A 144,179-nucleotide genomic window follows, 5' to 3' on the forward strand; every position below is an offset into this window, starting at 1 on the left:
TCCATCTTTTCTACCTTTCCCTGCTTATTGTCTATCGTTTTAGCCTACTTAGTCTACACCCTGTCTCTGTTGGCCGTTGGTTTCTTCACTGAGGTTGAAACGAGCCTCTCAATTTAAAGAAAGACTCCCCTTTGTAGTCAGACTTGTGCCTCAAGACTGTGGTGAATAACTAATCTGTCCCTGTATCAATGTCCCTTACTTTCTTACAATGTGACAAGCGTCTCCAAAATGTCCTCTCTGCTATTTCTGCTATCCAGTGAGTGTGGTGATTAGTACCTGATATGGTCCTTCCCAACTTGGGCTGGACCAGTTCTTTCCTTGATAACTTTAATCAATACCCAATCTCCTGATTTGACTCCTCCACTCTTTGGTTTACTGCTTCACCTGGAACAGAATTTAGCAGAAGATATCTCTTTTCTAGTTAGCATTTTTTATAAAATCGGTTAACGTTTTGATCCACCTCTTCATCATGCTATGTGGAAGGTTTAAGTTGTGGTATTATATATGATCTTCCATAAATCATTTCAAATTGTGTTAATACCTCTGCTATAGGACTGGGAAAGACTTCAATCCGCTTAGTAAACATATCTACCATTACCAGGCAGTATTTTTCCCTTCACATTTATTTTTGTTGAGCAAACACATGTAACAGTATATGATAACACAATACATCATCATTTGATATTCAACTCCTATTAGTCATGGCTAGAAATGACAATCTGTTTCTTTGTTCCCTTCTTTAGAAAATCAACTGTTAATCTCATTACTTTCAAAACTTGTCTTTCTTTTAAAACAGTTACGTTTAAGACCTATATTGTTTCAGAATACTCTTCTTTTTTTATCAAATCACACCTCTTTTTGTCAAAAATATAAAACCATCGTTATTATCCCAAACCAAAATTTAATCTGTATGCTTCTTAAATGAAATATAGATCACATAATGTTCTTAATGTAGCTATTAACCCAACATATTTCCCCAACTATATATATTTTTTTTATAAAGGTCAGATAGGTAGAACTTCATAACTTGCTTTGGCTGCAGTCCAAAACAAGCTAATGCTAGCACAAACCATCATAACCACAATTTCAGACTTGATGAGTCTTCCCAAATTTATTTCAGAACAAAGGTTATAATAACCCTCTTTGTGCACTAATACAACCGTATCACAGCCTAACTTTATCCCAAACAGTATGCCAGGCTCTTGATAAAACATCAAAATAAAACTTAAAATCAAAATGACAATCAAACTCCAAATAAAAGTACATTGTAGTTATTTTCTCTCATTTTTAACCAAATTGTATCTAACACCTTTAGCAAAACTCTTAAAAGCCCTAGATTTTACTATTTTGACTTAAAATGTTTCCCCATATACCTTCAAAGTATATGCATAGTTCCTTTTTCAAAACATCAGTGTTTAAACCAATCATCTCTTCACATCCACAAAACGTTCTCTTGCTTCATTCCATAAACTTTCCATGATCCTCTCTAAACCAATCTTTTATGTAACTTTCTTATAGCTTCCTCATAATATTTCACATTTCCTTAAACCAAAATAAAATATGTGTGAAAAACACAGCTTCAAAATAACCCAAACTGGAAAAGTGCCATCAATTGATTCCATGTCAATGGATATTTGATGTGCACGTGGTTATTAGAAATCAGATGTAGTAATAAAGTTACATTTTCAACTAAAATTAAACCCGTAAACAAACATTCTTTCGCCAAATAAAAACAACCTTCCTGTCTGAACACAAACTTCCCATAAGTTCCCATAACACACAAGGTTGCAATTATCGAATGAATCCCGCCGTTTGATTTCAAAATTAACCCTTTACTAGTTATCTGACCCACATTTAACTATCGTTATCATAACTTTGTTTCATGAAATCCATGTTTAGATAGGTTAAAAACTTCTCTTAGACCAAGTAGGCTAATTCATGCTAGAATTACGATACGACTCGTAATCACGTCAATCAAACAATGCCCTTAAGACAAAAGAAAATATAAATTCTCCCTTTTCCTTTCTAAGCCCTTAAGTTCACAATTTAACAAGTGTAACATAAGCCCGTAAAACACAAAACCTTATTCTTTAACTTCTCAAAAGTCTTATTAAAGCATGTAATACAGAATACTCCTTCGAATATTCCTATATTATTTGTCAGCCATTACTCAGCATGCGTAATGCACGGACAATTCTTCAAATCTCAAATTTGCGGACCAAAAACCCAAAATGAAAATATTTAATTTGAATATTTAGTAGTTTGTATATGATTTAATGTAATACTCACTCTCAATTACTCTTAGTTTTTACCCAATGAATCAACTCAAATAAACAATATCTATCAGCGCGCATTTCAAACTCGAATCAAACAAACAGCCTCTCAGCGCGTGTTGGAACTCAAGACAAACAGCAAAGCCCTCTGGGAAAAAACTTTTTTCTCTGTTTTTCTTTGACCAACACAGCTGGTTGGCGTTAATTTTGCTAAAGTATAACTTTTCCAAACCAATTTATGAACCAGTGGTTCAATTTCTGCATATTTATTGAATACCATCACACATCACAGATATGCCGCTTATAATTACAAGTTCTGGTCAGAAAGGCTTTACCTCCCTGTTTGGCTAGGAATTTAGAACAAATGTTGATCACTCATTTGTTAACCACCAAACTTCGAATTAATCTAAACGGACTCATCTTTCAGCAATAATACTCACATAATTATGCAGAACTACACCCCTCTTGGACCTTTGTAAGATCTCAATGTAACGGGACTCTATTTTAGCCCCCACCTTTCTCCATCTCTCCTCGGATTTTCTGTAACTCATATAAAATGTACTCAAACAACCAAAAATCTTGTTAGCAAATGTATCAAAATGCTTATCACATAACATATTTCAAAAGTAACCTAATTAATATGTAAAATTCGCTCCAAATGTATCTATTTCTCTAAATTTGCGTCTTTGTCAATTTCTCAATTTCCGTCTGCGCATGCGTCATGCGGTTACTCATCCTGGATCGCAAATGTCAAGCTGCAATTCCTTTACTAGCCTGTACCCGCCGCCATCGCTGTTGAGTCTGTCTGTAAGTTTGTTAGCTACAAATGTCGTTGCCATAGTTGCAAATTCAACTTCCTGGACTCTCCTTTGTCTCAGGACAGAGCAAAATGCACTTCCTCCACGTTTTCACCATTAGCTATTAGCTAACAAAGTCACAGCCTGGATCTTTTCCTCTCAGATCCCAAAGCTATCTTAGCAATTTGTAAAATACTTTGTTCAACAGAGAGCGGACTGGCAAATTCGCTAGAATCATGTCACCTTCTGATTTCATTCTAGGGTCAATTCTACCCTCTTACAACATGTAAAACAATTACACAAATGGTATACACACAATAGAACCACTATCTTAAAAACTATATAATTAGTCCTCATCGACTAATTTAGTACTATCTTTTACTTACTATCATGAGAACTGCTACGGGGTTGCTCAAGGAAGCTGCTTAGGTCCATTACTTTTTTTCTCTTTATATGTTACCACTCGGCGACATAATTAGAGAACATAACATAGATTTCCATAGCTATGCGGATGACACACAACTATATATATCCACTGAACCCAACGATGCAACGGCCATCAATTCCATTACCAACTGCCTGTTGGCAATAAACAAATGGATGAATGATAACTTTCTTAAATTAAATGAAGACAAAACCGAAGTCCTACTATGTGGCCCCAAATCCAAAAGAGAGTTGCTTATTAAGAATCTTGGAGGCTTAACCCCCTGTCTTAAACCAGAGGTGACGAGTCTCGGTGTAATCCTGGACTCAGATTTGAATTTCAACTCTCACATTAATAAAGTGACCAAAACAGCTTTCTTTCACCTGAGGAATATAGCAAAGGTACGACCATTCATAAACCAAAATGATGCAGAGAAGTTAATTCATGCTTTTATATCCAGCCGGCTGGACTACTGTAACGCACTTTTCACTGGTCTTCTCAAGAAAACCACTGAAAGACTACAGCTCATTCAAAATTCTGCAGCTAGATTATTAACCAAAACTAAAAGGAGAGAACACATTAGTCCTGTCCTAGCTACTTTACACTGGCTCCCTGTTACCTTCAGAATTGACTTTAAGGTCCTTTTCCTCACATACAAAGCTGTACACGGACAAGGACCTAGCTACATTGCTAACTCCTTTATAAACTACACACCAGCTAGAACACTGCGATCATCAAATGCAGGCCTATTAGAGGTCACCAGAAGCAGTCATAAGAAGATTGGTGATTCGGCCTTTGTCAATTACGCCCCAAAACTATGGAACAAATTACCCATAAATATTAGGGAAGCAAACACTCTAGACATTTTTAAAAGACAGTTTAAAACCTACCTTTTTACCGAAGCATTTAAGTAATTTTATCTCAAAAGGGTTTTCCTACTTTAAAGTTGTTTTCTCTCTTGAACAGAGATCTTATTGGGATTTTTATTTTTGTTTGAATTGTTTATCACTTGTATTATTGTTTTTATTGATTTTATGTAAAGCACCTTGAGCTACAATTCTTGTATGAAATGTGCTATATAAATAAAGTCTTACTTACTTACTTACTTACTAAAGAATATATTGTGCTTATTAAAGTTATGAACTTAGAAGTGTGCCCAGGCTTAAACATTGGGTCTCACACTGAGTGTGGGAAGCAGGCTGTTCTTTGTGTCTCTATCTCTTCATTTTCAGAAACAACCTTGAAACCGGGTGGAGACGGCACCCGAGCAGGTGGGACGCGTAGGCAAGAACAACTCCCTGATGCACGAGAGAACAAGCTCAACCCTTTTTTGATACTTGTGTTTCAATTGCACTGTATAAATATATGCTGGGGAGGGACAGATAGCCAGTTGGACTTCGTGAACCAGCCCAAAAACTCTGTTGCAGGTAGGGAAACGTAGACAACCCCAGAGCTCTGTACTTGTTGATTTCCAACTGCTGCATTAAAGCTGATATTATGGGAGCTCTGCGACTCCAGACCACTCTTTCTAGAACACAGATTTGTGTCATTGAATACTATCATTACATATTGGAATAGACACATAGATATATGAATCCTTCATTACTTACGTGCGCACGGAGTAATTTATTACCTGTAGCCTACTCACAGGCTGTGGCAGCCTACCCGCTTCACTGGTATTCTACAGAACTTAGTAAAATAGGTTACTAACGCTGCTTCCCGGTCCCCGGCACCACATCTTAGCAGGTATGACTCAGTGATTAGTCTTCACTATCTCACAACTGGATCTGAATTAAGCAAATGTAGGTGATAGAACTGCACGTCTAATTTAACTTAAAAATCGAGAGTCCAAATTCTGCATTGTACACTGAAAAGTCCTATCTTCTGTTCACACATATATCTGAGTCCTGGTCGCCCAGGCCTTGTCAACCTGTTCGTTTGGCTAGGATTTAATAACACATGTTTGTAAGGCACGTGTCTACCACCAGACCCAGATCTATCAAAACAAACACATTTCAGCAACAATAAACGCACTAATGCAGAACTCTACCCTCTAATGGCATTCAAACCCTTTTAACATGTGTAAGTTATAATTCCCAATTCATCAACAATAACAATCAGTTATTGTGTCAATTTCAACCAATATACATTTACAGGTCAGGATCCATTGTGAGTTTAGTGCACAACTTCACAGCGGAGTTTTTTATCCGACTATATATTAACCAGTGATTAGTCTTTAACGACGTCACTGTGGAGTTTTTCATCCCTTGCGGTATATAAAAATAAAAAACAAGTATTCTTCGACTATATATACAATTTATTCTTACCTTGTCCATCGAAAGCTGTGCCTCTTAGCTAGTCCAGAATTCCGTCACCTTTCCACCATCCACCCCCCCCCCCCCCCCCCCCCCATATTTGCTGCGAGGTTCTCAATTGTCATGAACGTCTGCACGATTTCAGGTCTTGGTTCTGGATGATGGAAAGGGTGTTGGAATCCGGCTCGAAGGACCAAAATGTCAGTAATATTAATCTATCAAGCATTGCACAGTCAGTCGGTGAACAAGTTTAAGAAAGCTTTATTGCTTGCGGCAGGCCCACAAGGAGACAAAAACATCATACGCCATTGTGCTACAAAGTTTGTCTGCTAGCATGTTGTGCTAGCTACCTATTTAAGCAGCCCCGCTCTTTACAGTCATTGGTTAAGACAAAGGCATGCAAATGTCCCATGGCTCTTCTTCATTGGCTCCCTTGCATAGACCTGGCGCGCGTGTGTGCGTGGAAACTTAGAGTTCTCTGACCCTAGGCTTGACCATATGATTCACTCAGCACAGATAAGTTTAACACATTTATTGCACCTCTAGTAAGATAATGGTCAGCCTAGGTCAGTTTGTTTACATAAGCCTAGTGTTACCCAGAGTTCATGTTGAGAGAGGGCTCTCTACTGACAAGGAATGCTGAACACAGAATCATTCTTATTACAGGATAACAGTTACATCTTTAACTTCTCTAACACGTGATGATTATTATTATTATAAGTATACGTACTGTAGGTTAATAATAAGTGTGCCCTCCCATGCATTTCATATTCCCCCCTTAAGTCTGAGGTCTGGCGACGGGTCAGATCTTACTATATGTAGTCTTTATTAATACTTGGTATAGAGGTGTTGGTTTGGTTGGTCAACAGGTAAAATACATAAACAAGTCAATACAGGGGGGGGGGGAATCGCCAAGCTAATGGCACAGGAGCCAGAGAAGCCAGTGAGAACACCAATAGAAGGGTTAGGGTCCCAATATCACATGTGATCACTGTCTGTAGACACACTGCAACTTAACGTCACTCTGATAAACTCGATTTAAAGACTTTAGAATTCACACTTCACAGAAACTTCATGTCACACGGATAAACTTGATTTCACGTCAGATGTCTAAGCTACTCATTGAGTGCAAGAAGGGGAACTAGGAAGATTGCCTTCCAAAAGGGTCCTATATGCTACCCTGGCTCCACCACCACCGAGGCTGGCTACACGAGAGGGAAGGGGGGGACAAAACAAAGGAATACAGAAAATAAAGAAAACCACTCTAGCCTGTGATGTACAATACATGCACTCTCACTTACAATAATAGCTACAATCAACAGGCTGGAGGAAAAGAAAACAAACCAAAAGCTAGTTAGGTTATGAGCAACACCACAATCATATGTGTAGAGAACAGCAACCAACAATGCCGGTTGCAGTTGAACAAGTCTGCCGCTCACGTTACAGTTTGCGAGGAACACTACGTTTGTAGCAGGTACCCCACGGCAGCCACAATACCCAGCGGGTGCTTGTATACGGAAGTAGTCACACAAACACTGGTACACCACGGTTCGGTCAGCGTCTGCTCCTCCACACACTTCGCACTTCAAGACAGCACCCACATCATGGCTTCATCACACCAGTGCCAGCAGCAGAGTGACAACATACCGGTGTAAGGGCCCCAGGTGTCTATATATACACGCCTACCTAGATGCCCACTCGACCCCCAAATTAGTGACGTGATTGGCACTGGGAAGAGAGCGCACAGAGGAGAGAGAGAATAAAGGAACCCAGTCCTAACCTGGTGCACAGGCTACATATACTAAACCTAGCAGTCACGCGAAAGTGAATGAGTAAACAAATCCTTTATGTTTCCTCTTCTGAGCCTATGCAGGTCACGTGAAAAATGATCCAAAGACTCGTACCCGAAGACCCAGTCTGGAAATGAACTTATCATTGATCCGAAGACTCGGTTGGCAGAAGAACGAAACATTAATCCGAAGACACGGTCGCGAGGTGAACGAATCATTGAGCCGAAGACACGGTCGGGAGGTGAACGATTCGTTCCTCCTTTTGGGTCTTTGGATAATTTTTAAGTACTGGTAGCTAGAGGAAACAGAAATGATTCGTTCATTACCCGACTGGGTCTTCGGGTACGAGTCTTTGGATCATTTTTCACATGACCTGCATTGACTCAGAAGAGGAAACAGAAAGGATTTGTTTACCTCATTCACTTTCGTGTGACTAGGTTTAGTAAGACGTGAATGATATTCGTTCACAAGTAGGTTTTGTTATTTTAACTTTGTTGTAGTTTACTTACAGTTCAGTGCAGTGTAATTGTTTGCCGTGATAATTAAATGCTAGTGTGATAATAAATGACCATTTCAAATCATACAAACTGTCATGATGCATTATTTTAATGCAGGATTTTTTTTTCTTAAATAGCATCTGTTTGTTTACATGCACTAACATATAGGCCCAAGTGAGAATATGATATATGTTTGCAGTGGACGTATTTAGGCCAGGGAATTGCCTATAAAATGTTGAGCGACACCCCCCCAACCCCCCCCGTCTTAAATCGTCGATTTGCTATAGGTCTGAAGATGTAATGTCACTTGTCCGTCTAAAAATAGCTTTTCTAGTTTGCATAACTGTAACTACGTCTGCGTGAAATAAGTATGAAAGTGTGTGCTATATGTGAATTGAATTATGGGAGAATTTTTGAGAAAACTGTTTTAAAATGTAAAAATGTTCTGTGTTTTGATGGTGACAAAATTGAATATTTTTGTAATTTACTAATAGGTATGTTCGACTTCATGCAGCACCGGCGGCGCCGACAGCCGGCTGCCTTTGCTTCAAGTCAGCCGGGCTGCAGGCGGCTGCAGGCGACGCCGGCGCTGCCTGAAGTCGAACGTACCTAGTATCTTTAGAAGGGCTGTGCGAGCGGTGATGACGAATAGCAACGTCATTATTCTCAGCCCTTCTCTTCAGTCGCTAGCTAACTAAGCTAGCAGAGGGTGTCTTCTCCAACTCCAGAAGTGTCCAAGACTTCTCGCTTTTTGTCTACGTCGATAACCTCAGTTTTCACTCCTTCTGCCTTTCTAGGCATGGATGACAGCTATACCCGGTCATGGCATTACGACATTACACCCTTGACTTCACCCTCGCTGTGCCAGGTAAACGATACAAACACAGGACACGGAAGTAGGCTAGTACTTCTTGATGCTCATGCTTTGCCGCAGAATAGGACACGGATAGGCCACTGAGCAAATCTGAAGTTGCACATTGTGATTTACAAACACGTACCTCTATGTAAAAGTACCTACCCACAGTTCTTCGTAGATAAGGCATGCAACATTTTGCATTTGAAAACGCAGCATCTACAATTTATTTACAATAAGCTTAGAAGTAATACCGTTGGTGCAGTCAGCCATGCTATAGCTAGGGAGGACAAACCCCCAATTTGCAGAAACTATTTTTTTCTTTACACCAGTGCAAATTGTATTTTGTTTAAGAACATATTGACTATATTAACTACATATACACGCCCAATTAGCAGATCTATCAATTTATATGTCTAAAGGATACCATTGTACAACAACTTGATGGCTACTAACTGTGATTGAAGTGACTCCTGGTTGTCACCTGTTCATAAATGTAATGGAACCTGGTTTTCTGTCGATTTGTCCTACCTTGTCGGATTTTCCTACCGTAGCGCTAAATTATAGCTGTATCTTTCGATATATTTATCGATCCAGCCTACCACATGGAAAAGACCTGGTAGTGTAATTTTATATATTATATAAAAATGCCTACTTATTATTTATGAAGATTGCATAGATTTAAAAGCAAACATTTGTTGCTGCTCATTTACATTCAAAATACTAAGTGAAGTGTAGAATGAAACGGTTGTCTTCTCATTTTCCCTGGAAGAGGGAATAGTGATAAACTATAGCAGCCTCAGTTGAAAAGTTGGAATAAACAAAGATATTCGGCAATCCGGTGTAAAAATGGTCCTAACCTCTATGACTTAAAGGTCTCATTAGATGAAAATGTCTTTAGGAGGTTATCTAACATTGATGAGTTCCCCTAGCCTGCCCTTGGTCCTCCAGTGGCTAGAAATGTTGATAGGTGTAAACCAAGCCTTGGGTATTCTTCTCCACCTTTGAGAAAATGAAAGCTCAAATGCTCCGATTTGAAAATGTTGCTCTTATGTCGTCATAAGAGGAAAGGTTACATCCCCTTTCTCTGCTTTGCCCGCCCAGAGAATTTGGCCTGCCAATGATAAAACTAGAGAGGGTACAATTTCTGGGGAAATTGTAGGGTGTGCTTGCTTGCGTCGGTTGCACAGGGGTCCGTTTTTCAATGACATTTTTACAACTGATATTTCTGTATATTTTATATAAAAATGAATACTTATTATTTATAAAGATTACATAGATTTAAAAGCATTTTTTTTGCTGCTCATTTACAACTGAAAATACGAGTGAAGTGTAGAATGAAATAGATGTCTTCTCATTTCCCCTGCAAGAGGCAGCCTCAACGTTGAATCAAAACGAATACATTTGGCAGACCGGTGTAAAAATTGACCTAATCTCTATGACTTAAACGTCCTTTTATGTTTTTCCTTTCTCATGATATTTTCAGGCATTTAGCCTACTCATTGCATTCATTCATTAATAAAGAACCCCCTTTGAAGATTATTCTACGACGTTACCCGGTAGTAGAAGATGGAATCGCGATTCAAACAGTACCATCTGCTAACTGAAAATATGCCCCCCGAAACGTAAATAAGCTTGACATTTATTTAGTGGAAAATCGCTCATTCATAAAAAGCTCACTGGTAGCGATCATTGTCAGTAACAACGCAAAATGCGATATAGCCCTGTGTGGAGAAGCTGCCCCGGTAAATTGTACTACTACGGTACAGTACTAGACTACTGCTGTGTTCGTCTTGGTAGCGATTGCGTTGGTTGAATTGGATTTAACGTTCCGTTGTACGGTTTAGGCTGAAATTAATTATTTTCATGAACAGATTGACAACGTTTAGGCTGTGGCAATGAAGTTCAGGTTAGTAGTTAGATAGACTTTTGATTTAAGTAAGGGGAGTGCCCAACATGTTCTGTCGCCGTTTGACTTCCTAAACAGCTGTGTAGTGTAGATGTTTTTGTAGTGTGTCTCGCGTAAGCTACAGCGTTGCAGTGAGCTACACTGGTTTGAAACCACAGGTAATGGTAATTTCACCAACAAATCGTTTTCTAATGTCAGAATAAATCCTACAACGAAAATGTATATGTGAGGAATGTTTATTTTAACGATTGAAAACAGATAACGCTACATCATAGACCACTGTAGTATGTGTTGCCCGGGCAACACAGGCTAATGTCATGATGCTAATATTTCAGTGAAATAGTAGACTACTGTTTCCGAAAGTAGATGTACTTCCTTAATAATATCAGCTTATATTATACATTACACATCACAATTGTGTGTCATATCAAAGTAAAATGAGTAAATATTTATCACCCTGGCCTCTTTGCTTGTGGCGTTTCTGCAGCTGCCTTGCAGTAAAGCTATAGTTAGCCTAGCTATCCCCCAAGTTAACAGATGCGAAACGAATGTTCTGCCAAAGGTAGTCACGCGTGTTTTCGTGACGTTAGTGACGTAGTGACGTTAGTAACGTCAGTGACTGTGGCTAGCAAATTAGCCACCGTTAGCTTCACTTTTCGCCACAAAAACTTAACTTAAGCCCAAACCATGCAACGGAACGTAAATTCCAATAGAAGCAACTCAATCGCTACCAAGACAAACTTTTGACACCTACGTTGTCTATGTAGGCCAAATATTGACTGAGTTTTAGGGGGGCAAAAAGAATAATAATAATAATAATAATAATAATATATATGTGAGAGAACAAAGGTTGTGCCCTTGCCGAAGGCAAAGCACACCCAATTAGCTATGACCTGCAAACGCGATATTGTTTTTTCCTCTAGAGACAACATGGCATGCAAACGACCAAAGCATGGCAGTTAGCCCCGCCTCTCTCCTCCTCATAGCATTTAAAGCTACAGACACAGAAATGGCACGTCCTAAGGAAAGCTCATTGTGTATGGAGCTAGAAAGCTGACATTTGAATATGAAAGATCTGAAATAGTTGTATGTCGAATTTCATTAAACTGAAATATTTTGCTGTTGAATATATCATATCTGAAATATTTGTATACCCAACTTGATCACTGAATTATTTTGATCCAGAAATGCAAATTTCTGAAATTCAGATTACGGGAATTCATATTATTGTAATTCAGACTGCGAAAAAAAACAAAAACAAAAAGTAATTCATTTAATATATATTTTTTAAATATTGCGCCAGATCACAAAATGTCATTTAAGGTTACCTTTTCTATAAAACAGGTCTATAGCTTGCTCTTTTATTAAACAAACTAAATGGCCTTATGTTATTTATCTTATTTACATGACGGCATGTAATTTCTCTCTACATGGTTGCGCGCACCAATAAAAAGCAATCTTGGGTTCAAAGTGATTACAACCACTTGTATGATGTTAAATGGCTTCACATAGACATTAAACAATCCTCAGAGAAATAATGTGAAATCAACGGAGCAAGGGCTTAGCTACTACTCTGATATGAATATAATGTTAGCGAATGAGGGGTGAGAAGCCCCCCCCCCCCCTTGCTAATATTTAGTCTCCGCTGCTCGTCCAAAGCCAAATCTATTTTTGAGGTTCAAAAAAACTCTCTGATAAATCTAAGTTAATAAGACATTTTTAGGGTAAGTTCAGGTATCTTTGGTTAACATGTCAAATTGTATGACCCAAGTAAAACATTGAAAAAACATAATTTTGAATAAAAGTGTATTTAGTCTAAAAATGATGTTTGATTTATTCGCATCAAGGCCATATATGTGTCCATGATAATGTCTGTCAAATTTGATTTTACATTGAAATGTCAAATGGTGTAACCAGTTACACCATTTGACTCCTACTACAAGCCTCTCAATGTTTGGCCAATCTTTTCAAATATAACTACTTAAGTCACTGGTTCAAGATGAGATATGAGCTTAGTTACTATTTAGACGTATTTTATGTGTTTATTGTTTGTATTTTTAAAAAGTTTAGGTAATTAATCCTCAACTTCATCTGATATGAATGTAATGTTAGCGAATGAGGGGTGAGAAGCCCCCCCCCCTTGCTAATATTTAGTCTCCGCTGCTCGTCCAAAGCCAAATCTATTTTTGAGTTTCAAAAAAACAATTTGGTTTTGAATGTGAGTAGTCGATTGAAATAAACCTTTTAGCTCATTGGTCTCCCATTATTTATCACGTCACGTTTCGATTGAAAGTCCAGTTTTCAGGCTCTCGCACGCGCCCTTCATTGAGGCAGAGGCACTGTTTGCCTCCCCTCTGCTTTTTCACTGCGGTTTTATGTCGGATCAGACTAATAGGTTATACACATACGTAAAACACATTTCCAATTCTATGGATAGAAAGGACATTTTTCTAGAAATATTACAGTGGTGACAAACAACGAGAAAACAAAAGGCATGCGCTCAACCCAGTTTGTGAGGGATTGCACATTCTGAGATGAGGCGCAGCTCGTTGCTCCCTCACCTCGCGTGTCTTTGAACAGGACATGCGCAAATTCAGCGATGTTGATTATAAAAATGCGTAAAATGATTTGACTCATTTAGAAATGACATTTATAGCACATATCAGTAGAGAAATATTAATATATATTAAAAAAATTCACCTCGCTCGGCTTGCTACTACTTTCAAAATCACAATGTTGGCAGCTCTGACTGAATGAGGTACAGGCTAAGTGCTTATGAAACTTGAAAACCCTGTGTCTTCTCCTCTGCCAAAATCGGCAGTTACTGTAACCAAGGGAGTTGAGACAGTCGAAGGTTGGCGTAGAGTGATGGAAGACGAAGAACTGGCAAAGGTGTATATATTTGTTTCTCTGTTCTGTTGTTGTCCCTTTTCTGTGTTGGAGTTCTTTTAAGAGCTTGATGGCATCAACATCCAGCCTGATATAAAATAAATTGAACACAATTGTGTCTCTGGTCAGGTGGCTGAGCGGTTAGGGAATCGAGCTAGTAATCAGAAGGTTCGATTCCGGCCGTGCAGATGACGTTGTGCCCTTGGGCAAGGCACTTTACCCTACTTGCCTCGGGGGAAATGTCCCTGTACTTACTGTAAGTCGCTCTGGATAAGAGCGTCTGCTAAATGTAAATGTCACTTCATTATAATATCCACACAGAAAATCCAGGTTGAATCAAGTAGCTAGCTACTGCTAATAGACCATTTTGGTTGGTCAAGCATATTGTTTTTTATTGTCTCCTTATATTCCTATCAAAGTCAATGTTCAGCCTATGCTATATGTTCGTTTGCTAAGTGAAATTTCAGATTGGTTATGGATAGTGAAATATTTGCTGTATGAGAGATCCGAACTAAATAAATAAATGTAGTAGTTCGGGCCAGGTGGTGGAGGTTTGATTCATTGTCCACACATCATCTGGAAGTCAGTTTCGATCAAATGCCAACGATCTCCATACTACATTTTGCCGACGTATCTTCTAGACATCGGGCCGACGTTGGCAAGACGTAGGCCTATGTGTGCTATCTGGGTCTTCCTCCAACGAGCAACTGTGTTTGTTCTGAGGTTAAGTTTGGTCGTTCTGAAGTCGTCCACTTTTCCCTGTGAAAGCAAGCTGTTTCACCTTTGGCCTAGTTCAGACAAAACTTTCCGCAGTCTGAATTTCAGTTTTTTTTTCTGGATCCAAATAATTCAGTTTGATCAAATGAACATATAAATAATTCAGATATGATATATTCAACAGAAAAATATTTCAGTTTTATGAAATTCGACATACAAATATTTCAGATCTTTCATATTCTAATTCAGATACTTTTGTCAGCTTTCTAGCTCCATAACTGTGCGACTGCTCGTAGTGGCTGTAAATCTGCACCATGGCTGATTTTCGGGAAAGAGAATTCAGATACAGTATTAAGGAATAAGGCCTATGGGTCAATGACGTGACGCCCATTTTTTTTGTGTCTATAAGGTTAAATTCAATTTAGAAACATTACATTTAAAACTAAAACAATCAGATGACTTAAACATTCTTTTTTAGAGGCCACATTTTAATGAGTTTGGTTTTAATCAATTTTGAGAGAATAATTGGAGGATAATGGCAAAAATGTCTAAGTGGTTTAACAGTCAAAACTTGGTACCAAAAGTTTTAGAATCAGAATGGGTTTTTATTCGCCATGAAAGTTTGCACAGACAAGGAATTTTCTTTGGTAGGAGAGCCTACCTAGGCAGCCATTTTTGGCGCCAACTAGAAAGTTACAGCATAACATGAGGAGAGAGGAGGAGAGAAAAAGGCAACACCCAGACAATGCTCCTAGAGGAGTACAGTGTGGGAACAGACAAAAACCTCAGCACATAAGCACAACAACATTTACAAAAACACGTGACTTGCAACGGGGAGTGGGGGGGGGGGGGGGGGGGGGGGTAGACAAGCAGCATCTGGACCTGCAGCCATGGTAGGCGCTGGACACAGACCCGCCAGCCACCCTGGGGAAACAAGCAGGCGAAGGCGTTGGATGGGGGTGGGGGGGTGGTGATATCTGTAGTAGGTGAAAGTGGGGGGGGGGGGGGGGGGGCGAAAGTGGATAAGATTGGGTTAGTTGTTTTGACGAGTAGCCGCAACTCAATTTTCACGTCCACCCTTCAGGAAGGTCTCCATGTCCTCCATCTTCCTTTGCAGAGCCGCAAACTTATCCCTGTTGTAATCAATGCTGCGTTGTAAGTTCAGTCTGAGCTCCAACAACTCTGCCCACCGCATCAATCATATCGGGCAGCCTAACGGGGCTTTTGATGGCTGCAGCCGTTTCCTTGATTTTCCGATATACAAAGCCAGCGCCTATTCCAAACAGCAGAAAGCCTGTAATCATGGTTCCGAATATGAAGATGTCTTCAACGTCCTCCACGGAAAGCGCCGCTAGACACACGACACGCCAATTATCCCACGCGTCCATCGTGTAGCCAGCTGCGAACGTCCCGTCCGGACAGTTGGGTTCCCCCGCACCCGAGCTTCTCTTCGAGAAGATGGTGTCAATAGCATTGAGAGACCAGCTAATTAATTCCATGCTTCTAGCTTGCTTAAAAAGGGCACATTTCTTAATAAAAGATCTAATAAACTACTTTGGCATAAACCTAAATTAAAGGTTATTATACATATTTAAAATATAATGAAAAAAATATGTTTATATTTATTTTAATAATTTAGGGAATACCGTCGGTCATGCTAGCTTCCTGAAATTTCAAGGTGGTGTAACCACCTGAATGGTGCCATTTAGTTAAAATCAGCAAGAAGACCACATGACAGGAAATGACCCCGGAGGAGCATAACTGCTGCGTCACAAGGTTAGTAACTCTCTGATAAATCTAAGTTAATAAGACATTTTTAGGGTAAGTTCAGGTATCTTTGGTTAACATGTCAAATTGTATGACCCAAGTAAAACATTGAAAAAACATAATTTTGAATAAAAGTGTATTTAGTCTAAAAATGATGTTTGATTTATTCGCATCAAGGCCATATATGTGTCCATGATAATGTCTGTCAAATTTGATTTTACATTGAAATGTCAAATGGTGTAACCAGTTACACCATTTGACTCCTACTACAAGCCTCTCAATGTTTGGCCAATCTTTTCAAATATAACTACTTAAGTCACTGGTTCAAGATGAGATATGAGCTTAGTTACTATTTAGACGTATTTTATGTGTTTATTGTTTGTATTTTTAAAAAGTTTAGGTAATTAATCCTCAACTTTATCAAGATAGCTTTTCTGCTAGGCTAGGCCAGTGGTTCCCAACCCTGGTCCTCAGGGCCACACACCTGATTCAAATGAATGGGTCGTTATCCAGCTCTGCAGAAGCCTGCTTATTACCATTCATTTGAATCAGGTGTGTTGGAGCAGGGAAACATCTAAAACAGTCAGAACGGGGTGCCCTGAAGACCAGGGTTGGGAACCACTGGGCTAGGCTATATCATTATAGTGTAAGGCCTTAGTGTTTAAAAAAGACTAGAAAAAGGCGTTCAGGTAGTGTGTTAGGATGGCTACAGTAAATCATAGGCTTCTGTTATCTAAAATATTTTCAATGTAATATCTAAATGATTTTGACAATGTAGATGAGCTTGTTATAATTGGATGGGTGTCCATATTAATTTGAGCCAGATTATAGGTATCTACCCTGACTAAATAGTATGTTAAAATTATAAATAAATAAAATACAATTATTATTAATAAAGTGTACTTCTTGTCCCCCAATAGATGCCACTTACAAGCAAGGAAAAAGGGTCTCGCCACAGAGCGTGAGTGAGCGCAAATCCTGCTGCAAGGGCTAATTACCTTGCCAAAAGACGGGAAAGGTAGTGCACACACAACAGACACCCAGACACACACACTTTTCATGTGAAGAATGCCAGAATAAAGTCTGAGATGTAGATACTCTGTGGAAATGAGGAGAGGATGATTTATTATTCTAGTTATAAAGGCTAATTGTTTTATTTTTACATTGTATTTGTAGCTATCATAGGAGGAAAGGAGAGGGAAAGATTGCAAACACCCCGGTAGCAGAGATCTCCAAACAGAATCAGAAGAAGATGAGGGAAAGGTGGACGCAGTACCAGAGACAATATAGGGAGAAAAAAAGGGTACTTATTGATGTTCTAAACCTTACTCCCCCATCGGTGAACACATCAGGAGATCACCAGCATGTTGGCCCTCCGGAACCCATAGTTAACCTTTATGATAATGTGCAGCCAAATGTAGAGGCACCACAGGTATCCTCAACCCCTTTAAACGCAGTACAGAAAAGTAGATAACAAAGTGCAGCGCTGAAGGAAAGGGAAAAGCTCAGGTCTGAACTCAGCAGAATTGAGAGAAATTAAGGCAGCAAATTCAAAGATACAAAGGCTACAAAGGAAACTGGACAACCAAAAGAAAGGGGAAAAAAATTCAGGAAGTCAGAGAGAGGAACAAACAGAGGGACATAAAGAAAAGTTCAGAGGAGAAAAGAGAGCAAGTGGTCAGCTTTCTTTGCAGAGTGGAGAATAGCCGCATGTTGTCTGGCAAAAAGGACACAAAATACAAAATCAAACAGAGGAGAGTACTACTTTACTTCCTTAAAGACATCCATGCCAGCTACAATGGAACTGTCTTGAGACACCACAGACTGTCATACAGACAGTTTGTGAGATACTGTCCGTTTTACATTACTCCAGCCAAAGATTCCGACAGAAATTCATGTGCATGCATTGATCATGAAAATGTCAAGCTCATTATTGAAATTTTTTAACATAGAGGCATTCTACAGACAAACAGCATTTCAGATCTTCTGGCTGGTATTGCATGGTATACATCCAGCAAACAGTGTATGTATCGTGTGTGTGTAAAATGCTGCTATAATGAGGTGGAATTTGAGGGCCCTCTGGATGAACACATGGCATAACTTGGCAGCAGTGGTCGAGGATCACCAAAACAGAGGAGGGAAAAATCTACACCAGCTTTGCCAAGGTGACACAGAGTGGGAAGACTGCTGACCTTCTTGCTCTTCTTAACAAGAAGCTTGACTCTCTGGCCAAACACAAATTCAACTGGATCCATCAAGTAAAAGCTCTGAGAAACAAAAGAAACACTACAAAATAATGAAATCTGCATCCATGTAGATTTCTCAGAAAACTACAGCTGCAAATTAAATACACAAATTCAAGCTTTTCATTTCGGTGGCAGCCGCAAGCAGGCCACCATCCATACCTGCGTGGTATACACAGCACTAACATCATATTCCTATGCCACCATCTCTGCTTCACTTCGCCATGATGTGTGCTGTGTGGGCACGTCTGGAGCCTGTACTGAAGGATGCCATCCTGAAGTGCAAATCACCACCTTCTTCGCTTCATATAATAAGTGATGGGCCTGTTAACCAGTATAGGAACAGGAAAAACGTTTATTTATTAAGTCAGTCCCCCCAGGATTTCGCGGGCCTTTTTTGTGATAGTTGCGGGCAAAAATTCCTGATTTTGCGGGAACTTTTCCAAAAAGTAGCGATGTAAGTTGCGATGTTTTTTAGGTGTTTGTTGCGATGAAAGATGGTTTACAGTATCGTTCATCAGGCAGTAATACAGTGCGTTCAGTTCACGTTCACCAAAATTATCAACGAGTTAATGAACTTTCGTTCAATGAACGCGTTCAGGCGCAACACTGGATTTAACTCCTACTGGAGAGAGTTGTGGGAGACGACGATGATTGGTCAAAGTTGCAGGAAAATTGCGGTGATTGGTTAAAATTTCAACTTCGCACTGAATTCGCGGGCAACCGTTGAATTCGCGTGAATTGGTGCAATCGCAACATCGCGAATTCCTGGAGGGTCTTAAGTACAGTGTCTTTTCTTTATGGTTTCGTGGAATTTCAGTGAAAAGACCCATGGAAAGGGTGCCCCTGATGGGGTTGGTGGGGCCGTAAAGCGGCTTGCTGATGCAGCAGTCCTGAGGGGGAAGGATTTGCAGACCGCAGAGGATGTCTTCAACTTCCTGAAGGATGAGTCCGGTGTCCAGCTGTGAAAGGTACACTAAAGATTCATCAAGTGACCTGTGAAGAGCCAGCTGTGATCCAGTACAGGGACATTTCATGCTTTTGCAAAAGACCCAATATCTGCAAGTGTCATGGGCAATGTGCAGTTGATTTCCAGGACCCACCAGCCTGACATCTGACAGCATGGAAGATCAGGAAAGTAAGCAGGGAAAGTTTGCTCTTGTCAGATATGAGGGCAAACCATTTGTGGGGCAGATCATTCAGGTGGTTGGGGATGAAGTAGAGTTAAGCTGCATGCAACAGCTAGCCAGGAAGAATGTCTTCATCTCTTTATCCACCTGACCTATTCTATTATGAGTCTGTTCTTCACATCATTTCTGAGCCAGAACCTGTGAACTCACGTCATTCCAAACTCCCAGAAGATGCCTGGAAACAATTCCAAGCACACAGCCTGAAAGGTTAATGTTTTTTCCACAGACTTTTCTGGTTAGAAATATTTCAAGGCTTAAGTTTCAAAGACGCCGTTTCCTTTATATTGTCATGTTAATGTCAAATAATTTGTACAGATCTCATCAGATGGCATGAACTCACTTGTTGAAATTGTATGAGAACTGAACTGAAATCCCAACACAAGTTAATCCTGTTTCTTCATTGATGTTATGAAAATATTTTTGATATGGAATATGATGAATTACATAAATATACTGTATATTAAAATATCCAATTCAGTTTACCTTGATGCCTATTTTCTCTTTCAATTTCTTGTCCTTGCTGTAGACGTTTTATGGTCAATTGGTGTAACCAGTATTTTGTCTAAAAGACTAATCTTGTACAAAAAGGTTAATATGGATAATAATGTAATACTCTACTACACTCTATAATATAATAATGGGTGTTGAAACCATTTTTACTCAAATGGTCAAAGAATAGACATAATACAAGATGTTTACAGCATATCGTTTTGCTCAGTACAATGAAAAAAACATTTAATTTAAATTCTGAAATCACTATTATAAAACATTCTCATAGGATATTACTAAATTAACTACTAATTTTATGAGAGCAATTGCATGAACTCTAGGAAGTGTGAATTAGATATTTGTCGTTTTTTGTGATTACACCATTTGACAATTTAACGGGCTGTCAGTTTTATCTTTTGTAAAAAAAATAGTTTAAATGTCATGAAATAATATGAATACAACATATACACTTTAACAAACCTCAGGCATATTTAGTTTGAAAGTTTTAACCATATTTTTGAATTGCTCGTCTTAACAAGCCCTATCTGTCACTGACCCCTATATAAAAGCATCCAAAAACGGCATGTAATGGGAACTTTAAACGTCCCTTAAGTTTTTCCCTTCTAGTGATATTTTCAAGCATTTAGCCTACTCATATTGCATTCATTCATTAAGAACCCCCTTTTGAAACAAGCTAATCTAACAACGTTGTCACCAGCAGTATTTCAGATGGAATCGCGATTCAAACAGTACCATCTGCTATCTGAATATGCCCCCAAAAGCGTAAATAAGATTGACATTTATTTAGGGGGAAATGGCTAATTCAAAAGACGTTTGCTGGAAGCTATCATTGTCAGTAACAGTAACAATTTATGTAGTAACATTCCAACAATCCAAATCAAAGCATTAACAAATGTTAACTGCGTGATTAATCTACGGAACAAAAATTTATATTAATCTCTTAAGTGTCGAATTTTCTCTTTCAACACTTAAAACTAAGGAAATGTTTCAAGATTTTACTTCACTTCAGTTACTTCACTACGCTAATATTTATTTGCGTAACCATTGTTTTTGATAACTGCTCCTCAACGGCGCTGCATCGAGTCAACTTCTGGCACCAATTTTAAAAAATCAGCCCAGGATGAACAAACTACATTCCACAGTTCCTATGCATTTTGGGGTTTTGCTTCAGAAACTGCTTTTTTTATGTCACTCCACAAGTTTTCAATGGGATTGAGGTCAGGGGATCGATTTGGCCACTCCCATCACCTCAACCCTTTTTGTCTGGAACCAAGACATTTCTCGCTTACTCGTGTGTTTGGGGTCTTTATCTTATTGAAACACATTTCAGGGGCATTTCCTCTTCAGCATAGCGCAAAATAATCTCCAAGTATTTTGATGTATTAAAACTGGTCCATGATCCCTGGTATACGATAAATTGTCCCAACACCGTAGTATGAAGAACATGATTTTTGCGCAATTTCTTTAGATTTTTATAGCAATATCCACCATATTACTGTCCTGTTTTCTCCCTTTCATTCCAAACCGTGACCAACGCCAGTCTCCCTTCTCTGCAGAACGCATTAGTCTATCGCACAAACTCGCGCCCCCCCCCCCCAGTCTGACGCCAAACCCCACCCTACTACCTTAACTAACACATTCTGAGGGAAACCCTGAGCCTACAATTGTCTGCTAATTCCTACATTATCAATTGATGTCATGTTGATCAAAATGTATTATATTGGTTCTCTGTAAAATGTTCTTACCCCCACAAAAATCTAGACTAGTGTTTCCCATCCTGTGGTACGCGAGGGTAATGCCGGTGGGCTGCCAAACCAATGAAAAAATAAAATTAAAATGTTATACTGTTGGTAAATGATTATAAAAAAATGTGTGGCCCCCGAAGAATCCAGAAATGAAAAAAACAAAACAAAAAACAAGTGTCGGAGGAAGTACAGCATTGATTACCTGTCACTGGGATTAACTAGCACGGAACAGAGGACGAACCGTTACCCCTCTGCGTCTGATGTTAGCTAACAAGGCCCTGAAGCCATGCAAATTGCGTCGTCACCTCGATACTATACACTGGTAATGTGTCCAAACCAAATTATTTTAGAACAAGCTCAAAGATTACCAAAGTGGGAAGAAGTCATGTATGACTATAATGGAGAGGTAAATGTGGACTTTATCTTTTTTAAACTTTTTCCCACACGCTCAACTGCAGAGGCAATTTTTTACATTCCCAACAATGTCATGGATTTAAACAGCATAAATTGGATGTAGTGTATGGTACTAAGCACAGACAGGCCCGCGCTATGCTTGGCCAGTGTTGCATACCCTCCCCTATAGATGGTGTGCCTAGGGCAGGAAGGGGAATGCAACACTTCTAACCCGCACACTAGTACCGTATGATGGAAGAGGTATCAAGGGAACACCAGACACAAGGGATAAACACTTAAATAATAATATTTATTTTAACTAACAACCTTGACAAGGGAATGGAGAGTGGTGCCAAATAAAAGAACAAAGTTTAACAGCCCTGCCCTGCCTAACCATATACCACTTCTAACAAAAAAGTACAAAGGGTGTGGACAAAACAGCTCCTGGGGTGTTGAAGATAGCGGCCTTTGTAGATCGAGGTGGGGCTGCCAATTAGTTGTCATGGGGAAGACAGGTGTCGTTAAGTGAGGGAACCGGCATGGACCAATCAGGATTCAGGAAGCATCGAGGTTGAGGGAGACAAGACGGGGAGAAAACACAAAATGAAACACAAAGCCAGCTCGATGACGTAACACACTACTGATGTTGAGTAGAGAGACGCCTAAGCATGGTCTCATTGTCTACCTGTAGTCAGGAGACAGAACACCAGCACAGTGGGGGGTTGTAAATCATGTGAAAGCATCTGTCCACTGCAGTATAAATAGGGACTGGCTGAAAAGAAAATGTCTGCCGATCTAAAAACCATTTTGGATGAGGCTGTCAGAGCTCTTAACTTCATCAAGAGTCACTGCAATCACGCTTATTTGCGGTTTTATATAGGGTATGTAACATTGGTTGGGCTGTGCACCATGTGAAATAGCCCTGGAATAAAACTAAAGGTTTTCTCCCTTTTATGGTATGCTCATGAATATATAGATGTGCGCTGATTGGTTGGTTTACAACGAGTGACGCTGCTGAGCAAAGACGCAACACGGCCAACAGCACTCACTGAAACATCGAAGGTGGAGACTTGGACTTAAAAAAAAATAAAAACTTACAAATAAATCTATTGTGTCTATACAATACTGGTTTCAACCTCAGTGTTGTGTAAACACAATAGATTTATTTACAGAGTTATTTCAAGTCTCCAAGTCTTAAGTCTGCATCTAAGATATAATTTGAAATGATTACGTTAGTTGTTTCCACTTCTGTTGTCGAAGCAAACGGGATCGACTTATGTGGGTAATGTTAGCACTACAGCTTAGCAACCAAACTATCGTGATTCAACTCAGCTTCAGGTAGCTCTAGCTATCTTGCTGAAAAATAGATCTGGACAAACATGCATCGTGAATTGTAGATTTACATGACAAAATGGGTTATTTATTTGAATGAAACAGTCAGGAACATGGAATAACGTTAGCCCCACATTGCCAATAAACTAAATCATGACACATTCTACCCATGCTAGATAGAGGCATGATACGTTAGCATTAGTAATGACAACATCATAATACACTGTATTATGATGTTGTCATTACTAATGCTAACGTCGCTCACAACCGGGTTGTGATGAACATAAGTTTGGAACAGCACCTCTTTTCAGCAACAGTTTTGTAGCAAATCCTGCTTTACATTGTCCCAGGTTTTCAAAACTGTCCTCAGTGAAATGGTTCGAGCAAATGTGTAATTGAGGGTCGAACTGCACAGGGATCTTCTCATAGACAAACATCACAGCCCGTCGAGTGTTTGATTCCTCGGCAAGACTGAAAAGTGTCAGCATTCCCTGTACAGCCTGGAACACTACATTTACGACCGTAGTCCATTTTCAATATCCTTGAAAAACGTTCTTCTTTGAAATTCCGTGGAAGTACACAGAGCAGCACGCAGCAAATTTTGGGACGTGACAAAGGTACAGACCAGAGCCAAAAAAGGTTTTTCGAAAATTTGCATAGGAAAGAGATGTCAATGGACTTTGAGGTTCACTGTATGTCGGTTTTGCTGTCAATGACCCTTTAAACTTGTTATACATAATGATAACCGTAAAATAATAAATTAAACCACCTTTCTAGGTCCGCTTCCAGAAAATACCAGTGCGTAACTGAGATGAGTAGCCTAAAATAATAACATTGACTATCCTGGTTATTGTACAGTGCAATAGGATATAGTTTTTTTGTGCCTGCAACTAAATGTAAGGTTGTTGAAAATGACACACACAATCATAATATTAAGTACAGCTGCAAGCAGCAATGGCGGATTCTTCCTCAAAATGGCAAATATTTTTTTAAATATTGTAAAATGGACATGTTGGAGGGTGAGACTTAACTTCCGACAAAGGAACCGTAAAATCACATTTCAACCTGCAGAACTCTAAATCTGCATGTTCTGGGATTTGAACCACTAGACCCAGGGTTACAGATGCTGCACTCTAGTAAACTGAGCCGCAGGCACTGTCACGTTGGAAAGTGTGTTTGTATTGTGGTGGACATTTTAGGAGAATCATTAAACTGAATTGGGTGAATAACAAAGTCATATTTATTGAACAGCACAAACATTACACCAACATAACCATCTTTGACACACAAACATAAGACAATAACTCGAAACCCTCTGGCCATGAATCAGATGGGATCAGAAGTAGCGCACACCCAAACAGTGTCTCAAAGTTCTTCATACAGCTCCATCTAACATTCTAGATTGGAACCGGAGAATCCAGTAGACACAAGCACTACGCAGCTGATGGCAACATCCTTCAACACACGATTTTATAGTACAGTTCTTCCAAGTCATTGGTCCATCCACCATCACAATACAGACATGCAGCTGTCCCCTGTCTCTTCTGTAAAAGACTCACTCCTTAAACAATACAATGGTGGTGGGGGGGAGGGGGGGGGTTGGTAGGGCGGCGGCGGGTGCGACGACCATGTAGAGACAGAAATGACATGCTGTCGTGTAAATAAGATAAATAACATAAGGCCATTTAGTTTGTTTAATAAAAGAGCAAGCTATAGACCTGTTTTATAGGAAAGGTAACCTTAAATGACTTATTTTGTGATCGGGCGCTATATAAAAAAAAATATATATATAAAAAAAAAAATTGGATTGTAGAATGCATGGTTCTTTTACGGTTTCCCAAAGCCATCGTAGCTAAAGAGGCTCTTAGAAATGGTCGTAGATTAACGAGAGCTCCAGATCAGTCGTAGATCGCGAAGTGCATCTTAAGCAAAGAGACTCAATGGAGACACCAGTAGGCTGACCCTAAAACAAGGTTACATGAATGCTAAATGAAACAAAGATCACTTATATATATTTTCTATTATTTTTACAGAAGTTAAACTGAAACTGGGATATTTTTCAATGAACTAGACTACACATGCCTTTATTCAAATGGTGTGCGAATTAAGTAGGCATTTCCAAAATGCATCACGCTGATTGTAAATTCATAACACCTGCTAGGCTATGTGAAAATCGTGTGAACTATTTTCAAACACCTAAGATATAAATTAAAAACGATCATAATAATTATGATATAGTATATGTACAACGTTTTCTGTACCGACAGTAAATAATAATTATTGCGTACCATGAACACTCAATTCTATTGGTTAAAGTTTATTGAACAAAAGTCTTGAAGTAGCGACAGAACAATGACATTTCCGCATCCGGGAAACGTCTTAAGTTGTTTTTAAGAGACACGTCCAAGGGTTTCCTTACTAGCATGTTCGGGAAACACGTAAGAAATAACGATGATTGTTATTTTGCTCGTAGAGAACCATACAGCTACGATCCATCGTTATCGGGAAACGCGGTCCTGTATGATATTATCCGCTGCCTATTATAGACTACACTGCCTGTCTTTTCATTCCAAAAGTTATTAATGTTATGCATCAACATGTAGGCTAACATCATATCCTAACAAATTACACATGGCTCTCATTTTTGCTATACTTGCAAAAAAAAAAAAAAACACACATCCCTTGTGGTGTGGTGTGAGCTGTCAGCACCTGCCTGGTTGTCGGTCGGCCAACGCTGGACCTGGTCGCGAGTCTCCCGGTCCTGTCCTACATCTATAAAGTTGAACAATGGATTTTGGTGTTTCAAAACCCATTGACACTGTATGACTATGTTTAGCTTGTGTTCTGCTCCTCTCTCTCACCAACCGTTTCTGGAGGAGGGGATCCCTCTCTGAATTGCTCCTCCCAAGGTTTCTTCCATTTTTTTCTCCTGTTGGGAGTTTTTCTGGGAGTTTTTCCTTGTCTTCCTTGAGGGTTTAGGTTGGTTGAGGGGCAGTTCTATGGGCGTATGTGAAGCCCTCTGTGACATGCTTGCGTGTAAAAAGGGCTATACAAATACATTTGATTTGATTCAAAGAGAAGCTGTTCCAGCCATTGCATGAGAGACATTAGTGTGGTGTATTGTACTGTATGTTCCATAATTTATTGGGGTCCTTTAAATATGTTATAAAGACTGAAACTGCCCTTGATGGGGTGGGGGGGGAAAGGTTCCCCAACCCTGCATTAAAGACTATTGGGAATTAAGCATTCAGTAAGTTGGTTGAAACTTGGGCTGGGCGGTATGACTTAGAATGTATGTCACGGTATAATTTGAAGCACGGACAGTAACGGTATCTATCACGATGTAGCCTTAATATTTATTGTCCACTTGTTCCAATAGAATGCAATCCGCACCGCTGCGGATAATCTACCGCACTTGTCTGGATTTGAATTTACCGTTTATATCGTCCACTCCTTGCTGAAAATCTTACAAGTCATTTCCGAGTTGGTTAGTTCCAGGGGCAATTAAATGACTGCACTGTATATAGGATTATAATGTGTTAATTTTCATTAGGGTTCCTCCGTCAGATTTTCATAGTAATGGCATTTCCACCCCATAGCTCTAATTCTTCTGAAACTTGGTGTACATGCCTTGTTTCTCATGGGGAACAAAAAAGCCTAAAGGACCCATAAGGTCCGCCATGATGGATTTTCCTGTACAGTGATAATTTGGGAAAACCTTCAAAATCGATCTCTTACAAAAAAGGTGAAATTAACTTGTAATTTTGTACAGATATGTATCATTGACGTATTTCAAAACGTTACTTAAGACAGTTGAATCAGTTAAATACAAAATTTCTGAAAGGGGTGTATTCATGTAAATGTACACATTGCCTCAATATGTTTGTGTCACTAAATCAAATGTCATTTTGAATGATGGTTTTTCAAACCTAATAGGCTTTAAGGTGACACCCCCCTGAAGTACCCTGCAAAGTTTCACCTTGATATGTGAAAATATGACATATGTTTGAGCTTGGTCCAAATCTGACAATGCTCGCCATTGGAGAAATAGCTTTTTTTTAATTATCCAGTTACTGAACTTTGTGCTTTCCATACCTGGGAATGGCTCAATTGGCTGAGATGTTGTGCTGGTAAGCAAAGGGTTGTAGGTTCAAAACCAGACAGAGGCATAGTTTTTTATTTATTCTAACAAAACGGTTTCTAGTCTTCCGATCAATCCTCCGCTTGTAAGACATAGCAATGCGCAGGGCTGGGGTGGGTAATCGGGAGAGTTCCCGGTGGGCTGCTTCACTTTTGGGCCGGTGGGCCGCTTCACTTTTGGGCCGGTCGAGGATTATTTTATTTTTTTAAAATTTTTGTCAAGTTAGTCTATCTTCTCTTAAAGTAGGCTACACACGTTCCGCATTCTGACACCTCAGCCTCTGCATGGGTTGTACCATGTGAGGGAGTTCTCCCCTCCCAAATAGAGTTGGTTGGGTCCATAGCGCGTCTTTTCCAACAAAAAAAAGATTGGCTACCGATAGCTGGGACGGGCGGCCCTACCGTAACGATACGCGTCGGGGAGGATGGATGGGAACAGGGCCGGAGTGATGGCATCAGAAGACAAGGTTTTACCAATTGAAAAACGTCTGTTTATTTTACATAAAGCTCAAAAAACTATTTTGCGCTCAAATAATGGCCAACAGTTTCAACGTTGGCTGAAACGCTTACCACAGGAGAAACGGCTTACTTTTTTATACATTTACTGAACATGACACTATTCAACACTGAGAATAGCTCAATGGGCTGGGATGGTGAACTGTAAAGTATAAGGTAGTAGGTTGGAATCCAGCCATTATCTTTTGGCCTGTCATAATTTTGATTATCTGTTTAGTTAAACAGGATGACATCATTCTGAAATACCATGCACAATTTTATGCAATTTTACCTTGAAATGTCAACCGTTTCTTAACCTTTGTCCCAAAGCTGACCAAAGCTAATACTCTGCCCTTTCTATTCATACAGTCTCAACAGTTGGTGTGTATCAGAGAGGATAGAGAGACTTACTTGTAACCTTATGCTCATGAGTTCAAATCCCCATTCAGCCTGTTGTTGGCCAAGCATGAAGTGCCGTAATTTTTGGACTATAAGGCGCACCTGAATATAAGCCGCAGGTGTTTTAATGTTTCATTACCATATGTAAGAGTTTGTGCACAGAGGGGATTGTCAGGAAAGTGATGGCTGCTTGAGAAAGCTCCCATTTATTAACATTTCAACAAACAAGTTGCATATTTGCATAACGTATTCAAGTGTTACCAGTGTGCGAAATACGGGGGGGTCCGGGGGGGCTCGACCCCCCCCCCCCCCCTTGATTAACCCATGAGCCCCCCTGAAAGCCTCAAAAGCTAAATTTGAAGGCGGTCTCAATTTTATTTTTAATTAATAAATAATTAAATAATAAACAAAAATGTTTTTAAGCTCACCATGTTCAGTATTCAGAAATCAAAACATTTATTCAAAAAAATTTTGCCAAGCGGATCCAGCCAGTCCTGTGCGCCAAACAGAAACGTTGAGAAGTCTGGCTAGCAAGCGAAAGCTAACCAGAGTGTATCATTCACACACTTTGGGTTCACATCCAAAAAGGTGGCACTCAGAGATGAAGAGGCACCGAATGACAATGCACTTGTTATAAAACAATGTGCATCCAAACAACTTTAGCCAATGCAACCTCTTCTGTCAGTGTTGCTTTACGAATACTAGCCTACCATATAGAATAATAGTAGAATACTAGAATAATAGCATATCGGATTATCAAAAATGGTTAAGTGTGTGCGTGTGTGCGTTGTCATGTAGGCTATAGACTGATTGTCTTGGCTTGCATCCATAAAATAGTTACTGTAATGTTATACCTACTGCCAGTAGCGGACTGACCATCGGTAGCGACATGTTTATTTTACATAAAGCTCCAAAAACAAATTTTCGCTCAAATCAGCCCAAAAAATGTGCTTGCACGCCAAGTGCGCTCACATTAACTGTAGAACTCCCTACTAGCATCACATCAAACCCAGAATGTGCATGCATTAGCAGGGCACTTTGGTGGCGTATACGGGGCCGGTTCTGGTGGGCCGGTCTGGATTAAAGTCCAAGGCCTATTTTTACTCCCAGTCCGTCCCTGCCTACTGCATATTGAGCAAATTTACATCGGTATTGCGCAACAATCGAGAGATGGGGACCCCCCCGAATATTGACGGGTATTTCGCACACTGAGTGTTACCATTTAGTGCAATAGTAGCTACAGAACATATAGGCCTACTGTGCTGTGTAAACTGTACTGTATCACATTGCGTTTCAGACACAAACTTTTCAACTTTCAAACTTAAACGGTGCGCTCCCAGCGCACATACCGGCAGTGATCTACAGCAGTGGTTTTCAACCAGTGGTCCTTGAGGGAGTGCTAGGGGTTCCCCAGCAAAATTAGTTAATAGCGTCACAATCATTTAACCACTTAACTTTGGCTATTTTTGAAAAACCTTGAAAAAGTGTGCACATCTTTTAATATTTATATTTTTTTAAAGCCAAAATTTACTGATATCTTTCTTAGTGGCTGTTATCTGTAAAAATCCATAGATTAGCCGCACCGTTATATAAGCCGCAGTGTCGAAAAATGAGAAAAAAGGCGCGGCTTATAGTCTGAAAATTACGGTAGTTTTGCTCTCTTGTTGTCCAACTCTCGATCTTCTACAGTGTACATGTTTATCTTTTGCGGAGGAACCCGCATCGCTGCTTGCAGCTCTATTTTTAACTTGTTTCTCTCTTTTTGGTTTTAGCTCATTGTTCTTCCACAGTGCATGGGTTGCAGCCCATATTTCAAGAGCAGGAAATGACAGAGACAGTTCATGATACTGAGGGGCATGGATACCTAGCTACCTTCATTGGAAAGAATGGCAGGTAAGCAAGCACGTATCTGTTTAATTTCCATTATTTTCTAGGATTTTTAAAAAACTGTTTAAATTGTAGCCAGGGTTTTTCCTGGGTCAAAATGGGTCTTCTGTGCTCAAAAAAAGAAAACAGTCTGTGTTACCGTGTCACCTTATTAGCAGACATCTATATATATATATATATATATATATATATTTTTACCATTTCATAAATAATGGAGGCTATGCTTGAGGAAATCATTTTGCTTTCACTTTAGATAAAAAATATTGGCCAATAGATTGACAAAAGTCAATACAGGTGTATTCGTGCACGTCGGGCTGGCCCTTGCAGCAGAACGACAGTTTACTGGCCGCTCTGTCCATTCGCGCACCTCACAGTTGCGTATTGATCAGACAAGAAGACACGCTTATCAACTCGATTACTATTGATCAAAACAGACTGAGGGTTTGGCTGAACAATTACACTGAAAAACATCTCCCAAAAAAATGCTCCTCATCAAAATGTGTGAAGCTGAACCATTTTTATGTTGATATTGAATTTTATTTGCATGAACAAAATTGATACCCTGCTGTAACCTCGCAGTTTCACATATACATGTTTTATTCATCCACTATCTTTCTATCCTTTAAGTTCAATAAATAATGCATTCCATTAATTAAGTGGACCCACCCCCTCTTCTTTCTCATCCACAGGTTTGTAGTTCTGCGTGTGCACTCCCATGGTTTGGTCACCCTGGACTTGCAGTGTTGTGAAGGGGACAACATAGGGCAAGTAGACAATGTAGGTCATGTCGAACATGCAATTTTCATTGCATAAAGACCAAACATTTTTTTTGAGAATAACAGCGTCTTTGTTAACTGTCAACTTTGCAATATCATACCCAAGTTTTGGCTAGAACTGACAAGAACAAGAACTGAGTGTTGAAAAACACTCGTTTTGGGCAATTTCAATATATTACAAACTTAGTTCACTATAAATATCTACCAAGTTTTGTGATAAATGGAAAAACTTATTGATGTGTATGACACTTGCATCAATCCTATGACAATGCTATTAACCCCTATTGGTCAGTTTCGAAAACATTTTGTGGACATGTTTCAGCAGCTTAATAAAAATGTAATGACCAATCATTACAAGTTTTGTAATGATTGGTCAAACATTTTCCGATTAATAGTCTGATTTGTGTTGAGCCATGCTCTTTATTAAGTCAGAAATGCACTGGCATCGAAGTGCCATAATGCTTAAATTCAGGCGTGAGGCTGTTTCCACCAGAAGTGTATTTCTCCGTGCTAGTCACCAGAGTGTTTCTGCACGCTTGTTACATTTAAGCGCCGTCATTTGACCCCAGTGAAGAGAAAAATATATAGTATATTCGCACTCGATCAGATTCCAGGACCCGGCTTTCTTGACTTTTCCTAGTTATGTGTGTTTTATCACCCAGTATTTTAACATTTTCAAAATCACACTTGGAAAAGCTATCTTAAAGCAATTTTCCTCCTGTTTCTGGTAAATTGCCGCCAGCTGCGCATTCAGCCATTTTATCCCCTGCCTTTCAAGGCTAAAATTCACTTTTCTAGATGTCGCAACGGTTCCCTTGCACAAGTGTCATTCAGACAAAGATTATATAGTCTAAATAAAATGAATCCGTCTCGCAAAATATGTATAGTTTATATATAATCTATAATTATGTAAAAAATTATGACAACAATTTAAGTGAATTCTATCAAATGCATTAGCTTCACATAGATGTTTGTGTGTTGACTGGTAAGCACAATTCTTATGCAGGGCTCAACATTTTGGTTTGAAATTTACTGGCCCCAAGACAATTTTTACTGGCCCCCCCTCCAAAAGTTGTAATTTCATTGTCATTGTTACAACAAAACCAAAGACTTATAAGTTATGTTATTTTGTTAACATGTTTAACCATTTATTAAACACATCCTGGATATAAAAAGAACAAAAATGAAATCACATTTCTAGTGTTAAAAAATTCAAAGGTAATAGTCAGCAAAACAATTGACTTTTAACCTCAAACATGACGTGCTCTCTTCCTTGCTGACAGACATCTCTGGCTCTGCAAAGCTCTGTCTGGCTGAAACTGAAACCTCTGGTCCCTCAATGCTAATATATTAAAGCTTCCATAGCATTTCATCAGTATGATACTAAGTACCCAAGTCGACACCATTCTTCTGCTGCAGTTCAATTGCCCGGAGGAACGAGGCAAGGCTGGCCTGTCTTAATTACGTGATATGCCGTTGTCATAAGTCGTGCAATAACACGATGGGCATCTGCATTTAAATTCCTGACCAGCATGGTCAACGGCCTGGAAGATGGATTGTCAACCATCCGCTTAGCTGTCACGCAAACCAGGTGCTGTCTGCTAGCATGGCTGGTCAGGGATTGTTTTCGAAAATTGTCGGTGCCTGTGTAAAAAGATCCACTTTTGTCTGCTTTAGACGGGAACATACGACAGATGACACAGTGCATCTTAGTTCCATAAAAAAAGTTGCTTCCGTTTGAGCTCGTAGCTCTACTTTGCTGCCATCTTCAATTTATTGTCTCGCGCCAGTCGTTAAAAATGTTATCGAGATTAGAGAATTACAATTTGACAACCACTCGTCATTCACTACTCAACTCTTGATTTGTCAACTGGGCGCCCCACGAACTGCAAAGTTATTTAGCAGATAGCAATCTATTTTTCTTTCAATCAATAATTTGCAGTGGCCTGATCGGGCCAGTGAGTTGCTAGTGTAACTGTCCCGACGTTACTTTTTACTGGCCCCGGGCCATCGTTATTGTCGAGCCCTGTTATGTCATGACATAGCGGGAACAATAATTGTAATCGTAGAATGCAAATATGTTTTGTAAAGTGGATAAACGTAACTAATAAATGCATTTTGCATATTCACACTTGAGCGAAACAAATCATATTATATGACTGATAGTTTGCAACTATTTAGAAAATGGTTGGCTAAACCATTTGAGTATAATTGAGGTAGGCCTAATAAAAGTACATGACGGCATGAGGGTGGGCTGTTCACACATGATCATAGGATTCACAATAGTGTCACCGATCTTTCTTGAAGGCACACTGTATTGTCCCCACTCTCTTCGCACACATCTTCCTCCTTCACAATAAAAGTCCCCCTTTTCCAATTCCTGCCTAACATTATAACAGCACACTCAATAAAATAGCTAACAATCGCATTTCTGAAATATTGAGAGAAACCTCATACATCTGGCTGCAATGAATGCCCATATTCTGTACAAGGATTGCCTTAATTTAACAGTAGGCTAAATGACAAAAATGACATCTAATCTTATATTAAATGGGAGTCAGGTGACTGAGCGGTTAGGGGATCGGGCTAGTAATCTGAAGGTTGCCAGTTCGATTCCTGGCCGTGTCAAATGATGTTGTGTCCTTGGGCAGGACACTTCACCCTACTTGCTCCGGGGGGAATGTCCTTGTACTTACTGTAAGTCGCTCTGGATAAGAGCGTCTGCTAAATGACTAAATGTGAATTTAAATCCACTTCTGTCAGCAGTTCGACTTCACACATTTAAGTGATTCATCATCCACAACCTGTTCCTTTAGCACAGACTTTAGAATTGTTCTCACTGACCGGATTTGTCTTTCCCAAATCCCCACAAAGTGAGAACCTGCAGGAGGGTTAAACATTCATTCTACTCCTCTTTGACAAAGTGTGTCTTGTATTTTTGCCTGATTCCAATGCTGAATGGTATCGAGTTCTCGTTCTGCCACGACAAATTTAGTACCATTATCTGAACGAATGATTGACACCTGTCCTCTTCTGCACATAAACTGCCGGATTGCATTCAAGCACGAGTGAGTGCCCAAAGTGTGCGCAATCTTCATGTGCACTGCTTTTGTTACTAGGTATGTGAACATCACACCATATCTGTTGACAGTTGAGCGCCCTCTTTTGACCAAAAATAGTCCACGCCAACATGAGAAAATGGTGGCTTATCTGGTTGAAGCCTGTCTTTAGGCAGGTCAGCCATTTTCTGTTCCTTTCTGCGGGCATTGACGTTTCTACAGACAACGCATCTTGACAGAAACTTTCTTACAGTGGAAGGTGGGGATCCAAAATCTTTAATGAAGCTTGGACAGCATATAATTTCTTCCGCAGTGTCCAATCCTTTCATGAGTGTCCCTAAGTATCAGAGTGATGATATGTGAATCCTTGGGTATAATAGCTGGATGCATGACTTTCGCTGGCATAGAAGATTTGCTGAGACGGCCTCCAACACTTAACAGCCCATCCTGAAGCACTGGATCCAGCTTGCACAGAGGGCTGCTTCTTTTTAGATTATGGTTTCCCCTTTCCTAGCTTGAGACTTCAACATCAACCTTTGGTTTTGACATAAACTGATAATTTTTTTCCTGCCTCTTTTAGATCTTCTACAGTTTCTTTTTCCATGTTTATTTTGTAGGCTTGCATTTGTTGCTCCATGGTTTGTCTGATTTGACCAGTTTGGGAGTAGCTAATTTTGCAAACAACTCCTTTCTCATTTTACTCATTTGCTTCAGCATTGCCTTGAGTTTGCGCACCCATGCCACAGCCAGTTTATACCAACTGGAATAGTAGTTGATGAGCTTGTTCACAGAGTCTGTGTTTTCAGCTGCTCGAATGAGGTTTGTGGTAACTGACCTTTTTACCTCCATATCATCCTCTTCAACCTCTAGCAGTTGAGGTCCCTCAGGCTACAGATGCTGTGGTTCTCGAAGAAATGGTGGACCTTGAATCCAGTCAAAGTTACTCATCACCTTGGCTGCTGTTAGGCCCCTAGATGCACAATCAGCTGGATTTGTTGATGTATTGATGTATCTCCACTGTGCTGGCTTGGTTGATTCCCGGATGGTGGAAACCCTGTTAGCTACAAATGTCTTGAATTGACTAGTGTTGTTTTCTATGTACTTTAAGACTTAAGTACTGTCGGTCCAGAATGCTGATTGGTGCGGCTCCATTTGTAACTCTTGTTTCAACGTTTTGTCAATGTTCACTGCCACTTCTGCCGCTGTCAGCTCCATTCGTGGAATTGTCTTTTGCTTTAAGGGTGCAACTCTTGACTTTCCCAACATGAATGCACAGTGCACACTACATTCATGATTTGCCAATCTGAGATGATGCAGTTCCATTCCACTGTCGCTTGCATCTGAAAAGTGATGTAGTTGTGCTGTTACAACACCACAAAATTCCACAGGCGTCAGACATCTGTTTACAGCAAAAGTTGATAGCTGGTTCAAGTCGCTTAGCCAGACAAAACATTGTTGAGCAAGCTTGTCTTGAACAGGCTCGTCCCAGGCTCGTCCCACGTACATTTACATTTAGTCATTTAGCAGACGCTCTTATCCAGAGCGACTTACAGTAAGTACAGGGACATTCCCCCGAGGCAAGTAGGGTGAAGTGCCTTGCCCAAGGACACAACGTCAGTTTGCATGACCGGGAATCGAACTGGCAACCTTCGGATTACTAGCCCGATTCCCTCACCACTCAGCCACCTGACTCCCTACACTCCCTACATTTCTCTGTGATCAACTGCTGCATCAGAATGTTTGCAGAAAGAGTGAATAGAGCAAGAAATCCCAAGGGGTCGTAAATGGAACACACTGTAGATAGGATTCCTCTTCTGGTGACTGTTTTTTCTTTAATATTAATCCTGAACTTGAATGAGTCGGATTCTATGCACCACAGCACTCGTAGTGCTTGCTCAACCAGAAGAGCATCTTGACTCAAGTACACATCTCGTAACTCCTTAGCTCTGTCGTTTTCTGGGACGCCAAAAACTCTCTGCTATTGCTTGTCCACTTAGTTAAATTGAATCCTCCTGAAGCACATAATGCTTTTAGGTCTTTGTACAGAGCCATAGCTTGATTTGCATCGTTGACAGACTTTAAACAGTCATCCACATAGAAACTGTTGAGGACTGTATCCACAGCCTCAGGGAATGACTTCCTTCTGTTGTCCTCTGCAGTCCTTACCAGTGGGTAGTTTGCGCAACTCTGGGATGAGGTTGCACCGAACAAGTGTACAATCATCTTATATTCAACCATATACTGCTCAATAACTCCTTCTGGCCACCAAGGAAGCGCATTAGGTCAGTATCTTCTTCAGGAACCTTTACCTGGTGGTACATCGCTTCGATGTCTGCCATTACAGCTACTTCCTCTTTCCTGAAGCATGTCAACACTCCCACAAGGGAGTTCGCAAAGTCAGGGCCCTGTAGAAGTTCATTATTTAATGAGGTTTCCTGGTAACTAGCAGCACAGTCAAAGACCAATCGTAACTTTCCCTTTTGAGGGTGGTAAATGCCATGGTGTGGGATACCACAATTGACCATCCTGGCGGTTCAACTGATTTTCTGGGACTTTGACGGCATAGCCCTTTTCATTCACATCCTTCATAAAATCTATGTAGTCTTTATGAAACGGAAAAGGATTCCTTTTAAACTTCCTTTTCAGTGTGAGGGCTCTTTGAGTTGCAACACATTGGTTGTTGGACATGATGATGGTTGCCTTCTTCTTTGGGAGTCCTATGAAGTACTGACCATCCGTGTGGTGTACAGAGTTTCTCACATAGTTCATGAACTGCTTATCCTCTTGTGACATTTCCAACTTGTCATCACACAGGCGTTCTGGAAAGTCCTGGTTAAACTGCTGTAACAAAAGCTGCTCCACATTCTCTACTGAAATGCGGTTTACTGTAGTTTGTGAACACCCACAGTCTTCTTACTTGGCCCGGAAGCTAACTAAAGGTAGCTAGCTACCGTTTCGGAAAAATGACTTGCGCGCTTGTTTCACTGACAGCAACTGAAGAGCTTGAAGCTGTTGCGTGTATGATAGCTCCATCCTGCACCTTTTCCTCAGTTACCTTTCCAAAGGTAGAGCTTTCTTGTTTTGCAAAATGTAACATGCTTGGATGTCTCTGAGCACAAACAAGGCATGTCATCCTCTTTTTACACTCCTTGCTCACATGCCCTTTTACTAAGCATCCAAAGCATAGTCCATTTTTCTTGAAATTCAATTTATCCTTTCATCTTTTCACATTCCTCCAAGTGTGGTTTCTTTCACATAACAAGCATGGTTTACTGAAAGCGCTGCTGGGATGTGTAGTAACAGCCTTTGTTTTTGGTATGTTGAATTCCTCGGTACTACTTTCTTTTTTTCCTTCTGTCTTTGTTCGTTGCTTGAAGTCGGGCTTTCCTTTGTCCTTCTTTTCGGCTGCTGAAACTTCCAGAAGGTCTCCAAACAGTGGATCCTTAGTGACTTTAGCTTGATCTGCAAACTTGGCTCTACTCCCTCTACTCTCTTTTATGTAGGGGGGTCAGATGGCTGAGCGTTTAGGGAGTCGGGCTATTAATCAGAAGGTTATTGGTTCGATTCCAGGCCGTGAAAAATGACGTTGTGTCCTTGGGCAAGGCACTTCACCCTACTTGCCTCAGGGAGAATGTCCCTTTACTTACTGTAAGTCGCTCTGGATAAAAGCGTCTGCTAAATGTAAATGTAAATCTTGTACGCGACAGCTCTCCACCTCTCTCTGAGTTTGTAAGGCAATTTTGACAATATTACCCTTATGTTAGTGGGATTGTCCAGCTCGTCCATGAATGCTACATCCTCCATGGTGTTGCGACGGCTAAGGAGAAACAGTGAGAAGGTGCCGAGAGCCGTGCCATCTTCTGACTTAATTTGAGGCCACTTAAAGGCCTTTTCCAGTAGAGCAGAAGCTATTTTAAACTCATTTCCATAACGATCCTTAAGCAATTTCAGTGCCTCGCGATATCCATGGTGTGCTGGCATGTGCAGGTAACTTCTTACCAGATCCTTTGGTTCACCCATAGTGTATTGCTCCAAGAAGTATAGTTTATCTGAATCACACTCCGCTCTGGTGTCGATGGTGTGTTCAAGAGCCTTTAAAAAAGATTGGAATTCCAGTGGATCACATGGAACAGGGGAATGTCTCTTTGTAGCAGGCGAGAGGGCTGTTGATTTTTTACAAGCAGCTCTGTGATATCAGTTTGTCATTTCATCACTCTGCACAGCTCCTTTGTGTCACTGTCCTGTTGCAACGGCTCAGTAGCAGGTGCAGAGTTTGGTCTCCACTGAACATGTACCTTAGGTACAGCACTACGTGAGTTGGTTAAAGGCACGTTCTTATCTTGGTATCCCAACGTATGTGGTGAGGCACCACTGGTTTGGCCTTCACCATCGTCCTGCACAATCGCGTTTGACTTTGTAGCGAGGCTAACCTGTTGTTGAGGCGATTCATATTCTGCATAAACATTAATTCTTGCATTAGAAGGTGCCAACTCTGTTTCAATTTCCAGCTGTTCTTTTTCGGCCACTAACCGGGCTTCTTTCAGTGCCAGTGCCTGCTTTTCCTTTAACGCTGCTGCCTTTGCAACAAGAGCTGCTCTATTGGCCTCCTCTCTCAGTTGTGCTGAAGTAGCGGATGATACAAACGACTTGCTGCTAGAACGACCGGGTGACGTTTCAGATCTCTGTGTTTTGCAGACACATTAGAGATACTATCCATAGACGCTGCATTTGTTACATGTGGCTCACAACTCTATGAAGTTTTGTTTCTTCAATCCATATCTCGGTTCTGTTCATGAAATCTTTGCAGTTTGATACCTTGGGCTCAAACCAGTATGTCTGGTCGGCCTCATGTTCTTCTTCTTTCAGATAAAGTTTTACTGACTCGTTAAGTTCACCAAATTCCTCATACAGTTTTTTGTAAATCTTATTTTGTCCAATATTTGTCAAATTATCATCACTCTCCATGAGGCGTTCAATTTAGTTGGACTTTCCAGTCAACAATCTTAACTTTGCTCTCCTTGCGTTTATATACTGATGCAGTTTCTCCTCAAAGCCTTTGTGTGTAGACAAGACTGCCCTCTCGGTGTCGAAGTCGGTAACTGCATCTCCTCATCATTTTGAGAGTCTTCCATTGTCGCCATTACAATGTTTTAGACAAAGATGTGGTATTTTTATGGTTGAACCTAATACTTAGACTCATGTTTGGATATGCTTTCTTCAGTCCATCAACTTTCAATATAAGGTGGATGACACATCGGAGTGTTCCTGTATTCCAATAGAATTGTTCCAAGCGGCAACTCTTCCTTTGGGGCGCCGTCAGATTGCTGCACGTGTATATTTGCAACGTATCCCAACCACTGAACAAGGTTTGTTTTACTTGATGTAGTGGCAAAATCAAATCTTTTATTAAATCCACTTACATTTACATTTAGTCATTTAGCAGACGCTCTTATCCAGAGCGACTTACAGTAAGTACAGGGACATTCCCCCGAGGCAAGTATGGTGAAGTGCCTTGCCCAAGGACACAACGTCATTTTGCACTGCCGGGAATCGAACTGTCAACCTTCAGATTACTAGCCCGATTCCCTAACCGCTCAGCCACCTGAGGCCCCACTTCTGTCAGCAGTAGGCACAGTTAGTCTTGACACAGACAAAAATCCACAATGAAAACGTATTGTGTGCTTTTAGTGTTAAGCAGCTAATCAACTACAGCAACCAGCATCTTAAATACCCACTGCTTCATGGGCACAGGCATCACAGGCACTAGTATTAATAATTATATTATAAAAATACCCAGTTCTCCCACACAAGACTTTTAGACATTGACGCTTATCCTCAACAGTTTACATTTGATCTCTTTACAGTCAAGGTTGTCATGATCTCAAATAGTATTATTGTAAACTTACACTGAAGTCTCCAAGTATGCTGTGTAATGTGGAAGCATTAGAAATATGAATTGGATACTATTAAACATACTCACGGGTTCCCCTGGCAGTTGCATTGCCAATAACCAAGTCTCTGGCAAAAGGCAAACATTTTTTTAAATCACTACCATGGACTTATGTAGTGGATTTATGTAGCGTACTGTTGCACTTCTGAACAGACCATGCTACAAATGGTCTGCAGATTAAATTGGAAAATCTATAGATATATTAAATCTGCACCCTACAAAAAATCGGTACTGGCTTCGACACTGGCAGAATTGAGTTTTTATTGGTACCTACCATACATAACTCAAATACCTCTTCCTCTTTTGTCCTAGCTTTTGAATGCGCTGGAAAAGAAGCTGAAGAGTCTCCTACATGGCAACATTAGGAGGATCAAGAGGTATGCCTTTTGGGATACATATCCCCCAAAAATTGCAAAACATCACATAGTTGCATATGAAAGCCCATGGTAAATTTATAACTGTCAAAGTAAGGTCTGTTTTAACAATCTTAAGAGCTTTTTAGCTTGGATAATTCTACATTAAGCCATGGTGTGTACAAAACAAATACAAACAGAACAAGGGGATGTCTCATCAGATAGCTGTTGAGAAAAATACTTGATATGTCTTCCCCTCTCCCTTTGCTCTCTCCTAAGGCTGCCTGCTCTTACACGAGGGGCTGTTGTTGATCGATACTGGCCCACTGCTGACGGCAGGCTGGTGGAGTATGACATAGACCGGGTTGTGTATGATGAGGACTCTGCTTACCAGAACATTAAGATCATGCACTCCCAGCAGTTCGGCAATATCCTAATCCTCAACGGGGATGTCAGTAAGTAAAATACAACACATTCATTACATTTACATTTAGTCATTTAGCAGACGCTCTTATCCAGATCGACTTACAGTAAGTACAGGGACATTCCCCCGAGGCAAGTAGGGTGAAGCCCAAGGACACAACGTCAGTTGGCATGACCGGGAATCGAACTGGCAACCTTCGGATTACTAGTCCGACTCCCTCACCGCTCAGCCACCTGACTCCCATTCCTGACATTCATGAATTGTATATAAGGTGTAACAATGCCTAGGCTCACCATCATTACTTGTGCATTTTCACAATGGGGCATTATATAAAATATAATGAAAGTGCAGATTGTAAACTTTCAACTGATGGCATATATTGAAATTGAAAATAGTTGAAGAAGATATGAGTGTTGGTATTAGATAAATTCCCATTGAAAGATCCTAAACCTTTTCATGCTTTCTCACAGGGGGGTTATTCCATCAACGTTGCTTACAAAGTATTTGTTACACAAAAAAGACTTGTTTACATTAACATCAGGGCTGGACTGGGACAAAAAATCGTCCCTGGCATTTTTGGCCCAGGAGGCCCACACCCACTGTGATTGGTCAGACACATTCCCTGCAGACAGTCCTCTTAAAATATGCGTGCATTCTATGATATGAGTTGCCTAGTGTTCTGCGTTCATGTGATAGTTTGGAACCTTCAAGAGGGGTCTCAAGACTTATCTGTTGATCTTACACTTAAATAATTAATTAATTCTTAGAGTTATGATTTGTATATTTATGGTATTTGTTAATTTTTTATTATTATAGATATTTGATATTGTATTGGGGTTATTCGTGTCTTGTTTGGGATGATATTTAAAAAATGTTTGCAGGACAGCAGGATCAGGACGGGCAAAGTAGTCTATAGCCTGTTCTTCCCTGGCTGTCTCCTTGACTTCTATCTCAACAACCTAGCATGACTAGACAGACAGAGAGAAAGGGGTGATTGGCTGGGAAATACCACAACCAATTACTTGCAAGATATATACCTACAATTTACAATTAAAACAAAACCATAATGGTAAAAAGCAAACAGTTGGACACACACACACACAGCCTCCCTTCCTGAAAGTCCCTGTTAATTTGTCTACTCCTTACCACGTCGTCAACTACTCTCCCATCTTTTCCTCACTCGCTCCCATGGCCCTGTCATGGTCATTCTCCTCCTCCTTGGCTTCTTCCCTGACCCTGTCAGTATATTGCCAATAAAGAAAATTAACCAATGGGCCCCTGTCAGTTCTTTATGGGCAGGTGCGGCAAAAAACGGCCTATAAATTATATCGGCGATTCTGCCCAAAAGTGCGTTGGCCCACCGGGAAAATGCCCAGTATGCCAGATGGCCAGTCCAGCCCTGGTTAACATCATCTTAGACTTGAGGCTCAAGCTGTTCAACGAATGCAAACCAGACCTGAATAAACTTAGATTGTGCACGCACACGGAGAACGGAAGCAACCCAGACCAGATGATCGTGAAACAGAAGTTATGTTACAAAAATAAGTGTAAACCAGCAGAACAGTGTTATTTTCGACAGCGTAACTGGCTTTTTTGTTTTGTTTTTTTACTTATCCCCAAGAAGGGCAATACTGCCCTGTTTAAAAATCTAGGCGGAAATAGAAACTTTCACTTTCCTTGTGTTCAAGCTTCTATTAATCAACACCAGTAGGACTGACAGGGGTCCTGTCAACAGGGGAAATAACTTCAGAGTGTCACCTTTCAAAAGAGACCATTTAAATGCATGTACTGCAACTGGTTCAAGAACAGCTTTCAATTTACTTTGGGTATGCTGTTTAGGCATTTTCAGGCAAATTTAACAGGATCTTTGGCCTACATTCAAATGTAATTATGTATGAATTCAAAACACTGCAGAAGGTCATGGTTTGGACTTGATGTAGGCTAATAACCTTTTTGTATTCACATCTCAAACAAAATGAATAAATTACTTCAAAATAACTGCCACACATTTCTTAACTGATAAATGCTGAGCTTTAAAATATCAGGGAAAGGTGACCATGACTAAAAAAAGAAAAAAAGTATTTTTGTACAGATCTAGCACATACTTCATTCGCAGATCATCTGACATCATAGAAGGTGACCCAAAGTGTAGAATTAATAGGCTAATCTTGGGCTTTGCATTGTGCACAGCATACATTTTTCTTTGTTTGACCTTGAGAACCGTGAATACATCCTTCAGGCTGTTTGGAAGGTGCAAAATCCCATCGGGGGATGGGATTGCATTCAAATGATTGATAACGTAGTGAATCAATGGATCAAGTTCTCTTCAACGTATAGACCCTAGTTTACTCAAGACAAGTCACTTTCAGCATTCCAATGCTTACACCATACGTGTCAAACTCAAGGCCCGCGGGCCACATCTGGCCAGGCGTACAATTATATCCGGTCCGCAAGATAATTTTAAATATCTTTTTTTAATGGCCCGGCGATATGAAGCACCAATAACACAAACTACAAATCCCATAATGCAGCGCAACAGCTGCCTTATCGAATAGGCTGATGCCTATTCGCCTGATGCGCGCTGTGCGCACTCGCATTAACTGTGCATCACATCAAACCCAGAATACGTCCGAAATTTGGGTTAATCTCCGAATGTTTCCAACGTCTGGCTCCGCGCCTGATTAACACTCGGATCGATAAGGGTATCAATATAAAAAATAATACGATACCTTTCCATAATCATGATACCCCTCCAAAAAATCCCTGCACCCCCATTCAAAGCAGGCTGCATCTGGCCCTGCATGGAAGGCTGTTTCAAGAAAGACGGGAACGGTATGTACAGTACCAGTCAAGTTCAATGGGAAAATGTGTCCAAACTTTTTACTGGTACTGTATTTTGTGTTATGAGGCGATGCCGGTCGTTAGAGTACAATTTCTGTCTGCATTTTGACACCAAACACAGAGATAAATATGCCAAATTTAGCCTCCAAGAAAAACAGCAGGTTGTCCAAGAATTAAAAGGCGCACTGCAATCGCAGCAGAATATGTTCACAAAAGCTACAGATAAAAATTGTTTTTACATCGTAAACATCATTACATCGTAGTTACAACTGGCCATTTGAGGGCAACCATAATGCTGATGTGGCCCTCGGTGAAAATGAGTGACACCCCTGGTTTACACAGTTCTTTCACCACCTCAAAAATAGGCCTACATTTCCTTAAGCTTTCTAAGATGTTGTAGAATACTCATTTACTCCTATCGTGACAGAATTGATTGATCCAGTATAATAGATGAGGGTAGTAGGTTATGTAAACTATGTGGCACCAGTATAGGAAACGTAGACTCCCATGAGAACTTCTTTGTTAGTCCAGAAGTGTGTGCCAGGGTGATAAATATTTGCTCATTTAACATTGTGATGAAAAATTGTTGTTTAATGCAATTCTTTATACGCTGATAATATTAGTACATCTACTTTTGGAAAACGGTAGTCCATTTTTGCTATTTCATTAAGGTGACGATGTGATGTGTTGGACGACACATATGACAGCGGTCTGTGATACATACATTTTCAATCGTTAAAATAATAAACATGCCTCACAAATAAATTTTCGTTTCAAGATTTATGACATTAGATAACAAGTAAATGATTCGCTGGTGAAATTATCATTACCTGTAGTTTTAAACCAGTGTAGCTCACTCTAACGCTGTATGCAAGACAGCAATCACTGTAAGAAAAACTTTGAATTCCACCGCTGTTTAGGAAGCGACTGTACATTTTCGGCACTCACCTTTATCAAAAGTCCCCGATAAGTTTTTGATAACTAATATGGTAACTTTTTGATAGATTGGTTAAAAAATCTGACTAATAACCTAAACTTCAATGCCACAGCCTAAACTTTATTTCAATCTGTTCACATAGGTCTTCTCTACAGGGCTGTAAAACAGCTAACATTTTCCAGTTGGGACTTTTGAGATATTTGAGTTTATGTCCGACGAGTGCCCCTGTTTTAGAGAAAAATTGTGAGCATTGACAAACTGCCCTTTACTCTATCTAGCAAGTTAGCTTGCCACAAGTTTTTCTCTCCCGGCTACAGAAAACAAATGGACAGATGAGAGGAAATTGTGCCTCGTTTTCACTCATTTAATCCGATTGACCCCATAATCTGTTTCCATAGAGTGGAAAAGTATATCTACGAATGTGTGTTCTCAAATATACATAAAGATTATTTTTTTAATATTCTGGCGCATTCAAACCATCCCCCCAGTGAAGGTTGGCCTCCCACATTTTAACCGCAACAATGTTTTCAAACAGTTACCGCAGATATTGAAAATCTGGTAACCCTTCCTTTTACAGTCCCTTAAGTTCTAGGTATTTACGTAGAAAATAAAGGGTATGTTTTGTGTATTATCAGGTGTTACCGATTGGTACCAAGGTGGTAAATTCGAAGTATTTACCCATTAACTAAATACAAACTTGCTGTTTATTACTGGGTAATTTTCACTGGTAATAATTAGGTAAAGACAGAAATCAAAACTTAGCATTTACCTGGAAACTTATAAATATTACTATTTAAATACCGCTGGTAGTAAGTTGGTAACTACAGGAGATACATATGTTAAATTATAATGTGTTATTGGGTAAATACTACTGCTACTAAGTAGGTGAAGACGGCCAAGCTCCAGCAGAATTACTAAGAAAAAGCTCTACTATTACCCTGCAGTTACCTAAGGTTGGTAACAATCCACGTCTAATTAGAATATAAGATAGTACTTTCCAATAAAATACCTTTTCAGATACATTTATCGATGATGGCCATACTCATTTACTTAGCTGGTAACAACCTCCGCGGGAAGAGTTTTCCTATCATGGTGAATCTTCTTGGATACTGGGTAAGTTACATTTTACATTACATTTAGTCATTTAGCAGACACTCTTATCCAGAGCGACTTACAGTAAGTACAGGGACATTCTCCCCGAGGCAAGTAGGGTGAAGTGCCTTGTCCAAGGACACAACGTCATTTTGCACGGCCGGGAATCGAACTGGCAACCATCGGATTACTAGCCCGCTTCCCTCACCGCTCGGCCACCTGACTCCCAAGTTATTGCGCATGTTTGGACTATTTACTCAGTAAGTAATATACGTTCCACAGTGATACCAGGTAACTCCCTATGAACATGAATGAAATACAAAGGTTAAATCACAAAGTCAAAGCTATTGTGTTCTTCTCGACATTTAGTTTTCGGCAGCTGAGAGCCATGCTCCTGGTGTGCCGAACACGATAGCGGTGGACAGCATCCTCTGGAGTCTCTGAACTACAAGACAGATCATAAAATGAACATATACATGAGTGCTACATCATAATCACACAATTATATAAATATAATATAGTTAAAAGAATGATCTAGCTAACTACAGTACATTTTGCACTCAAGAAAATGTGGTTTAATGTTATTTCACGTTAGCAACGTGGACGAGCAACCAGGCAATGGCGACTGCTAACATAAGAGCTAAATATTGTTGTAATGCTACTTGTGCTAGCTAACTAGCACTAGAGGTAGCTGTCTAGCAATGTGCTAACATTAGCTATAGCCTAACTTTATTATCAAAATACATTTGATTAGCACAAGATCAAAATACAATCATTTAATATGCATTGCTATACTGTTGCTTGACAAACAAATATTAGGCAACATTATTTTGTGACTTACCTAGCTAGTAATGCAAGACAACTGCAGGAGTTAGCTCATGCACCGTTAAACGGAACCAACCAACTGTCGAAACCACTCACTGATGGCAGAAACTTTTCAGAATAAAACCCGGAACTTCCATATATTAGTAGGCAGGTGATTGGATGAACCATCGGTCTATTACCGTCTATTAGCTGCCAGTAGAACGATGATTGGTCCAGAACATAGTTTGAGGCCAAAGCTAGCCATTTTAATCTTTGCTAGCCATTTTAATCTCACGATGCGCGATATCTGCGTCCAAAGTTTTGCTTGCGAAGAAAACGAAGTACCTGAGTGCTAATACAACTTAATCTAATTTAATATCTGTTTTAGTGGTATGGCATTTACACAAATATTACTTCAGAGGACGGATCAAGGTGGTAAAAGCTTAATAAGAAGGCTGCAGAGGGAGAGGCTGCTGGCAAGGAAAAAACGATGCCCAGTGTGTGCAACCACTTCTTAAGAACCAACACGACCACAGCATCCTTGGCTACCACACAGGATACACTCACATCAATGTGCCAATCGATTATTCTGTATTCTAACATATTAATTCAAATAGGTAGAATCTTACATATTTGTAGACTGTTTTATGTTACAGGAGCTGTAGAAAGACAAACCATAGGGGCCAAAATCATACTGACATGTGTTCTATGGTACGAAGTTATTTGAATTTTGAGTTTTGAGATTTTATATGGAGGTTTGTATAGATTTAACCTTTGTATTTGTTCATGTTCAGGGCTCAACATTAAATTTTTTGGGCACAGTGGCTTACTGGCCCCAAGACAGTTTTTACTGGCCCCCCCTCCAAAAGTTGTAATTTATCATTGTTACAACAAAACCAAAGACTTATAAGTTGTGTTATTCTGTTAACATATTTAACCATTTATTAAACACATCCTGGATATAAAAACAAACAAAAATGAAATCACATTTCTAGTGATAAAACATTAAAAGGTAATAGTCAGCAAAACAACTGACTTAACCTCAAACATGACGTGCTCTCTTCCCTGCTGACAGCCATCTCTGCACAACTGTCTGGCTGAAACTGAAACCTCTGGTCCCTCAATGCCAATATATAAAAGCTTCCATAGCATTTCATCAGTATGATACTAAGTACCCAAGTCGACACCATTCTTCTGCTGCAGTTCATTTGCCTGGGGGAACTAGGCGAACGGCTGGCCCGTCTTAATTACGTGATATGCGGTTGTTATAAGTCGTGCAATAACACGATGGGCATCTACATTTAAATTCCTGACCAGCATGGTCAACAGCCTCGAAGATGGATTGTCAACCATCCGCTTAGCTGTCACGCAAACCAGGGGCTGTCTGCTAGCATGGCTGGTCAGGTATTGTTTTCGAAAATTGTCGGTGCCTCTGTAAAAATATCAATTTTGTCTGCTTTAGACGGGAACATACAGACGACACAGTGCATCTTCGTTCCATAAAAAGGTTGCTTCCGTTTGAGCTCGTAGCTCTACCTTGCTGCCATCTTCACTTTATTGTCTCACGCCAGTTGTTAAAAAATTTATCGAGATTAGAGAATTACAATTTGACAACCACTCGTCACTCACTACTCAACTCTTGATTTGCCAACTGTGCGCCCCACGAGCTGCAAAGTTATTTATGCATTTAGCAGATAGCAAAACATATGAAGGATGTTAACTTTTACAATGCGAATTTTCTTTTCAATCAATAATTTGTAGTGGCCCGATCGGGCCAGTGAGTTGCTAGTTTAACTGTCCCGACGTTACTTTTTACTGGCCCCGGGCCATCGGGCCATATTGTTATTGTCGAGCCCTGATGTCATGGAAACGGTGCTTTAATTTAAAATAATGTTACAATTTACATAGTGAAGTGTCATGTTTTTCTTAGTAACATAGTCCAAGTTTGTGTTTATTGCATGGACAAGGGAATGAACAGTTGAAAAGGATATGGTAAGACCTGGTAACACCACAGAAACAAACACAGCTTCCTTTTACAGTACAGTTTTAGCTTACTGAGTAAATAGCCATGTGTTACCTGGTATCACTGTGGAACGTATATTACAAGTTCATAATAAGGGTAACGTTGACAAAGTAATATTCGGTTACAAAGGATATGGTAAGAACCTGGTAACACCATGGAAACAAACACAGCTTCCTTTTACATTACAGTTTTAGCTTACTGAGTAAATAGTCCAAACATGCACAAGAACTTACCCAGTATCCAAGAAGATTTACCATGATAGTAGAGGAAAACTCTTCCCGCGGAGGTAGGTAGCTATACCAGCCAAGTAAATGACGCCATCATCGATAAATGGGGAGTCTGTTGGCTGAGCGGTGAGGGAATCGGGCTAGTAATCCGAAGGTTGCTGGTTCGATTCCTGGCTGTGCAAAATGATGTTGTGTCCTTAGGCAAGGCACTTCACCCTACTTGCCTCGGGGAGAATGTCCCTGTACTTACTGTAAGTCGCTCTGGATAAGAGCGTCTGCTAAATGACTAAATGTCATTACATTCTGAATACCACATTCTGAAATTTATCTGAAAAGGTATTTTATTGTAAAGTGCTATCTTATCTTCTCATTAGACGTGGATTGTTACCGACATAAACCTTAGGTAACTGCAGGGTAATAGTAGAGCTTTTTCTTAGTAATTCTGCTGGAGCTTGGCCATCTTTACCTACTAGTAGCAGTGGTATTTACCCAATAACATATTTTAATTTACCATATGTATCACCTGTAGTTACCAACTTACGACCAGCGGTATTTAAATAGAAATATTTATTGGGGCGGCTGTGGCTCAGGGGGTAGAGAGGGTTGTCTGTTAATCGCAAGGTTGGCGGTTCGATCCCCGACTCCTCCTAGGTCATGTGCCGAAGTATCTTTGAGCAAGACTCTGAACCCCAAGTTGCTCCCGATGGGCAGGCCAGAGCCTTGCATGGTAGCTCACTGCCGTTGGTATGTGTGAGTGAGAGTATGAATGGGTGAATGAGAGGCAAACATTGTAAAGTGCTTTGAGTGCCGCTAAGGTAGAAAAGCGCTATATAAATGCAGTCCATTTACCATTTAATATTTATAAGTTTCCAGGTAAATGCTAAGTTTTGTTTTTCTGTCTTTACCTAATTATTACCAGTGACAATCACCCAGTAATAACCAGCAAGTTCGTATTTAGTTAATGGGTAAATACTTCGAATTATCTCTGTATTTACCACCTTGGTACCAATCGGTAATACCCAATAATACACAAAACATACCCTTTATTTTCTACGTAAATACCTAGTACTTAAGGGACTGTAAAAGGAAGGGTTACCGAAAATCTTTCCAGAATCTGAGTCAATCCACAATTAAGAGTAGTCATGTGGGCATCTGGGCTAGGGCAGTGCTCATTTTTCAGCTGCTTGCGAGAATAGCTTGTGATAGAATAGCAGCCGACTTTTTATTCCCAACTACACAACATGCACAATCAGGGTGACCAACAAGATTATATTAACTAACAAACAATAACATTACAAACATCTAACTGAACGAACACAACAACTGAAATCCCTGGCACGGCTGTTGTAACCGAACTATTTTCCACAAGTCTTTTCGTTTTTTGACATCCCACACTGCATGCTGGGTACCCAAGGGCGCTGACGCTGATTATTCTAGCTGAGATGCTAGTGACGCTAAGGTCTCGAAGTCTCCTGCATGAACCTGTTCTGCCTGATTGGCAAGCTGTCTGGACAACAAACTGATGCTAGCAGTAATTGAATCATTGGTTCACATAAGATTGAATGCATGTGAAAGCACAACTCCGTTTGAGTGAAATTGGGTACAGGGTTCCCACGGGGTCTTAAAGTCTTAAAAATTAAAAAATTCTGATTTTCATCCGAGGTCTTAAATTTCATTTAGTCAGGTCTAAAAAAGGTTTTACTCTCGTTCATTTCCAGAACCGCTGGCCGCAGAAAGTTATGACAAGGTAGCAAAAAAGTATTGAGTCGCAGCCTACAAACGAAACCAGCAGAACGCTGCCCTCAGAACGTTGGTTCGGTGTGTTGTAGTTCTTTCTGGGGGATATTGGTGTTGGTATGTACACGGTGATAAAACTACAAATCCTGTTATAAATGCAATACCTGCCCGCGAAATACGCCTGCGCTTCCACAGAGTTTGTTAAAGTTTGGCTACGTGTGAAAAATGGGAAAGTGTACTTTCAACCAGACATGGCTAGATCACAGCGATTTCCGCTGTTGGTTACAAGCGGTACCCAGCTCCAGGTACAAGGCTCGCTGCAAACTTTGCCCCAAAAATATTCAAAAATTACTAATGTGATTGTTTCATCTGTAAATTAAATGTATGCTTTTTCAATGACTGAATTCATTGAAATAAAATGTTTTCTTTCAGAATTTCTTTGATTTGAATATTTTTTGGGGTGATGCGTCATGTAGGTCTTAAATTTCAATCTTTATGGCCTTAAAATGTCTTTAAAAGGTCTTAAATTTGACTTACTGAAACCTGCAAGAACCCTGTGGGTAATAACTCGCGCTGCTAAGAAGGTGTGCCCCGACTGCGTGATGTGACGAGATTCTAGTGACGCGCTAAGGTCTCGGACTCTCCTGCATGAACCAGTTCTGCCCGATTAGAAAGCAATTTTTACTAATGTTTTGTTAGGGATTGAATGGTAATGCAAGCTAGCAAAAAACAATGTTAGTTAGCTTGGCTAAACTGGTTTTCATAGCAAAAGAAATCAACAAATCAGATCGGGAGGGGGGGGGTGGCGGGAACATTAAAAGTGTAGGCTACAGTAAAAGTGAAATGGAACGCGTCTTTCTGCCTTGAAGCTGTGTGCGCATCCTGATTGTTTGTAAACACAAGACCCCATCTATATGTAAAGATAACATCCAAGCTGACAATTTCGCCAAATCTGACTGCAGCTTTGTATACCATATGTACTGTGTTATGGTTGTTTGAGTTAAAGAACTTACTAAATTAATTGTCTGTTAAATGTCAAATCCAACTATAAATGTATAAAAGAGAATTGTTTTTAAACCTAGAGGTTTAAAAGGCTACCTTTACCTAAACTGACATGCACCAACTCAGAGCACTGAGTTTCAACATCCATTTTACACATTTAGTCTCTATTTTTTACTCTACTCTTAACGCATGACTATGTTTAACTTAATGTCTGCACCTCTCTGTCACCAACTGTCTCTGGAGTGGGGGCTTCATATCCAACAAATTACACCCCTGAACTTTTAAAACCGATCTAATGGCATACTACAATTGTAAATATCTTATGGCTTCTTCTCCAATTGGGCCTCGATACAATGCCATCTAATATTTTCTGCACAGTTTTGGGGGACTTTCCACACCAGCACCCTTTGCCCATTTCCTCTATTCTGCCCTACTACATGTGTTTTCCAATACCAGTTACAATAAACCCCGGGCAAGGGCGGCGCAATTTTTTTATGCAGGTGCTGAGGGGGTGCTAGATCATTGACAGGGGGAGCTGCGCAATTTTATATATATATATATATATATATATTAGTGCTGTCAGTTAAACGCGTTATTAACGGCGTTCATTTTTTTATCGCAAGATTTGAGTTCTTTTTAGCCTAGCAAATTTTGTTGTTTGTTTCACATGCTGTTGCAACAACTAGTAACGTTAGAAAAACTACAACACCACACCGGATCTAGCTAGACGGGAAACAAAACAACAGGCCCGCCGCACACACTTGTTTGGGCTTGCGAGACAGCCAAAGAGTAGTTATATTGAGTGGATGGCGAGCGTGAGATGCCAAAATGGTGTGTGTTTTGTCATTGTGAACTGAGCTATCATCGCAGCACGTCCAGTCTGAAATACCACTTGATGGCCAAGCACACAGCTGATGCGAGTTCTGTTTGTGTGACAAAATATTTTTTTTCACCCTTTTATTGATGGACAGTGTTACATTGTGTGAGAGATTATTTGCTCCAAGTGTGAATGAATGCTCCAAGTGAAAATGTTAGTGAAATGGAACGCTACAGTATGCCAACGCTGTTTTCAATAAAAAAAACATTTTCACAAAGCAAGCCGATCCACTTTTCCATGTTGATAAGAGCATTAAAATTAGAAAAAAATGGGACAAAAAGAAATCAAGGGACATTTAGAATAGATTAAAAAAAAATAATTGCGATTAATTGCAAGTTAACTGACATTAATCGCGATTAAATATTTTAATCGTTTGACCGCACTAATATATATTATTTATAGATACTATTAATAAACAAGCAGCGATGCGGGTTCCTCCGCAAAATGGCAAAATACTATAAAAATTGACATTGTAGAAGATCGAGAGTTGGACAACGAGAGCAGAACTACTTCATGTAGCGAAAGGGGAACTGCCTGTTATTCTCCTTTTGGAAGAGGAGGGTGTTCAGGAGGAAGATGTAAACAAGGCCCCTGTGAAAAGACGATTAGGTGACTCCTATCTGGCCAAATGGAAGTGCATCCACAGACCCAAAAGCTCATGAATCCCATGGAAACAAAGGCAAATGTGTGAGATTTACTGATGTGGAGCACAAATCATCCAAGAAGCAGTACTTCTCTTGAGTGGTTTTTATTCAGATGAATAACCATTGGATTCAGGTCAAAAGTCTACCACTTGGACTGGTTTCATCACTAAAGACACTAAAAGTCATCAACTTGGCATGCTGGGACATGGAAAGGATTCAACATTTACACTTATCAAAGTTCAAAATGTTTGTCCTCATCAATGTCCTCAAAAAAGCAGTCTGCAGAGCTACTGTGTCTGTGCGGTGGCTGGCAGGCAGGAGCAGGCAGGGCCTGCCGGCAGGCAGGCAGGGCAGGCCAGCTGGATGAAGCTGTCCTGGGGTCAGGGCTGAAGAGAAGCTGTCCAGCTAGAGAGGGTTAGTCCAGCAAGGGGTCTGTGTTGCTCTCAGCATCCTCTGTTGCATCCTCTGTTACACTCAGCATCTTCTGTTGTTGCTCTCAGCATCCTCTGTTGTACTCTGTTGACCTCTGCATGACCCTCCAAACCTGTAAAAGTGAAGAAAGGGTCCATGTCAGTTGTGAAAAATTAAGCTTTTTCCATCTACACTTGATACAGACTTCAGTTTTGACTGTGAAATGCAGTGGCAATACTTGAACTTGACTCCAAATGTGTTGGAGACCCATGCAAAGTCATTCAAAACATGGGTTCGATTCCAGGCTCTGGCAAGAGTATATTTAGCCAGCTCGACCTTTGCCTGTACACAGTGATTCTGACTGCCAGAGACCTTTAAATAGGCTGACCAAGTGAAACTAGCCTGGCCTGGTAGGTACGGTGTTCATTTTAGGACATCCTCAGATCTCAGACTCATGTGTCAAACTCAAACAAAAAGGCGTCAAGTCTCAGACCAAAAGTCGCCAGACTCATGCGAAACGGCTTCAGTCTCAGAAAAACCTCTGTCATTCTCAGACAAAACGCCCTCAAACTAAACGCCGTCAGAAACACCTGTCATTCTCTGACAAAAGGCCCTCAAACTAAACGCCGTAATTCTCAGACAAAACGCTCTCAAACCAAACGCCGTCATTCTCAGACAAAATCCTCTCAAACCAAACGCTATCGTTCTCAGACAAAACACATTTACATTTACATTTAGCAGACGCTCTTATCCAGAGCGACTTACAGTAAGTACAGGGACATTCCCCCGAGGCAAGTAGGGTGAAGTGCCTTGCCCAAGGACACAACGTCATCTGACTCGGCCGGGAATCGAACCAGCGACCTTCTGATTACTAGCCCGATTCTGTAACCGCTCAGCCACCTGACTCCCATTTAAACCAAACACTGTCATTCTCAGACAAAACGCTCTCAAACCAAACACCGTCGTTCTCAGACAAAACGCTCTCAAACCAAACATGGATACTACAAACAAACTCCATATACCATGTCATAGAATGTCCTAAACCATGTCCTTATACACCTTATACAGTGTCCTAAAATGAACACTGTATAAGGTGTTCATTTTTGGACATGGTGGGTTTCATGTGACGTCACACAATGGTCGCGGTGCCATCTTAAGGACTGAATTGCAAGACGCCGTCTATCTGCTGTGCTGTCGGCTGTGATAACAGCAAATCTCAAATACATAAATGTACCTTTTACAATGTCCCAAAAAACCCTGAGCGTCGTGAGAAATGGATTGCTGCTATCAAGAGGGATCACTGGACTCCTACAGAACAGAATAAAAAATTGGAGCATGTATAACATTATTCTGACCAGCTAGCTAGCATTATGGTAGCATTAGCTATATCTAATGCTAGCTGTCAAGAATAATCACCCCCTCACCCCCATCACCCTGTGTGACTCCCCAGTCAACACTGCTTAAAACACACTGCTTTTTGCACTGCATTACGAAATTGTATCTTGTACATTTGAAATGTTTTGTAATATTTGTATTTTTATATTGTAAATTACGGCAACTAATATTTTATTTTATTGTATATTTTATTTAATTCTAATTCCACTTAGTACTGCTAGTTTATGTACCCTTAGTATAGATAGTCCACATATTTACATTTTAGGTCCCTATATGTTTATTGTATGCACCTTCCTGCCAAAGCAAATTCCTTGTCTGTTCAAACGTTCATGGCGAATAAATCCCATTCTGATTCTAATGTTGATATAAATGTACTAGTAAGGTTAGTTATGTAAGGTATTTTATTATGAGCTTTCATTGTGACAAGGGGAGTCATTGTTCTGACGGTCTGGCGGAGTGAGTTAGCTAAATAAAGTGAGACGTGCAGTGCCGTCTTGGTTCCGGGGCATTGGAAGCCAGTGTCCTTTTAAAGCCCAAACCTAATTAGCACATAGGCCTACTGTAAATATATATAAAACCCTTGGCTACAGTTATATGGTTGAATTATGTTATGCTACTTGTTGGAGTGGCGTTCGTATGCTAAACTACTTTTCATTTGGTGTCCTGATGTGACTAATATTACAACAGAATCTGATGGCAATTCAGTTCAGTGAAATACACGCTATGTATTGTTAATATCGCTTGATGAACAGACTGCCACTGACCCTTCCTCTGATCAAGAACATTTTCTTCATCTCCAGAATGATACATTTTGGGATCATTAACGCATCCTGATGAGAAGTTGCGGTTGGTTTCACTGCTTTTAAATGCCTAGGGCTTTTTGTGGACGTGGTAAATATAGAGTCAGCAAACATCTAATTTGTCCGGTTTTTACTCTACTTTAGTGGAGTTACGCAGTTCACTTGTCAGTAAATAAGGATCAAAACATAAAGTATCTATCTTATTAAACTATTGTTGCTTTTCGTCGGTGGTAAGGTGTGCTATTTTTGTGCGCGTTTGTAGTATCCATGGCAACCGGAGGACAATGGGTTTACTTTACACGTGTGAACTAGCTTGCAGAAAACAACTATTTTGTATTATATCAAATAGTTTGCTTGCTGTAGGTCTACCAGTTAACAGAAACGACACCATGGTTTTCTCTTTAAAAGCTGCTACTTTAGCTAATTCAGAAAGATAGCCAACAGCTCCCTCATCTAGCTCTGACAACTTTTTTTCTGACAAAGTTTTGTCTGAGACTGAGGGCGTTTTGTCTGAGAATGACGGCGTGTAGTTTGAGGGCGTTTTGTCTGAGAATGACAAAGGTTTTTCTGAGACTGAATCTGTTTCACCTGAGTCTGACGACTTTTGGTCTGAGACTTGACACCTTTTCGTTTGAGTCTGACATATCAGTCTGAGATCTGAGGATGTCCTAAAACAGGGGTTGGGAACCTTTTTTCTGCCAAGGGCCATTTGGATATATATAAAATCATTCGGGGGCCGTACAATATTATCAACTTAAGAATGTGCCTGCTATATTTGGTCAAACATTTAAGTAACTCACCCCTAATGTGATGGCTGGAACTGCTTCTCTTTGGTGAGGTTTGTGATGTTAGCTGGCACGGATGCAGCCTGCTTTGACAAGGGGTGCATCGAACATTTCTTGGGGGTTATCATGATTACGGAAAGGGATCGTATTAGTTTTTATATTGCTACCATTTTTGAGACTGCTTATCGATCTGAGTGTTAATCAGGCGCGGAGCCATACGTTGTAAACATTCGGGGCTTAGTCCAAACCAACAACGTATTCTGGGTTTGATGTGCTAGAAAGGAATTCCACACTTAATGCTCGCACGCAGAGCATTTTTTTGTACATTGGTATGCAACGCTGCGCGCCTTCACGGTCCTCTTCCACATATTAAAATAGTGCTGCTGCCAACGAATAATGCACCTAATAATATGGTTCCTGTAGTGCCATGGCGGGCCGGACCAAATGATTTCGGGCCGGACGTTCCCCACTCCTGTCCTAAAATGAACACCGTAGGTAGGTCGCTTTCTCAGGCAAATGACGAATGAAACAGGCTTGCTTTGAAAAATCCTATATACTGGCTATCTTCAACAGGCTCTTGTCTACAAAAAGCAGTCCTCCCTGACGTTTTTGGAGTAGAATTGAGTGAAATACAGTCACTGCCAGTGAGCGAACCAAGTCTGACTGAGGCTAACGTCAAAACAATGCACTCTCACTCAAATTGCAAGTTCTCCACAAATCCTAAAAATAATAGGACCATCTGGCTTTAACGCACAATTCCCACATATCGAGGCTGCCCTGCTCAACTTTTTGGGGGTAGAATTGACAGAACTGTAAATAAAATGGTGAACATGACGCGACCAAAACATGGCTGCCGCCTAACGGGGCGTTCACACTGCAGCGACGTGATGCGAGCGACAACATGTTTTCCATTCATTTTCAATGGAGCCAGGCGAATTGCTTGTGTGGTGCATTGTGGGTTGCGACGCGATTCAAGTGATTCGAGTTGAGACTTTCTCAACTTTATGCAAATGAGGAGCGATTTTTGCTGGCGAGGGCCAATCGGAGTGTTTTCTTGTTTCTCGTAACGTAGCAACCATGGTAAACTTTTCTAGCTTTCAGCTTCAAGATGGAGGAGAAACTAATCGCTTGTGTGGCTGCATATCCAGCCTGGTTGATACGTCTCTGTATTCGTACAGATATGTTAACAAAGAAAATGAGGCATGGCGCAGGGTTGCCGATGTTGTTGGTGCTCCTTGGTGGGGTTTTTGTTCTTTAAAATGTTGTCTCGTAACATAACGTAACTGTGCTAGCTAGCTCGTTTAGCCCTGTCGGTACAGTACACGACTGGTTACCCTGAGTGCCCGGTAGCATACTGTAACATTTATTCTTTCACCCTGAATAAAATAAAATAAATACATCAATGCTACATATAGCTAGCGTATTGGATTTATTACATCAGGTGTGTATAAGTTGTTTCATCTATATTGTGAGACTGCATTGCACACATATTAGTGTGTGCAATGTATGCACACACTAATATGTAGTATATATTAGTGGCGTTCACGTCCGATAGCATACAGTACTACATTTAATCTTTCACTCTGATTAAAATACAGCCAGAACTAGTGTGTACAGTAGATAACGTCATGCTAAAGCTAGCCAGCGTATCGTATTTTTTCTTAATGTGTGTACAAGTTGTATTTTGATCGATATTGCGAGTATGTAAACCCAAATCTTCACCCATGACGTTATACGAACTACAACAGTGACTTTAGAGAACTACAGCCCTGCATTAATCTGTCTGACACGCCCCCTAGCGTGGTGCACTGTGGGAAGGCGAGCGATGGCAAGTGATTCGCGTCGCTGCAGTGTGAACGCACCGTAAGCCTATGCGGTCTCCCTGGCGTCCGAACTAACTCCAATTACAAAGACTTTCACGACTCAAAATTCTGAGCTGACAGGTTTGTGGGGAATCGCTTTTTCTCCTAAAGGCTGCCCTCCTCAACCGTTTTGGTGAAGAATTCGCCGAGATGCAAAATGATTCACTAATAATATACACAGAGGAAAAAAGCTAGCTACTTTTCGAGTTTGGTTTTCTGTCACTTCAAGCTCACGATCTAAAGGTCTAAAAGTGCTCAAACCTTCACCATAATTCAAGAGTAGTGTACTTTCACAAATCCAATCATTGATTCTAGCTTAAAATGTGTAAAAATAGGTGAAATTACTTACCAAACGTGGCTGCCTCCAACACGGCTATCATGCGATTCCAGTTGAAAACAACAATGGCCGCGATTGGAAGCTAAATGAAACAGGAGCAAGGAGTGAGGGTGGGTTTTTGGTCAGCCCACAATTTCCAGAAAGGATGTGTTTGTGTCTCGCCAAGCTCACGCGTGTCAAGGGGCAGGGTGAGTCTGCGCGCGCTGCGGAGCAATTCAATTTTATTCAATCATATTTTGACATATCAAGGTGAAATTGCGTATGGTACTTCAGAATAATGTAATCTTGAAGCCAATAAGATTTGAAAACTCATCAGTCAAAATTATACTTTATTTATTAACACAAAGGCATTGAAAACATTGAGGCAATGTGGACATTTACATAAATACACCTCTTTCAGCCATTTTGTATTTGATTCATTTCCCCCAAGTAATGTTTTGAAAGACATCAATTATACACATCTGTACAAAATGTCAAGTCAAATGGACCATTGGTTTAAGGGGAGACCAATTTTGATCATATAAATATTTACATCATTAGAAAAGCCCTAAATCTTGTCTTCAAAATGGTATAAACAGTTCAGGTATATTATTTGAAAAAGTCTGCATATTCAGGCAGGAAAGTGTTAAACAGTGTCAAAAATTGACGCGGTGAGAAACAGTTCTGTCAGTGCATGACGTCACAATTGAATTTGACTTGAACATTCTGAACCATTGAAACCCATTCATTTTTTTTAGCACTTTAAACTTTAATACCTTAAAAACGTTAAAAGTTATCAATGAGAAAAGTAATAGCACACTAGAGCAGTTCAGACTTTATCAAATGAAGTTTGAACGGTGTTTCTAGCTTAAACGGTGTGAAAGGAGTAGGCGACGGAAAAAAGTGGGAGAAAAATAAATAAATAATAATAATAATAATAAGTATGCAGAATAAAACCTTCACTATTCAAGCCATCAAAACAATCGTTTCAACTGCTTTCAGCAAACACACACATTTTCTAAAGGAAATGTACCTTCCTAGTTATTTATTTATTGTTTATTTTCGCCCCCCTAAGGATCAGTCAATATTTGGACTACATAGACAACCTAGGTGTCAAAAGTTTTGTATTGGTAGCAATTACGTTGGTTGTATTTTTATTGACTTTCCGTTGAATGGTTTGAGTAGAAATTGCGTTTTTGTGGGAGTCAGTTGGCTGAGCGGTGAGGGAGTCGGGCTAGTAATCCGAAGGTTGCCAGTTCGATTCCCGGTCACGCCAACTGACGTTGTGTCCTTGGGCAAGGCACTTCACCCTACTTGCCTCGGGGGAATGTCCCTGCACTTACTGTAAGTCGCTCTGGATAAGAGCGTCTGCTAAATGACTAAATGTAAATGTAAATGAAAAGTGAAGCTAACGGTGGCTAATTTGCTAGCCACAGTCACTGACGTTACTAACGTCACTACATCACTAACGTCACGAAAACACGCGCGACTACCTGAAGCAGAACATTCGTTTCGCATCTATTAACTTGGGGGATAGCTAGGCTAACTATAGCTTTACTGCAAGGCAGCTGCAGAAACGCCACAAGCAAAGAGGCCAGGGTGATAACTATTTACTCATTTTACTTTGTGATGTGAAACACAATTGTGAAATGTAATGTACAATATTAGCTGATATTATTAAGGAAGTAGGCCCACATCTACTTTCGGAAACGGTAGTCTACTATTTCACTGAAGCATTAGCATCATGACATTAGCCTCTGTTGCCCGGGCAACACATACTACAGTGGTCTATGATGCATCTGTCTGCTAAATGACTAAATGTTTTCAATCGTTAAAATAAACATTACTCACAAATACATTTTCGTTGTAGGATTTATTATGACATTACATTACAAGTAAACGATTTGTGGGTGAAATTATCATTACCTGTGGTTTCAAACCAGTGTTGCTCACTGCAACGCTGTAGCCTACGCGAGACACTACAAAAACATCTACACAGCTGTTTAGGAAGTCAAACGGCGACAGAACATGGTCGGCACTCCCCTTACTTAAATCAAAAGTCTATCTAACTACTAACCTGAACTTCATTGCCACAGCCTAAACTTTGTCAATCTGTTCATGAAAATAATTAATTTCAGCCTAAACCGTACAACGGAATGTTAAATCCAATTCAACCAACGCAATCGCTACCAAGACGAACACAGCAGTAGTCTACTCTACTGTAGTAGTACAATTTACCGGGGCAGCTTCACACAGGGCTATATCGCAGTTTGCGTTGTTATTGACAATGATCGCTACCAGTGAGCTTTTTATGAAAGCGATTTTCCACAAAAAAAATTTCAAGCTTATTTACGTTTTGGGGGGCATATTTTCAGTTAGCAGATGGTACTGTTTGAATCGCGATTCCATCTTCTACTGCCGGTAACGTCGTAGAATAATCTTCAAAGGGGGTTCTTTATTAATTGGGTGTGCTTTGCCTTCGGCAAGGGCACAACCTTTGTTCTCTCACATATATATTATTGGGCTCAAGCCTTCGGCGAGAGCACAACCTTTGTTCTCTCACATATATATTTATTATTTTTATTTATTTTTGCCCCTCTAAGCCTCAGTCAATATTTGGACTACATAGACAACCTAGGTGTCAAAAGTTTTGTCTTCGTAGCGATTGAGTTGCTTGTATTTTAATTTACACTCCGTTGCACAGTTTAGGAGGTTACAACGTTTTTGTGGCAAAAAGTGTCTTCTGTCAACAAAGGGTACTGAGTGCTAGCCTACGTCACTACGTCAGCACACGTTAGCAACGACGCATGGATACAACCTGATAGAGACGTTCTAGCACGCAAATTGGAGCTTGGATTATGAGTGAAAAATGCCAACCCCCAAAATTACCAACCATTGGGCTTTGTTGAGAAAGCAATTTCGAGTGGAACTGCCATCTCGGATTTTTGATTTAGGTCGTGAAAGTCTTTGTAATTTGAGCGAGTGCGGGTCGCCCGTGAGACTGCCTAAGCGGCAGCCATGCAAGCGTCATAGTAGTCTAGTATTTTCGTAATTTTATAGTTCGGTCAATTCTACACCAAAAAACAGAAGGAGGGCAATGTTATACATTTACTTTACATTACATTTAGTCATTTAGCAGACGCTCTTATCCAGAGCGACTTACAGTAAGTACAGGGACATTTCCCCCAAGCAAGTAGGGTGAAGTGCCTTGCCCAAGGACACAACATCATTTAGCACGGCCGGGAATCGAACTGGCAACCTTCAGATTACTAGCCCGATTCCCTAACCGCTCAGCCACCTTGACTCCCTGACGTTATGACGATATGACTATTGTGAAGACAGCCAGATGGTGAGATTTTAATGTAGGTTGATGCAGTGCTTAATTTGTAAAGTGGGAGGTCCTGGAACGTAGAGGGGGGGTGGATCCGGCGACTCAAAATGGGGTTGGGGGTAACGGAACTCCCCCAAAATTGCACTGCGCAGGCATGCAAACAGGTCAGAGGTAAGGTGAGAACGATACGGCTAAAAATCAGAAGGAGGGCAATGTTTTAAAGATATGGCGATTGCGAAGACAGACAGCGGGTCATATTTTTGTGATTTGTGTAAAACTTGGAATTTGAGTGACACCGCGGCTTGTTTTGACATTAGCCTCAGTCAGAGTCGGCTCGCAGTGTGTAGTACTGTCTTCAATGCCACAGCTAAACTTTATGTCAAAAGAAACATTCTCATTTCCGGCCCTTTCAAACAATGAGTGAAATGTGGAGCAACAGCAGCTAGCTTGCCTCTAGCAAACTTATTTTGAATTAGCCATTTCCCCCTACATTAATGTCAAACTTATTTACGTTTTGGGGGGCATATTTTCAGTTAGCAGACGGTACTGTTTGAATCGCGATTCGATCTGAAATATACTGCCAGTGATCGTTGTTACAGTAGCTTGTTTCAAAGGGGGTTCGCAGCTGTTTCAAAGGGGGTTCTTAATGAAATATGCAATATGAGTAGGCTAAATGCTTGAAAATATCACTAGAAGGGAAAAACTTAGAGGACGGACCCACCTGCAACCGACGCAAGCAAGCACACCCTACAATTTCCCCAGAAATTGTACCCTCTCTAGTTTATTTATTGTGAGAATGCTGTTAAGCATTCTCACTATTGTTTTCCTGTTTTTCTTTATTATTATTATTGTTGGAATGCTGCTTCAGCATTCCAAGTATTGTTCTTTGAATCTTTATTCAAGCATTTTCTTCTATTTCTTCCAAGACACCTTTCAGCGCCTTCAAATCTTCAGCTATTAAAACCGTTCAGCTATCAAAAAATTCAGCAGTTTCAGGCAATTCCTGCTATGACTTTTCAGCTTTGTACCTCTTATGCTTGAATTAATATAAATCAATATTCATAATATTTTTAACATGGTTTTCCAATGGAGTTTACTTTCAAATCCTCTCAAACTTCTTAAAACTTCTTCAACTTCCAAATCCTTTTTCTTCCTCAATCTTTCAACTAGAGCCACCATTTAAACTTTAAAATGTTGACAAAACCCTAAACTATTTTTAAATAATTCAGCTTTTTGATATCTATTCAACTTTTTTCAATATCACTGATGATGTTTCATGACTTTTTCAAGCCGTTTCTGAGATTTACATGGGTGTGTACGTGAAACCCTAGAGTGCAGACTGAAACGCTTAGAGCGGAGGGCAGCTTCGGATGTCGTTGAAAAAATATTTCTAGTTTGCCAGCATTGCCACAATTTTCGCTCTTCATGCTTCGTTTTTGGATCAATAGATAGCTAATTTTGTGCTGGTCGTAGACAGTTGTCTGTTGAATCCAACAGATGTACACATTTGTTCAGAGCCCCACGAAAGCGAGACAAAGTCCAACTCTCGCCCCATAGAGACCAATGCAAATCTGGTGACAAAATCGTCAGAGAAAGCAAAAAGAACAAGATTTTGAAACTGCCTGTAGAGTAGTATTTCTGACCACACAGAAATATAAAGGACATCTCTGGTTTCGGCAGAGTCTTGGGTCTCGGAAAATATCCTTATTTTTTGGATTGGACGTATAGTTTTGCGTCTAGGTTAACTTGTTTGAGGTGTGGATTCTAGCGCGTTAGCAATCATAGCTGCACCATCACCTTGGCAATGACAGACACGCACCACTCAGTCTCTCACACAGGTGATTTGTATTAGCTGATTAGTGGAGTCACAAGACGAGCTATTCAGTCAACTCGTCTCATTAAAAGACTAACGCTGCGTTCACACTGCAGCTTTTTTAACGCTCTGCATCGCTTGCCTTCCCACAGTACACCACGCTCGGGGGCGTGTTAGACAAGTTAATACAGAGTTGTAGTTCTCTAAGGTCACTGTTGTAGTCATGGCCAAGCGTGCAGATTTGGGTTCATGTACTCACAATATCGATCAAAATACCACTTTTACACAACATTTATGTAAGTGCAAGATTTTACTAGTGCAAGATTACAGTAGAATACATGTTACGCCACCGGTCACTCAACCAGTCGTTTGTAGGCTGGGCTAGCGAGCTAGCAGTGGCACAGAACAGTCACGTAATGTGACGAGACTGAATTTAAAAGTAGGCTATAAAAACACACTAGGAACAATGACTACATCGGCAACCATGCACCATGCATTATTAGTTTAATGCAATCTTTAAATTCAGGCTCGTCACATTATTAACTTTGTTCTGAACAGAACTGGGTGTGCAGACACATACGAAATGTTTCTCCTCCATCTTGAAATTGTGAAACCTAGAAATGTTTATCATGACCAACGGTTGCTACGTTACAAGAAACAAGAAACCAATCCGATTGGCCAACGCTAGCGTTTTCACGCTCCTCATTTACATAAAGTTGAGAAAATCCAACTTGCAACGCTCCGCTCGCCTTCCCACAATGCCCTACGCGAGCGTCAACACCTGGTTTCATTGAAAATGAATTGGAAGCCGACGCCCCGCGCCGCCCGCTCCGCTGCAGTGTGAACGCACTGTAAGAGCACTATAATTTCAGCTACTAAAACGAATATACTACTTCTACTACTTCTACAGTTTAACAGTTCAGCTTTCAGCTTCTCCCGCATTGTAGGCTATTTAAGCTCTTAGCTTTGTTAGATGATGCAGTTCAGCTTCCACACTGCCTCTTGAAATTCTACTATTTCTTCGATTGCTTCACAACGTTCAAACTTATTCTCCCGCATTGTATTTAAGCACTTAGCTTTGTTAGATGATACAGTTCAGCTTCCACACTGCCTCTTTTGTGTGACTCACACATTTTTGAAATTCATTTCAGCTTTCAGCTTGCGGGTATTTTCGAATTTCTGTAGCCTATTTTCAGCAATTTAAAATTTCAAATATTCAGCCAATTTTGAATTATGACAGTTTGAAATACATTAAAATGTTTGCTCCTTCTTGATTTTTATGAATGAGCAGCCAGCAGTCTTTTTCTGATATTCAACTAAATTGTCAAACAAATTCCTCTAACGTTCATATAGTTTAACTTACAGAAACAAGTTATACCTTAAAATGTAGGAAAGATTGTCCTCTTTCAGCCAATGTAACTACTAAAGAGCTCACATTTACAGATTTTCAGCTATGAGCCTTGAAGCGAGAGCAACCTTTCAAATTATCTCACTAACTTCAATGGAGAGGTGGGTAAAATCAGTCAGAGAAAGCAAGAAGGAACAAGATTTTGAAACTGCAGGTAGAGTCGTCTTTCTGACTGCACAGACATATAAAGAATATCTCTGGTTTCGGCAGAGTCTTGGGTCTCGGAAAATATCCTTATTTTTTGGATTGGACGTACAGTTTTGCGTCTAGGTTAACTTGTTTGAGGTGTGGATTCTAGCTACATTTCTTTTATTCTCTGCCCTCAGCACGTTAGCAATCATAGCGACACCATCACCGTGGCAACGCACCACTCAGTCTCTCACACAGGTGATTGGTGCGTTTACTTGACCATGAGAAACCCGTTTACTAGCAATTGTCGGTTTCGATTACTCCGTTTACATGTGTAATTAGTTATGCGATTACTCAATAAACGCGTCTACATGATTCTTTTTTATTAATCGTTGTATGCTCCACGGACAAAACTTGCACCATCATCCTTCTGCAACAAAGTGTCCCCGTGTCTTCCTGTATTGGCCCTACTGCTGTATGTTTCATTCCATCAACACATTGAATCCTGCTAAGAAAGCCGAGTAAACGCACTCAATGGTAGGCTACATCTGCTACTGCTAATACTATCCCAACTATAATTTCATCTGTTAAAACGATAATATTCTTGTTACGACTAGCTAGCCTACTTCTTCTTCTGTTTAACAGTTCAGCTTTCAGCTTCTCCCGCATTGTAGGCTATTTTAGCTCTTAGCTTTGTTAAGATGATGCAGTTCAGCTTCCACACTGCCTCTTTTGTGTGACAATTTTTTTTTAATTCATTTCAGCTTTCAGCTTGCGGGTATTTTCTCATTTCTCACTTTTATACTTATATAAAAAAAATATTAAGGTTTTTGTGCAAATTATTCTCCCTTTTAAAAGTAATGGTAAATCCTTTCAAATCATTGTTGGAATGCTGCTCCAGCCCCTTTCAAAAATACCTTTCTGTTGCTTTGAAGCTTCAGCTCATAACTTTCTACTAAATTAACTTTTCAGCTTTTTTAGCATGGTCAGCTATCCCCATTCAGGTTTTCAGCATTCTCACTGCTGTTTCGCAGGAATAGCCTTTTATTTTCGCCCCCTAAGGATCAGTCAATATTTGGACTACATAGACAACGGCGGTTTTAAAAAGGTTCGTCTTGGTCTCGATTGCGTTGGTTGTATTTATCTAATTTGCTAGCCACAGTCACTGACGTTACTAACATCACTAACGTCACGAAAACACGCGTGACTACCTGTAGCAGAACATTCGTTTCGCATCTGTTAACTTGGGGGATAGCTAGGCTAACTATAGCTTTACTGCAAGGCAGCTGCAGAAACGCCACAAGCAAAGAGGCCAGGGTGATAACTATTTACTCATTTTACTTTGTGATGTGAAACACAATTATGAAATGTAATGTACAATATTAGCTGATATTATTAAGGAAGTAGGCCCACATCTACTTTCGGAAACGGTAGTCTACTATTTCACTGAAGCATTAGCATCATGACATTAGCCTCTGTTGCCCGAGCAACACATACTACAGTGGTCTCTGATGCATCTGTTTTCAATCGTTAAAATAAACATTCCTCAAACATTTTCGTTGTAGGATTTATTATGACATTACATTACAAGTAAACGATTTGTTGGTGAAATGATCATTACCTGTGGTTTCAAACCAGTGTTGCTCACTGCAAAGCTGTAGCCTACTCGAGACACACTACAAAAACATCTACACAGCTGTTTAGGAAGTCAAACGGCGACAGAACATGTTCGGCACTCCCCTTACTTAAATCAAAAGTCTTTCAATAGGTGAAACTATCTGACTACTAACCTGAACTTCATTGCCACAGCCTAAACTTTGTCAATCTGTTCATGAAAATAATTAATTTCAGCCTAAACCGCACAATGGAACGTTAAATCAAATTCAACCAACGCAATCGCTACCAAGACGAACACAGCAGTAGTCTAGTACTCAAATCAAATCAAATTTATTTGTATAGCCCTTTTTACACGCAAGCATGTCACAGAGGGCTTCACATATGCCCATAGAACTGCCCCTCAACCAACCTAAACCCTCAAGGAAGACAAGGAAAAACTCCCAAAAAACTCTCAACAGGAGAAAAATGGAAGAAACCTTGGGAGGAGTACTGTACTGTAACTAGTAGTACAATTTACCGGGGAAGCTTCTCCACACAGGGTTATATCGCATTTTGTGTTGTTACTCACAATGATCGCTACCAGTGAGCTTTTTATGAATTTACGTTTTGGGGGGCATATTTTCAGTTAGCAGATGGTACTGTTTGAATGGCAATTCCAGCTTCTACTGCCGGTAACGTCGTAGAATAATCTTCAAAGGGGGTTCTTTATTAATGAATGAATGCAATATGAGTAGGCTAAATGCCTGAAAATATCACGAGAAGGGAAAAACTTAAAAGGACGTTTAAGTCATAGAGATTAGGTCAATTTTTACACCAGTCTGCCAAATGTATTCGTTTTGATTCAGCTATGAGGCTGCCTCTTGCAGGGGAAATGAGAAGACATCTATTTCATTCTACACTTAACTCGTATTTTCAGTTGTAAATGAGCAGCAAAAAAAAGATGCTTTTAAATCTATGTAAACTTTATAAATAAGTATGCATTTTTATATAAAATATACATAAATATCAGTTGTAAAAATGTCATTCAAAAACGGACCCCTGTGCAACCAACGCAAGCAAGCACACCCTACAATTTCCCCAGAAATTGTACCCTCTCTAGTTATATATTAAATTTGCATGAGGTTTGCTAGTCAGACTATTGCTACATTGCTGCAAACAACATGTTGTAGGTTGGTTGTTCTCCTGTCTCCCCAATTTTTTGGGTCACCAGACGTCACTGGTTCTAACATAATTTCAGTGGTTAGTCAACTACAAATTCCTGTGCATTTACCAGGGAAAGTACAGTTCAATTAAAGTCTCTCAACTACAGTGCAACAATGGCTTTTCAACTAGAATATAGTACATTGCAGCAAAAAACACGCATAACTTTAATGCATGTCTAAGAGTCAAACAATTTTACAGCTACAGAACAAAATCATATCCTTACCAGCCATGCGGTTTTTCTTAAAGTAAATGAATATCCTTACCCCACCATGCCAGTATAATAAGAGACTGGTTATTGCAACTCCAGATTAAAAGAAAATTGAGCCTTATGTCTGTTAAATTGACATTAGACTAAATGTAGACTAAAATGAGTTGATTTTTGGTTCATGAGCTAGTTCCCTAGGAAGCGTATAGGGATTTTGTTACAATTGATTAGGTAACGAAAGTATGTTCAAGGTATTTCATTATTTTCTTTATATGTACTTTGAATAATATATTTTTTATTAAAAACTTAATGGAGGTGTGCCAGTTCCCTGAAACTTTTTAGCAGGGTAGTTTTTGTAGTCTGTTAATAAGTTGTAGTATGCTTCATTGTTAATCTTGAGAATCTTAACATTTCTGTTAAATGGTGTTTGATTATATAAATGTGTAACTGGAGAAGGAACAGAGAATACCAATTGCAAGATCAACCCCTGCTTTTATTTGATCTTTTGTCATTCCTTTTTTTACGAATTTAACAAAAGTTACTTATCTTTGGGAAGTCAAAAATAAATGGCATAAATGACATTCTTTCTCAATTGCAGTTACTGTATGATTGACTGTCTGCTTCAGAAGAACCAAATACATAGCATCTAACTATCATGCTGTACCATATTGAATTGGTTTGCATGATTACATTATTTTGAATTGTATTGCCTTGAATTGCATTGTGTCAAATCGCACTGCATCGCAATAAGGGTGAATAATTTTGTATCGCATTAGTTGTTGCTTCATATGCATCATTAATGTATCGAATCGGCAATGCATTGAGATTTGTATCGCATCAGCCTCAGATATGGAGATGCACATCTCTACAGATTTTTCTCCTGTCATATTCTTATAAGGATTTTGAAGTTGACGCCTGTACTATAAACAAGCCTCATGGATAACTTTTTATGTGAATAACTTTTCCTTCAACCAAAACCTTTATCAGTAAGATCACCCAAATAATAAGTCTACAGCGTGCCAACAATCTATTTATTTCTTGCTTTGACACAGTGAAATTTGTCTTTTGTTTATACCCTAGACCTTGCAGAAAGCGACCTGCCCTACACCCAAGCCATAATCGGTGGTGGGCGAGAGAACTACACTGGGAAGGAGGTGCTCATCCTAGGGGGTGGAGATGGAGGTATCCTCGCTGAGGTCCTCAAACTGAAGCCAAAGATGATAACCATGTTGGAGATATCCTTTCAACAGGAAGCTGAATCTTTGTTGACAACAAGTGCTCAATTTAGGGAGGTCTGGAAGGAACATCCTACAGCCAAAAAGTCACAAGAGGAAATTAGTAAAATGGATAGTTTTCCTGTTTATTTGATCAAAATAATCAATATAAATAATAACACATACACATATGTTCAATGGTATACACTGGAGATCAAAATTAGGGAACAATTTATAAACAGTAGATTATTTTCTGAAATATTGTTAATCTTCATTGCTCAAAAGTTTAACGAATATTAGCTGTGGGTACAACACAGTTCTACATGCATGTTTTACAAAATAACTAAGGCATTTCACCAAAAACCTTTATTTTATGGGGAAAACAGTGATCAAAATGAGAGAACAACAACCATTGGAGCTCCAAATAGACCCTTTCTGTGAATGACTTCAGCACATCTGAGGCCGCTGGACATCACTAGTTTCTCCCTCTGCTCTGATGTGATCTTGGTCCACTCTTCTTCCAGTGTCTTCCACAGTTCAGTAAATGTAGTGAGTTTCTTAGCCATAACTTTGTCGCCAAGGAATTTCCAGAGATTTTCAATAGGGTTTAGATCAGAACTCTGGGCCGACTTTTTTCATAATTAATATTTTCTTATTTTCAATTAACTGCTTTACCAGCGATGGAGGAAGTACTGAAGTTTAGTACTTCAGTAGAAGTACAAGTACCCAGGACAGTATATACTTAAGTAAACGTAAAAGTACTACATCAACAATCCTACTTAAGTAAAAGTCAAAAGTACTCACGCAATGGGTTGTCTCAATGTCTAGGCTGTGCCATTTTGATAAAGAATGCAGATATAGCTACTGGTAATACTTATGCCTCTACAGATGTCACTACTAGTAATATTTATAAGCAACAACATGTGTTTATTGGAAAGGTTTGTGTACTTATTGTGCTTACCCTGTGTAATACTGTTCACACTCTAACCTACAATTCTGCGGATGACAAGTTATCTACCAGGGATTATCTGCTAAATGAAATTTTGCAGATAATCCCTTTCAAATTGAACACTTGCCAATTAAATAACCATTTAAATTACTTACCCAACTTCAGCAAGTCCTCATTGCTTGTCCACGATGTGCGAAACTTCGGAAGTAAAATTGCTGCAGCAATGAGCTCAGGGTCAGCAAGCATGTCTCCAAACTGCCGCTGTATTCCTTCTTGAAGGGCAGTAATCAGTGGCTGGCAGAACTTGGATGATGTTTTGAGGCGGTCAAACTTCACAGTTAGGAGGGGGCACCAGCCCACTATAACCTTTGCATTTCCCCTGCAAGAGGCAGCCTCATAGCTGAATCAAAACGAATACATTTGGCAGACCGGTGTAAAAATGGACTTAATCTCTATGACTTAAACGTCCTTTTAAGTTTTTCCCTTCTCGTAATATTTTCAGGCATTTAGCCTACTCATTGCATTCATTCATTAATAAAGAACCCCCTTTGAAGATTTTTCTACTACATTACCGGCAGTAGAAGATGGAATCGCGATTCAAACAGTACCATCTGCTAACTGAAAATATGCCCCCCAAAACGTAAATAAGCTTGACATTTATTTAGTGGAAAATCGCTTTCATAAAAAGCTCACTGGTAGCGATCATTTTCAGTAACAAAGCAAAATGCGATATAGCCCTGTGTGGAGAAGCTGCCCCGGTAAATTGTACTACTACAGTACAGTACTAGACTACTGCTGTGTTCGTCTTGGTAGCGATTGCGTTGGTTGAATTGGATTTAACGTTCCGTTGTACGGTTTAGGCTGAAATTAATTATTTTCATGAACAGATTGACAAAGTTTAGGCTGTGGCAATGAAGTTAAGATTAGTAGTTAGATAGACTTTTGATTTAAGTAAGGGGAGTGCTGAACATGTTCTGTCGCCGTTTGACTTCCTACAGCTGTGTAGATGTTTTTGTAGTGTCTCGCGTAGGCTACAGCGTTGCAGTGAGTAACACTGTTTTGAAACCACAGGTAATGATAATTTCACCCACAAATCGTTTACTTGTAATGTTATGTCATAATAAATCCTACAACGAAAATGTATTTGTGAGGAATGTTTATTTTAACGATTGAAAACAGATGCATCATACACCACTGTAGTATGTGTTGCCCGGGCAACAGAGGCTAATGTCATGATGCTAATGCTTCAGTGAAATAGTAGACTACCGTTTCCGAAAGTAGATGTGGGCCTACTTCCTTAATAATATCAGCTAATATTGTACATTAGATTTGACAATTGTGTTTCACATAACAAAGTAAAATTAGCAAATAGTTATCACCCTGGCCTCTTTGCTTGTGGCGTTTCTGCAGCTGCCTTGCAGTAAAGCAATAGTTAGCCTAGCTATCCCCCAAGTTAACAGATGCAAAACGAATGTTCTGCTACAGGTAGTTACGCGTTTTCGTGACGTCAGTGACTGTGGCTATCAAATTAGCCACCGTTACTTCACTTTTCACCACAAAAACGCAATTTCTACTTAAACCATGCAACGGAACGTAAATAAAATACAACCAACGCAATCGCTACCAATACGAAACTTTTGACACCTAGGTTGTCCAAATATTGACTGATCCTTAGGGGTGTGAAAATAAACAATTAATAAATAACTAGGAAGGTACATTTCCTGAAGAAAATGTTTGTGTTTGCTGAAAGCAGTTGAAACGATTGTTTTGATGGCTTGAATAGTGAAGAAGGTTTTACAAAAATGTGCTTTAAAAACAAAATGGTGAGAAAGTGTTAAAAGTATATCTGTCATTGTTATGCATTGCGATATTTTCTTACTGTTGAAAATGGAGAAAGTTGCCCGTAGTTGTTTTGTTTGTTTGAGAGAAACGAGTTGTCACGCGTTGCACACAACACACAAGCAGACATAGCCTACCGAGAGAGAACCCCCAAGTAGATTTCTAAAATCAGCATCAAATGAATTCTCGAAGTTGAAAAGCACAGGGAGTTGTTGTATGTCAGCAACAATTTTACAAGGACAACGTAGATAAGGATCAATGCTGGGATATAGCCAATGCCATGTTTATGTACCATATCAGCGTAAAGGAAAGCTCAGAGTAGCTGAAAGGCTTGGTGACCAGCGCGGAGAAATGCGCGAACAGCTTTTGCTCAGTCGTAGCCGATCGTGGCGCTGCGCGTCCAGGCGCTTCGCAGCCAGTGTGTCCCAGGCGTTTGGCTGTTCGTGACGGTCAGCTATTACAGTCTTGAGCCTCGATTTTTGCAGATTTCTGTGAAACCTGCTAAAATAAAAACGATCTAGCTAGATTATGTACACTTTAAGCTCAATGTACATACCTTGTTTGGCCAGTTTGGTCGATTGTGGAAAAGAAGTCAAACTGTTTTTAGTTATGGAGAGCCATCGCGCTAGCTCGACTATAGGAGAGAATAACAGAAATTTAGCTAGAATCCACACCTCAAACAAGTTAACCTAGACGCAAAACTATAAGTCCAATCCAAAAAATAAGGATTTTTTTCCGAGACCCAAGACTCCAAGATATGGAAACCAGATATCCCTTATATGTCTGTGCGGTCAGAAATACGACTCTACCGGCAGTTTCAAAAACGTGTACCCAATTCTGCTTTCATGGTGCGTGTCTGTTTGGTTGCCACGGTGATGGCGCAGCTGTGATAGCTAACGAGCTAGGCAGAGAGAGAAAAACGAACATTTACCTAGCATCCACACCTCAAACAAGTTGACCTAGACGCAAAACTACACATCAAATCCATAAAATGAGGACATTTTCCGAGACCCAAGACTCTGCTGAAACTAGAGATGTCCTGTCTGTGCGGTCAGAAGTATGTCTCTACTGGCAGTTTCGAAATCGTCTTCCTTCTTTCTTTCTCTGACGGATTTTATCCACCTCTCCATTGAAGTTAGTGAGAGAATTTGAAAGGCTGCTCTCGCTTCAAGGCTCATAGCTGAAAATCTGTAAATGTGAGCTCTTTAGTAGTTACATTGGCTGAAAGAGGACAATTACTCCTACATTTTAAGGTATAACTTGTTTCTGTAAATTAAACTATATGAAAGTTAGAGGAATTTGTTTGACAATTTAGTTGAATATCAGAAAAAGAGCAGGCAGCAGTGTGCCACTCTGCTTGCTGCTCATTCATAAAAATCAAGCTTTTTAATGATTTGAAAGGATTTACCTTTACTTTTAAGGGGAGAATAATTTGCACAAAAACCTTAATATATAAAAAAAGTATAAAAGTGAGAAATTAGAAAAGTCATAGCACACATCTCCTGAAGGAGCTGAACGTTCTGATTCCAAAATTGTAGGAATCGGTGAAAGTATGCAGGACTAGTTAAAGGACAAAATGGCGGAAGAACTAAGAAGTTGGAACTAGAAAGTGCATTTCCTGCAGAAAATGCATTGGAATGCTGAAAGATGAATTATTTGTTTTTAAATTGCTGAAAATAGGCTACAGAAATTAGAAAATACCCGCAAGCTGAAAGCTGAATGCTGAAGCAGCATTCCAACAATTACCATAGCTATGCAGATGACACCCAGGTCTATATTTCTGTAACACCCAGAAATTACAGTTCTATAGATTGTTTGGTAAATTGCATTGCTGATATAAATGTGTGGATGCCACATAACCTTCTTCATCTCAACTAAGAAAAAATTGATACATTTTAAATTACCAATTTTAAAAACTACTTGAAAATTACAAAATACACAACAACAAAATACTCATCCACAACAAAACTACTCTATTGAGTAGTTTTGTTGAGTATTTTGTAGTTTTCAAGTAGTTTTTAAAATTGGTAATTGGGTGTGCTTTGCCTTCGGCAAGGGCACAACCTTTGTTCTCTCACATATATATTATTATTTATTTTTTTATTTCTTTTTGCCCCCCTAAAACTCAGTCAATATTTGGCCTACATAGACAACGTAAGTGTCAAAAGTTTCGTCTTGGTAGCGATTGAGTTGCTTCTATTGGAATTTACGTTCCGTTGCATGGTTTAGGCTTAAGTTAAGTTTTTGTGGCGAAAAGTGAAGCTAACGGTGGCTAATTTGCTAGCCACAGTCATTGACGTTACTAACGTCACTGCGTCACTAACGTCACGAAAACACGCGTGACTACCTTTGGCAGAACATTCGTTTCGCATCTATTAACTTGGGGGATAGCTAGGCTAACTATAGTTTTACTGCAAATGCAAATGTAAATGACTAAATGTACTGCAAGGCAGCTGCAGAAACGCCACAAGAAAAGAGGCCAGGGTGATAACTATTTACTTATTTTACTTTGTGATATGACACACAATTGTGATGTGTAATGTACAATATAAGTTGATATTATTAAGGAAGTACATCTACTTTCGGAAACAGTAGTCTACTATTTCACTGAAGTATTAGCATCACGACATTAGCCTCTGTTGCCCGGGCAACACATACTACAGTGGTCTATGATGCATCTGTTTTCAATCGTTAAATTAAACATTCCTCACAAATACATTTTCGTAGTAGGATTTATTATGACATTAGATTACAAGTAAACGATTTGTGGGTGAAATTATCATTACCTGTGGTTTCAAACTAGTGTAACTCACTGCAACATTGTAGCCTACGCGAGACACTACAAAAACATCTACACAGCTGTTTAGGAAGTAAAACGGCGACAGAACATGTTCGGCACCCCCCTTACTTAAATCAAAAGTCTAACTACTAACCTGAACTTCATTGCCACAGCCTAAACTTTGTCAATCTGTTCATGAAAATAATTAATTTCAGCCTAAACCGTACAACGGAACGTTAATTCAAATTCAACCAACGCAATCGCTACCAAGACGAACACAGCAGTAGTCTAGTACTGTACCGTAGTAGTACAATTTACCGGGCAGCTTCTCCACACAGGGCTATATCGCATTTTGCGTTGTTACTGACAATGATCACTACCAGTGAGCTTTTATGAATGAGCGATTTTCCACTAAATAAATGTCAAGCTTATTTACGTTTTGGGGGCCATATTTTCAGCTAGCAGGTGGTACTGTTTGAATCGCGATTCCATCTTCTACTGCCGGTAACGTCGTAGAATAATCTTCAAAGGTTTTTTTTTATTAATGAATGAATGCAATGAGTAGGCTAAATGCCTGAAAATATCACGAGAAAGGAAAAACATAAAAGGACGTTTAAGTCATAGAGATTAGGTCAATTTTTACACCGGTCTGCCAAATTTATTCGTTTTGATCCAACGATGAGGCTGTCTCTTGCAGGGGAAATGAGAAGACATCATATTTCATTCTACACTTCACTCGTATTTTGAGTTGTAAATGAGCAGCAAAAAAAAGATGCTTTTAAATCTATGTGATCTTTATAAATAATAAGTAGGCCCTATGCATTTTTATATAAAATATACAGACCCCTGTGCAACCGACGCAAGCAAGCACACCCTACAATTTCCCCAGAAATTGTACCCTCTCTAGTTTAAAATGTACTTGATTACGTTTTGAAGGGAGTATTGTATTTCGCTACATTACATATCCCATCCGTTTTATGATGATCCGGTACGGACAAAAACCCTGAAAACAATCGGTTTTACGTAGCTCAAGTTGCTACAGCCAGCAGGTAACGCAGCCTGGCAACTGCAGTGCTACACTCTCGGGGTATGAACATGGTGGAGGCTCATGAACATGCCCCCAGAGTGTAGCTCTGTAGCTACCTGGCTGTGTTAGCTGTTGGCTGCAGCAATTTTACAAGTATTAGACATTAAGCGCCCAGCCTGCCATCAGTATTTTTTTCTGAAATGTCCCTGACAGCAAGATTTTAGTTATATTTGGGTCATTTATGGAGTCAAACAGTGTTGTGCACGTTCATACCTCTCATGAACTAGTTCAAAGTTCAATTCATACATGTAAATATGAATCATTCACATTCATAGTTCACCATTTAAATTCTGAACTTGTTCATAGTTCAGTTCATTTCATAGTTTTAAAGTGTGTGTTTACTGTGTGTAAAAATCCTGCAAAAAATAATAAGGTGCATCAGATCAGATGTAGTCGCTGAGTCTGCGTCTCTGCTTTCACTTGCCAACAGACAGAGAGCTGTTGTCTTGGAAATATGTTGCTTGTTTGGTCAACGTGTGTGCGATGAATCATGGGTAACGTAGTGTCGAGTTAGTTGGTTTAGGTTAGGCTACATAGTGAAAAGTTTATGGGCACTGAGCAACGACATGGTGCAAGCATTCAATTTAGACAGCGTCTCTCCTCAGGAAAACTGCAAAAGGAAAAATGAATCAATATCAAAATATTATATATCCATCCATCCATCATCTTCCGCTTATCCGGGGGTCGGGTCGCGGGGGCAGCAACCTAAGCAAGGAGGCCCAGACATCCCTCTCCCCGGCCACTTCCACCAGCTCTTCCTGGGGGACCCCGAGGCGTTCCCAGGCCAGCCGAGAGACATAGTCCCTCCAGCGTGTCCTGGGTCTTCCCAGGGGCCTCTTCCCAGTGGGACGTGCCCAGAACACCTCACCAGGGAGGCGTCCAGGAGGCATCCTTATCGTTACATTACATTTAGTCATTTAGCAGACGCTCTTATCCAGAGCGACTTACAGTAAGTACGGGGACATTCCCCCGAGGCAAGTAGGGTGAAGTCCCTTGCCCAAGGACACAACGTCAGGCATGACCGGGAATCGAACTGGCAACCTTCGGATTACTAGCCCGATTCCCTCACCGCTCAGCCAACTGACTCCCTTATCAGATGCCTGAGCCACCTCAACTGGCCCCTCTCGACGCGGAGGAGCAGCGGTTCTACTCTGAGCCCCTCCCGGATGACCAAGCTTCTCACCCTATCTCTAAGGGAGAGCCCGGACACCCTGCGGAGAAAACTCATTTCGCGATCTCGTTCTTTCGGTCACTACCCACAGTTCGTGACCATAGGTGAGGGTAGGAACGAGGATCGACTGGTAAATAGAGAGCTTCGCCTTTCGACTCAGCTCCTTCTTCACCACGACGGACCGATGCAGAGCCCGCATCACTGCGGACGCCGCACCGATCCGCCTGTCGTTCTCACGCTCCTCACTCGTGAACAAGACCCCGAGATACTTGAACTCCTCCGCTTGCGACAAGATCTCCTCCCCGACCCGGAGATTGCACTCTTTCACTTTTCCGGTCGATAACCATGGCCTCAGATTTGGAGGTGCTGATTCCCATCCCAGCCGCTTCACATTCGGTTGCGAACCGCTCCAGTGAGAGCTGAAGGTCACGGCCCGATGAAGCCAACAGGACCACATCATCTGCAAAAAGCAGCGACCCGATCCTGAGGTCACCAAACCGGACTCCCTCAACGCCCTGGCTGCGCCTAGAAATTCTGTCCATATAAGTTATGAACAGAATCGGTGACAAAGGGCAGCCCTGGCGGAGTCCAACCCTCCCCGGGAATAAGTTCAACTTACTACCGGCAATGCGGACCAAACTCTGGCACACAGGGACCGAACAGCCCCGATCAGGGAGTCCGGTACCCTGTACTCCCGGAGCACCCCCCACATGAGCCCCCGAGGGACGCGGTCGAACGCCTTTTCCAAATCCACAAAACGTGTAGACTGGTTGGGCGAACTCCCATGCACCCTCCAGAACCCTGCCGAGGGTATAGAGCTGGTCCACAGTTCCACGGCCAGGACGAAAACCACATTGCTCCTCCTGAATCCGAGGTTCGACAATCCGACGGACCCTCCTCTCCAGAACCCCTGAATAGACTTTCCCAGGGAGGCTGAGGAGTGTGATCCCCCTAAAGTTGGAGCACACCCTCCAGTCCCCATTTTTAAAGAGGGGAACCACCATACACACCACATATATAATGTACTGCTTCTCAGTACATTATATACGTGTGAAATTAGTTCCTGAAAGCAAGGGCAAAGCGCGAAAACTTTGTCGCACTGAAATGTGGAGTTAGACCGTTGAACAGTTTCTCTACCGTTTTCAGCTCAGGTTTTGTATAGGCGGGGCAAAAACCCAACCTATCTAGGTCACAGCGACCTATCCATATCAGATCACAGACAGTTGCATTCTGTTCCTCAGCTGGTACGATGCAAACACAAAGTAATTAACACATAAAACACTCAGAGACTACAGGTAGGTCTGTTCTGATACTTCTACTACGCTCTCAACGAAGGCAGTCGCATTTTCTTTCCCTCTCCTCCCCCTGACCTTCCCTGCTTGCTTCCCTGCTTGGCTTCTATCGTATTGTCTAGTTATTCACGGAGAAATGCTCTGAAGTTTCAATCATTTGGATAGTTTTTGAAGATATTACTCAAAATCAAATACTACAAAAAGGAACAACCTGAGAGGACTGAAGCCCAAGGAAGACAGAAGTATTTTTGGCTGCCCTCCAAGACTGACCACAGGCAAGCCAACTAAAGCTTGTTCCCTGTAGAACTATGGCTTGTAATGACTGCAAACAACTTACTCAGAGGATAGTCGAACTGGAGCTAAGAGTCAGAACCCTCTTAGATATCAGAGAGACCGAAGACTTCATAGATTCCATGCTACCTAGCCCGGAGGCTAAGCTACCTGCCAATGAGCCACCCTTGGAACCAGCTTTCTCTCCACCGGCCGTTGGACCGGATGAGTCATGGCCTGCTCTCGGCGCTAAACCAAAGAGGCCTAGTGCCGCTTCTACCTTCATCAGAGATGGGACTGTCACCAAGGATAAACAGCAAAAAAAGCGAGGCAGAAACTCTTCCCGCATCACCTCTCCTCCTGTCACACTCAGAAACAGTTTTGAACCACTGGGAACTTTCTCTCCCTTGTGTGTGGAATCCAAGGCGAAGAGGCACAGGAGTGCTAGCCACGCAGCTAACAAACATTAAGGGCCCAGATCGCCGACACACCATGATGGTAGCTACTACACACATGCAAATCCAACACATCATCGTCTGCTGCGACCGGGAGTCCCCCATTTCACTCCAAGCCCCTCTCGGACCGCTCGGGGTGCTGTTCGACCCCCTATCAAGCCTAATCAGACAACAATATCACAGGATTATCAAGATCCAAGGTATGCTAAGACTACCCACAGCCCATCAACACTTAGAGGAGCTAACACTGCTAGCACTATAGAATCTACTGCTAGCACTAACGCAGTGTCTAACCTTGGTCTAGCACAAGGTCCTATCATTGCTAACCCAAATAAGATAAGAACTGGCCCCGCAGCTACTGATAAGGCAAACGTTAGAAATGCAAACACAACACCACATATGGCCACTATCTTGATTGGAGATGCCATGACAGCACATGTTAAACTGGCAAAGACAGAAAATATTTGTCTTAGCAACACATCTGTCGAGGAACTGTCCTCAGAGGTACAAACAATCCTCAACAATAAACCAAACAACCCTAAGATTATCATCCACACTGGCTCGTTTGATATCCTACACAAGAAAACTGGCACTGAGATACTTAAAAAACATTTCACCCAGCTACTGAACACACTTAACAGATATCAAGATGTATTCATCAGTGGACCGATTGCATGCTTTCGCAGAGGAAAAGAAGCCTTCAGTCGACTACTATCCTTCAACACATGGTTGGCATCTGTCTGTCTGACACACAAACTGAGATTTATCGATAACTTCAATGTGTTCTGGAACTGTGCAGACCGTTTTCAAGCTGACGGACTCCACCCAAACCGTAGAGGATCTCGACTACTAACAGCAAACATCAATCACGTGCTCCTGACCACAAATCAAGCTTCTCTCCCTATCCCTGTTGTGTCTAAGCTGACTGACGCATCCCAAACAACCTCCCATGGAACAGAACAGAACATTCAAACAGCCTCCTGCAAGGACATGGGCCCTGCACAGATCTGCACCCCCCGGATGAATTCCCTTGTGATGGAACAGCTCAGTGACAGAGACTTTCCCAAAGAAAAGCTACGCTAGGACAGCCACCATGCTATTTCATTGGACATACCGGTCATCATCACAAACAGAAAATGGCATGGTAAAATGCATGGTTACAAACCTGAAACTAGTGTTAGAAGTCACAGAACTATCCATATTCTTCCAACAGATTTATCTACCCATGTTTTAGCTGTTAATACCCCACAGATGAAACTGGCCCTTCTAAATGTTAGATCACTAAATAACAAAACATTCCTAGTTAATGATCTGGTCAAAGAAAACAACTTAGACTGCATCTGTCTAACAGAAACCTGGCTAAACAATGACACGGCAACAGCAACTTTGATAGAAGCGTGTCCGCCTGATTACAGCTTTCACCAAGTTTCAAGGACATCAAAAAAAGGTGGAGGAGTCGCAGCTATTTTCTCCTCTAAACTGTTGTTCAAAATCACTGAGCTAGGTGAATTCACATCATATGAATATCTTGCTATAGAGCTCAAAACCGAATCAATACTTTTTGTTATTATATATCGGCCACCCAAGCACTCGCCAATATTCATACAAGAATTCTCTGAATTATTATCACTATGTGTCACTAGATATGACAAAGTAGTTTTAAACGGAGACTTAAATATCCAAGTAAATAAAAAAGCAGACCCAAGAACTATTGAACTCTTAAATCTCCTTGACAGTTTCAATCTAACTCAACACATAACAGACCCAACACACCGGCACGGAAACACACTAGATCTAGTGATAACAACTGGACTAAATATCAATAATATTTCAATAACTGATCTATCCCTCTCAGACCATCATTATATACTTTTTAATGTGGAAATTATCCTAACAAAAAACAAAAAATAATTCTTAGTCCATAGAAGATATTTAGACGATACAGCTATGATGACATTTTCTGAACAATTTGCTCTATATGAGCCGACTTACCATGATTGCTCTCTGAATGAAATGGTAGAGAACCTCAATGATGCACTATTATCTGTGTTAGACTCTGTTGCACCACTGAAAACCAAAAGGAAGTGCACAAGCAGAACCTCCCCATGGCTGAGAAATAAAAATGTTAGTGAAACGAAAAGAAAATGCCGTGCAGCAGAGAGAAAATGGAGGAAAACAAAGATCACTATCCACTACAATATCTACAAAGATACACTAACCACCTTTAACAAAACCATCCGTCTAGCAAGGAGAGAATATTTCTCCAACATTATTACAGAAAATGCCAGAAATTCCAGAGTTCTTTTCTCCACCATTGACCAGCTGCTAAACACTGTCCCTGCCCCACCTCCATCCTCAGCAGTTAAATGTGAAGAGCTTGCTTTGTTCTTCAAGAACAAAATAACTTTGATTAGAGCGAGTATTATTAATAGTGGGGTCGAAACTGACATCAGTAGATTCTGCAACATAACCATGAGCACATTTACCTGTATCACACTTAGTGAACTTTCCAAAATTGTCAGCGAATCTAACTCCACAACCTCAGATATTGATCCTATACCCACAACATTCTTTAAGCGAGTGTTTGATAGTGTCTCAGGTCCGGTGCTAGAGATTATAAACACATCCCTTAGAACTGGCGTCTTCCCAGATGCCTTCAAAACAGCTGTTGTAAAGCCCCTATTAAAGAAACCCAAATTGGATAACAGTCTACTTGCAAATTACAGACCAATATCAAACCTCCCATTTATTAGTAAAGTACTGGAAAAGATAGTTTTAGTCCAATTAAATTATTTTCTTGAAGAAAATAACATCCTGGAAGTCTCGCAGTCAGGTTTCAGGAAATATCACAGTACTGAAACTGCTCTCACCAAAATAATTAGCGACCTCAGACTAAACTCTGATGCAAATAAAGTCTCTATCCTTATCCTGTTAGATCTCAGTGCAGCATTTGATACAATTGATCACGACATCCTAATCAATAGACTGGAAAAGCTTATTGGGTTCACGGATAGTGTATTGAACTGGCTGAAATCATATATCACAGGAAGGAAGTTTTATGTTAGTTTAGGTGACCATAGGTCCAAGAAACATGAGAACTGCTACGGGGTTGCTCAAGGAAGCTGCTTAGGTCCATTACTTTTTTCTCTTTATATGTTACCACTCGGCGACATAATCAGAGAACATAACAGATTTCCATAGCTATGCGGATGACACACAACTATATATATCCACTGAACCCAACGATGCAATGGCCATCAATTCCATTACAAACTGCCTGTTGGCAATAAACAAATGGATGAATGATAACTTTCTTAAATTAAATGAAGACAAAACCGAAGTCCTACTATGTGGCCCCAAATCCAAAAGAGAGATGCTTATTAAGAATCTTGGAGGCTTAACCCCCTGTCTTAAACCAGAGGTGACGAGTCTCGGTGTAATCCTGGACTCAGATTTGAATTTCAACTCTCACATTAATAAAGTGACCAAAACAGCTTTCTTTCACCTGAGGAATATAGCAAAGGTACGACCATTCATAAACCAAAATGATGCAGAGAAGTTAATTCATGCTTTTATATCCAGCCGGCTGGACTACTGTAACGCACTTTTCACTGGTCTTCCCAAGAAAACCACTGAAAGACTACATCTCATTCAAAATTCTGCAGCTAGATTATTAACCAAAACTAAAAGGAGAGAACACATTAGTCCTGTCCTAGCTACTTTACACTGGCTCCCTGTTACCTTCAGAATTGACTTTAAGGTCCTTTTCCTCACATACAAAGCTCTACACGGACAAGGACCTAGCTACATTGCTAACTCCTTTATAAACTACACACCAGCTAGAACACTGCGATCATCAAATGCAGGCCTATTAGAGGTCACCAGAAGCAGTCATAAGAAGATTGGTGATTCGGCCTTTGTCAATTATACCCCAAAACTATGGAACAAATTACCCATAAATATTAGGGAAGCTAACACTCTAGACATTTTTAAAAGACAGCTTAAAACCTACCTTTTTACCGAAGCATTTAAGTAATTTTATCTCAAAAGGGTTTTCCTACTTTTTAAAGTTGTTTTCTCTCTTGAACAGAGATCTTATTGGGATTTTTATTATTGTTTGAATTATTTATCACTTGTATTATTGTTTTTATTGATTTTATGTAAAGCACCTTGAGCTACAATTCTTGTATGAAATGTGCTATATAAATAAAGTCTTACTTACTTACTTACTTACTGATATCTGCAATTGATTTAGCTAGTGTTGCTGTTGTTGCTAGATTCAATACATTCGAGGGGGCGGAGCTTCAGCTCCTTCAGGCGACATGCCCCCCCAGTCTCAAGCAGAGAAGACTGCTGATTTTCTCACAATTTCAAAGCCTAATTTAACATAATTGTCTGGGGTTTTTTTTCCATTTGAATTTGGATGGGTAGCAACACATTCTTCTGTGGTGTGAAGAACTTAAAACTCATTTTCAATTCCACTTTACAGCATTTTTTTAATGTTGTTCAAAGTATCGTGACACCGTTGTATACCCAGTATCGTGATACGCATTTAATCGTGAGCTGACTATCGTTACACCCCTAGTATGGATAGTATTTGACCATGGGGGACCAAGGGTCATTTTAGAGTCTCCAAAGGGCTTTTGTTTTGTTGTTTTTTTACACCTGGATGTACCCTTGTCCCATTTTGTGTTCAAGATAATACCTCCCACCTATAGTCATCTGCAGGTATCTCTATGCAAGACAAAATTCAGGCGGGAATAAAACTTTTCATTGTGTTCAAGCTTCTATTACTCAAAACCAGGAGCACTTACACGGATTCTGACTACACAGGAAATAACTTGTGTTGCCTTTCAAAAGGGACCACAAACATGCATCTACTCCAAAAATATTTTACTTTGGGTATGCATTGTTTAGACTTATGACCATTCAAATGAATAAGCAGGCTTCTGCAGAGCTGGATAACGACCCATTCATTTGAATCAGGTGTGTTGGAGCAGGGAAACATCTAAAACATGCAGGACAGGCGTGCCCTGAGGACCAGGGTTGGGAACCACTGGTTTAGACGTTTTAAGAGGTTAAAGAGGTATGTCTTAAGATCCCATTTTTATGTTTTCTTACAGAGTATTCCAAAGGCTGGGAGCATACAAACTAAAAGCTGCCTCTTCTTGTCTCTTTGTCCTGACTTTTGGAGCTGTTAAGAGTTCAGTGCCATAGGACCTCAGGGATCTTCTGGGTGCGCATCTTGCGAGCATGCTGGAAATATATCCAGGGGCATGACTATGGAGTGATTTATAGACTTCTAAAATAATCTTAAAATCTGTTCTGCATCTACCAGTACAGGGATTTTAAGACTGGTGTGATGACACCATCTCGTATGTATCTGTAGTTGACTAATGGCTTTCTTTGGAAGACCAGGCAAGAGCATTACAGTAATCCAGCCTGCTTGTGATAAAAGCATGCATCAGTCTTTCACTGTCAGCCTAAGGAAACATTGCACTGTAGCAATATTTCTTAGGTGATAAAAAATATGTTCTAGATATATATTTGATATGAGTTTAAACATTTAGATCAGAGTCAAATATTACACCTAGGTTTCTAGCCTGGCACTTGGTGTTACTGTAAGTCTCTTAAGTTTTTTTCACTGATGACTAATACCTTTCATCCTAATACCCATTTTTTCTTAGTTGAGATGAAGAAAGTTATGTTGCATCCACACATTTATATCAGCAATGCAATTTACCAAACAATCTATAGAACTGTAATTTCTGGGTGTTACAGAAATATAGACCTGGGTGTCATCTGCATAGCTATGGTAATTGTTGGAATGCTGCTTCAGCATTCCAAGTATTGTTCTTTGAATCTTTATTCAACTTCTTCATATTCTTCTTATTCTATTTCTTCCGTGGCACGTTTCAGCGCCTTCAAATCTTCAGCTATTAAAACCGTTCAGCTATCAAAAAATTCAGCAGTTTCAGGCAATTCCTGCTATGACTTTTCAGCTTTGTACCTCTTATGCTTGAATTAATATAAATCAATATTCATAATATTTTTTACATGGTTTTCCAATGGAGTTTACTTTCAAATCCTCTCAAACTTCTTAAAACTTCTTCAACTTCCAAATCCTTTTTCTTCCTCAATCTTTCAACTAGAGCCACCATTTAAACTTTAAAATGTTGACAAAACCCTAAACTATTTTTAAATAATTCAGCTTTTTGATATCTATTCAACTTTTTTCAATATCACTGATTATGTTTCATGACTTTTTCAAGCCGTTTCTGAGATTTACATGGGTGTGTACGTGAAACCCTAGAGTGCAGACTGAAACGCTTAGAGCGGAGGGCAGCTTCGGATGTCGTTGAAAAAATATTTCTAGTTTGCCAGCATTGCCACAATTTTCGCTCTTCATGCTTCGTTTTTGGATCAATAGATAGCTAATTTTGTGCTGGTCGTAGACAGTTGTCTGTTGAATCCAACAGACGTACACATTTGTTCAGAGCCCCACGAAAGCGAGACAAAGTCCAACTCTCGCCCCATAGAGACCAATGCAAATCTGGTGACAAAATCGTCAGAGAAAGCTAAAAGAACAAGATTTTGAAACTGCTGGTAGAGTCGTATTTCTGACCGCACAGAAATATAAAGGACATCTCTGGTTTCGGCAGAGTCTTGGGTCTCGGAAAATATCCTTATTTTTTGGATTGGATGTATAGTTTTGCGTCTAGGTCAACTTGTTTGAGGTGTGGATGCTAGGTAAATGTTCGTTTTTCTCTCTGCCGAGCTCGTTAGCCATCACAGCTGCGCCATCGCCGTGGCAACCAAACAAACACGCACCAGCAAAGCAAAAGGAACACGTTTTTGAAACTGCAGGTAGAGTCGTGTTTCTGACTGCACAGACATATAAAGAATATCTCTGGTTTAGGCAGTGTCTTGGGTCTCGGGAAATATCCTTATTTTTTGGATTGGACGTACAGTTTTGCGTCTCGGTTAACTTGTGTGAGGTGTGGATTCTAGCAACATTTCTGTTATTGGGTGTGCTCAAGCCTTCGGCGAGAGCTCAACCTTTGTTCTCTCACATATATATTATTATTATTCTTTTTATCATTCTTTTTGCCCCCCTAAAACTCAGTCAATATTTGGCCTACATAGACAAAGTAGGTGTCAAAAGTTTTGTCTTGGTAGCGATTGAGTTGCTTCTATTGGAATTTACGTTCCGTTGCATGGTTTAGGCTGAAGTTAAGTTTTAGTGGCGAAAAGTGAAGCTAACGGTGGCTAATTTGCTAGCCACAGTCACTGACGTTACTAACATCACTACGTCACTAACGTCACGAAAACCCGCGTGACTACCTTTGGCAGAACATTCGTTTCGCATCTGTTAACTTGGGGGATAGCTAGGCTAACTATAGCTTTACTGCAAGGCAGCTGCAGAAACGCCACAAGAAAAGAGGCCAGGGTGATAATTATTTACTCATTTTACTTTGTGATATGACACACAATTGTGATGTGTAATGTACAATATAAGCTGATATTATTAAGGAAGTACATCTACTTTCGGAAACAGTAGTCTACTATTTCACTGAAGTATTAGCATCATGACATTAGCCTGTGCAGCTACACATACTACACATACTACAGTGGTCTATGATGTAGCGTTATCTGTTTTCAATCGTTAAAATAAACATTCCTCACATATACATTTTCGTTGTAGGATTTATTCTGACATTAGAAAACGATTTGTTGGTGAAATTACCATTACCTGTGGTTTCAAACCAGTGTAGCTCACTGCAATGCTGTAGCTTACACGAGACACACTACAAAAACATCTAGCTACTGTACAGTACTGTACACAGCTGTTTAGGAAGTCAAACGGCGACAGAACATGTTCGGCACTCCTCTTACTTAAATCAAAAGTCTATCTAACTACTAACCTGAACTTCATTGCCACAGCCTAAACGTTGTCAATCTGTTCATGAAATTAATTAATTTCAGCTTAAACCGTACAACGGAACGTTAAATCCAATTCAACCAACGCAATCGCTACCAAGACGAACACAGCAGTAGTCTAGTACTGTACCGTAGTAGTACAATTTACCGGGGCAGCTTCTCCACACAGGGCTATGTCACATTTTGCGTTGTTACTGACAATGATCGCTACCAGTGAGCTTTTTATGAATGAGCGATTTTCCACTAAATAAATGTCAAGCTTATTTACGTTTTGGGGGGCATATTTTCAGTTAGCAGATGGTACTGTTTGAATCGCGATTCCATCTTCTACTGCCGGTAACGTCGTAGAATAATCTTCAAAGGGGGTTCTTTATTAATGAATGAATGCAATGAGTAGGCTAAATGCCTGAATATATCATGAGAAGGGAAAAACTTAAAATGACGTTTAGTCATAGAGATTAGGTCAATTTTTACACCGGTCTGCCAAATGTATTCGTTTTGATTCAACGATGAGGCTGCCTCTTGCAGGGGAAATGAGAAGACGTCTATTTCATTCTACACTTCACTCGTATTTTCAGTTGTAAATGAGCAGCAAAAAAAAAAAATGCTTTTAAATCTATTTAATCTTTATAAATAATAAGTATGCATTTTCATATAAAATATACAGAAATCAGTTGTAAAAATGTCATTCAAAAACGGACCCCTGTGCAACCGACGCAAGCAAGCACACCCTACAATTTCCCCAGAAATTGTACCCTCTCTAGTTCTCTCGTATAATCGCGCTAGCGCGATGGCTCTCCGTAACTAAAAACGGTTAGACTGGCGTTAATCCTACGAACAAACGCTTCGTAACTGGAAAGTTTTTACTTGTAATTGACGATATTGAACACAGATGTTAAGTAAATTGTCTTTACTCTAAATATCTTCTCCGTTTTCAATTTGAAGCAGTAAATCTAACACAGTAGGAATTCTCCCACGACATCCGCTCGCTCTGCTTTGACTAACAAATATGTTCTCAGTCCACCATACATTAGACAAGCTAATTTTCGAGCACTTTCGATACAAGATACAGGCCATGTTAGAGTTGAATTGTGTGGGCAATGTAGAACAGCAGACAGATTTGAAATATGATCTTTTGTTATGGCCATTCTAGTGACACTACCACTGTCATCATACGGCAAAACCAGGTCACATAGCTAGCTACGTTTTTCCAGACATAATATTCGTTACCTAGCTACAAACAAATGCTTCGTAACTGAAGAGTATTTACTTTTTATTGGCGATATTGACAACAGAGGTTAAGGAACTTGTCTTTAATCAAAAGATGGTCTCCGTTTTCAATTTGAAGCAGTAGATATGGCTTACTGTAGAAAGTCTCCCATTGCATCCTCTCTCTAGCTTAGCTTCGGCTACAGATGGACGACAATCACTATGCATGCATTATTCACGCCTAGGGTGTTAATACAGTCTGTAAAAATAACACTTTGACACACTTGCAAGATGATCCGCTGGTTAGATGTAGCATGATCTTATTTACTACCCACAATAGTTCAACTTTTTTTGCAGCAGCATTTTAATCAGTTAGCTCCAGGTCCTCCCTAAAATACATTTCAGACCAATTTGAAACCTGAGCAAATGACTTTCTACTAAATTTTCAAATTCTTCTGAATTATTTGTCTTTTTGCATTGTTCTTCTCTTTTCTGTAGTTTTATGCCTTCGTCCAGCTCCTGCCCCTTTCAAAAATACCTTTCGGGCGCTTTGAAGCTTCAGCCTATAACTTTCTACAAAATTTTAATTATTTTCAGCTTTTTTAGCATGGTCAGAGGTGATTTTTTTTGTATTACCTGATTAGTGGAGTCACAAGACAGAGTTTGATAGTATTTCAACCTAATACAATTTACAAGAGGTGACTGCAGGTGCTGCTAATATCTCTTTTACTACTATTGCTAATGGAACGGTTATATTCTACTACGCTACTGAGTGCGTTTACTTGACCATGAGAAACCCGATTACTAACAATTGTCGGTTTATGCCAATAATACGATTACTCCGTTTACATGTGTAATTAGTTATGTGATTACTCAATAAACGCGTCTACATGATTCTTTTTATTAATCGTTGTATGCTCCACGGACAAAACTTGCACCATCATCCTTCTGCAACAAAGTGTCGCCGTGTCTTCCTGTATCGGCCCTACTGCTGTATGTTTCATTCAATCAACACATTGAATCCTACTAAGAAAGCCGAGTAAACGCACTCAATGATAGGCTACATCTGCTACATCTGCTACTGCTATTACTATCCCAACTATAATTTCAGCTGTTAAGACTATAATATTCTTTTTATGACTAGCTAGCCTAGGCCTACTTCTTCTGTTTAACAGTTCAGCTTTCAGCTTCTGCCGCATTGTATTTCAGCTCTTAGCATTGTTAGATGATGCAGTTCAGTTTCCACACTGTCTCTTTTGTGTGACTCACACATTTTTGAAATTCATTTCAGCTTGCGGGTATTTTCTCATTTCTGTATTTTCTGCAATTTAAAAAAAATAATTTCATCTTTCAGCATTCCAATGCATTTTCTGCAGGACATGCCTTTCTAGTTTACAACATTGACCAATGCCGTTTCTGTGCTATGACGGAAATTGTCAAAGGTGTAATTAGCATATAAGAAATCATTTTACTTTTTGGTGGCCAAGCGGCGAAGCCACCTTAAGGGTTTCTACGTATTATTATTATTATTGGGTGTGCTCAAGCCTTCGGCGAGAGCACAACCTTTGTTCTCTCACATATATATTTATCTCACTATTGTTTTTCCAACTTCTTAGTTCTTCCGCCGTTTTTTGTCCTTTAACTAGTCCTGCATACTTTCACCGATTCCTACAATTTTTGTATCAAAGCGTTCAGCTCTTTCAGGAGATGTGTGCTATGACTTGACTCATTTCTCACTTTTATACTTCTTTATGTATTAAGGTTTTTGTGCAAATTATTCTCCCATTAAAAGTTATGGTAAATCCTTTCAAATTATTAAAAAGCTTCCTCCTCTTTCAAACGTAACTACTTCAGCATACTTTCAGCTAGAGACACCATTCAACCTTAAAATGTTCACAAGACATTCAGCTATTCCGAAATGATTCAGATTTTTCAAATATTCAGCCAATTTTGAATTATGACAGTTTGAAATACATTAAAATGTTTGCTCCCTCTTGATTTTTATGAATAAGCAGCAAGCAGAGTGGCACACTGCTGCCTGCTCTTTTTCTGATATTCAACTAAATTGTCAAACAAATTCCTCTAACTTTCATATAGTTTAATTTACAGAAACAAGTTATACCTTAAAATGTATGAGTAATTGTCCTCTTTCAGCCAATGTAACTTCTAAAGAGCTCACATTTACAGATTTTCAGCTATGAGCCTTGAAGCGAGAGCAGCCTTTCAAATTCTCTCACAAACTTCAATGGAGAGGTGGATAAAATCCGTCAGAGAAAGAAAGAAGGAAGACGATTTAAAAACTGCCAGTAGAGACATACTTCTGACCGCACAGACATTTAAAGGACATCTCTAGTTTCGGCAGTCTTGGGTTTCGGAAAATATCTTCATTTTATGTATTGGACGTGTAGTTTTGCGTCTAGGTCAACTTGTTTGAGGTGTGGTGAAGGCTAAAAATTCTATGCGTCTATTCCAATATGTAATGATGGTATTCAATGACACAAATCTGTGTTCTAGAAAGAGTGGTCTGGAGTCGCAGAGGTCCGATAATATCAGCTTTAATGCAGCAGTTGGAAATCAACAAGTACAGAGCTCTGGAGTTGTCTAAGTTTCCCTACCCGCAACAGAGTTTGGGCTGGTTCACGAAGTCCAACTGGCTATCTGTCCCTCCCCAGCATATATTTATACAGTGCAATTGAAACACAAGTATTAAAAAAGGGTTGAGCTTGTTCTCTCGTGCATCAGGGAGTTGTTCTTGCCTACGCGTCCCACCTGCTCGGGTGCCGTCTCCACCCGGTTTCAAAGTTGTTTCTGAAAATGAAGAGATAGAGACACAAAGAACAGCCTGCTTCCCACACCCAGTGTGAGACCCAATGTTTAAGCCTGGGCACACTTCTAAGTTCATAACTTTAATAAGAACAATGCATAACTTTAATAAGCACAATATATTCTTTAGTGGATGCTAGGTAAATGTTCGTTTTTCTCTCTCTGCCTAGCTCGTTAGCTATCACAGCTGCGCCATCACCGTGGCAACCAAACAGACACGCACCATGAACGTTTTTGAAACTGCCAAAGGAGTTGTATTTCTGACCGCACAGACACATAAAGGATATCTATGGTTTCGGCAGAGTCTTGGAATGAAATATACGTAATTATGTGGGCAATGTAGAACAGCGGACAGATTCGATATTTGATCTTTTGTTAGTTATGGCCATTCTATTGACGCTACTGTCATCATGGCTGCTAATAGAACGGCGAAACCAGGTCACATACGGTCTAATAACTATCATTCATTACCTAGCTACAAACAAATTATTCGTAACTGAAGAGTATTTACTTTTTATTGGCGATATTGACAACAGAGGGTAAGGAACTTGTCTTTAATCAAAAGATGGTCTCCGTTTTCAATTTGAAGCAGTAGATATGGCTTACTGTAGAAAGTCTCCCATTGCATCCTCTCTCTAGCTTAGCTTCGGCTACAGATGGACGACAATCACGATGCATGCATTACTCTACGGTGTTAATACAGTCTGTAAAAATAACACTTTGACACACTTGCAAGATGATCCGCTGGTTAGATGTAGCATGATCTTATTTACTACCCACAATAGTTCAGCTTTTGTTGCAGCAGCATTTTAATCAGTTAGCTCCAGATCCTCTCTAAAATACATTTCAGACCTTTTGAAACCTGAGCAAATGACTTTCTACTAAATTTTCAAATTCTTCTGAATTATTTCTCTTTTTGCATTGTTCTTCTCTTTTCTGTAGTTTTATGCCTTCGTCCAGTTCCTGCCCCTTTCAAAAATACCTTTCTGGCGCTGTGAAGCTTCAGCTTATAACTTTCTACTAAATTGTCACTATTTTCAGGTTTTTTAGCATGGTCAGCTATCCCCATTCAGGTTTTCAGCATTCTCACTGCTGTTTCGCAGGAACAGCCTTGTCTAGTTATTATTTATTTTTGCCCCCCTAAGCCTCAGTCAATATTTGGACTACATAGACAACCTAGGTGTCAAAAGTTTCGTCTTGGTAGCGATTGAGTTGCTTGTATTTTTATTTACACTCCGTTGCACAGTTTAGGAGGTTACAACGTTTTTGTGGCAAAAAGTGTCTTCTGTCAACAAAGGGTACCAGTGCTAGCCTACGTCACTACGTCAGCACACGTTAGCAACGACACATGGATACAATGTGATAGAGACGTTCTAGCACGCAAATTGGAGCTTGGATTATGAGTGAAAAATACCAACCACCAAAATTACCAACCATTGGGTTTTGTTGAAAAGCAATTTCGAGTGGAACTGCCATCTCGGATGTTTTATTTAGGTCGTGAAAGTCTTTGTAATTTGAGCGAGTGCGCGTCGCCCGTGAGACTGCCTAGGCGGCAGCCATGCAAGCATCATAGTAGTTTAGTATTTTCGTAATTTTATAGTTCGGTCAATTCTACACCAAAAAACAGAAGGAGGGCAATGTTATGACGATATGACTATTGTGAAGACAGCCAGGTGGTAAGATTTTAATGTAGGTTGCTGTAAAAACTTTGGTTTGCTACGTGAGAGCCCCGTCAGCCTCCGTTGACGATTGCTCAGCTGTTGTCGATCTCTGAGTATTTTCTTAATTTCGTACCAGGATCAATTCTACATCAAAAATCAGAAGGAGGGCAGTGTTTTAAAGATATGGCGATTGCGAAGATAGCCAGCGGGTCAGCATATTTTTGTGATTTGTGTAAAACTTGAAATTTGAGTGACACCGCGGCTTGTTTTGACATTAGCCTCAGTCAGACTCGGCTGGCAGTGTGTCGTACTGTCTTCAAAGCCACAGCTAAACTTTATGTCAAAAGAAACATTCTCATTTCCGGTGCTTTCAAACAATCAGTGAAATGTGTAGCAACAGCAGCTAGCTTGCCTCTAGCAAACTTATTTTGAATTAGCCATTTCCCCCTACATTAATGTCAAACTTATTTATGTTTTGGGGGGCATATTTTCAGTTAGTAGACGGTACACCGAACTTGGTATGATGACTCTGAACCCTCTTCTGAGGATGTCCACACAATTTGGTGTCATGTGATCACTGGGCGTGGCCGCAGCAAGCAAAAATGTGTTTTGGCCAATAACTATTGATTTGTTTGCCTTTATAAAGTGATTCCTTTGTCTCATGATATCTTGGGACATCCCGTGTGTGACTCATAATAATTTGTGATAATAGCCGAATTGATGCGGCCGCCATTTTGAATGAATTGAAAAACGTTTATTTCTCTACTCCTCCTACACATGTTGTCCAATCTTCACCAAATTCAGCAGATATTATCTTCAGACCAAGCCTCACAAAGCCCATTACATGTTTTTTTTTTTTTTCTAAACCGTTTGCCCGGTACAGACAATCAAAATGTTCCATTAAGCCAGCAAACAGGAAGTTGGGTCGTATCTCAGCAAATCTTTGATGGATTCACACCAAACTTGCTGCGTGTACTCGTTGCTCTCTTCTGAGGATATCTAAAATGTTTTCTGGGTCATTTGACTGCTTGGCCACCTCATTGCTGCTTGCAGCTATATTTGGATTTGGTCAGATTTGGTATCCCATTGGTAAGTCTGCAGCATGGATTTTTCTATACAGTGACAATTTGTGAAGAATATACATTTTTCAATGTTTTGGAGGAATCCGCCATTGCTGCTTGCAGCTATATTTATTAGGATTCCTCCGTAAGGAGGAAACCTATTATTATTGTTAGTTTTATTATTATTAGGATTCCTCCGTAAGGAGGAAACCTATTGTTATTGTTAGTTTTATTATTATTATTATTCTAGTTCCATGGGAGTCAATGGCAGCCCCTAGAACCCTTGGATAACTTTTTGTGAAATTTGGCACACTCATTAAGGACAGTTCCTTCTATACCTACACCAAGTTTCATGTATCCCATTAGACCACTCTAGCGCCACCAATTGGTCAAAGTTGGACTTGTGTTTACACACGCAACTTTTGAACCATATGACTGATTTTCAAAAATGAGGTACCATTGGATTCCCTGGATCAAGACGAGTTCAACGCACCCTATGACGTCAATTTCCGGTTATATAGATTTTCCGCTATTTCCGGTTGTATCAAAAAACCTTTGAAAGCGTACTCCTCCTACAATTTTTGTCATATCTTCTTCAAAATGACCAGAGATGATCTTCAGACCAAGCCTCACAAAAGTTATGATGCGTTTTGATTTTCTAAACCGTTTGTCCGGCACAGCCTATCAAAATCAGCAAAAAAGCAACCAAACAGGAAGTTGGGTCAAATCTTTGAGGTTCTCCAAATCCTGAAACATTGATAGTATAGGTTAACAGTAACTACCACACCACAAATGGCCCAGCATCACCCATAGTTGACGCTACTGGCCACGCCCTGATGCACAAAGATATAAGGCTTTCTGGAATGGGTAGGCTCACTAAGCCCCCTCCCTTCACTCCTTGGGTTGAAATAAAGGCCCTTGTGGATCTTGATGGTATTGCATTTCAGATTTGGTATCCCATTGGTAAATCTGCAGCATGGATTTTTATATACAGTGACAATTTGTAAAGAATATACATTATTCAATGGTTTGCAATGTTTGGAGGAATCCGCCATTGCTGCTTGCAGCTATATTTATTATTATTATTACACATCTGTCATGGGAGTCTATGGCAGCCCCAACCACATGGTCAGAAGTTGTGAAATTTGGCACACTCTTTGGGACCAACCCCTCATTTACATTACATTTACATTTATTCATTTAGCAGATGCTTTTATCCAAAGCGACTTCCAAGAGAGAGCTTTACAAAGTGCATATGTCACATAACAACAAGATGGCCACAAAAACATTGCGAGTAGCCAAAACATGAAGCACACATTATGAACAACCAAAGTAAGTGCCAAAGGGAAGAACCATAAGAGCATGTAGTTAAACAAGTTACAATTAAACAACATGAACCGCTATAAGTGCAAGTGTACCTGTGGAAAAAACAAGCAACAATAATAAAAACAATATATCACAGCGAGTACAAATTTTTTAAATCAGTTACCACTAACCACAAGAGCAACAAGTCTCTAAGCAAGAGTCATTGTGATCCTTGAGGAAACTAACATCGGGTTAAGCGAACCATTCCTAAGTACCGTTGTACTCCCGGAACAAGTGCGTCTTGAGCCTTTTCTTGAAGGTGGAGAGACAGTCAGTGTCTCTGATGGAGGTGGGGAGTTGATTCCACCACTGGGGGGCCAGACAGGAGAAGAGCTTGTGTTGGGACCGGGCGGTCTTGAGCGGTGGGACCACCAGGTGGTTGTCTGAAGAAGACCGTAGGTGACGGGTGGGGGTGTAAGGCTGCAGGAGAGACTTGATGTAGACGGGTGCAGTCCCGTTCACTGCTCGGAAGGTCAGTACCAGGGTCTTGAATCTGATACGGGCCATGATAGGTAGCCAGTGGAGAGAGATGAGGAGCGGGGTAACATGGGAGCGTCTGGGTAGATTGTAGACCAGGCAGGCCACTGCGTTCTGAATCCTCTGAAGAGGGCGGGTTGCACATGCTGGGAGACCAGCGAGCAGCGAGTTGAAATAGTCCAACTTGGAGAGGACAAGTGCTTGGACTAGCAGCTGGGTGGAGTGCTCAGACAGGTAACTCCTGATCTTCCGGATGTTGTAGAGGGTGAATCTACACGACCGGGAGACTGCAGCAATGTGGGCCGTGAGGGAGAGCTCGTCGTCCATGGTAACCCCAAGGTTCCTGGCAGAGGATGAAGGGGTCACCGTCGCAGATCCCAGGGTGATTGAGAGATCGTGGGAGATGGAGGGTTTAGCCGGGATGATGAGAAGTTCTGTTTTGGCGAGGTTCAGCTGGAGGTGGTGCTCGGTCATCCAGGCGGAGATGTCTGTGAGGCAGGCCTCAATCCTAGCTGAGATCCCCGGATCGGTTGGGGGGAACGACAGGTACAGCTGCGTGTTGTCAGCGTAGCAGTGGTAGGAGAAGCCATGGGAGGTGATGATTGTTCCAAGTGAGGTGGTGTACAGAGAGAAGAGGAGGGGTCCAAGGACGGAGCCCTGTGGGACACCAGTGGAGAGCTGGCGAGGGCCTGACAGTTTGCCTCCCCAGGAGACCTGGTAGGATCTTCCCGACAGGTAGGATGAGATCCACTGGAGTGCAGTGCCAGTGATGCCCATCTCAGAAAGTCTGGAGAGCAGGATCTGGTGGTTAACCGTATCAAACGCTGCAGAAAGGTCCAGCAGAATGATGACGGATGACCTGGAAGCCGCTCTGGCAGACTGGAGGGCAGTGGTGACTGAAAGGAGGGCAGTCTCTGTGGAGTTGCCAGTCTTGAAGCCCGATTGGTTGGGGTCAAGCAGGTTGTTCTGAGAGAGAAAGTTTGACAGTTGGATGGATACAGCATGTTCAATTGTTTTTGAAAAGAAGGGTAACAGTGATACCGGTCTGTAGTTCTGGAGGACGGCAGGGTTAAGGGAGGGTTTTTTGAGTAGAGGGGTAACTCGAGCCTGTTTGAAGGCAGAGGGGAAGGTGCCGGAGGTAAGAGAGGAGTTTAGGACATGGAGAAGAAAAGTTATGATGGAGGGGGAGATGGTTTGAAAGAGAGGGGAGGGGATAGGATCAAGGGGACAGGAGGTGGGGCGATGACAGAGAATGAGGTCAGAGATCTCTGCCTCAGACAGGGGAGAAAAACAGTTTAGACATTTAGTTGGGTCAGTCATGGAGGGTGAGAGGGTCATCAATTTCACCAAGTTTCATGTCTCCATTTCAAATCCTCTATCGCCACCAATGGGTCAAAGTTGAAGGTGTGTTTACACGTTACTTTTGCCGCATTTTCCAAAATTAGGTATCATTGGATTCCCTGGATCAAGACAAGTTCAACGCACTCTAGGACGTCATACCCAGTCATATAGATTCTCTGCCATTTTGAATGTTAAGGAGAAACGTTTTTTCGCTACTCCTCCTACAATTCTTGTCGAATCTTCTTAAAAATTGCCACAGATGATCTTCCGACCAAGCCTCACAAAAGTTATCCCCTGGAGCTTTGATTTTCGCAACCGTTTGTTAGTTACAGCCATCAAATTCAGCAACTGATCCGGAAAAAGGGAAGTGAGGTCATATCTTAGTGAATCTTTGATGCATTGACTCCAAACTTGGTGTATGGATTCATGACCCTGTTATTAAGAGGTCCGAAAAAGGTTGGGTCATTTGAGTTCTAGGGGGCGCTACAATAGGCAAAACTGTGTTTTGACCAATAACTGTTGATTTGTTTGTCGTATTTAAGTGATTCCTATGTCTCGTGATATCTTAGGAGATCCCATGTCTGACGCATGTTAACGCATGATACCAGACGAATTGATGAGGCCGCCATTTTGAATGAATGAATTAAACTTTTTTCCCTACTCCTACACAATGTATCCAATATTCACCAGATTTGGCACAGATTATCTTCAGACCACAATCACCTTGACATGTCAAAATAGGACTTAATTACAGCTTTTTATACTTGGGTCAAATCTGACAACGCTTCCCACAGGAGAAACTGCTTACTTTTTTATACACAGCATTTCCCTGCAGTGAGAATAGCTCACTGGGATAAGACGGGTTCCTCTGAAGTGCAAGGTCATAGGTTCGAACCCAGCCACAGTCATCAAGCATGTCATGATACTAGTTTATCTGTTTAGTGAAGCCAGGTATGCCACAGTAGCTGTCTAACAGTATAATGGTAATGAGAATGTTTCATTCTCAGGGGATCTATACTCGAGAAGAGTCAGATTTATTGTGCTTTGTAGATATGTGTCCTCTAACCTCTAGGGGGGCGATCCCGTGTCTGACACATGTTAACTTGTGATACCAGCGGAATTGATGCCGCCATTTTGAAAGAATTAATAAAACGTTTTTGTTCACTCCTCCTACAAAATGTATCACATATTCACCAAATTTGGGACAGATTATCTTCAGACCACAATCACCTTGACATGTCAAAATAGGACTGAATTACAGCTGTTTAAACTTGGGCCAAATCGGACAACCGCTTGCCACAGGAAAAACTGCTTATATTTTTACCCAGTAACTGAACTGTGATTTGCAGCACTGAGAATCGCTCACTAGAATAAGTTGGTGTCCTGGCAACGGCAACGTCAGAGGTTTGAATCCAGCCAAAGCCGACGAGCTTGTCATGTCTCTGATTCTCTGTTTAGCGAGACTGTAAGCCACTGCAAAGGAAGCCAGGTACACTGCAGTCGCTAGTTACCTGTAGTCAAGCTACAGTCAATGCAATCCTCACACAAACTATCAAAATGATTTTAGATTTTCGAAACCGTTTGTCCGGTACAGCCAATCGAAATCGGCAGCAGAGCCGCCAAACAGAAAGTTGTGTCGTATCTCAGCAAATCTTTGATGGATTCACGCCAAACTTGCTGCATGTACTTGGAACACTCTTCTGAGGATGTCGAAAGTTTCTTCTGGGTCATCTGACCTGCTTGGCCACCCCATTGCTTCTTGCAGCTATATTTAAATATAATTTTTTTCAGAATTGTACTTAAAAAGGGGAGATTGGAGATATATAGTTGCTAAGGACTGAAGTCTAAATTGCTTTTCTTAAGAAGGAATGTGCCAGTTCAATAGGGTTTGTCAGAGAATTAACACCAATAACTGGGATGTATCTGAAAGTGTTCTTCAATTTTGATGAGCTCAAGTGTCTCATTTAAGTTTTATTATACAATGCTTCAGACTATATTTATCTTATGAAATATGCTTAAAAACTGCCATTCTACACCTGTTAGGATAACTTCAAATAGGACTAAGCAGTGACCCTTGAAATTTAGGAAATTGTAGGTTTTCCCTAAATTTTTATCTCCTGTGTGTGTGTGTGTGTGTGTGTGTGTGTGTGTGTGTGTGTGTGTGTGTGTGTGCGTGTATTCATGTGAATTGGTTAAACTCACACCTCAAGTATGTATACAGAACACCCGCGCCAGCTAATTGCTAGCTTTTTGTTGGCATAGCTAAAATTGGTTGCTTGTAGAATTGTAGGTGCGGAGTTCGAGCCCAGTAGCAGGCAAGATAGGCTGTGTGTGACTGCCGAAAACTAGCTGGACGTCTGTTGCATATACACACACTATGTGTATATATACTGTATATAGTACATTCGGAAAGTACTCACAGCGCTTAACTTTTTCCACATGTTAAGTTACAGCTGTATTCCAAAATGGATTAAATTCATTTTTTCCTCAAAATTCTACACACAATACCCCATAATGATAACGTGAAATACGTTTTTCAGAATTCTTTACAAATCTATAAAAATATTAATAAATCACATGTACATAAGTATTCACAGCTTTTGCCATGACACTCAAAATTGATCTCAGGTGCATCCTGTTTCCACTGATCATCCTTCAGATGTTTCTACAACTTGATTGAACAATTCAGTTGATTGGACATGATTTGGAAAGGCACACACCTGTCTATATCAGGTCCCACAGTTGACAGTGCATGTCAGAGCATAAACCTAGCCATGAAGTCCAAGGAATTGTCTGTAGACCTCCACGACTGGATTGTTTTGAGGCACAGATCTGGGGAAGGGTACAGAAAAATGTCTGCAGCATTGAATGTCCCAATGAGCACAGTGGCCTCCATCATCTGTAAATGGAAGAAGTTTGGAACCACCAGGACTCTTCCTAGAGTTGGCCGCACGGCCAAACTGAGCGATTGGGGGAGATGGACCTTAGTCAGGGAGGTGACCAAGAACTCGATGGTCACTCTTGACAGAGCTCCAGCATTGTTCTGTGAAAACAGGAGAACCTTCCAGAAGGACAACCATCTCTGCAGCACTCCACCAATCAGGCCTGTATGGTTGAGGAGCCAGACGGAAGCCACTTCTCAGTAAAAGGCCCATCTGGAGTTTGCCAAAAGGCACCTGAAGGACTCTCGGACCATGAGAAACAAAATTCTCTGGTCTGATGAAACAAAGATTTACCTCTTTGGCCTGAATGCCAAGCGTCATGTCTGGAGGAAACCAGGCACCGCTCATCAACTGGCCAATACCATCCCTACAGTGAAGCATGGTGGTGGCAGCATCATGCTGTGGGGATGTTTTTCAGTAGCAGGAACTGGGAGACTAGTCAGGATCGAGGGAAAGTTGAATGCAGCAATGTACAGAGACATCCTTGATGAAAACCTGCTCCAGAGCACTCTGGACCTCAGACTGGGGCGAAGGTTCATCTTCCAACAGGACATTGACCCAAAGCAGAGAACAAAGGAGTGGCTTCGGGACAACTCTGTGAATGTCCTTGAGTGGCATTGTATTGAGCAAAGGCTTTGAATACTTATGTACATATTATATTTTAATTCTTTTATTTTTGCAAATCTATAATAAATATGTAACAAACTGTTTTTACTTTGTCATTATGTGGTATTGTGTGTAGAATCTCAAAGAATGAATGAAAACGAATTGAATCCATTTTGGAATAAGGGTGTAACATACGAAAATTTGGGAAATACATTATCGATTATTATTGATAAAATATAGGTGCTGCTGTCTCAATCAAAATACAGCTTTTACACACATGATGCAAGGAATCAGATACGCTGACAACATCATGTAGCATGATATCTTTTTGCAAACCTCAACTAGAAAGAAAGATTTATCAGACATAAACGTTGACGTGTACTAACCTTTTATTATATTACTCGAAATCTCTGCAAATCAATCGCTAGATTATGGTTAGCCACTACCCATTTACTGTATGGCTAGCAGTGACTGCCAGCCAGCATTTCAACGTTGAATGTCAATCGTGTGCTTTCGGGTGAGCTATGGACTATGCAGCTAACATAGAAGAAAGTTGCGTAATGTGACGAGACTGAATTAAAAAGTACAAAAAACACACCAGGGACGCCGACAACCTCGGCAACCCTGCGCAAGGCATCATTTTTTTTTGTTAACGTCTCTGTAATCGTACGTATCAAACAAGACTGGGTGTGCAGACACACGCTAAATTTCTCCAACTTGAAACTGAGAAACCTAGAAAATGTTTACCATGACCAACGGTTGCTATGTTACAAGAAACAATAAGCCAATATGATTGGCCAACGACAGCGTTTAACGCTACTCATTTTCATAAAGTTGAGAAAGTCCAGCTTGCAATGTTCTGTTCACCTTCCCAGAATGCTCTACGCGGGCGTTGACGCAGAGCATCTCCAAAACTGCAGCTCTTGTGGGGTGGGGTGTTCCTGTCTGCATCAAAAGTGGTCTAAGGAAGGAAAAGTGGTGAACTGGCGACAGGGTCATTAATGTACATGGGAAGCGAAGGCTGGCCCATGTGGGCCAATCTAACAGATAACCTAATGTAGCTCAAATTGCTGAAAAAGTTCATTCTGGTTCTGATATAAAGGTGTCAGAACACAGTGCATTGCAGTTTGTTGTGTATGGGGCTGCCTAGCCAGGTTGTCAGGGTGCCCATGCTGACCCCTGTCCACTGTCGAAAGCTCCTAAAATGGGCATGTGAGCATCAGAACTTGACCAAAAAGCTTTTGTTTTACATCATGTGGATGGCCACGTGCATGTGCTTTGCTTAACAGGGGTAAACATGTTGGATGTTTCAGACCATGTACAACCTTTCATGGAAATGGTATTTCCTGATGGCAGTGGCATCTTTCAGCAGGGTTATGCGCCCTGCCACAAAGCAAAAATGGCTCAGGAATAGTTTGAGGAACACAACGAGTTCAAGGTGATGACTCTCCCCAGATCTCAATCCAGTCGAGCATCTGTGGGATGTGCTGGACAAACAAGTCTGATCCATTGAGGCCCCACCTCGCAACATACAGGACTTAGAGGATACGCGGCTAGTGTCTTGGTGCTAGATACCACAGCACAACTTTAGAGGTCTAGTGTCCATGCCCTCGACGGGTCAGGGCTGTTTTGGCAGCAAAAGGGGGACCTACACTATATTAGGTAAGTGGTCATAATGTTATGGCAGATTGCTGTATATATAAATAAAAGAGCTACAATAGCATTATAATTTAACCCTTGTGTTATCTTCGGGTCATTCTGACCCATCAGTCATTGTGACCCACCTTCGTATTGCGACAAATTTACCTCATACAAAAACTAAGTGAAGCATTTTCTTTTAACTGTCGGGCTGTCTCAGACCCCCCACATTTGAATGGTTAAAAGAAAATGATTTGTATTTGTTTTTGTATTGGGTAAAATTTGGTAAACACAACGATGGTTCGTTATGAACCTTTGGGTCATGTGACCCGAAGGCAGCACGAGGGTTAAGTAAGACTAGCCCTTGCTTGCAATCTTGCCCCATCATTGAGCAACATCTCCAGTGCATTTGGGGTACATGCATATATGCATAAGAAGCTCACAAATTTGTTTGCTGTGAAAACTGCATGGGAGTTTGGGTATGTTTGTACTCGTTTGTGATTCCATGATGCTACGGTATTCTCTTCTTAATTTAGGAATCTAATTTCTAGACAAAAAGGTGGTGGTAAAATTGATAAAAGATCCAAGAGTATTTGATAAAAAAAACTAACTGATCTTTACTTCAGGTATAGTGTCTTCATTAAGTATTTTAGATACTATAGGCGGTCTGTGCCTTGATGCACATGCCAGACCTCATAATTAGATAAGAGTGGCAACGTGGTTAGCCAGTGAGTGGATTACTGTTGGGGATTTGTAGGGAACTCATCATTTAATTACATAACATGATCATAGTGTAGGCAGGGTTGAGACAGGCTGCAGTAGTCTTCCATGTTGAGTTGTCCATTTGATGGTTTCGCACATCAGTGATCAGGGGACTTTCTGCCTGTCCTGTCATCAATGGGGGAAGTGTTCTGACTACAGTATGCATTTACATAAAAGTCATATGTTCTCAAACAAGTAGGGTAGGTACTTTATTCATCCCTAAGGGGAAATTGTGTTGTGATAGCAGGCAAAACAAAAAAATCTTTTTTACAATAATGCACAGGGCTGTGGTCATGGCAATTACATGCCCGCTCTTGTACCACTCTTGTACCACAAACTGTGTATTCATGTAGAAACTCTACACAGAGACATACAGGTTCAGTTAAAAACTGTATGCAGTTCCTATGAGTCCTTTTGATCAGCTTGTAATCACAAACCACTCCTGGAACTTGACAGTGCTTCATTTGTTAGAACCTTGACAGTGCGTGCACATCGACCAGATGGTAATTGATGGTTGCAGAACACACATGAGGAAGACTTGTGGAAGTGTCTTGGACAACTTAAAAGGAGATTCTTACCAGGTGAGAATGAAGAGGTTGTTTGTCGTGGAGTTCCACCCCATAGGGGCTCTGCTCCTATTGGGTTACCCCTCTACGTTTACCAATATTTGAAAGCCTAAATGTATCCTCCGTCAGGTGACCCCTATATAAGGGAGCGTCAGCCCACCGTTCATTTCACAATAGACATTACATTTACATTGTCATTTAGCAGACGCTCTTATCCAGAGCGACTTACAGGAAGTACAGGGACATTCCCCCGAGGCAAGTAGGGTGAAGTGCCTTGCCCAAGGACACAACGTCATTTGCCTGGCGGGGAATCGAACCGGCAACCTTCCAATTACTAGCCCGATTCCCTAACCGCTCAGCCACCTGACTCCCTCCCTGACAATAGGCTACATTGTTTCATTTCAGCACGGATTGCCAATATCTGAAGCCACTACGAGATTCTGCACCCCAAAGAGAAACCCGCTGGCACTCACTCAGACCAAGATATGTTGGCTCATCCTTCACTGTCGAAAGCTCTTCTCATGGCTCACAGCTGCTGCCATGCCATGACCATTATTCGTGACAGCCACGAATTATGCTTTGTGTGTCTCGGCCCACGTCATGTATTAACCCTACTTACCCGCACTGTGCTAGCTTCCCTTGGAGTCGTTTTGTGTTCTTTAGGGAAGAGCAGCCCCTCGAAGCTGTTGTCTCTGCGATGGTCTCTGAAGAAGAGAGTACAGCCGCAGATGACGACGCAGAGGACCCTTTGGAGGCAGACCTAGGGAAGACTGGCCAAGCCCCTCCAGCGGAGGCCGCTTCCTTCTCACCCAACCTTCCTCATTCCTTGTTGGGGCCCACCCCTTTGGACAAAGACAGCGAGCTCTCGACTGCAAAACCTTCTGCCTCCCCAGTGACTTTACATTTACATTTATTCATTTAGCAGACGCTTTTATCCAAAGCGACTTCCAAGAGAGAGCTTTACAAAGTGCATCGGTCACTGATCATAACAACAAGATAGCCACAAACACATTGCGAGTAGCCAAAACATGAAGCACACATTGTGAACAAACTTTGTGGAGAGATCCTGGGTGCAGTGGTCCTGGGGATCCACAGTTCGTGGTCCCCAGGACGCTAAAAAGGCTTCTAAACCTTTTGTCCCCTCCATGCCCAAGCAACGGGACTATGTGGAGGGTTTGTGGGATGCACCCTTCTCCACCCACGCACCGGTGGGAGCGTTATTGCCATTCACATGGGTCGAGGAGTACGCCACATTGATCACGGAAAGCATTCCCCTACTGCAACCAGACCTAGCTACTTATCTGGTGCCGGGATCTTGTGCCTGGGCTTCGGCAAAGAAAACTAATCTGCCCACCCGATGCCTCGCTGGCAGACAGGGCGTTCATGCTGGGTGCACAGGATATGGGTGTGCAGGAGAGACTGGAAAAAGCCATTGGTCCCCACCACTGTTTGTTCTGTTGTTGAATTGTACAATAAAGCATTAAAAGAGAGGTTCAGCCCTCCATGCTACTCTTTCTGAAAGACAATGCTTCCGTCCTTTGTCCTTTGACCCGCCTTTGGGAGTCAGTTCCTTCGCACGCAGCCCTTGCACGGGGGGTTCTTCTGTATGTCTTCTCTCCGTTGCCAGCCATCCTCCCCTTGATGGGTCGGGTGACATCAGAGGGTCTCTCGCTGATCTTGGTAGCTCCCAAGCGATTTGCCATAGACACTTCAATTTACCTGTTGCATAAAGCTTTAAGATGAGTGACTGACGTAAGACTGACTTAGATAGCCTGTTACGGTTTGTATTATGGGTAAAATAAGACACTGCGAAAAAAAGAAAAGATGGCAGACAAAACAGCGACACTTAACGGCGAAAGATTGATACATTTAAACCTGATGAAAACCTATATCTGTTGGAGGAATACAATATTGAAAAATGTGTCTTAACAAATAGTGTATGCGCTTTTAAGCTTCTTAATTTAACCCCAACGCTACTTCCATTTATCAACAACTCCAACGCAGATGGCTGGTGCTAGCGTCAATAAAGTGAGTTATGTTGTCATCTACTCACTCGTTTAATAAAACATTTTATTCTGCGCAAAAGCAGAACCCAGTCAACATTTATGTTGACTGTTAGTTCCACATAACACACTTAGTTCCTTTCGTAATAAATTATGCTAAGATAATGACGTAGCCTACTAACAGATCGTTGGCATAGCAACTCAGCCCTTACCGCAAGGTTTAGCCAGGGGGAGAGGTGGCTAACCTTTTTACCTCAAATCAAGTCAGTCTTACTATTTATGCAACAGACAGGCTTAGTTAGACAAGTCTAACCTGACAATTTAAGACAGTCTAAGGCTAAGACTAGTCTTAAACTAAGTTTATGCAACTGGCCCCAGGGGACATCCTTGGCTGCGACGGGCCCTTGGCCACTTCCTCCTCTCCAGGACGCGTTCTCCCAAGAGATCGGGGCCCCACTCATGGCTTGGTTACTGAAAGGGATGCAGAGGTCTCTCTGATGCAGTTATTTAGACCATTCAGGGAGCCCACGCGCAATCCACTGCTTGAGGGTACACAGCGTGCTGGCAGACCTTTTCACAATGGTGTAATGGCCAGGGAATCGAATCCATCTTGTAGAGGCTTTCCTGCTTTTTCTACAATCTCTTTTTGTGCGGCAGCCGTCTCTGCATGTTACAAGGGTTTTGCTAGATTTAGTCTGTTCACCTACCCTTTGATTAAGCATTTTTTGGTTTCTGCTTGCAGACTTAGACCACCTCACAAGGGCGTCTGCTTCCAGCTGGTCCTGTGCAGGCCCCCATTTGAACAGATTCGTGACGTGGTGTAGGACATGCAGGATTGTGAGTGCGTGGTCGCTCTCTAGGCTACCTGTTCCCTTGCACTTGTACTTTTCGGATGCGTGCCTCACATTTGCATATGGGGATCGTCCCTCCTGTCTCCACCCCTTGGGCTTCTGGCTATTTTGAGGTTGGATCTGGGGGCAGGGCTGTTTTGTGACACTTTATCTGTTTTGTTAGGTATCAACCTTGACTTGATTATGAGTAATGCATCCCTCTGGTGTTCTGAGTTGTTCTGTGACCAGGACTCGCTGGGTGTATATATGGCCTCGCTCCGCCTAAACCAATATGAGCAGAGCCCTTATGGGGCGGAACTCCACGACATAGAACAATGGTTATGGAGATAACTCTCGCACCTTTATTCAACCCAGCTTATTTTACATTAGTTTTGGGAGAATTAACGGCAGTCTGATTCCCCCTTATGGCACCTGACAGTGGATATATTTTGGCTTTCAGTGATTGGCTAAGTGAACGTAGAGGGGTAAACCAATAGGAGCCTCATGGGGCTTCGCTCTACTCATAGAACTGGAGCTAGTTGGTTATGGAGCTATCTCCATAACCAACACACAACTAGCAAACAGTATATTTATAACTGGCACCATAATATCTCTGTACTCTGTTTTGCTTCAGATCTTAGTGGAGGACTGTGTTCCTGTGCTAAAGAAATATGTGGAGGAAGGTAGGACATTTGATTATGTCATCAATGACCTTACAGCAGTTCCCATCTCTACAGCTCCAGAGGAAGGTGAGTGAGGATGTAGTAGAGAACGGTTTCAAAATGTTTTTATCTCATGCACAAAGAAACTGGTAAATTAATTTCTTTGCATATTTTCAATGGTAGATACAATGTAATTTAAGAATTTTGTGGTGTTACATCCTTGTTGTTTATTAACATCTAAAATTAGAATTATCTTGCACAAGGAGGGTCTGCAATTGAAAGTCTGACATGGTGTACATCATAGTGGACATTACAAAACTCTGCTCAGCTTTTCTCAAGTTGTCTAATTTCTGTTCATAGAGTTAACCTGCTGTTCGTAAGGAACAAAAGCATAACTTGAAACATTCTGAAACTACGCCGTGTGCTAACAATCTTTCTCCCTGTCTCAGACTCTACATGGGAATTCCTCCGTCTGATCCTGGATCTCTCCATAAAAGTAATGCGACCCAGTGGGAAGTATTTCACACAGGTGAGAAAGTACACAAAATAACTAGAGAGGGTACAATTTCTGGGGAAATTGTAGGGTGTGCTTGCTTGCGTCGGTTGCACAGGGGTCCGTTTTTGAATGACATTTTTACAACTGATATTTCTGTATATGTTATATAAAAATGCATACTTATTATTTATAAAGATTACATAGATTTAAAAGCATATTTTTTTTGCTGCTCATTTACAACTGAAAATACGAGTGAAGTGTAGAATGAAATAGATGTCTTCTCATTTCCCCTGCAAGAGGCAGCCTCATCGTTGAATCAAAACGAATAAATTTGGCAGACCGGTGTAAAAATTGACCTAATCTCTATGACTTAAACGTCCTTTTAAGTTGTCCCTTCTCGTGATATTTTCAGGCATTAGCCTACTCATATTGCATTCATTCATTAATAAAGAACCCCCTTTGAAGATTATTCTAAGACTTTACCGGCAAAAGATAGAATCGCGATTCAAACAGTACCATCTGCTAACTGAAAATATGCCCCCAAAAACGTAAATAAGCTTGACATTTATTTAGTGGAAAATCGCTCATTCATAAAAAGCTCACTGGTAGCGATCATTGTCAGTAACAACGCAAAATGCGATATAGCCCTGTGTGGAGAAGCTGCCCCGGTAAATTGTACTACTACGGTACAGTACTAGACTACTGCTGTGTTCGTCTTGGTAGCGATTGCGTTGGTTGAATTGGATTTAACGTTCCGTTGTACGGTTTAAGCTGAAATTAATTATTTTCATGAACAGATTGACAACGTTTAGGCTGTGGCAATGAAGTTCAGGTTAGTAGTTAGATAGACTTTTGATTTAAGTAAGGGGAGTTCCGAACATGTTCTGTCGCCGTTTGACTTCCTAAACAGCTGTGTAGTGTAGATGTTTTTGTAGTGTGTCTCACGTAAGCTACAGCGTTGCAGTGAGCTACACTGGTTTGAAACCACAGGTAATGGTAATTTCACCAACAAATCGTTTACTAATGTCAGAATAAATCCTACAACGAATTGTATATGTGAGGAATGTTTATTTTAACGATTGAAAACAGATAACGCTACATCATAGACCACTGTAGTATGTGTTGCCCGGGCAACACAGGCTAATGTCATGATGCTAATACTTCAGTGAAATAGTAGACTACTGTTTCCGAAAGTAGATGTACTTCCTTAATAATATCAGCTTATACTGTACATTACACATGACAATTGTGTGTCATATCACAAAGTAAAATGAGTAAATAGTTATCACCCTGGCCTCTTTGCTTGTGGCGTTTCTGCAGCTGCCTTGCAGTAAAGCTATAGTTAGCCTAGCTATCCCCCAGGTTAACAGATGCGAAACGAATGTTCTGCCAATGTTAGTCACGCGTGTTTTCGTGACGTTAGTGACGTCAGTGACTGTGGCTAGCAAATTAGCCACCATTAGCTTCACTTTTCGCCACAAAAACTTAACTTAAGCCCAAACCATGCAACGGAACGTAAATTCCAATAGAAGCAACTCAATCGCTACCAAGACGAAACTTTTGACACCTACGTTGTCTATGTAGGCCAAATATTGACTGAGTTTTAGGGGGGCAAAAAGAATAAAAATAATAATAATAATAATAACTAGAGAGGGTACAATTTCTGGGGAAATTGTAGGGTGTGCTTGCTTGCGTCGGTTGCACAGGGGTCCGTTTTTGAATGAAATTTTTACAACTGATTTCTGTATATTTTATATGAAAATGCATACTTATTATTTATAAAGATTAAATAGATTTAACGGAATTTTTTTTTGCTGCTCATTTACAACTGAAAATACGAGTGAAGTGTAGAATGAAATAGATGTCTTCTCATTTCCCCTGCAAGAGGCAGCCTCATCGTTGAATCAAAACGAATAAATTTGGCAGACCGGTGTAAAAATGGACCTAATCTCTATGACTTAAACGTCATTTTAATTTTTTCCCTTCTCGTGATATTTTCAGGCATGTAGCCTACTCATTGCATTCATTCATTAATAAAGAACCCCCTTTGAAGATTATTCTACGACGTTACCCGGCAGTAGAAGATGGAATCGCGATTCAGACAGTCCCATCTGCTAACTGAAAAAATGCCCCCCAAAACGTAAATAAGCTTGACATTTATTTAGTGGAAAATCGCTCATTCATAAAAAGCTCACTGGTAGCGATCATTGTCAGTAACAACGCAAAATGCGATATAGCCCTGTGTGGAGAAGCTGCCCCGGTAAATTGTACTACTACGGTACAGTACTAGTAGACTACTGCTGTGTTCGTCTTGGTAGCGATTGCGTTGGTTGAATTGGATTTAACGTTCCGTTGTACGGTTTAGGCTGAAATTAATTATTTTCATGAACAGATTGGCAACGTTTAGGCTGTGGCAATGAAGTTCAGGTTAGTAGTTAGATAGACTTTTGATTAAGTAAGGGGAGTGCCGAACATGTTCTGTCGCCGTTTGACTTCCTACAGCTGTGTAGATGTTTTTGTAGTGTCTCGCGTAGGCTACAGCATTGCAGTGAGCAACACTGGTTTGAAACCACAGGTAATGATAATTTCACCCACAAATCGTTTACTTGTAATGTAATGTCATAATAAATCCTACAACGAAAATGTATTTGTGAGGAATGTTTATTTTAAAGATTGAAAACAGATGCATCATAGACCACTGTAGTATGTGTTGCTCGGGCAACAGAGGCTAATGTCATGATGCTAATGCTTCAGTGAAATAGTAGACTAGACTAGACTACCGTTTCCAAAAGTAGATGTGGGCCTACTTCCTTAATAATATCAGCTAATATTGTACATTACATTTCATAATTGTGTTTCACATCACAAAGTAAAATGAGTAAATAGTTATCACCCTGGCCTCTTTGCTTGTGGCGTTCCTGCAGCTGCCTTGCAGTAAAGCTATAGTTAGCCTAGCTATCCCCCAAGTTAACAGATGTGAAACGAATGTTCTGCTACAGGTAGTCACGCGTTTTTTCGTGACGTTAGTGACGTTAGTAACGTCAGTGACTGTGGCTAGCAAATTAGCCACCGTTAGCTTCACTTTTCTCCACAAAAACGCAATTTCTACTTAAACCATGCAACGGAACGTAAATAAAAATACAACCAACGCAATCGCTACCAAGACGAACCTTTTGACACCACCGTTGTGTATGTAGTCCAAATATTGACTGATCCTTAGGGGGGCGAAAATAAATAAATAAATAAATATATATGTGAGAGAACAAAGGTTGTGCTCTCGCCGAAGGCTTGAGCACACCCAATAATATATATGTGAGAGAACAAAGGTTGTGCCCTTGCCGAAGGCAAAGCACACCCAACAAGTCATCAAGAGTCTGAGGTAGCAAACGGACTCATGACACTACACTACTACTGAGCCTTGTAGGTGTGGATCACTAGAGCAGTTGTTTCTCCTGGCACATTTTCCAATGAAGTTCAATAGGAAAATTAGTCAACAGACATGAAATAAAAATGATCTACCAACAGCAAATCTCTGTAGTTGGTAGCATAAGGATGTTAGATGTTGGTTTGCTACCTCAGACTACGGTAGCCCTAATGTGCAAAACACACCTACTAATATGAGTCATTTCATGATAATGACAGAGTTACGTGGACCAGGATAGTTGTTTGGCTATCGATTTTTATGTTTAACACGCAATTTATACTTTTGCCACATGCTTCGATAGCCAAACAACTGTCCGGGTGCACGTAACTCTGTCATTAGAGCATTTCTCATTTCCTGTTAGTTACTGTGCATCCAAGTGTTGTACCTACCCTTTCCGTTTGGAGTTAATGTAATTGTGTTTCCCATTTGGGGGAGCGTGTCTTTGTATTTCGGGGGGAGGTGAGCAAGTCATCCTATTTGGGGGGTGTTTACTCGTACTTGATGGGAGTGTTTTCATTTGGGGGGTGTACTCGTATTAGTATGGAGCTAAAACAGTGACAGTAAACTGAGGTATTAAAATAAAAATTGGCATTGAAACAAGTATTGGCACTGAAAAAGTTCAACTAAAGAAAAAAAAATCTCACAATCCTATTATTTTTATATTTTTATGCATCATGATGGTTTTTTTTATTTCAATCTTTACAAAAAAAAATTCTCAATTACAGTTTTTTTTACAATGTCACTGGTTTTCAGTTTCAACTTTATGGTTTTCAGTTTCAACTTTCTGTCACTGTTTTGGCGTAGAGGGGGGGCTTGAGGGAAGGGAGTGTGCCCCTCCACCAGAGTCCGTCATCCTCAGTGCACCTTGCTTCCACAAGTTCACCTGCAGCCACCAAATCTCAAGTAAGTCTGTTTACTTCTGCAGTTGTTTTTTTTTTTTTTTATAGAAGCGGGCAGGTTTAATGTTAACTTTTCTAATGGATGTTGTGCTGTTTTGGCAGATGTTAGCGCGAACAAGAGCTAACGTTAATGATAGCTAATAGGCCTACCGCACGTAAGCTAACATTTGCCAAAACAGCACAACGTCCTTTAAAAGTTAACAATAAACCTGCACGCTTTTATTTGAAAAAAAACAACTGCAGAAGTAGGGCACACAGTCACTCCCTCCCCTCAAGCCCCTCCCCTCTGTGCCAAAACAGTGACAGAAAGTTGAAACTGAAAACCAGAAAGTTGAAACTGAAAACCAGTGACATTGGGGGGAAAAAACTGAAATCAAGAAAATGTGTAAGATTGAAATTGAAAAACCCATCATGATGCATAAAAAAATCAAAATAAAATAATAGGATTGTGAGATTATTTTTTCTTCAGTTGAACATTTTTCAGTGCCAATACTTGTTTCAATGCCAATTTCTATTTGTAATACCTCAGTTTACTGTCACTGTTTTAGCTCCATATATTAGTGGGTGTGTTTTTTGCACTTCAGGGCCACCGTATCCAGGGGCATTGTTAAACATAAAGCTCTACTGGGACACAGGCCCCTATTCATATCCCTTTTTTTTCTTCCAAGCTTTCTGCGCACAATGCACTACTCGGCTATAGAAACTCCCTTGCTTAACCCACTATACAACAGTTCATGGACGCCAGTTTGATATCAGCTTTGGCAGGGACATCAATAGTTAATGCGAGCACGTAACATTTTTTCGCATTCGAGTGCAAATACTGTGTTTTTTGAGCTTCATGTAATATTGTTTTTATGTTTTAGTCAAAATAGGATGATCAGTAGGCCTATCATTTAAAAACGTTCTTTAGTTTTGTAATGTTTTCTTAGCCTACCTCAATTCTGACTTGTGTGCCGAGCCAAACTTTTGTGTGCGTGCTGCTGTGGCTATTTGGCAACCTCAGAAGAGCGCGCTGACATGGAATTCTGCTGGCATCAGTTTGTCTGTTCGGTTAAACTGCTTCGATTTTACAAGCATTGATTGGGATACGGTGTACATTTTTTCCGGGATTATCAATCTAAATGAATGCACTGACTAATAAAGTACATTGTTAAAACTCAAACTTTAGATTTTACTGCGGCACAGCAGATTTATACCGGCACGTGCCCCAGTAAAAAGGGTCAACACCACTGACCGTATCAGACCCATAATGAATGAATCATCCAACTGTCAGAGTAAATAAGAGCAGAGAATGGTTCAAAGGTGGACTCACAGAGAAATGCAAAGTTTTGGTCGTATCTTGTGAGATTTTTCTTTCTCAAATACTTTCTCAAATATTTTCGGGTCGGTTTATTTTAGGTAAAACGTCAATCAGGAAGTATCTCACAATACAAATTTTGTTTATAGTAAAAGACACACAGGTTCTTCAGATCTTTTCTGGGTGACAGTTTGTAGCGATATTAGTCCCATCTCAAATTCAATTTAAATGTAATGGTTTAGAATTTGATATTTTCAAACTGCAAATTGTGTGCCACATTGAAAATTGAAATTAGTTAACCGATTGATATAAAATCCAAAAGTTTTAAAATGTTTTACTCTTATTACATGAAACTTGTATTCGTTCAACTTTGTTATTGGCAAACACAGCTTGTCTGATATCATAAATCACTTGGAGGCTGATTACACTCTCCTCTCTTCCAAAGCCCTCTGTCTTTTTTTTCTCAACCACACAATCACTAACTATTATATCAATGTGTTGGGAATAGTGTTGTCACAAAAAACGGAACTCTAGTACCAAGTATCTACTCAAACGAAAAAAAACGGTACAATAACAGAACTTCTGAAGTTACGGTAGTACTGAGTCGGACACTGACAAGCACAAAGTTGTCAAATAAATCTCACCAGAAGTCACTTTGGTGGCTCTCTGAAAAGTTGCTAAATCTGGGGGGTGCAAAAAGTAGTTAAATCTAGTGACAGTCGTTAAATTGGCAACACTGGACAATCATAAGACGCCGGCATGGAGACAAGCAGCTAATGCTGCAGGGGATCCACTAAAAGTTGTTGACAAGAAAAGTGGAAGAGCCACGAATGAAAATACTTTGGGTCTGAGGCAGATGACAATGAGAACATTGTCGATCACCAGAAACCAATTTGCAAACATCACCGTTCATTTACTTTATGGTTTGCAGCATACTGCAAATGCAATACCTAATACTGGGGCATATGAAAGAAGAGGGCACAACAGGGTTAACACATTTTCACAGAGGCTTTTAGATGACATAGTTTGCCGAAATTTGTGTGTTGGGGTTTGGGATAGGCTACATGTACGTTATGTGCTTGTAGTGCGACCAAAATTCCCATGAAACATGTTGAATCCACTTCTTACAAATTATGTTCAAATCAAAATTTATATTTTTGATCTCTACGTCATCTTCTGAGTTTGCTTAATGTCTACACTCAGTCCACACACGTTTTGCCTTGAAGCCTACATGCATTGTGATTGTTAATGTTCTGTTGTTGTCATAAGTACATTCTTAGATATTGTAGGTGACTGTTACTGTCAAAAGATGAATGTTGTTCAGTAACCTATTTTCGTTTTGTGCCAAATTTCACTGGTATTGGTACCGACTACTGAAACTTTGGTACTGTGACAACACTAGTTCAGAATGGGTTTGTTAGATGATATATTAAAGGCAGGGTAGGCAAGTTTTGCGAAGCTAGCTATTTTAGCTTCTGTTTAACACAATTCAAACCAAAATATCCCACCTCCTCCCTTCAAAGCCACTCCCACAAAACTACAGTAACGAGCATTGAGTGGCGGGGCAGAGTGCGCGCGGATAGGTAGACAGACAGGTAGCCCGTCCAATCACTAGTCAGGGTACCCATTAACGATTGGTCGTGTTTATTACAGTACTGCAACGCCCACAGATGTCGGAATTATTTCATATTACCGTCAAACCTTTAGATATGTTTGTTGCTATCAAGACGTGAAGTTACTTTCGGCAAATATGACAAAAACTTCTTCTCAACAACATTGCCTACCCTGCCTTTAATACGTTTCAGATAAAGTTGTATAACCTTTCTGGCTAGCTTCATTAATTGTAATTTTGCCTTTAATTTATAATTTGTATTTTGCCATTAATTTGTAATTCAGCACAGTTGCTAGGCAGTGAGATTAAGACCAATAACCGTCCATTTTTAAGCCTACTTGCTTAACCTTTTGGCTACCTGGTGTATGCCACTGCCCAACAACACGCTAGTTATTCACTTTTCAAGTGTATCGCCTTTTGGAGGAAATACATTGAGGACGATTTAGGATTACTTATCATTACGTGGGGTACCTGATGGTTTAAGTTTCAAGAGTTTAAGCTCAAGTGTAAATGTATGCATTCTGGGTACTATGCATCAGTTTCAACTGATGATGGCACAAATACAACTATCCAATACAATTTCCCTCTACAACAGCAATGAAGTCGGCTTTGATGTTGTAGAAAAGGCCCAAAAGTTAGTTATTAATTTGTTTGGGTATGATTGTTCATTGCTTTTAATTCATAGGGGGAGCCATCCCACATGAACATAACGATCATGCAGTAGAGGAATGGGCTTCAGTCAGTTGATGTGCTCTGTTGTATCGCCATATCATTATTTTTATCGTATAGTTTATTGTGCGTGAATGAAAGAGTAAGTATTTATCCGTTATATTACTGGTATTGTATCTATATATATTTCTGGAAAATAGTCGCATGAAAATAAAGAAATTGGGCAATCCTGTGTAAAGATTTTACTAACCTATATGATTTAAACTTCCCCTTAAGTATTTCCCTTCTAGTGACACAATCATTGTCAGTCACGTCCTTGTCTGAAGACTCAGGGCTCATGTGAGTGGCCATACACACTGTAAGTAGGGAATAGCACATTCAACTTTGTCAGCTTTTCTAATACCCCCACTATATCAGCCTCTCTCAATCCTGGTCCTTGGGCCTACTGTAGCCATGCATGGTTTTTTTGTTAGATTTTTACTTTTCTTTTTTCTCTATGTATATTTGAGACCACACATTCATAGATATAGGCCTACATTTCTATATGGAAATGGATTATCAGGTCGATCGGATTAAATGAGCCAAAACGAGGCACGTTCTTTAACTTTATACTGTATGTAACTCCAATTCCAGATGTTTCGACTGCCTATTTTTCAGTTGTTATGCCTGGAATATATGTTTTGTATAACTAATAAAGATAAACCCAAAAAATCCCACTATAAAACTTGCGCACACAGACACAAACATACTCATATACAGAAATTCAATCAATCAAACTTTATTTATATAGTGCATTTCATACCAGGAGGGAACCCAATGCGCTTCACAGAGGGGAAAGGGTAGGGGGGGATACAAAACACTTTTGTTTGACACCAATTTTCCAGAGGGAAGCAAACAAAAACAGTGCACCCAGTTGGGCCAATATAGGTGAACTGAAAAAATTCTTCCCTCACCTCTCTGAAATGAATTCCTCGCTGCCTTCACAGCCAGTTTGGGCGCTGTCTTTTTAAGAAATCCCTGACTTCCTGCTCAGCAAACGAGCTGCATGGCTGCATCTCGTATGGAAATCAATGGCCTGGGCCACAAAATCTGAGCCAACTGGGCTCAGAGGCAGGAGATAAAAGCTTGAGATGAGGCAAGAGATCGGAAGAAACACCAATATCACTGACCGATCACGTAATCAAAAACATCCGGGGGCCTTGCGTTTGGTTGTGAGTGGCCGACCCGGCTGGATCTAGGCTCCTCGGAAGATTCTTTAGTTTTGCTCAATGTTCCAATGAGCGCACACACACAGCTTTACTCCACTTTGTGGCTGAAATGTGTTGACGCACCAGTGCCCCAGCAAATATGCAAAACATCACATTGCATTTCATTATGTTGTGTTACGTTAATCAATCTGCATATTGATTGTGAAAATGATTTTCTTAATTTCTCTAACATTCAAAAATGCACTGTCCCTTTAATCAAAATCAAATAACCAAGTAAACCAACATGGAACAGGCAGTTGACTCCATGTGTCTGCCATGTGTCAATGCACCATTGATGTAAATTTTTTTATCTTCATTTCAACCCCATATAAAAAAATATATATATGATCCAAAACGACATTGCACAAGCATAGAGTACACATATTTTAAAAATAACTATCAAATTATTTTGCAACATTTTCTCCCTGAAGTTTGCATGCTTCCTTGTTTCCTAAAAAGTAGCTTCTGTACTAGGTTTGGGCTGTCGGTATATTAGTCGTTTTTTGCCAGCCACATTTTCGGCGGTCCAATCAGCGAACAGAAGGAGTGGCTGGGAACGATGACGTTGATGTTGCGCCTTAGTTTGAGTTGTAGTTCAGTAATGGCGGCGGAGAAAGGTGCGAGCGAAGCCATTCGGTCTGTTGTGGCAATGCTGCTGAATATCCAGAAGTTGGAGCCGGAGCAAGAACAATCTTTGCTAAGTTTTGTTGGTGGCCATGATGTTGTGGCCCTCCTCCCCACGGGGTTTGGGAAAAGTTAGATTTTCCAGCTCGCTCCGTTAGTGGTGAAAGAGTTGGGGAGTTGAGGCGAACGCTTTTGGTTTATTGGTTATGGCAGATCAGAGTGGCTCTGGGCAGATCCAATAGTTTTTAACTTCAACAGAGTACCCGCCTTCAAGGAAGTTAACGCTTGTCAATGGAGCGATCCCAGACTCTCTGTACAAATGAAATGTACAAGAGTCTTTTTAGGACCAGGCTAGTTGATCGGGTTGAGGTCAAAGCTTTGTGCAGGCTACTGAAGGTCTTCCATACCAAACTTGACGAACCATTTCTATGTGGACTTTACTTCCTGCATGGCTGCATTATCATGCATTTAATGTGTATTAAAAGACTCGTATATTATTTACATCTACAGTACATTTATAGGCGACAGACATATATATTGCAGATTTTTTCATGGGTTTAAATGAAATTACTTCAATATCTGGATTTACAGTGAAACTGGGAAAAAATGACATTAGATGGCTTGGGAAGACAAATGTGAGATCACCCAAAATGCATTGCATGTTCAATTTGAATAAATTACATATAATTATATTATAAATATGTTTCTCCACAGGCACAATTTAAAGCCCAATGTACGTACAACAGTTTTCCGTAAAACTCCTCCCAACACATCCATAACTAGCTCCACCTACTCTGTAGCCTGGAAAATATAAAATGCCAGCTCTGGATCAAGAAGTAGTTTGTGGTATCTAACTACTTTGCTTACAAATCATGCACATATTTTCCATTAGAGCCTCCTCCACATGTCAGGTTTTAAGTAGGCTAACTTAAGCCTGATTAATACTTCAATGTCAAACGAATCTGCGTTGGGTCCGCGGGGCGGCGGCGGGCGGGGGGGGGCGACCAATCGACCATGTAGAGACAGAAATTACATGCCGTCATGTAAATAATATAAATAACATAAGGCCATTTAGTTTGTTTAATAAAAGAGCAAGCTATAGACCTGTTTTATAGGAAAGGTAACCTTCAATTACTTATTTTGTGATCTGGCGCTATATAAAAAATAAATATATATATATTCCCCCCCACCCCCCCTGATATAATGGTAGGGGAAACACTGCAGTGCTTGTACATTTGCAATTTGCAGGCTGTTTTGACATCAGTAAACACGTTCATTTATGTAACAAAATTCACTGATCTATACTGAAAGTAAGCTATATCCACTTTATATTGTCGTTCTGTTCGCTAGCCAGCCCCTTTGAAAGCAGATGGATATCGGTTGTAAAGGTGATTTCACATCTAAATAACAAAACTGAATTTCCCTATTTTCCTTACTACGGTAGATTCCTATAAATAGATAGCTACCTATATTGGGGAAGATGCAAAAAGTATAGTTTGTTTACCAAACCACAGTAATAGGTGGTTTTTAGGTTTGAGGTTCATGTGGTTTGAGGTTTATGTTGTTTAATTTGTTATTTGTTTAACTACTTGCTCTTATGTTTCTTCCTATTGGCACTTATTTGCTTTCCACAATGTATGCTTCATGTTTTGGTTACCCGCAATCTCCTTGTTTATGATCATTGACCTATGCACTTTTGTAAAGCTCTCTCTTGGAAGTCGCTTTGGATTAAAGCGTCTGCTAAATGAATAAATGTAAATGTAATAGACCATAATTTTGCACAATTGTGCCGCCTAGTGCAAAGAAATGCAATGGCTATCCACACAACAAGGCTGTACAACTATAAACGTGAGGTGTGCAGTGATGTGAATGTAACCTAAAATACAATGCTAAGTTTAGATCACTAAATACAGGTTGATAGTCACACTGGTCCCATGTGTATTTCAGCTTCTTATCTGTGTGTAGAACATTTATAATACACTCTTTAATTGTTTGTTTGTGCCCCTAGGGTAACTGTGCAAACCTGACTGAAGCTCTGAGTCTTTACGAGGAGCAACTGGGAAGGCTGTCATTTCCAGTAAACTTCTCCAAGGAGGTAGTATGTGTGCCCTCCTACATGGAACTGTATCCTTCCAAACAACGCTCACACACTCAATCAATCATCAATTTAATCAGTACCTTGCTGGCTTTACAAGATATATTGGAAAAAGGGTATTTGTGCACCTACACAAAATTAACACTACAATTCCACTGTCTCCATAGTCAAAGCGTAAATTGACATTCATGTAGGACAGAACTATATCATAAATGTCATTTGTCTTTATATGCATACATAAAGTGGCAGCTTACACTCCTCAACAAACATGTGTAGGTGGGTTTTCTACACAATTTGGAAGAAATAAAGGCGTCTCCCTTTCCTATTTGACCCCACCCTGATGGAAGGTGAAGAATTTGTACTGTAGTACCAACAGGGAAAGACAACACTGTTTTACCATTGCTCCATATATTACTGGTTCTGTGTCTTTTACCCTTTTTAAATGTTTGTTTTTATTGTTTCATGTCTAAACAAGATTGTGTTATCGTTTGTCCTGATATTTTATGTAGGGTTGTTGTTTGCATGTAGCTGACTGGGAGACCCCCTAGATATGACTTTTTGTCTATTGTACTTTCAACCAGACCCTCTTTGACTGTTCCTTCATTTATGTAAGAAGTATTTACATTTAGTATGGTTTTGGGTTGTGTGATATAGTTAAATCAGATGGATGTTTGTGCATTTCATTCTTTGTTTTCAAGCTTGTGCTATCAAAGATGTGGAGTGTCAACCTACCCGATGAGGCTGATGTATCATACTGCATTATAAAGGGAAAAGGGTCATTCTCTGTATCAGTTCCTTGCTTGAACAGCATCTGTGTGATGGTTGTTTGTATTATGTAGCGCCTCCTACTGGATCTTATTTTTACATGATCAGTAGAGTTTTCTACAAATGTTTGAAGTCCATGTACTGGGAGAGTTAAGTTTTTATTTTGTGTAGCATGCTTATACACAATGCACATTCAAGCCTTCGATAATTGTTGTGGTGCTTTATGTTTTTATTTATTTGGTATTATTTCACCAAAGGCAGTTTTATCCCATTAGTAAAAATTAAATTTTGTTTAGTAGTGACAAGTTATTAAAAGTGAGCTGCATAATCTTTTTGGGAAGACCATGTTCTTGTAGTTTATTTTCATCAGTCATGGCAAAAGTATATACATGTCAGTCAATAGGTTCATTCTGTGGTAAAAGTACATTGTACTCTAGTACAAGTCAGGGCGAGTACAAGTCAGTGAAGTCAGTGTGTGTCGGTGTCAGCAAAGCAATGATACAATTTTGTGGTTTTTGTTCCAGTCATGTATGTTTCCATTTTTAATTAGAGGATTTACACGTGTAAACTAGTCTAGAAGCTAAAATACCAGGGCTTGAAATAAACCTTTTTTTATTGGTGGCACTGGTGCTCCCAACTTTAAAAAGCTAGGCCCACCGGCAAAAATTTCGGAACACCCAACAAATATTAAGGAGCACCACAACTAACATTTTTAAGTTCTAGATTTACAGGGCTCTCATGTTTTATCAACATTTTGCAGTGAGATTACCATACCTGTCAACATTTGGGACAAACAAATTCTGGGAGACGGGGTGGGGGGGTGCTGGTGATGTTTCTCATTGGCTGGTTGGTGCCATTTAATTCTGTATAACTCGAGACAACGATCAACTTGGCAGAAAACGTCCCTCCATATGCCTGAATCTCGTGCATGAGAAATGGTTGAAATGCCTGAGTCTCATGGCGACTGCTTGAGACTTGAGAGCTCTGGATTTAATTTGCCTGCTAGTTAGCTCCCTGTCATGTGCCAACGGAGCTTATATTAAAAATATAAATTAAAATCTGTATTTAAGTTTAATTGGTTATGTAACGTTGCAAAGAACGGTGGACAGGTCACTGTATCAGCTCACAGCAGACACACAGCCTACACTTCAGTTGGCTAATTAGCGATTAGCGATTTTGTAAAGAAATTAAAACAGGTCGCACCATAACGATTATTTGCACTGGCACACATGCTCTCAAATATATTTTGAGGTCGCACAGACAGAATTTCGGGAATGATAATACTTTTACGTCAAGATGTTTAATCCAAAAAATAATAGGGTTCTACACTTTTGAATTATTTTCATAATAATACACTATTTTTGCACATATACCACTATTTACAAAACCTTTCACCACACTGTCTCAAATCAAATCTCGGTCTTCCAAAAGTTGTTGACATAAGTGTGCTACAATAGCAGAGGGGGACAAAGTACCCAACTCCTTTACTAATTACTTTACTTGAGTCATCGTATAGATGTTGTTCAGTCAAATTATTATTTGAGTTAAAGTAGTTGGGTACTTGCTTTGAAAATACTTGAAAATATTCAAATGTATATTTTCTATGTAATGTCAATGGTAGTATTGTTGCCATAATGCATTTACAGAAACGAATGAAACAATGTACTGAATGCACTGGCCTGTAGAATAAAAAGCCTATTGTAATGTCTCTAAAAACACCATTCCCACAAAATAGCATGGCAGTATGTGTGGTTGCGTGTTTCTTCACATGTGCATCAGGTAGATAGTGGAATTTCTGTAGATGCAACCTGCCTTAAAATCCTAGTTACACACCTCTAGTTATATAATAGCAACACTGCTTTGAGCCATAAATAACTCAATAAAGATTGTTAATTCACAACCATTGGTAAATGGTTTTACATTGTAAATTTTTTGGGAGCACCCACCCAATTTTAACGTCCATCCATCATCTTCCGCTTGTCCGGGGGTCGGGTCGCGGGGGTCGGGTCGCGGGGGCAGCAACCTAAGCAGGGAGGCCCAGACTTTCCTCTCCCCGGCCACTTCCACCAGCTCTTCCTGGGGGACCCCGAGGCGTTCCCAGGCCAGCCGAGAGACATAGTCCCTCCAGCGTGTCCTGGGTCTTCCCCGGGGCCTCTTCCCAGTGGGCCGTGCCCAGAACACCTCACCAGGGAGGCGTCCAGGAGGCATCCTTATCAGATGCCCGAGCCACCTCAACTGGCCCCTCTCAACACAATTTTAACGTTCCAAAAAAATTATAACTACTGTCAATGAAAATATTTATTGTGACTGACGTCTACTATACTTTCTCCCATGTCTCGAGTGGTGGACAAATTCACCGTCTGGTCTGGTGAAGTTGAAGTCTTCACTGTCCACTGCACTCACACTCTGTGGTTGAACACAAGAGAATAACAACCAGTTAAACACATTTTCAGTTGTCTACCAAACCTCCTTAAACAGGCATATATCAACTTAAGTATTGAACTACACAACATTTTATTAAAACTATTTTAAATAACATGGAACATTCATTAATACAGCCTCAGAAGCAGGGGCCGGTTGCACAAAACACCTTATGTTAATATTTTCCTGAAAGTCAGAGTTAGGTTTCCTTAAAATAAAATTGGTTGCACAAAACACAATTAAGTCTTCTCCTTAAGGTTTCCTTAAATGTTCCCTTAAGTATTTATTAAGTATATTATATTTTCTCCTTATCTTGGTCTTATACTTGAGGAATATCTTAAACAATTGCACAAAAGACCTTATCAACCAAAGTAAGGAGAATTACTTATTTTACCTCTGACTCGACTTTAACATTTACATTTAGTCATTTAGCAGACGCTCTTATCCAGAGCGACTTACAGTAAGTACAGGGACATTCCCCCGAGGCAAGTAGGGTGAAGTGCCTTGCCCAAGGACACAACGTCAGTTGGCATGACCTGGAATCGAACTGGCAACCTTCGGATTACTAGCCCGATTCCCTCACTGCTCAGCCACCTGACACTTAACCCAATGCTTCTCATTAAATAGTAGCCTACATTGTGGCGGCCTGCACCCGTTTCATAATTAAGTGGAAAAAAAAGTTTTACACTTCTCATAGCCTAATAACATAAAAGATCTCTGTTGTGTTATGCGACCTTGCACAGCATCTCTAACTCCCATGTTGACTCCTTAGCTAAATATGTTACTCAGGGGTGCACAATTATAATTCAAAGAGGTCCAGTGACTAACATCTTCTCCCCCCAAAGGTCCAAACCATTAAAATGTCTAACGTGCGCTATGATTTGGGACGTTATTCTTGTATGTATAGTTAATAAACAAAGTATTGACACTTGCTGCGGGAAGGATAAAGGTATAATTGTCTGTCCACTCCTCTTCAAAGCTCGATTTTCTGTATTGACTTTTCCTGACTTCCTGGCCATCCTACAACTTCTCTTTCTTCAGTTTTGCTTCTCTCGCTGTCTCTCTCCTAACAGGCATTCTAAACTTTTGCTTTGATTGGCTGAGTTTCATTGAGTGATTTAAATAATGCACGTGATTGGAGAACACACCAGTGAGGTCGCACAAACACAACTTCGGGAGCATATGCAACCAAATTGCTCGCAATTTACGCCCTGTAGGAGAGGCTAATCATTCCTCGAAAGAGGAAGGTACAATTTCCCATAAACGGGAGTTTCAAAAACCTACTGTGGTCGTCTTCACAATAAAACATCTTTGGTGATACCACGTCATGTGAGTCATTTGGCCAATCACAATAAAGATAACGGCAGCTTCTTCTTTGAAAAGCCCCTGGCTGCAGCTTTCCCGCGGATGAATTCAACTTTTCACGCTACCACTATCAGGCATAGGCCGTTTATGGAAAAATTCTCTGGCGTTAGTTCAATGGACAATGTGGGAACATCATTTCAGCTGGAACCAGGGACAAAGCCCAGCGGCAGCAAAAGCAGCTGAAAGTCAGCGAAAGGAGGGTGGAGTTTGTCTGCCAGACATCCACTAGTGCTGCTAGTGGGCAGAAGTGGTGGGGGAAGAGAGTGTGGCCCGAAAGAGGCACATGGCAAAATAGAGAAAACGGGTCCGTGAAAAAAGAAAAACAAAGCGATTAAGCAGCGATGCGGGTTCCTCCGCAAAATGGCAAAATATTATAAACATGTACACTGTAGAAGATCGAGACGTGGACAACAAGAGAGCAAAACTACTTCATGTTTGGCCAACAACAATAGGCTGAACGGGGATTTGAATGAGCATAAGGTTACAAGTCAGTCTCTCTAGCCTCTCTGCTACATACCAACTGCTGAGTTTTATGATTAGTAAGGGTTGAGTATTAACTTTCTATAGGATATTGAAACTCTTCTTGAGTTGATCTCTTTCCAGACTCTCAGTCAATGCACAACTAACAATAGTCAGAATCAGAATGGGATTTATTCGCCATGAAAGTTTGCACAGACAAGGAATTTGCTTTGGCCGGAAGGTGCATACAATAAACATATAGGGACCTAAAATTTAAATATGTGGACTATCTATACTAAGGGTACATAAACTAGCAGTACTAAGTGGAATTAGAATTAAATTAAATATACAATAAAATATAAGTTGCCGTAATTTACAATATAAAAATACAAAAATACAAATATTACAAAAAATACAAATGTACAAGATACAATTTTGTAATGAAGTGCAAAAAGCAGTGTGTTTTAAGCAGGAAGTCATTAGAGTAAGTGTGGTCCCTTGGCCTTGTTGAAGAGGCCAACAGCGGAAGGGAAGAAACTGTTTTTGTGGCGTGAGGTATTGGTCCTGATGGACCGCAGCCTTCTGCCGGAGGGGAGTGACTGAAACAGGGAGTGTCCAGGGTGGGAGGAGTGGGCCACAATCTTCCTCGCTCGCCTCAGGGTCCTCGAGGTGTGCAGGTCCTCGAGGGTAGGCAGATTGCAGCCAATCACCTTCTCAGCAGTGCGGATGATACGCTGTGGCAGCAGCGTACCAGACGGTGATGGAGGAGGTGAGGATGGACTCAATGATGGCTGAGTAGAAGTGCACCATCATTGTCTTTGGCAGGTTGAACTTCTTCAGCTGCCGAAGGAAGTACATCCTCTGTTGTGCTTTCTTGATGAGGAAGCTTATGTTCAGTTCCCACTTGAGGTCCTGGGAGAGGATAGTGCCCAGGAAGCGGAAGGACTCCACAGTGTTGACTGGGGAGTCACACAGGGTGATGGGGGTGAGTGGGGCTGTGTTCTTCCTGAAGTCCACAACCATCTCCACTGTCTTAAGAGCATTGAGCTCTAAGTTGTTCTGGCTGCACCAGGTCACCAGGTTGGCCGCTTCCCACCTATAATCAGACTCAGACAGAGGGTCTGTGATGGATTTAAGGTGTGCCAACACCAGGCGCTCGAAAGACTTTATTACCACAGAGGTCAGGGCGATGGGTCTGTAGTCATTATGTCCTGTTGGCCTTGGCTTTTTGGGCACAGGGATGATGGTGGAGGACTTGAGACAGGCTGGCACATGGCATGTCTCAAGGGAGGTGTTAAAGATGTAGGTAAACACCGGAGACAGCTGGTCAGCGCAGTGCTTGAGGGTGGCTGGAGAGACAGAGTCCGGCCCAGCTGCTTTGCGGGGATTCTGCCTCTTGAAAATTATGTTAACTTCACCCTCCTGAATGGAGAGAGTTGTCACTGTAGAGGGGGGGAGGTGGGAGGCCTTCTGGGTGGGAAGGGGTAGTTCAGGACTGTCCAATTGTCTTTCAAATCTGCAGTAGAATTCATTCAGGTAGTCATGTGGGCAACTGGGCTAGGGCAGAGCTCATATTTAGCTCCTTGCGAGAATAGCCTGTGACAGTACAGCAGCCGACTCTCTGGTCCCATTAAACTACACAATATTGCACAATCAGGGTGACCAACAAGATTATATTAACTAACCAACAATAAACATCTAACTGAACGAACACGACAACTGAAATCCCTCGCACGGCTGTTGTAACCAAACTATTTTCCACAAGTCTTTGTGTTTTTTGATATGCCGCACTGCATGCTGGGTCCCCAAGAGCGCTGACGCTGATTATCTAGCTGTACTCCGACTGCGTGATATGATGAGATGCTAGTGACACACCAAGGTCTCGGAGTCTCCTGCATTAACAAATTCTGCCGGATTAGCAAGCTATTTTTGCTAGACTATTGACCAGATCAAGAAAGTTTGATCACATAACATCTACTCTTATCTCTCTACACTGGCTCCCTGTCCAAGCCAGAGCTGACTTCAAAGTTCTACTACTAACATACAAATCTCTGCATGGATTGGCACCACTGTACCTCTCCGGTCTCCTTGCACCCTATTGCCCCGCAAGGACACTTAGATCTCAAGATGCCGGCTATCTGGTGGTTCCGAAAGTTAAGAAAAAAACAGCTGGAGGTAGGGCGTTCTCATATAGAGCACCTCTTCTCTGGAACAAATTACCCGTCTCAATTAAGGAGTCTGATACTGTTTCGACATTTAAAATTAGGTTAAAAACGTTATTGTTTAGTCAATTCTACGACTGTTAAAGGTAAGTATGTTACTAGTTGGAGGCAATGGGGGACGGGTTGCTTCCATCCTTATTCTATAAGTATAACTTATTTTAGAGTTCTCTTCCCCTGGAACAGATTTCATGTTCCAAATGGGGGGGGCTGTCGCTGTCTTGGTGTGTGGGGTTGCATCAAATTCCCCTTTTTTGCTCTGTTAAATTGCTGCACCAGTCCCCACTTGACCGGTGGGGATCTCATTCTATTATGACTGTAACTGTTATCTGCTCCTGGCATCCTCTAATCCCCGCTCTCCTCTCTCTGTCCCCCCCCCCACACACATCCCTTGTGGTGTGGGGGGTTTGAGTTGTCAGCACCTGCCTGGTCGTCGGTCAGCCAACGCTGGACCTGGTCGCGAGTCTCCCGGTCCTGTCCTACATCTATAAAGTTGAACAATGGATTTTGGTGTTTTAAAAACCCACCGACACTGTATGACTATGTTTAGCCTGTGTTCTGCTCCTCTCTCTCACCAACCGTCTCTGGAGGAGGGGATCCCTCTCTGAATTGCTCCTCCCAAGGTTTCTTCCATTTTTCTCCTGTTGAGAGTTTTTTGGGAGTTTTTCCTTGTCTTCCTTGAGGGTTTAGGTTGGTTGAGGGGCAGTTCTATGGGCATATGTGAAGCCCTCTGTGACATGCTTGCGTGTAAAAAGGGCTATACAAATAAATTTGATTTTATTTGATTATTTTTACTAATGTTTTGTTAGCGATTGAATGGTAAATCAACAAATCACATCAGTCGAACTTTATTCAGAAAGGGGGGGATGGCGGGAACATTAAAAGTGTAGGGTACAGTAAAAGTGAAATGGAACGTGTCTTTCTGCCTTGAAGCTGCATGCGCATCATCATCAAGACCCCATCTATATGTAAAGATAACATCCAAGCTAACAATTTCGCCAAATCTGACTGCAGCTTTGTATGCCATATGTACTGTGTTATGGTTTGAGTTAAACAACTTGCTAAATGAATTAAATGTCAAATCCAACTATAAATGTATAAAAGAGAGTTTCAATCAGATCTAAATTATTTTTAAACCTAGAGGTTTAAAAGGCTTTGCCTTAACTGACATGCACCAACTCGGAGCACTCAACATCCATTTACACATTTAGTCTTTATTTTTTACTCTACTCTTAAGGCATGACTATATTTAACTTAATGTCTGCACCTCTCTGTCACCAACTGTCTCTGGAGTGGGGGGTGGGGGCTACACAGGGTGTCTACAGGTATAAACAAGTTACATTTAAGACTTAAAACCTTTTAATACCACTTCCAAATGAAATTAAAGACCAAATTTACGATGGAAATACAATTCAAAAGTGGAAATATACAGTAATCTTTCCAAGTAAACACTGATGTCTGTTCAATATGAACAGTATGGTAAAATGACAATCATTGGTTGAGTTTACGAACATTGACTAAATGTGTGTAATGGGAAAGGATGACACAAATTTAATTGCTGTCCTAAATTATATTTATTATTACACTACGGTCTAAATGGTGGAGCAGAAACTAGCAATTCCATGAATCCCATGGAAGCAAAGGCAAATGTGTGAGATGTACTGATGTGGGGCACAAATCATCCAAGAAGCAGTAATTCTCTTGAGTGTTTTTTATTCAGATGAATAATCATTGGATTCAGGTCAAAGGTCTATCACTTGAACTGGTTTTATCACTTAAGACACTCAAAGTCAGCAGCTTGGCATGCTGGGACATGGATAGATTAAGACTTTCATCGAGGTAGAAAATCAAAAAAAAAAAAGAAGCAAATCTGCAGAGCCAGTAGACACAGTAGTCTGTGGGGTGACTGTCTGTCTCTGGAGTGTGGGCAGGCAGGCAGGGCAGGCCAGCTGGATGAAGCGGTCTTGGGGTCAGGGCTGAAGAGAAGCTGTCCAGCTAGAGAGGGGGAAGTCAAGCAAGGGGTCTGTGTTGCGGGTGACTGTCTGTCTCTGGAGGGCTGGCAGGCAGGGGCAGGCAGGGCCTTCAGGCAGGGCAGGCCAGCTGGATGAAGCTGTCCTGGGGTCAGGGCTCAAGAGAAGCTGTCCAGCTAGAGAGGGGTAGTCCAGAAAGGAGTCTGTGTTGCTCTCAGCATCCTCTGTTGTACTATGTTGAGCAGGCCTCTGCATGACCCTCCAGACCTGTCAAAATCTACAATCTACACTTGATACAGACTTCAGTTTTGACTGTGAAATGCAGTGGCATTACTTGAACTTGAATCCAAATGTGTTGACCTGATGGAGACCCATGCAAAGTCACTCAAAACATGGGTTCGATTCCTGGCTCTGGCAAGAGTATTTAGCTCTAAACTGGTCAATATACACATCTGACCAAAGACCAGCTCGACCTTTGCCTGTAATCAGTGATTCTGACTGCTAGAGACCTTTAAATAGGCTGACCGAGTGAAACTAGCCTGGCTAATGTAGGTCGCTTTCTCAGGCAAATGACGAAGGAAACGGGATTGCTTTGAAAAATCCTAGATACTGGTTATCTTCAGCAGGCTATTGACTACAAAAAGCAGTCCTCCCTGACGTTTTTGGAGTAGAATTGAGTGAAATACAGTCACTGCCAGTGAGCGAACCAAGTCTCTAAATTAACATAACAAGCTAGCGAGTCCAACAAGAAAGTTACCGGTAAGCTATAGTTCACCAAGCTCCCGATCTCATTCCACATCACTGAATCCGTTGAACTCGTTGATTTATGTCAGTCAGGGCCGGTCCATCCTATAGGCGACATAGGCAGCCGCCTAGGGCGGCATGAAGAGAGGGGGCGGTATTTTCCGAAGTGCATCCATTAATTAACCCTCCCGCACTACCAGCAAAGGGCGCCAACCGCGCCACCTCATATATCCGTGTTGCGGTTGGGGGGGGGGGGTTGCTCGTGATAAATCTTGCCTAGGGCGCCAAAAGTGCTGGGACCGGTACTGATGTCAGTCAGTATGAATTAACATTTAAAAACATGGTTAAATTATATATATTTTGATATATAAGTCGCACCTGACTATAAGTCGCAGGACCAGCCAAACTATGAAAAAAAGTGTGACTTATAGTCCGGAAAATACGGTACTTAAACTATCAATCAATTGGTTACCATGATATTGTCTTTACACATTTACTTATGTGACGGTGGTCAAACAGTAGACTAACGAACACTTTTGACGAAGATTGCTTGGTTCTTTAATTCCTGTTCATGCACAAATATAAACAGTTGGCATACACAGCATCGTTGACAGGCAAACTTCTTCTGTCTCATTTCATACAACACATTAATCACAAATAAAACAGTACACGAACAATGCACATATTTCACACATATAACACACTATTGGAGCAACATACCTGTTCATGCACAAATATAAACAGTTGGCATACACAGCATCTGCACAAGTAAATAAAATGACAAAATACATCAGGTTCCGTATGACAGCACGGTTAGCTAGCTAACAGAACGTGAGGAATGGGAAATTCCCAGCTAACCAGCTAGCTAATCAGTGTATAATGATGAACCTCGTGGTATACAAAAATACTTTCTGCACATTGACAAAACTGCTTTAGAAACGACACAAACATACTAATCATATAAAATACATGTAATATGTCAAAGTTATCGACATTCATTACATTTATCGATCTGGAAGTTTATAAAGTATGAAGGTCATTTTGCACAGTGGACCTACCGTTGACAGGCAAACTTATTCTGTCTAGTTACGGCAACAACACACACATATAAGCTGCATATCTGCAGTACGCCACAGCTCCAAAGGGGGCTCCAAAACACCAACATTAACAACTGTAGAATTATGGCGAAACTCATCATATTGTTAAACAGATTTTTCAACTCCGTTACACCTACTTATTCAGTTCTCATTTATAATGCAAAAAATATTTTCTTCTCTGAGCAACAAGGTCTCTATGAACCTATGAAGGCCTCTCACCAATGAACCCATTAAAAAGGGTATTGAATGCCTCCTCTCAAAGTAGCTATGTACTGGAGGTCAGGGGCTCTAGGGGCTAGTCATCCTAGATGACTAGCCCCTAGAGCAGGGGTGGGCAATTATTTTTCCCAGGGAGCAAAATGAGCGACTGAAACTATTTTGGAGGGCCGGGCCAAAATTCCCGAACTCAATTATGCATAACATACATTTTATTTCTATATAAAAAGCAGTAAATGGCATTGTTTTGACCGCTGGTAAGAGTGTACAATGTCAAAAAAGTCAAATGTACAAAGTCAGAAAGGCTACAAAACTGGGACACTTTTCTTTACACAGTTACACAGTTCAGTGACATGTCTTGTTTATTTTGGCTACAAAGATGATGTGATGTCTTTAGAAAGCTAAGAAAATCCTTGTTTCAATAGTATATGAAACTCAAAATGCCCTTTGTTATTAATGTAACTGAAAATGAGTCAAATGTTTCACATTTTGTTTATGATTTTGGAAATTCTATTTGAATAAATTATCTATTCAAATTCCCAATGTGCAGCTTTAGAAGTAAGGAGAGTCATGAGAAAATACAATTATCACCAAAGGCTTTCCAGAATTCACAAGTACCTGATGTATGAGTGAATAAAGGTTGATGAAAAAACACTTAACAGCACACTTAAGGGAGTGTTACTATAAAGTACATCCCTAACAAAATAAATAGTTACAGCCGTGGTCCTGCTATATGATAACATCTACTTCCAAGACAAATAGATCCAAGATTACAGTTTTTCACAATTGCTAAAACACTAAACCCCATTCTCGGAATAAAATGTTCAGTGGCCTAAACCCATTTGTCGAATCAGACACTCTTTTGGCAAAACTCTAAACACATTCTCATTCACTAAAAACATGTTGCACTGTGATTATGGAGCTAAAACAGTGACAGTAAACTGAGGTATTAAAAATAGAAATTGGAATTGAAACAAGTATTGACACAGAAAAATTTGTAGAAAAAAAAAATCTTGCAATCCTATTCTTTTATTTTATTTAGATATTTTTATGCATCATAATGGGTTTTTCAATTTCAATCTTTACACATTTTCATGATTTCAGTTTTTTTTTACGGTGTCAGGATTTTAAAAATCTTACTGGTTTTCAGTTTCAAGCCCCTCCCCTCTTCGCCCCTCCCCTCTTCGCCAAAACAGTGACAGAAAGTTGAAACGGAAAACCATAAAGTTGAAACAGAAAACTAGTGACATTGTAAAAATCGTTAAAAAAGCGTAAAAAAACTTTAATTGGAAAAAAACAGAAATCAAGATCATTCGTAAAGATTGAAATTTAAAAACCCATCATGATGCATACAAATATCAAAATAATAGAATTGGAAGACTTATTTTCTTCAGTTGAAAATTTTTCTATGTCAATTTCTATTTTTAATACCTCAGATTACTGTCACTGTTTTAGCTTCATGTGTGATGCACTTGTGCTGCAAAATGGTAAACACAGGCAGCAAACAGTAAACACAACTACAACACATTTGTCATCTGTAAAACACAATGCAGGGTTAGGGCAGCACTTTTCAGTTAAGGCAGCCACCTAAGCAACACACGTCTGCCGCCTTAACTACGTTGTAAAAAAAAAAAAGAAAAAACATATCCGGCGTTGTCCTGTTTTCTCCCTTCCATTCCAAACCGTGACCAACGCCTGTCTCCCTTCTCTGCAGAACGCATTAGTCTATCGCACAAACTAGCACCCCCTCCCCCCAGTCTGACGGCAAACCCCACCCTACCACCTTAACTAACACATTTTCTGCGGGAAACCCTGCAATGACTCAACATTTTTCACACTTGTTTCTAAACAACAACAATGACAATGATGGTGCACTTCTACTCAGCCATCATTGAGTCCATCCTCACCTCCTCCATCACCGTCTGGTACGCTGCTGCCACTGCCAAGGACAAGAGCAGACTGCAGCGTATCATCCGTACTGCTGAGAAGGTGATTGGCTGCAATCTGCCTACCCTCGAGGACCTGCACACCTCGAGGACCCTGAGGCGAGCGAGGAAGATTGTGGCCGACTCCTCCCACCCTGGACACTCCCTGTTTCAGTCACTCCCCTCCGGCAGAAGGCTGCGGTCCATCAGGACCAATACCTCACGCCACAAAAACAGTTTCTTCCCTTCCGCTGTTGGCCTCTTCAACAAGGCCAAGGGACCACACTGACTCAAATGACTTATTGCTTAAAACACACTGCTTTTGCACTGCACCACAACATGGTATCTTGTACATTTGTATTTTTTGTAATATTTGTATTTTTGTATTTTTATATTGTAATTTACGGCAACTTATATTTATCCCACTTAGTACTGCTAGTTTATGTACCCTTAGTATAGTTAGTCCACATATTTAAATTTTAGGTATATGTTTATTGTATGCACCTTCCTGCCAAAGCAAATTCCTTGTCTGTGCAAACTTTCATGGCGAATAAATCCCATTCTGATTCTGATTCTGATTCTAATGGTGGTTTGGGCCAATTTAAGCATTCACTGTGGTGTCCGTATATGAGAATAGTTCAACATCAACCAGCATTTTCTACTGTAAATGTTTGCCTTCCACCATACAGTTTTTCTCTGTGTGGCGTGTGTGGTGTTGTTATGGTTACTGTAATATTTTCTAATCAAATCAAATGTACAGTATTTGTATAGCCCTTTTTATAAGCAATGTCACAGAGGGCTTCACATACACCCATAGAACTGCCCCATAGCCAACCTCAACCCTCAAGGAAGACAAGGAAAAACTTCTAAAAATCACTAGAGGAAAAAAAAAAATTGGAATCTTGGGAGGAGCAATTCAGTTGAGGGATCCCCTCCTCCGGAGACGTTTGGTGAAAGAGAGGTGCAGAACACAGGCTAAACATAGTCATACATCGGGAAAGTGTCAATGGGTGTTGAAACACCAAAATCCAGTGTTTCAAAATCCAAAATACATTTTCCATATTGGCTCTGGGGAGATCCAATAGTTTTAAACTTCAACAGAGTACCCGCCTTCAAGGAAGTTAACGCTTGTCAATGGAGCGAGCCCAGACTCTCTGTACAAATGAAATGTATGAGAGTCTGGTTAGGACCAGGCTAACAAAATGCATAGTGTAAACACAAATTTAAAATGCTTGAACTTCAACCAAGACCAAAACAATCAATTTTTACTGCCCAATTTAACAATACTTTCACACTCTATGTCAGAACAGATGACAATGTTCAAAACCTAACTTGTTGGCTAAAGTCGAAGTGAACAGCTGTTCATATTTTGAGTTGAAACTGAAATATATTCCCTGTATTTTATTCCATTGCTACTGAGAAACAGCTGGTTGAAGTTATGCAAATACTGTAAATCACAGCTGATTCCCAACTAAGAAACGAGGTCCTTTCAATCGCATGACCATATGGTATATACAGTAAAGAGGATCTCTTTGGGCTGGTGTGGAAAAAGAACAATATAGAGCAACACGAAGAAAGTATTTTTTTATTTTTTTATTTAACCTTTATTTAACCAGGCAGAATCATTTAAGAACAAATTCTTATTTACAAAGATGGCCTGGCAAAAAGCAAAAGCTTTTGAGGGAGAGGGGAAGGGGGCTATGTAATAACAATCTGGTTAAAAGCATAACGACACACAACCACAGCAGTACAACATACAGAAGAAAAACAAGCAGGGCATTTGTACATAGGGAATCAAAGAGGATAAAAAAATGTACAAGCACAAGAACACAAAGCAAGACACAAACTATTTACACCAGACAACAACCACAATCAAGACATAGACTGACTGGCAGGAATGAACAGAGGATACAGGCAGGTGAGAAACAGACAAGGCAACATTGGTGCAACAGAAGGACTAAACTAGACAGTTGGCAACAGATCATACAGACAGACCATGGGGATGAATAGGACAACAAATACTAAGGGGAGGGGTTAACAGGTGAGAGAGCATTTACAGAAATCGGTGAGGATGAGTGAAATGGGTTTTTTGAAGGCAAGGATGAAAATAAATTTGTCCAGTTTGAGATGTTTTTGCAGAGCATTCCAGTCAGAGGCGGCAGCGGACTGAAATGATGCTAGACCTAGGATGGATTTGTGTTTGGGAATTTTTTACTGGATATAGAGAGAGGACCGGGTGTTGTGCGTGACAGGAAGCGGATGCAGCAGGTGAGCCAGGTAGGGGGGTGTCCGGTGAAGAAGGGTCTTGTAGATGAGGATAAGCCAGTGAATATTACGACGGGATTGAAGTGAGGGCCAATTTACCAGGGAGTAAAGAGTACAGTGGTGCGTGTGGAAAGGGGCGTTAGTGGCAAAGCGGATAGCAGAGTGATAGAGAGTGTCGAGTTTTGAGAGCGTGCCCTTACATGCAGATCTGTATATTGTGTCGTCAGCGTAGAGGTGAATAAGTGAGTTACCGGCAGCTAGGGGTATGTTGTTGATGTAGATGGAGAACAGTGTTGGACCCAGTATGGAACCTTGAGGGACACCCTTGATGACTGGGAGAGGGTGTGAGAGACAGTTGTCAAACCGTACGCGCTTGCACCCGGTGAGAAAGATAGTGAGAAAACCATGCCAGTGAGTGATTTGTGATTCAAATACTGCTCAACCTACTGACATGGATGGTGTGGTCAACAGTGTCAAAGGCTTGGCAAGGTCAATGAACACAGCAGCACAATGTTGTTTAGTGTCTAAAGCAGATGTAATATCATTTAAAACCTTTAAAGTAGCTGTTGTACAACCATAACCAGCACGAAAACCAGACTGCACCCCAGATAGTAGACCATATGCATCGATATAGGATGTAAGCTGTTTGTTCACAAGCTTCTCAAATACCTTGGACACACAGGGCAAGATGGAAATGGGCCTATAGCTATTTGGATCGGACTGCTCGCCACCCTTAAACAGGGGTAGCACAATAGCTTCTTTCCAATCTGCTGGTATTTCAGCCGTAAGGAGTGAAAGATTGTAAAGGTCTGCTATGGGTGCTGCAATGATGGGAGCCGCGGTTTTAACAAACAAAGCGGCAAGCTCATCAGATCCAGCTGATTTTTTTGGATCTAAGGTGGACAATTCCCTAAGAATCTCCCTCTCTGTAAGAGGCTGCAGGGAGAAACTGTGAAGAGGGACATGGGTGTTCGGGGGGCAGACAAGACTATGGGCTACGTTCTCTGATGTACAAACAGGGTTTTGAGATTCAAAGACAGAGCCAGACTTTATGAAATGGCCATTAAAAATATCTGCCATAACATTCTTGTCTGTGATGACAAGATCATTCGCTTTGAGTGTTAGAGGCAGGAAAGAGGGCTTGTTCTCCAGTTCTCACAGTTTTCCAGAAGGCGTTGTGATCAGAGCCGCACTGCGTGAATTGGTCTTTAATAACCAGATTTTGCCTGTCGCACAGCTTGTGTGGCCTTATTTCGGAGCTGCTGGAATAGGAGGTGGTCCAAGGAAGACTTATAAAGGCGAGCTTTTCGCCAGGCAACATTTTTTTGTTGGAGAAGAGACGTTAGCTCATGGGTGAACCAGGGACTGTGTTGATTTTTTATCCGTTGCTTCTTAGAGGGGGCATGCTTATCAATTACAGCACTGAACTGGTCTCTGAACAAGGACCATGCATCGTTCACAGTGGGGACCAAGCTGACTCTGTGCCAGTTAATGTTGGCCAGGTCATGTAGGAACGCTTGGATATTAAAGTGCTTTAATGAGCGCTTAGTTCTGGTAGTAACGGGCTGTTTGGCAGAGATATTTTTGCGCATGCATGCAATGAAACAATGGTCGCTGAGATCATTGCAAAACACACCAGATTGATACATGCAAGGGGAGTTGGTGAGAATCACGTCTAACAGTATGGCTTTATCAGGAGAGTTGGAGTTGAGCCTAGTGGGATGGATTATGATTTGCTGGAGATTTAGGGAGTCCAGCTGCTGTATAACTTTCTCTGGGGGCTTAAACATGTCCCAGTTGAGATCTCCCAGTAGAACAAGCTCGGACCGAGTGAAAGGCACCAGTGCACTGCTTAGGGCCTCAATGGGCCTGATGGAGGGCGATAACAGCCGGCCACAGTTAGGGAGAAGTTATTAGATAGCATAATCTGGATGACCAGTATGTCAAACCGTTTAGGGATAGACTTGGCCAGAGCTACTGTGCAGTGCAGGTGTTCTTTGGCATAGATTGCTACCCCCCCACCCTTAGATGACCTATCTTGGCGGACTAAATTGTAACCGGGTAAGTTAGTTCCAGGGTAGGAAAGGGATTTACGGAGCCAGGTCTCGGTGAGAAAGAGGACTTCTGGACGAGAGGACTCTACCCAAACTTTAAGTTGATCCATTTTTGGCACTAAGCTTCTTACATTGGCATGCAAAGACCCAGGTTTTCTTGTGGCACAAAAATCTTTGAAGCATAGATCATGTGACTACACACTAGTAATGGTGGAAGCAATAACAGGACCAGGGTTGACATGAACATTACCAGATAAAATGAGTAACAGCACAATATGAACACGGCAAACAGAAGATGAGGCAATGTATTTGCGTTTGACAGATATTGGCAGATTGGAGGGTAACAGAATCATATCACAAAGCAAACTCATAACATGGCATGAAGACAGAGGCAGGATAATGAAGTTGTAATTTGGAGGTAACAAAGCAACGGTGAAGCCAAGTCTCTATTGTGAATACTGGCAGAGTCCGTTTCGCATTTGGGCAGACGAGGGGGGTCGAAGAGGGTCGGCTCCCCCGAATGCGCAACGGATGAGAAAGACGAGACAACGAGAGAAAACGCAATGTAAACGCAAGGCAGATTAAAGGCCGAAATATGCTTTTGCGTCTCCGTTTACGGATGGGCGGGCGCACGGATACGCACGGATACGGACGGATAGACTTCGTTTATGGTTCTCCGTAGGCTGTGGGTGCTGAAAACAATTCACTGCCAGAAGAGTAGGTGGCGCAACGTTTTTTTGTAAGTCGTCGTGGAGTGTTTATTTACCTAGGTTATCGAGAAGTCGGAGCAAATTTACAAATTAGCCGTTTCATCAATAAAATACGCACATTTTCAGCAACTACACTGCCCATTTCTCGTCACATGCTGATTTACATGTACTGTTTAGCTGAAATATGAATTCTAAAAACTTACAGCAATGGCGGTCAAAGGATTCTGTTCGTCCTGTTTATCAGGGCAACCCCGCCCCTGACACAAGCGGTTCTTAATACTGACCAATCACAGCCAAGGGGTCTCCGTAGCTCTCCGAAATTACGATGGATAGTTAGAAAAATCAGGAGGTGCACGTCGAGCTCTCCGGGGCTCTCCGAGGGCTGACGGGGAGCTCGTAGAGGGCGTTCCACGGAGACGAGGGCGTTCCCATGTGTACGATGAACTGCAAGACAACAAAACAAAGAGCACATTTCCAAGCACACAAATGTCCGCAGACTCAGCAAAATAGATCGCACTTTATTTTACTTTATTAACATGTAATACATACATGTTAATAAAGTATCAGACATACATGATACAACACACCAGTAACCAATTGACATTGTGTTAATATACAGAAAATGTCCGTGAATCGAGATGGTGCTGCTGTCTGTCCCGCCGAAAACCATTCAAACAGGTTGACAGCAGTGGGGGTTTTTTTTAACTACAGGGAGCTACCGGAACCACGTGACAAAAAAGCTCTAGCTTTTTTCTTGTGTTTCACTGGCAGTGAGTGTTCACAATGTTGTATTTCACTCCATGTCACCAAACATGTCAGGGAGGACTGCCTTTTGTAGATACGAGTCTGCTGAAGATAGCCAGAATATCGGATTTCTTTAATCGAGCCTGTTTCATTCATCATTTGCCTGAGAAAGCGACTTTCCGTTGGCCAGCTTCATTCAAAACCATTCAAACCGGTTGACAGCAGTGGGTTTTTTTGGAACTACAGCGAGCTACATGAACCACGTGATCACGTGTCGGCGAGATCAAAGCGTGTCGCAACTCTCTTTTTCTATGACTCTGATCACGGCAACCCCGCCCCTGACGCAAGCGGTTCTTAATACGGACCAATCACAGCCAAGGGGTATCCGTAAAATGACGGACGGACAGACGGATAGTCAGGAAAATCAGGAGGTGCACTTAGAGCTCTCCGAGGGGCTCGGAGAGGGCACGGAGAGGGAATTCCTCGTTGGAGAGGGCGTTCCCTGTGTCCAGTATAAATCGGCCTTCACGGTCAACGCTTGGGGGGGGGGGGGTGCTTGACGACCCTGTAAATAAATAATACAATTAATAGTTTACCCACCTCTATTTTTTACCACCACCACTGATTACAAGCACTCTTCGAGTAAAAGTTCTCCACTCAGGATAGGAGACACAGCTAGCGCTACTCCTTCACTCAGGGTAGGACGTAGAAGTAAGAATACAGTAATGCTGCACGAGGGAGAGGAAGTACCAGGACAAGGGAGAGGAGTGGGACAAGGGCAAGGGAGAGAGTTTAAGAGCGAGTGTTTGATTTTGCCAGAAGAGTTAGAGGTTTTGGAAATGTAGTTTGAAGATTTGGTTTTGTGTTTACGGTTTTGAGAAAAGGGGTGACTGTTTCAAGAAATGTGTTTTAACTAGTGCTGTCAGTTAAACGTGTTAACGGCGTTAACGCAAACACATTTTTATCGCGAGATTAACATTCTTTTTGGCCTAGCAAACATTGTAGTTTTTTTCACATGCTGTTGCAACAACTAGTAATGTTAGAAAAACTACAACACCACACCGGATCTAGCTAGACCTGAAACAAAACAGGCACGCCACACACATTTGTTTGGGCTTGCGAGCCGGCCAAAGAGTAGTAGGGGGTAATGGGGGTCATATGGCTGAGCGGTTAGGGAATCTGGCTACCAATTAGAAGGTTGCCAGTTCGATTCCCGGTTTGCCAAATTACGTTGTGTCCCTGGGCAAGGCACTTCACCCTACTTGCCTAGGGGGAATGTCCCTGTACTTACTGTAAGTTGCTCTGGATAAGAGTGTCTGCTAAATGACCAAATGTAAATAAATAAATAAAAAAGTTGGCCAACTTTATGTTTTGAGTGGATGGCGAGCGAGAGACGCCGAAATAGATGGCAATAAGATTCTGAATGGAAAGTTAGTTTAAAAAAGTTGCCAAATGGTTCCATTGACAATACCAAAGTGATCTGTTTTTTTTTGTTGTGTGTCTGATCCACTTTTCCATGTTGATAAGAGCATTAAAATGAGAAAAAATTATGGGACAAAAAGAAATCAAGGAACATTTAGAATAGATAGAGATGCAATTGATTGCGAGTTAACGATGACATTAATGAGATTACTCGCGATTAAATATTTTAATAGTTTGACAGCCCTAGTTTTAACAATTGTGAAAAACTGTATTCAAAAGAGGACCTTGAGTTATTGCTAAGAAATTCCATTCACTTTTTCGGGCTTGACATTTGCAAATGAATAAACCTTTCCTCAAACTTTCACTCATTCTTACTTTGGGCGTTGAAATCCAACACATATCCCTCCCTCCTTTTCTTGTGCCTTTCTCTTTAGAGGGTGCCATGACTGTACATCTTTGACTCATTCACCAATATTATCTTAAGTTATTTCTTAAATTTTTTCTTAAGAAAGTTCCTAAGAAAGATCTATGTGTGATTCATGACGTGTTCCTAAACAGCAGAATTGTTCACAGGTGTGGTCTTAGGATGATGAATCCCAATATTTCGTAAGTTGAAAGCTTGTAAACCCGTTGCTCCTCTTTAGCATAGGTAAACTTCACGTTAATTCCCATTAAAGGGTATGAGATGGCAAGGTCGTGTGCACACTCAGAGAAATGTCAAAAAGACATGGTAAAGACGGTGGAAGCCTCGACAAAAGACAGAAAAACTTTAGTCATTCTGAAGTGGAGGTACAGCTGCAAGAAGTTAGCGACAAACGACACATCATATTTAATAGCGTCAGCGGTGGATACAAAGCAGTAAATAAAACCGATGCATGGAATGCCATTACTCATGCAGTGAACGCTGTATTTGGAGAAGGGCGCAGAACTGATGAAGTGAAAAAGAAATGGTTTAACTTTAATCTGAATTCTGAAGCAAAAAAACATATTTCCAAACATAGCCTAGAAGACAGTTGACTGTTACAAATATCCATGAGGACTGCTCTTGGTAGCCTAAAGCGTCCCAACAGGTAGCCTACTCGTCACTCTGCAAATAAATCGGTATGGTCACGGAAGATGGTTCCCTCCTCAGGGCACGATCTGCAAAATTTTGCAGCAGAAATAAATACGCCATTGTGTGATGTTGTCCTAGTGTGCGGAATAAGCCTACTTTGGGCCTATAAATACAGACATAAGTCACTTATTATTGGATGGAAAGGTTCTCTGTTAACATAATTGATGTGAATTGAAGGCAAAGCAAGGCTAGTTTATTTATATAGGCCTAGCACAATTCATACACAATGGCAATTCAAAGTGCTTTACAAGTGAGCGGAAGTTTAAGTGTAGTGTGTATTTATTAAAACAAACAAGCATATAAATATGTGTAAAATAATGAAAATTATTAGTTGCAAAATTCAATTTTAAATTAGAACGGACGAAAATGGTATAACTACTTCTTTTGCGCAAACATGTCAGCTCTCAATCGTGTGTAAGAGTGCCCTTGGGTGTGCATAAATTCTGTTTTTACCCAAGAACAAATCACAAATAAGAAAACATTGATGAATGCCAGAATCTTCGTGAAACTGCGTAAGTGGGATTTAAGAATTTTGCCTGTTCTTACAGTTTTTTACAGTCGCTAGGACACATTTCTCAATACTTAAGTCACGTTTTCGAAACTCTTAACGCAGTTCTCCTAACCAACTTTCAGCTCGGCACAGCAGTTAATTTCACATTCAAAATGCACTACATTTATATTCCACTAAAACTAACAAATCACTTCATACATGTCTCAAATCAACTCATTCTTCCATAACACTAGCAATGGTTAACAGCCAACAAACACACTTTGTCACCCAAAAAACTATGACCTAAAAAACACTAACAACAGGTAGCATTATACAAAGTTTTTTTTATGTAAAACCAGGACACCTGTCTACTTTTTAGAATTTACTGCAATATACAGTTAGGTCCATAAATATTTGGACATTGACACAATTTTCATCATTTTGGCTCTGTATACCACCACAATGGATTTGAAATGAAACAATCAAGATGTGCTTTAAGTGCAGACTTTCAGATTTAATTTCAGGGTATTTACATCCAAATCAGGTGAACGGTGTAGGAATTACAACACATTTGATATGTGCCCCCCCCCCCTTTTTAACCCTTGTGTTATCTTCGGGTCATTCTGACCCATCAGTCATTGTGACCCACCGTCGTATTGCGACAAATTTACCGCATACAAAAACAAAGTGAAGCATTTTCTTTTAACCGTTGGGCTGTCTCAGACCCCCCACATTGCAAAGGTTAAAATAAAAAATGTTTTTGTATTGGGTAAAATTGGGTAAACACAAGGATGGTTCGTTATGAACCTTTGGGTCATGTGACCCGAAGGCAGCACAAGGGTTAAGGGACCAAAAGTAATTGGACAATTGGCTGCTCAGCTGTTCCATGGCCAGGTGTATGTTATTCTCTCATAAAGGGAGTTCGTTATTTCATTGACAAGGAGCAGATAAAAGGTCTAGAGATCATTTCAAGTATGGTATTTGTGTTTGGAATCTGTTGCTGTCAACTCTCAATATGAAGTCCAAAGAGCTGTCACCATCAGTGAAGCAAGCCATCGTTAGGCTGAAAAATCTAAACAAACCTATCAGAGAGATAGCAAAAACATTAGGTGTGGCCAAATCAACTGTTTGGTACATTCTTAAAAAGAAAGAACGCACTGGTGAGCTCAGCAACACCAAAAGACCCGGAAGACCACGGAAAACAACTGTGGTGGATGACAGAAGAATTGTTTCCCTGGTGAAGAAAAACCCCTTCACAACAGTTGGCCAGATCAAGAACACTCTCCAGGAGGTAGGCGTATCTGTGTCAAAGTCAACAATTAAGACTTCACCAGAGTAAATACAGAGGGTTCACCACAAGATGTAAACCATTGGTGAGTCTCAAAAACAGGAAGACCAGATTAGAGTTTGCCAAAAAACATCTAAAAGAGCCTGTACAGTTCTGGAACAACATCCCACCTTGTACCAGAATGATGGGAAGAGAAGAGTATGGAGAAGGGAAGGAACTGCTCATGATCCAAAGCATATCACCTCATCAGTGAAGCATGGTGGAGGTAGTGTTATGGCGTGGGCATGTATGGCTGCCAATGGAACTGGTTCCCTTGTATTTATCGATGATGTGACTGCTGACAAAAGCAGTAGGATGAATTCTGAAGTGTTTCGGGCAATATTATCTGCTCAGATTCAGCCAAATGCTTCAGAACTCATAGGACGGCGCTTCACAGTGCAGATGGACAAGGACCCGAAGCATACTGCGAAAGCAACCAAAGAGTTTTAAGACAAGAAGTGGAATGTTCTGCAATGGTCAAGTCAATCACCTGACCTAAATCCAATTGAGCATGCATTTCACTTGCTAAAGACAAAACTGAAGGGAAAATGCCCCAATAACAAGCAGGAACTGAAAACAGTTGCAGTAGAGGCCTGGCAGAGCATCACCAGGGACGAAACCCAGCGTCTGGTGATGTCTATGGGTTCCAGACTTCAGGCTGTCATTGACTGCAAAGGATTTTCAACCAAGTATTAAAAGTGACAATTAGATTTATGATTATGTTAGTTTGTCCAATTATTTTTGGTCCCTTAAAAAGGGGGGGGGGCACATATAAAATGTGTTGTAATTCCTACACCGTTCACCTGATTTGGATGTAAATACCCTGAAATTCAAGCTGAAAGTCTGCACTTAAAGCACATCTTGATTGTTTCATTTCAAATCCATTGTGGTGGTATACAGAGCCAAAATGATGAAAATTATGTCAATGTAAAATCAGCGTTAGCACCAATAGTAGAATGGAATTAGATGGATTTAAAAAT

The 144,179-nt window shown here is 40.7% G+C and overlaps 1 protein-coding gene across 1 annotated transcript; it reads left to right on the forward strand.

Moving 5' to 3' along the window:
- The first annotated feature begins 8,777 nt into the window (after positions 1-8,777).
- sms (spermine synthase) lies at positions 8,778-120,997 on the forward strand. The gene is made up of 11 exons (XM_067257023.1): positions 8,778-8,964; positions 30,451-30,571; positions 31,255-31,342; positions 40,663-40,727; positions 40,983-41,158; positions 69,667-69,821; positions 103,960-104,049; positions 107,502-107,616; positions 107,979-108,058; positions 119,806-119,921; positions 120,169-120,997. The coding sequence occupies exons 1-11, from the start codon at positions 8,919-8,921 to the stop codon at positions 120,197-120,199; spliced, it is 1,083 nt and encodes a 360-aa protein (XP_067113124.1). The 5' UTR covers positions 8,778-8,918; the 3' UTR covers positions 120,200-120,997.
- Positions 120,998-144,179: the final 23,182 nt, after the last annotated feature.

The sequence above is a fragment of the Osmerus mordax genome, chromosome 19 (assembly GCF_038355195.1).
Source record: "Osmerus mordax isolate fOsmMor3 chromosome 19, fOsmMor3.pri, whole genome shotgun sequence".
Classification (NCBI taxonomy): Eukaryota; Metazoa; Chordata; class Actinopteri; order Osmeriformes; family Osmeridae; genus Osmerus; species Osmerus mordax.

What these genes read in the sequence shown, in the direction of transcription:
- sms (XM_067257023.1), top strand. Translation starts at nt 8,919, where the DNA reads ATGGCATTACGACATTACACCCTTGACTTCACCCTCGCTGTGCCAG. An exon ending in ACATAGGGCAAGTAGACAAT is followed by an intron (nt 31,343 to 40,662) that starts GTAGGTCATGTC and finishes CTTTTGTCCTAG; the next exon opens with CTTTTGAATGCGCTGGAAAA. An exon ending in CTCTACAGCTCCAGAGGAAG is followed by an intron (nt 107,617 to 107,978) that starts GTGAGTGAGGAT and finishes TCCCTGTCTCAG; the next exon opens with ACTCTACATGGGAATTCCTC.